Raw genomic sequence first — 144179 nt, 5'->3', positions numbered from 1 at the left:
AGGGGCTGTTATTGATTGCAACAAAGGCAATGTCACTTTCCATGTCAACGGTAATGAGCATACGGTGCACTTTCCGAAGAAACTATATCGAGTACATTGCATCAATGCTATCGAAAAAACTTCATCGATTCTCATTGCGAGCTTTGAATGCCCTATACCTACTGTCAAGATGAAGTATGATTTTCTTGTTGGGGATATGCACATCCCCATTGAGGTAACCTAGTGGCTATTCGAAAATTCTCCGTTTCCTTTTGCGATTCGAAAAAGTTTGTCAAGGAGACTTGATCAACCTCATTGACGGATTTATTTCGATGACCATGAGATGGATGAATCAAGGAGTCACAAACCTCTGTTCCAAGCTTCCACCTTTGGTTGCTTAGAAGAAAAATGATAGATTTAGTTTAGTTTTCCCTGTTTTCTGCTTTTAGCGTCCCATAGAAAAGAACCCCGAAAATAAAAGTTCTCTGAATGTCCTAAAAATTAAGTATGATTTTTTCTGGAATTTTTGGAAAATTCTCAAACGGAGAGCTTGTCAGGGGGCTGCACCAGTGGGCCACAAGCCCTGGAGGCGCGGGCACCCCCTGGCCGCGCCTACCAGGCTTGTGGGCCCCACATGTACCCCTTCACTTATTCTATCTCCCATCTGCTTCTCCTACCTCCAGAAAAAATCGTTTCGCAGCTCAAACCCGTGTTCTTGCTCTCCTTGCTGTGATTTTCGATCTCCTTGTGCAAAGCACCATTCACCAAACTGTTTTGGGGAAATTGCTCCTTGGTATGTGACTCCTCCATTGGTCCAATTAGTTTTTTCTCTAGTGCCTTATTCGTTGCGTATTTTTGCTGCCTTGGTGACCCTGTTCTTGAGCTTTGCATGCTAATTTTAGCTGGTCCCAAGTAGTTTTGATGTGTGATATGGCCTCTATGCACTTGTCGGAGTAGTTGCTATGAGTTTTGTTGGGCCTTGTTCACTTTTCCTTAGAGTCACTAAAAATTTCAGAAATTTTCAGAGATAGAAAAAGGAAAAGATGAGGAGGTTCTTAAGAGGCTCTTCAAGCCGTGACCCCAAGGATGATGAAAGTGAGAAGAAGAAACCCAAGTATCCGGTCCCCTGAGTTGCAGAAGTTCGAGCATGCGAGTGGCCAAGTGATGTGTTCTTACGCGTCGCCGGACTTTATGAGGACTTTTACTACTTGGTGGAGAATGCAGGCCTTACCGCCTTCGTTGAAGATAAGTGTCCGCAATACCTCCTCCTCACTAATATTTTCGTGCAAAGCTTTAATTTCTATCCAAGGAAGAGTCCTCCTATGGTTGTGTTCAAATTATATGATATCCCCCAGCACATGTCACTTCAGGATTTTTGCAATGTTTGCAAATTACCTTATGTTGGGGATATTCATGAACCTCGTCCACGGGACTTGGAGACTTTCATAGATACTATTGCTATAGGAGAGGAGAGAGGAGTGTCTTGCGCTAGAGCTGCTAGCATACATTTTCCCATGCTTCGGTACTTCTCATTATTCGTGGGAAAATGTTTGATTGGCCGTGGGAAAGCTGGGGCCCTTAGCACCCCACATCTTGCGGTTTTGCGCGAAGCCCTTTATCATGATAAAACTTATAGCTTGGGCGCTACAGTAGCTCAACGGTTGAACAAGAACCATTCTAAAGGCGCTGTCTATGGAGGTATCTATGCTACTCGTCTTGCTAGACATTTTGAGATACCCATTAGACTGGATGAGGAAGAAGAGATTCTTCTTCGTGAGAGATATCTAGATTATGATAGCATGGTTCGCCATGACTTTCTTGATAAAGATATAAATAGAAGGATGATTTATAACCTGGTATTTATTCAGGGTACTCGTGCGACTATTACTTTGCCTGCTCCTTCTTTGTTCAATCTTCATCTAGGCAGGTACATTATTATGCCCTCGGACATCTACGCATATTGGGGCATAGCCCAACCAGAGGCACCCGTGCCCGAGCTACCAGTCGAGTACCAGATGCCAGTTTATCAGTGGGAGCCAGAGGAGCTGACACAGCAGTGGCACCCTCAGTACACTCCGGAGTACCCCGGAGCTGGTTATTTCCCTCCTTGGGAGTAGACCAACTTAGGCCAAAAGCCTAAGCTTGGGGGAGTACGTGTTTCTCACCGACTTTATATTCTTGCTTACGCTTTCACTTTGTTAGTCTGTGTTCACACTTTGCCACTATATTATCCAGGCTAGTTTATTTCTTTTTCTCGTTTTCTTTTCATGTGTTTGTCTAGTTTGAGAAAACCCAAAAAGATTTTCCGTTCTTCTTTTGTTTGTTGGGAGCTTTCCCGTGTAAATAGTTTTCTTTTTCTTTGGGTGAAGGTAGAAGACCATGGTTACAATGTTTAGTGGCTCTCGCATGCATATCTGTTTATCTGTCAAAGAGCCATATTACTTTGTCTTCTCCTTTGTGTTTGCTTGCAGATTCCAGCTTAGTCCAATGCACGATCACTCTTATTATTGTTCACATCATTCGGTCGTGCAAGTGAAAGGCAATAATGACGATATATGATGAAGTGACTGAGCCTGGAAAAGCTGGTATGAACTCGATCTATTTTGTTTTTGTAAATATGACTAGCTCATCGTTCCTAGTTCAGCTTTGTTGTGAGAGAAACATGTTTGCAATGACAACTTAGAGATCATAGTTTCTGATGCCATGCTTAATTAGCTAGGAACTTATAATGGTTTGTCTTGGATGCCAACATGAATCTTGAGATGACTATGATGTAGTATGATAGGATGGTATCCTCATTTGAATGATTCAAGTGGCTTGACTTGGCGCATGTTTACGCATGTAGTTCAAACAAAATCAACATAGCCTCTATGATATTCATGTTCATGGTGATTTATGTCCTACTCATGCTTGCACTCAATGTTGGTTAATCTCAATACATTTTGATGACTGTTGTCTCTCTCTAGTTGGTCGCTTCCCAGTCTTTTGCTAGCCTTCACTTGTACTAAGCGGGAATACTGCTTGTGCATCCACTTCCATAAACCCAAAGTTGTTCCATATGAGTCCACCATACCTACCTATATGCGGTATCTACGTGCCGTTCCAAGTAAATTTGCATGTGCCCCTCTCTAAATCTTCAAGAAATAATCTGTTTTGCATGCCCAAACCGCTAATGTGGTGACAGGGGGCTATCGGAATCTTCCATGCTAGGCGTGTTATCCTCGATATGTGTTTATTCACTATCACTCACGAGAAAGGGGCTGGTAATTGGAATGCCCAATTCCATGCTCAAATTGAAAATATAATTGCAAACGAAACTCCCCCTCGATTGTTGTTGGTATGGACGGCACCCGAGTATTCGGCTAGTCGTGGAGTGTGATTGATCGGTGGTGGGGTAGTCAAAACTTTACTTTTCTGTTTGGGAACCGCCTATAGCATCTGTAGCGTGGAAGATGGTGAAAACTCTTGGTCATTGCGTTGACAATGAAAGCATGCCACCCTAAATTATTATCTCTGCTTTAAAAGCTTGAGCTCTGGCACCTCTGCAAATCAATGCTTCCCTCTGTAAAGGGCCTATCTATTTATGTTTCTGTTGAGTCATCCTCTTCTTATAAAAGCACCAATTAGAGAGCACCTCTATCATTTTTATGCTCTGCTTTTGACTATGATTGAGTATGACTGTGACTGGATCTTCTTTGCCATGAATTACAATGTTTAGCGAGCCCTTGGTCTTTGAAGGTGCTCTGCATTTATGTTTTGTGGTCTCAGAAAGAGCTAGTGAGATACCATCTATTCGTACTCGTTCATGATTGTTTTGATTGAAGTGTTGATGTTTGAAACTTATTATTACTTGCTCACTAGTTCATTATGCCATTGATATGAGTTTACCATGAGACCTAGATGTCATTTGCTTATGTGGTTTGCTTGTGATCTTCCTGAAATTATGGATATAAGTTAGACATAGTTGCAACAACAAGATCAAATAGATTTCGTAAAAGTTTTTCTTTTGTCTCTTTCAGTTTGTCAACTGAATTGCTTGAGGACAAGCAAGGTTTTAAGCTTGCAGGAGTTGATACGCCTCCGTCGTATCTACTTCTCCAAACTCTTTTGCCCTTGTTTTGTACTCTAATTTGCATGATTTGAATGGAACTAACCCGGACTAACGCTGTTTTCAGCAGACTTGCCATGGTGTTGTTTTTGCGCAGAAATGAAAGTTCTCGGAATGACCTGGAAATTTACGGGGATTTTTTGTGGAATATATAAAAAATACCGGCGAAAGAATCAGCCGAAGAAGTGGAGCGCGAAACCCACAAGCCCACCAGGCCCACGTTGCTCCACCGCCTCCAATTCCAGCTCTATTTAGTCTCTTTCGTCCGAAAAAAAATCAAGGAGAAGAGTTCATCGCGTTTTACGATACGGAGGCGCCGCCACCTCCAGTTCTTCCTGTGGAGGGTACATCTGGAGTCCGTTCTGGGCTCCGGAGAGGGGAGATCGTCGCCATCGTCATCACCAACCTTCCTTCATCGCCAATTCCATGATGCTCTTCACCGTTCGGGAGTAATCTCATCGTAGGCTTGCGGGACGGTGATGGGTTGGATGAGATCTATCATGTAATCGAGTTAGTTTTGACGGGGATGGATCCCTAGTATCCACTATGTTCTGAGATTGATGTTGCTACTACTTTGCCATGCTTAATGCTTGTCACTAGGGCCCGAGTACCAGGATTTCAGATCTGAACCTATTATGTTGTCGCCAATATATGTGTGTTCTTGATCCTATCTTGCAAGTTGTAGTCACCTACTATGTGTTATGACTCGGCAACCCCGGAGTGACAATAGCTGGAACCACTCCTGGAGATGACCATAGTACGAGTTCATGTATTCACTAAGTGTGAATGCGTTGGTACGGTTCTTTATTAAAAGGAGAACCTTAATATCTTGTAGTTTCCATTAGGACCCCGGTGCCATGGGAGGGATGGACAATAGATGTCATGCAAGTTATTTTCCCTAAGCACGTATGACTACATACGGAATACATGCCTACATTACATTGACGAACTGGAGCTAGTTACATATCTCTTCGTGTTATAATTGTTGCATGATGAATACCATCCGTCATAATCATCCATCACCGATCCAATGCCTACGAGGTTTTCCTACTCGTCCTTGCTACGTTACTTTGCCGCTCCTGTTACTCTGTCTCTACTGCTGTCACTTTGCCGCTACAGGTTACTGTTGCTACTGTTGTTATCATACTACTCTGCTACTAATACTTTTGCTGCAGATACTAAATCTTTCAGGTGTGGTTGAATTGACAACTGAACTGCTAATAATTGAGAATATTCTTTGGCTTGCCCTTGTGTCGAATCAATAAATTTGGGTTGAATACTCTACCCTCGAAAACTGTTGCGATCCCCTATACTTGTGGGTGATCAAGCCTCCTGGGGCTTGTGGACCCTCCCGGTGGGCCTCCGGAACCCTTCTGGTGGCCCCGACACGTTGCCAGTGGTGCCCGAAACATTTCCGGCGTCCAAACCCATCCATCCTATATGTCAATATTTACCTCCGGACCATTCCGGAGATCCTCGTGACGTCCGGGATCTCATCTGGGACTCCGAACTACCTTTGGTAACCTCCTACAACAATTCCCTATAACCCTAGCGTCATCGAACCTTAAGTGTGTAGACCCTACGGGTTCAGGAGGCATGTAGACATGACCGAGGCACCTCTCCGGCCAATAACCATCAGCGGGATCTGTATACACATGGTGGCTCCCACATGTTCCATGATGATCTCATCGGATGAACCACGATGTCAAGGATTCAATCAATCTCGTATACAATTCCCTTTGTCTGTCGGTACAGAACTTGCTCAAGTGTCGATCATCGGTATACCTATACCTTGTTCAATCTTGTTACCGGTAAGTCTCTTTACTCGTTCCGTAGCACGTCATCGTGTGACTAACTTCTTAGTGACATTGAGCTCATGATGATATTCTACCGAGTGGGCCCAGAGATACCTCTCCGTCCCACGGAGTGACAAATCCCGATCTCGATTTGTACCAACCCAACAGACACTTTCGGAGATACCTGTAGTGTACCTTTATAGACACCTAGTTATGTTGTGACGTTTGATACACCCAAAGAACTCCAACGGTATTCGGGAGTTGCACAATCTCACAGCCAAAGGAAAAGACACTTGACATTAGAAAAGCTTTAGCATACGAACAACACGATCTAGTGCCATGCTTAGGATTGGGTCTTGTCCATCACATCATTTTCCTAATGATGTGATCCCGTTATCAATGACATCCAATGTCCATGATCAGGAAACCATGATCATCTATTGATCAACGAGCTAGCCAACTAGAGGCTTGCTAGGGACACATTGTGATCTATTTATTCACACATGTATTACTGTTTCCTGTTAATACAATTATAGCATGAACAATAGACGATTATCATGATCACGACAATATGATAATAACCATTTTCTTATTGCCTCTACGGCATATTTCCAACATAACCATTGTAGGTGAAAAGTGAACCAAAACGACATGGATTGCTCCTAACACAAGATGATGTTCATCAACCTTAAGCATCCACAACAAGTTGACCTACATGCTACGTCAACAACATCATTCGAAGGTATGTACTCATATCCTTGATGAAGCTCAACACCAATTAATGGAGTAAAGAAACTCAAGTGATATAAAGACATCGAAATGCTTAATCGAAAGATGGTAACCCCATTTCGAGCTTAACAATGAGTATGACCTATGATCAAGCATCCTTGCTTGACTCCTCAAGTCAAATACTCTAATATAGGTGACCTAGTCACCGCCCCACATCTAGATGGAGAATATCGTATGATTCACATTTGATCTTTCACGTTCTTAGAACTATCCCCCTCTCATCTATATGTGTGTATATTAAAAAATCAAAAATAAGAATCCTACTTTTGTTTAACCGTCTCCGTTGGAATTATCATTCCTTTTACATTGGACTTTTGAAACAATACTTTCGATCAACCTAGCTTGTGTTAAAGAGTTGACTATCATTGCAACTCGGTTTCACTAGATTGGAAAACTTGGTCCAACTGATTTCTCCCAGAGGCCCTAATATTAATCTCGGTATTACCTAATAATTATGCCTCGGTGACTCCGATTTTTCTGACTTTGTTACTCTTATAAATTTCTTACGGACTATTGTCTTAGGGGGAGACAACTTCTCTAGGGGGAGAAAAATCTCAGTGATCCCATGCAATTTAAGAGGGTGAATTATCAAGGATCCCTACCATAGGGGGAGATGATTCAAGGACCTCTTATCCATACCTAAGGGGGAGAACATTCGATGAGCCCTACAAAATATCTAAGGGGGAAAAAATCTAAATTCAAGGAACCCTTACAAAAGAGAGAAGTATCCAGGATCCCTATCTGTCAATGACCCCTTACCCTCTGCCTTTCTTTTTGGTAATTATGCCAATGGGGGAGAAATATCATCAAAGCTTCCATTCAATGAACCTACTTATAGGGGAGACATATCATCAAGAAGCATGTACAAAAAGAGGGAGAAACAACATTAAGGGGAGATACTTGTATCAAACCTTACACATTAAGGGGGAGAGAGATAAACATGGCTTTATTGGTTTGAACTTATTTTCCCTGCCTACTACCAATATCTACATGCTATGATTCAGGGGGAGATAAAACTTTACATATTTATATTTAGGGGAGAAAATTCTTGTTTATTGAAGACATGTTGAAGACATATTTCTTCAAGTTCTTGGTATCTTTGAAGTTCTTTGCATCTTTACAACAGGGTACTCTTTCGTTATGTAACATTTTTTCCAAGTGTACTTCTATGTCATGACGCTCAAGATTCTCAAGGTAAGTATATGCATCATATCCTTGTTCATGATGACCTCTTGTTTCTTGAACATATTGTTTGCAAGAGGGAGTCTTGAACATGGAAGTCCTTCATTTACATTTGTTTGATGCATATAGCCAAGATCCATATGACTTGTCTTGTCCTTCTACCTTGCCTGAGCCCATGCATTCCAAAGCAACTATCCTTTAAAGGGATTGCACGCATTTACGGGGATCTTGTACTAGTCATATGTCTGTCAAAGCTGTCATATCCTTATGAGTATCTTTATTTGAAGCTTTGATTGTATGTTGTCATCAATTTCCAAAAAGGGGGATATTGAAAGCACATATGCTCCCTTCGTGATTTTGATAATTCATGACAAGATACATTACCTCTTGGACTAACACTTTTACCTAGATATTTCAGGTTTAGTCCATGAAGAGCTATGGCTTAAGGTTTATGTGGAAATGCTCCTAGATGCAAGAAAGGAATAATATTGGCTCAAGCTTCAAGATAGCAGACTCTTTATTTTATATTTGTGGGAAATCACATTTGAGTCCATAGGAAATCCAGTACTATTAAAATGGGGTGAGGTAGTAAAATGAACTGATTGCTCAAATGCTCAAAGTTAGCCACCAAAACACTCAGTCATTTCCCCCCACATATCCACTCTATTAAGTTCCACATTAAAAAATTCGGTGTAACCAACATTGCCACATCACACCCACCGAGTTTGAACCTCAAACAGATCCTAAGCCAAACCCACCATATCGGCACCACCAACATTCCATTCGGCGCCACCGAAATCAGTGACCAACTTTATGGTTAGCCACTTTCAAGAATCGGTAACATCGAGTTTTGGTAATTGGTCCCACCGAGATTTGGACCAACACTCGGGTTAGCCATTTTCAACAATTGGTACCATCGAGTTTTGGACCAACTCTCTGGTTAGCCGTTTTCAAGAATTGGTACCATCGAGTTTTGAGAATTGGTTTCGCCGAGTTTTGGAAACTGCCTAGGACACCAATATCGGTACCAGCGAGATTCATATATCGGTTTCACCGATATTCAAAAGTTTCCACCTTTATTGCTAATCGGTACCATCGAGTTTCCAACTTCGGTGTCACCGAGATTGCTCTTTTGTGTGTAATGGTTGCATTTTGGCTGCTGCCTATATATACCCCTTCACCCACCTCTCATTCGTCGGAGAAGCACTCAAAACACACACTTCATTTCTAGATCCATTTTTTGAGAGAGAACCACCTACTCATGTCTTCATACCAAGATATTCCAATCCAATCATTTGAATCTTGATCTCTAGCCTCCCCAAACTGCTTTCCACCAAATCACCCTCTCCTACCAATGCATATTCTGTGTGAGAGAGATTTGTGTTAAAGAGACTATCTTTAGAAGCACAAGATCAAGGAGTTCATTTATCTACCACATCTATTACCTTTTGGAGGGTGGTGCCTCCTAGATTGGTTAGGTGTTGCTTGGGAGCCTCTACTTCATGTTGTGGAGTTGAACCAAGATGTTTGTAAGGGCAAGGAGATTTCCTACTTCGTGAATATCTACCGTGAGTGAGGCTAGTCCTCCATGGACGGAAGGCGTGGTGGGATAGACAAGGCCACTTCTTTGTGGACCCTCCGTGGACAATTGCAGTCGTTACCCTCTGTGGGTTGAAGTATCCACTAACATTGACGTACGATAGCGCCACCAATCGTAACCATTCCAAAAATCACTGTGTCAACCTCTTGTGTTTGATGTCCTAAACTCTACTCCTTTACATGTGCAAAGTCATTACTTTTCCGCTGCCATATATGTTGACTAGCATGTGTAGGGTGCTCTAGACTTGTTAGAACTGCTAGACTTCTGCCCTCCTAGAAATTGTGTTGGGCTAGAAATTTTATCTTGACAAGTACTCTATGAACCCCCCCCCTCTAGACACATCTTTTATCGATCCCTCACTAGTCAACTAGACGCTCACTAGGGACAGTGTGTTGTCTATGTATCCACACATGTATTTGAGTTTCCAATCAATACGATTTTAGCATGGATAATAAACGATTATCATGAACAAGGAAATATAATAATAATCAATTTATTATTGCCTCTATGGTATATTTACAATAGTCTCCTACTTGCACTAGAGTCAATAATCTAGTTCACGTCACTATGTGATTTTAATGAATCTAACACCCATGGGGTTTGATCATCTCTTGCTTGTAAGGGAGGTTTTTAGTCAACGGGTCTGAATCTTTCAGATTCGTGTGTGTTTTACAAATCTCTATGTCATCATGTAGATGCTGCTACCACGCGCCATTTGGAACTTATTCCAAATGACTGCTCCACTATACGAATCCGGTTTACTACTTAGAGTTATCCGGATTAGTGTGAAAGTTTGCATCGGCGTAACCTTTACGTCGAACTCTTTTATCGCCTCCATAATCGAGAAAAATTCCTTAGTCCACTAGTTACTAAGGATAACTTTGAATGCTGTCTAGTGATCCATTCCTCGATCACTCTAGTACCCCTTGATAGATTCATGGCAACGCCCACATCAGGTGTGGTACACAACATAGCAAACTATAGAGCCTATGGCTAAGGCATAGGGGACGACCTTCGTCCTTTCCCCCTTTTCTGCCGTGGTCGAGCTTTGAGTCTTACTCAAATTAACACCTTACAACGCAGCCAAGAACTCCTTCTTTGCCAATCTATTTTGAACTCCTTCAAAAACTTGTCAAGGCATGCATTTATTGAAAGTTTTATCACGCGTTCTGATCTATCTCGATAGATCTTGATGCTCAATGTTCAAGTAGGCTTAATTATGGTTTTCCTTTCAAAAACATCTTTCAAACAACCATATATGCTTTCCAGAAATTTTACATCATTTCCGATCAACATTATGTCAACCACATCTACTCATCAGAAATTCTATAGTGCTCCCACTCACTTTCTTGGAAATACAAGTTTCTCATAAACCTTGTATAAACCCAAAAGCTTTGATCATCTCATCAAAGCGTATATTCCAACTCCGAGACGGTTGCTCCAGCCCATAGAAGGATCGCTGGAGCTTGCATACTTTTTAGCATCCTTAGGATCGACAAAACCTTCTCGTTGTATCACATACAACCTTTCCTTAAGGAAACCGTCTAGGAAACAATGTTTTGCCATCCAATCTTCAAGATTTCATCATAAATAATGCACCAACTACTCACTTAATTCCAACAGACTTTAGCATCGCTACGGGTGAGAAAGTCTCATTGTAGTCAACTCCTTGAACTTGTCGGAAACATCTTTGCGACAAGTAGAGCTTTCTTAATGCTGACATTTACCTTCATTGTCCATCTTCCTTTTAAAAATACATCTGTACCTAACAGCCTTATGGCCATCAAGTAGTTCTTCCAAAGCCTACATATTGTTTTCATACATGGATCCTATCTCAGATTTCATGACCTTCGGCCATTCGTCGGAATCTGGACGGACCATCGCTTCTCCATAGCTCGTAGGTTCATTATTGTCCAGCAACATGACTTCCAAGAGATGATTATGGTACCACTCTGGAGTAGTGCGAGTCCTTGTTGACCTACGAGGTTTGGAAGTAACTTGATATGAAGCTTCATGATCACCATCATTGGCTTCCCACTTCAACTAGTGTAGGCGCCATAGGAACATCTTCCTGTGCCCTGCTACTCATTGGTTTAAGTGACGGTTCAATAACCTCATCAAGTTTCCACCATCCTCCCACTCAATTCTTTCGAGAGAAACTTTTCTCGAGAAAGGACCCATTTATGGAAACAAACACTTTGCTTTTGGATCTGAGATAGGAGGTATTCCCAACTATTTTGGGTCCTATGAAGATGCACAGGGTGAAACTTTTTCACATAAGCGTCACAACCCCAAACTTTTAAGAAACGACATCTTAGGTTTCTCCAAACCATAGTTTGTCACGGCCCTAGCTTTCATTTGTTTGCCAAGCATTCATGCAAGCATTATAAAAACCTTTGATGTTTAAATAGGAAGTGATCAAATCCCCAAATGTTTTGATCAATTGACAAGAAGGCAATAAAATTTAATACCTTAATTGGAACCAGAAAAATGTTCCAAAAACTTGGCAAAATTGTGACATAAGGTAAAATTGTCAAACCAAAATTCTAGGTCACAGGAACTTTTCAAGAAGGATTTCTGAGTTGACTAAATAGCTTTTTGGAATGGAATTATTTTGATTCCTTCTTTTTTAAAAGTTTCAAAAATGTTGAAACTTTTACGTGGCATTGGACATTATTGTCTCTGTCACCTAATAAAATTTTTGGGTTTTATATTTGGTCAAACTATATATTTTAAATCGTAAAAGTAAATGCCAGAAAGAAAGAAAAGAGAAATGAAAAAAAAACAGAAAAACTTACCTGTCGCCACCCTCCTGGCCCAGCCCACCAGGAGGGCCTCACCCTGTCGTCTTCCTCCTCCTACCAGAAGGCAGGGGAGAAGGTGAGCACGGCAGCTCACCTCGCCACCTCCTGCTCGCGTGGAGCCTCCTCCTGCCTCCACCGCGCCAGCACGAGGCCGTCTCTCCTTTATCTTCTCCTTCCCCTGCTCTCTTTCTCTCCTCTTGCTCTCTGTCTCTCTCTTGCGCCGCCATTGCCGATCTTCTCAAGCTCGTCTCTAGCTCGTCTGCGGCCACCTCTCGCCACCCCGACTGTCTCGTTAGCTCCGCCTCGGCAAGAAGCTCCTCACCGTCAACAAGCCCGAGCACCAGAGCCCCTGCAGCCTCGCATCGACGTCTTCCTCCTTCTCCGGCAACCGGAAGCCACCGCCGTCAATTCGGTCGGACCGTCGCCCCTTCTTCGTTGCCGATGCCAGAAACGGAATCACTGTGAGCCCTCGAGTCTTTCCCCTCTTTCTCGCGCGCGAATGAACCTCCAGAGCTACCTCCCCGTCGAGCTCCACTTTCGGCCGCCGCTAGAGCTCGTCGCCGGCTCTTTCTCCGGCGACTCCAGCCCCTTCTGCTACCCCTGCTCGATCGGCCGTTTCACCAGCGTCCCGTAGCCGCAAACCGCATGCCAAATAGGGCCCTGTAGCCTCGGTTAGGCCATCTCCAGCGAGCCTCCGCCGCGGGTCTGGTCACCGGCGTCCACCCTCTGGTGGGCGTCAACGTGGCCGACCATTAGCACGCTAATTAACCCCCCACATACGCTGACAGAGGGCCCCACTAGTGAGTCAAACCTCACTTAGTGCGGGTCAGCATGGGATTAGTCTTCTCGTCACTGACCAGTGGACCCCACTGGTCAGGTTTGACTTGGACCCGGCTGGTTGACCTGCTGACGCAGGGATGACATCAGCCTGAGGCAGTAATAGTTTCTGATTTAATTTAATTCCAGAAAATTGCTGAAACTTGTATAAATCATAGAAATTAAAATATAACTCTGATGGAAATAATTTATATATGAAAAAGTATCAGAAAAATGCAAGGAATCCATTGGTGGCATTTATACACATGTTTGGACATCTTAACCTTGCTGAATATGACAAATTCACAATAGGCTTATAAATGAAATAATTGGATTTTGAAAATGACTTATATAGATCAAATAAACTTCTTTCAACCTATGATCACTTGCATTAGATGAAATCAGCATCATGATAACTTGCCATGCTCATGCATCTTTGTGAAGCATTTGCCGTGATTAATTTCTTTCGTTTGATCTGTCCATAGACCTTGCGAGATGTAGTTATCACCGGCATCGAAGAATAGCTGAGTTCTTCCGATCAACAGGCAAGCAAAACCCCTTTGAACATTCCGACAAAATTCTATTCTCTCGCTCATGCTCTCATTTCTATGCATTAGGACAAAATGTTTCAATTGATAGTTGTATTACGATAGCTGCACCTATTCCTTTGCATGACCTGATTTTGATCACAGTAAATAGCTAAACCAATGCAACCTAGCATACCTGGTAGATGCTTGAGCCATATTTGCTTTATCCTGTTATGCTTGCTATGCTTAGGTTGAGTTTGGTCCGAGCATCGGAATGATGTAATGGAATGATCATGTCCTATTGATGAGAGTTAAAGATGTGAAACTGTTCTGGTAAAGGTAGCGATGAGAGGCCATGTAGGAGTACATGGCGGGTTGTCTCATTACCGCCGCATTTAGGACCCGAGATCTTGTGTTGGTGTTCCAAGACTAGCTACTACCGCACATTGGGTTCCGGTAACTCGACCCCTCTCGACCTATTAACTACTCTGTTCTCAGTCCAGAAGTCACAGTAGTTCGAAACGTTCATAGGTTGTGGCACGGCCTGCTAAGTGGATGAACGGCCCAGTCGGGACCGGCTTGGGGCCCTGCTCACATCGTTTGAGGCCATGTTGGAAACCTCGGCCGGACTTCCATTATGGGTTCCAACTCAGATAGGCGACTGTCTTGGGCGTGAGTCTTAGTAGGTTAACATCCGTGGCCAACTCCCTCGCTGGGCTTCCGCTTGAAGGTTGCCGAGGTGCTGGTTTTTATGTGCACTTGGCGATAAGTGGCGGAAGTATGTGTGACGAAGTACACCCCTGCAGGGTATCTATCTATTCGAATAGCCGCGTCCTCGGTTATGGACTGCTTGGATACTTACATGGTACATAGATAACTTTAATGGTTACTCTAAAATGGTCCACATAAGTGTGAGTGCTATGGATGGCTTTCTCGTAGGATGACGAGAGAGGATTAATGGTGGTGTATTGATGTGGTGGTTATGTGGACTCGTGTGCGCTCTCTCGTAAGGAGACGAGAGAGATAATAAAACTTTGTTGTAGAATAGGTTAGCCAAAGGTCAAAGCTGGCTTCTCTGCAATAAACCCCACAAATTCCGTTCATTGATACTTGATGCATATGTAGTTAGCACTGATGTAAGACTTGATGAGTACCTTCGTACTCACTGTTGCTTAATCACTTTTTTGTAGAATAGACGCCGCTCTCTCTACGTTATCTATTGACGTCAACATCGACGGTTTAGTTTGGGAACCCAGACAGTGATCTGGCTCCTATGGTAGGGTCGTTGTAGCTTTTAGGCTCTTCCAGCCGCTTTTAGTAGATGTCTGTACCCAGACATGTATCTTCCGCTTGATGCTAGTATGCTCTGAATGTGGGGTCATGTGACCCCTTTGGTTTGTAACATTAAACTATGTTGGCTCTTCGGAGTCTATTAAATAAATGATGTGTTGTAGAGTTATGTTGTGATGCCATGTTGTATCTACACATATCGTGCATATTCGGTGTATGTTTGCAATGCATTGGTATGTGTGGGATTCGACACCTAGTTGTGTGCCTTGAGTAGTACTCCATACCGGGAAATGCCTCTTTGTGCTTCCACCGAGCCTTGGTAGCTTGCTACTGCTCTGGACACATTGATTGACCGACATGTATCCTTCTTGGTTGCTGTGTCTGTCCCCACGGGGAAATGTCACGCGGTGTAATGGAGTCCCTGTAGCTTGCTACGACTCGTCTACACTCGCTGATGACCGACACCTGCCTTGCTGGGTTATGTATGCCTGTCCCTGTACGGATGTGCCACTTGGGTTCATAACTAGCCATGTCGACCCAGGTTCTTTGATATATGATTGCTGGCAACATAGTCATATACGTGAGCCAAAAGACGCAAACGGTCCCGGCTAAGGTAAGGTGGCAACCGGGGTGATTACCGTGCGTGAGGCCACAAAGTGATATGATGTGTACATGCTGGAGTTGTATGGCTTAGGATCGGGGTCCCGACAGCATTGGTATCAGAGCCTGACTGCCTGTAGGATTACCAAGCCAGAATGGTCGATGTTGAAGCTAGAAAATCTATGGTTATATAAGGGAATTTATTGTGGAAGGGAACGTAAGGCTCTTTTTACTCTTTTCCTCGAGTCACTCTATTATGAGTCACCTTTTCTTTTCTACGGGGATTAAGGACTAGGTTTTCTTATCTGTCTACTAGGAGGACGAGTTACTGAACCATGGGCTCATAGAATGCTTTCTGTGTGTCATTCCTGTTTCCAACAGAATTGTGAGAAGAGATGCCTTTGTTCTTGCTGCACCTCGAATCCATAATATTGAGTAGTTATGTTGCCTAGATCTCTTGAAGGATGCCTCATATTTCATGTCTATACAGCCGTTATGTTGTCCGATTTTCTCTGGGATTGTGGTATTTAGTGTTCTTTGTCTCTGAACCCTGGATTGTCTCAACAGGATGTCGCGGGTAACACGGAGTTCTGCTAGCCGTGATCAGAACCATGGAGATGGTAGGGATGGAGAAGATTCTCTTAATCCGCCTTTGTTGACAGAGGTTATGCTAGAAATTGAGAGGAATAAGCATGCCACCAACCGTCTGTTGGAGCACATAGAGCGGAATACAGCCTATCTGTGCAATGAGCTAGTATCCATCAGAGACTTCATCAAATTGAACCCACCCACCTTCCATCATTCCATTGAGCCACTAGATGTAGATGATTGGCTCTGAAGTATCAATAACAAGCTACGTTATGCAAACGTGGCTGAAGGAGACAAGGTTACCTATGCCACATATCACCTCGAAGGATCTGCTAGTCTATGGTGGGAGAATTTTGAGGCTATGCGTCCTTCGGGCCAAGTTACTTCATGGCAGGAGTTCTGTGAAGCTTTTCGTGAACATCATATTCCGCAGGCCCTGATAGATCGTAAGCAAGAAGAGTTTTGCAGTTTGACTCAAGACAAGTTGGATGTAAATGTTTATAGTCGTGAGTTTGGACGCCTTGGACGTTATGCACCAGAAAAGGTATCCACGGATGCCAAGAAGCAAGCTTGGTTCAGGAAAGGTCTTAACCCAAAGCTTCGTCATGATCTCAGTTTGCATGAGTTCATCAGTTTTGAGGTCCTTGTAAACAAAGCCATCCAAGCAGAAACAAGCAGAATGACCTACGAGGAATCTCGCAAGCACAACCGTGATGTTGGATCATCTTCAACTTCTATATCCCAGAAGCGTAGGATATGGATCCCGAATGCTGTTATCACTCCGAGATATGTACCAAGGCCAACCTATGTGGCACCTCGTCTGCCGATGCCAAGTGTTCCCCGGGATAATCTCTTCAATCAAGTGTTCAACCCAGACCCCTGTCCTATTTTTGGATCGTGCTTCAAGTGTAGCAAGCCAGTACACTATTCAAGGGATTGTCCTCTACGTGGTTTTGTTCCACCTCCTTCAGGAATGGGTGTTGTTCGTTGCAAGCCACCAACCAAGAAGTTCAAGGAAAGGTCAGTTGCTCTGACTCATGTATGTGTGCACCATGTATCTGCAGAAGAAGCTCAAGATGATAATGATGTCGTGCTTAAGACGCTCCTTGTTAATTCTCATCTAGCTTTAGTTCTTTTTGACTCTAGAGCATCTCATTCCTTCATCTCCGAACGTTATGCCTCCTTGCATAACATTGCTTTCGTAGATATGCCCACCCCATTAGTAATTCAGGCTCCAGGTTCCAAATGGCAATCTAATGTAGTAAGTCATGGGAACCAAATCCTTATTGATGGTCTTGTATTCCTTGCTTCGTTGATACCTCTCAAGACTTCAGACATCAATATCATTTTGGGGATGGACTGGTTGACAGCTGTAACATCCCAATTTTCCTAATTGGGAATGTTTTACATTGTAGCTAAGCATCTATGCATATTGATTGAAATAAATTTAGCACGTGAATTTCTTTCGTCTTTTGATTTGCATTTCCATTTTTCCTCGCACGAAAAATGCCCGGAGAAATACTCTCTTGCACGCAAGAGAGAGAGCGGAGGAAAATGACCCTCCAAAGTGCGGGCAAATTTCTGAAATGTTGGAGCCAAGAAAATCCAAGGATCATTTGCAAAAATAATTGCAAATATTAAATAAAGCAAATTTGGGAATTTTTGAAAAAAAACATTTTTTTAAAGTTTTTATTTTTGCTTTGGAAAAATGTTATTCGGGTAGAGAATATTTTTCTGATTTTTTTTGGTATATAACACCCTATACTAATATTTTGATTTACTTCCTCTTTATTCGTTTTTATTTTCTGATTTGGAAAAAGGGTATAAAATAGGAAAGCCCTGTTCTCCTTTTTGCCGCCGCCCCCGAGCGCCTTATAAGCCTGGGTCGAATCCCACTGCCTCGGGATCTAAATCCCTAAATTGCGGCCGACCGCCCCTTCTTTCCCCACCTCCCTCGCTCTGCCCGCTAGGCCCCCCCAACCGAGCCAAGCCCCCCGTCGGCCACCCTTCTTCCTCCTCCTTCCTTACTGCTGCCCGAGACCGAGCCTACTCCCCAGAACTTCAGGATTCCTCCCCGATTTCCACCTCTCTCTTTCCTTCCCCCCAAGCCCCCCTGGCCTATATAAACTGCCGCCCCCGGCCGCCCCCGTTCCCACCCTTACCTCGCCGAACCGCCGCTGCCCAAGCCCTCTGCAGCAGCCCCGCCGGAGCCCGAGCTCCTCCCACCTTCGGCTGCCCCTCCTGGAGCAGCAACCGAGCCCCTCTTCGCTCCGTTGCCGCCTCCCCGAGGAGGAGGACCACCCCCGCCGCCGCCACCCCCGACTCTCCACCGCCCCCCGGAACTTCCCCCCTCGCCGGCGGTCATCTTCTTCCCCGCCGGAGTAGCCAGCCAGCACTATAGACTCTCCTCTCCTCTGTTCTTTTTCTTCGTTCTTCGTTGCACCGTTGGATCTTGGATGTACGGTATAGATTAGATCCTATAGTACCCCTTCGGTTTAGAGTAGAAAACCAACGGTTTATTTTCACTTATTCTTTTATCCAGTAGTTTTTGGTTAGCCTCCGGCCGTTTGCTCCTATCCTGGAACAAACACACCCCTCAGCCTATAGCAACATGCCACGTGTACCCTCTTTTTAGTACTAGTTAGCTTTATATTTTTTTGTCTAAATTGCAAAAACAGAAAGTTTCTGTTTTGTTTTGGCCACAACGTTTTATTCCGAAGTCCAATGAAATTGATTCTTTTTCCAGTAGCTCACAAATTTCCTGTAGTTTTCAAAAACATATAATTTGTATATGTTTGAAATTTTAAAATATAAGTTAGATCAGATTTAGTTTAAACCTTGTTTTGCCTATTCCCGGAGTTTAAAAAATGATTTTGAGTTGATTCTTTTTGCTACCGCTTCCTAGTGAAAAAATCTTACTGTAGTAGAAGTTTCAAAATTTCTAAAGTATTTTTACTGGTGTTTTCAACAGAAAAAAATTTCTGCCATACCGGCGCGTGATGAATTCTTTTATTTAGGCTTTCGCAAATCCTTACTCGTGATGTTATTTCTACTTGTTGCATGGTTGAAGTGCTTATGGTGTGCTTTGTGTTTGTATCGGTAGATGATCCGGAGTGCGAAGCGTGTTACTTAGAAGCGCTCGAGCAAGACAACTATCATCAAGGCAAGTCATTTTGATCATGTTATTTTACCTATGTTTTCGATGCATGGTAGATCACCTTTCTTTGACCATTTGCATGCTTCCTAGGTACTTGGAAACTTTAGTATAAGTTGTAGAATCATGTGGTAGGCACACAACAACCCCGATACTTGGCCCCGGGATGACAATTTCTTAATGCTATGCTTGAGTAGACGGGTTTTCGGTTGAGTGTATATCATGAGTGATGCAAGGTTGATTAAATAAGCAAGACCGGTTAAGACAAGATTTTCAAGACCTCGGACGCAATGCAACTCTGGGTGAAGGACGGTTGATCGGCTCCCTGGAGAACACAGTGGATGCCCGGGATGCTGGAGAGGCCATGTCATCCTGCAGAAAGCTTCACCCAGGCTCGAAGAGACGGACAGAGACTTCAAGACTCAAGGCTTACCTGCACAGCCACAAGTCATTATGGGCTCTGGCTTGGTTGGACAATGTGGCGACTCTGGACAGGCGGTGCTAGCAGATGTAGAAGAACGGTAGGAATGGACGGGCACCGACAGGGATTCAGAGGAACCCGTTGAAAGACCATGTTTTGATCATCCGGTCTTCAAACACCCTGAAGTGCGAGGACAAACCCGGAGGCGATCAAATCTTGTGGGGAACGTGTGCAAAACTCTGCAGAGTGCCCAACCTAATCGATTAGCCGTGTCCACGGTCATGGACAACTTGAGCCGAAGGCATTGAATTTCCCTTGAACTCTCGAGACAACTTAATAATGATGTGGGTGTTAACAACTATTCGGGCACGAGAATTGGTTGGCGGAACCATCTCGTTAACAACAAACAATGTAGTAATATTTTGCTTCCAACCCCTCTTGTTGTAGGATAAAACTGGCTTTATGCAAAACTTAGCCCCACCGGCCAAATATGCATGTAGAGATAGTTTATTATTATTTTTACTCCTCTCTTTGATGACTTGCCGGCATATTCAATATGCTGACCTACACGGCTGCAACGTATCATGTTGCAGAGTACCTTTCCGACCAGAAGTGAGGCTATGATCTACGCTCAGCGACATGCCCTTGGAGTCGGATGGACTCGTCTACCTGATGCTTCCGCTAGTCTTTGTTAGATATCTCATGAGATGGCTTTCAGCCACTTTATTGTAATCCTTTATTGTAATAAAGTACTCTTTATGGGATTCGATTAATAAAGCTGTGTGATTGAACTCTTGAATATATACATTATGTATTGTGTGTGTACCAGCATGATCTTGGGATGGTGCGGAAACACCAGAGGCTTGACTCGTCTTGAGTCGGGTCGCTACAGAAATGGTATTCAGAGCACACGGTGACCTTAGGACGTTAACCTCTAGGAATGGAAAAGCCTTACGAAGAAAACTATTTTCTCTTATGTCTATGAATCTTCTATTTACTCTTCTGATCATTTCTGACTTCTCTCTGATTTTCCAATGTTTAGATGGCCACCTTCATCCCTGTTAAGTTCACGGAGTTTTGCCAGCCCGACACCACTATGCCGTTCGGAAAGGAGCTGGTGCAGATCACCAAGGACATGAGGATTGCTCTACCGACTATCACAGGGAAGCCAACTTCGTCTTACCCGGAGGATTCATGCTACACGATCGAGGTGCACGTTCTCGGAAGGACATTCCAGCCACGCACTGAGCCGATGGATTTCAAGTTCATCGCACCCAACTGGATTCTCGGAAGGGACATGGCGATCCATTGTGCACTCGGACGTATCAAGGAAGAATACAAAGGCTGCCCTATTTCGCCAGACCTATTCACCGTATCCCGGAGAAAGGAAGACGGAGAAATCATCTCAAGCAAGACCAAGGACACTCTCTTGTCTTATGCTCAGGCCTTGGAGAAGTACAGCGGGACTCTGGAGCATCGTGTTATCAAGGACGCCAGGAAGATCAAGCAACTGTCGCTCCGCGAGCTTGAACTCGAAGAAGCAGCCCGGGAATCCCACTATGAGCATGAGCTGGAGGTGAAGGACTTTCTTGGAGCGGATCGAGAAGCTGAAGACTCGAGTTGCATACCTGGAGGAGGAATTGGACATGGGCGAGAACCTTCATCCCGAAGGAGACGTAGCCCCCTTGATCAGCAATGACGAGGACTATGAAGAAAGCTCCACCGAAGGACCCACCACCATGCTTTTCTGAGGAGGACACTTAGACTAGACCACCAAAATTACTTTATCGTTATACGTTTAGGCCGATGTTTAGGATTATCGAATTTTGTATCCCCGTGTGAACCCTTGTGATGATATTGAATAAAAATGTGTGGTGTGATACTTGTGTGTTGCATTCATATGTGTAGTGTAATTACTCTTAGACCATTGTTCTATGCTAATCTCACCCCTCTACAAACATGAGATGCCTCCGAGACGCGCCCCTCAGTCCAACTTCCCGCCGGAACTCACCCAGTTGATCCAGCAAAAAACACCCTGATGCAGCTGATCATCCAGAACCAGAACAATAACAACAACCGTCACCCACCCCAGGCCGACAATCTCACCCGTTTCTTGAGGTTGAACCCCCCAACTTTCTCCAGCAGCATTGAGCCCATTGTGGCAGATGATTGGCTCCGCAAGATGGAGCGTGAACATATCACTGCTGGTTGTTCTAAAGCTGAGAAGGTGCGTTTTGCCGCGCATCAACTTGAAGGCCCTACAGCTGCTTGGTGGGAGAACTACACCACCACTTATCCCATTGCTGGAGTCACTTGGGAGCAATTCAAGCAAGCCTTCCGCACCGCGCATGTCTCAGCTGGTGCAATGTGTCTGAAGAAGCGTGAGTTTTGCAACTTACGCCAGGAGAATCGCTCTGTAGCCCAGTACGTCGATGAATTCAGCATGCTCGCCCGTTATGCACCTGGAGATGTGGCCGATGATGCGGCCAAGCAGGAAAAGTTCTTGGAAGGACTCAATGAGGAGCTGAGCATTCAGTTGACTGTAGCCACCTTCAACAACTACCAGGAGCTGGTTGATAAGGCCCTTATCTTGGAGGGGAAACACCAGCAGATGGAGAACCGCAAGCGAAAGTATGGGGTTGGAAAGTTCAACTCTGGCACTCAGCAGAAGCCTCGCTAAACCACTTATACAGGGAATACCGGGACTGGATCCGGTAAGTTTGGAGGACACGTTCAGCATAACCACCCAGTGCACAACCATGGAGGCCACAACCATGGAGGAAATGGGAACCACCGCAACAACAACAACTTCAAGAATGGCGGTACAGGCACTCAGCAGCATTCAGCTCCAGCTCAGAAGGATCTGACTCACATCACCTTCTTCAAGTGTTAGAAGGCGGGACACTATGCCACTAAATGTCCCCAGAACAAGCAGGGAAATGGAAACGGCAATGGCAACTCTGCAGCAAAGAAGCCCAATCCTTTTCCCCGAGGTCAGGTGAACCACCTTGATGTTGAAGAGGTCTATGATCATCCCGATACTATGGTTGGTAAGTTTTTGCTAAATTCACGTCCAGTATTGGTACTTTTTGATTCTGGTGCAACACATTCATTCATATCAAGGGTAGTTGTGGAAAAGTATAGTTTGCCAACTAGAACCCTCAGCCAGCCTATTAAGGTCAGTTCCCCAGGAGGCATGATGACAGCCGGGATAGGATGCCATGCTTTGAGTCTCAACATCGGGAACCATAATTTTCCCACCGACCTCATCGTATTAGAGTCCCAGGGATTGGATGTAATCCTAGGCATGGATTGGTTGGCCAAGTATGAAGGGAATATCGATTGTGCCCTTAAGTCTATTTTGCTCACCACCCCCGAGCAGAAGCGGATTAAGTACGTGTCTCAGCGCCCGACACGGAGTAAGCGAGTAAACTCTCTCACGGGAGTAGTCCAGGAGGAAGTACCGATTGTACAGGAGTACCCCGATGTATTTCCGGAGGAATTGCCGGGCATGCCACCCGATAGAGAGATTGAGTTCTTGATTGAGCTATTACCCGGAACAACCCCGATATCCAAGAGACCCTATCGGATGCCCGCAAATGACCTGATAGAAATCAAGAAGCAAATTAAGGAGTTATTGGACAAAGGGTATATTCGCCCAAGTTCTTCACCTTGGGGAGCCCCAGTGCTCTTGGTTGAAAAGAAGGACAAGTCCTTGAGAATGGTTGTCGATTATCGTGCATTGAACGATGTGACCATCAAGAACAAGTACCCCTTGCCGATGATCAATGATCTGTTTGATCAGTTAGTTCGAGCTCGCGTATTCTCAAAGATCGATCTTCGATCCGGGTATCATCAGTTGAAGATTCGTGAACAGGATATACCCAAGACAGCCTTCACCACTCGGTACGGCTTGTATGAGTACACAGTCATGTCATTTGGACTGACTAATGCTCCGGCATATTTTATGAATCTGATGAACAAGGTATTTATGGAATACTTGGACAAGTTTGTCGTGGTGTTCATCGATGACATACTGATATTCTCCAAGAACGAAGAGGAACACAAGGAACATCTGCGTCTAGTTCTGGAGAAGCTTCGAGAGCATAAGCTATACGCAAAGTTTAGCAAATGTGAGTTTTGGTTGAAGGAAGTCGGATTTCTCGGACACGTCATCTCAGGAGAAGGAATAGCAGTGGACCCTGCCAAGGTCGCAGCAGTCACCGAATGGGTAGCACCCACTTCAGTCAAGGAGATCCGCAGTTTCCTCGGACTTGCCGGATATTACCGGAGGTTCATTGAGAATTTCTCAAATATTGCCAAGCCCATGACAGAGTTGTTGAAGAAGGAATCCAAGTATATTTGGACTGAGGAATGTGAAACCAGTTTTCAAGAGCTGAAGAAACGTCTTGTTACAGCCCCAGTGCTGATATTGCCGAACATTCAGAAGGATTTCCAGGTTTACTGTGACGCTTCTCGTCAAGGACTTGGAGGAGTGCTCATGCAAGAAGGCAAAGTTGTAGCCTATGCATCCAGATAGCTCAGACCTCATGAGTTTAATTATGCCACACATGACTTGGAACTAGCAGCCGTAGTACACGCTCTCAAGACCTGGAGACATTTCCTTATCGGAAATAGTTGTGATGTTTACACTGATCACAAGAGCCTGAAATATATATTCACGCAGAAGTAGTTGAACCTCAGACGGAGGCGATGGCTAGAGTTGATCAAGGACTATGACATGAGATTGCATTATCACCCAGGCAAGGCAAATGTTGTAGCCGATGTGCTGAGCCGCAAGAGTTATGTGAACACGCTCACAGCTGGAGGATTACCCCAGGAGTTAGTCGATGACCTCCGAGAGCTCAAATTGGAAATAATTCCAAGAGGATTTGTTGCCACTCTAGAAATTCAGTCTACTTTGACAGAAAAGATCCGCGAGGCACAGAAATCAGACAAGGAGATAACTGAGATTAAGCAGAAAATGGAAGACGGGAAGGCTAAAGGTTTTCGTGAGGATGAACACGGAACTTTATGGTTTGAGGATCGCATCTATGTGCCCAATGATCCCGAACTCAGGAAGTTGATACTTCAGGAGGCCCATGATTCCCCGTACTCGATACAACCCTGGCAACACCAAGATGTATTTGGATCTGAAAGAAAGTTTCTGGTGGACAGGATTGAAGAAAGACATTGCCGAGTTCGTAGCGATATGTGATGTTTGTCAGCGAGTAAAAGCCGAGCATCAGAAGCCAGCAGGTTTGCTCCAACCTCTGCCGATACCCGAGTGGAAATGGGAAAAGCTTGGTATGGACTTCATCACAGGATTACCTCGGACCCGTTCTGGCAATGATTCTATTTGGGTTGTGGTCGATCGTTTGACCAACGTAGCTCACTTCATCCCGGTGAAGACTACTTACACGAGTGCCAAGCTGGCCAAGATATATATGACGAGGATCGTATGTCTGCACGGAGTGCCGAAGAGCATTGTGTCTGATAGAGGGACTCAGTTCACATCAAAATTTTGGCACCAACTGCATGAAACCTTGGGAACGAGATTGGAGTTCAGTACAGCTTTTCACCCACAGACAGATGGACAGACCGAGAGAGTCAACCAGATTCTGGAGGACATGTTGAGAGCTTGCGCACTAGACTATGGGTCTAGTTGGGATGACAATTTACCTTATGCCGAGTTCTCATACAACAACAGCTACCAGACCAGTCTGAAGATGGCCCCTTTCGAAGCTCTATACGGAAGCAGGCGCAGAACACCGTTGATGTGGGATGGACTTGGAGACCGACAACTTTTTGGTCCCGACCTTATCCGAGATTCTGAAGAGAAGGTCAAGCTAATTCGTGACCGACTCAAGATAGCTCAGTCCAGGCAGAAGAGTTATGCCGACAGCAAACGCAAGGAAGTAACGTATGAAGTGGGAGACCGAGCATATCTTCAGGTGTCTCCACTTCGAGGAATCAAGAGATTCGGTGTGAAAGGAAAATTAGCACCTCGTTTCATTGGCCCCTACAAAATTCTTGAGCGTAGAGGCGAAGTTGCCTACAAACTGGAACTACCGGAAGGATTGTCCGAAGTTCATGATGTCTTCCATGTTTCCCAATTGAAGAAATGCCACGCTGAGATGGCCGATATTCCATTGAGAGATACAGTGCCCCTAGAGGCCATACAACTGGACAATGATCTGACGTATGAAGAGAAACCCGTCAGGATTCTCGAGACTACCAACAGAGTTACCCGCAGCAAGATCATCAAGTTCTGCAAGGTGTTGTGGAGCCACCACACCGAGGAAGAAGCCACCTGGGAACGAGAAGAGGATCTTCGTCGAGACCACCCGCACCTGTTTTCTAGCCAACCCGAATCTCGAGGGCGAGATTCATCTTAAGGTGGGTAGGTTTGTAACATCCCAATTTTCCTAATTGGGAATGTTTTACATTGTAGCTAAGCATCTATGCATATTGATCGAAATAAATTTAGCACGTGAATTTCTTTCGTCTTTTGATTTGCATTTCCATTTTTCCTCGCACGAAAAATGCCCGGAGAAATACTCTCTTGCACGCAAGAGAGAGCGGAGGAAAATGACCATCCAAAGTGCGGGCAAATTTCTGAAAAGTTGGAGCCAAGAAAATCCAAGGATCATTTGCAAAAATAATTGCAAAAAGAAATAAAGAAAATTTGGGAATTTCTGAAAAAACATTTTTTTTATGTTTTTATTTTTGCTTTGGAAAAATGTTATTCGGGTAGAGAATATTTTTCTGATTTTTTTTGGTATATAACACCCTATATTAATATTTTGATTTAGTTCCTCTTTATTCATTTTTATTTTCTGATTTGGAAAAAGGGTATAAAATAAGAAAGCCCTGTTCTCCTTTTTACCGCCGCCCCCCGAGCGCCTTATAAGCCTGGGCCGAATCCCACTGCCCCGGGATCTAAATCCCTAAATTGCGGCCGACCGCCCCTTCTTTCCCCGCCTCCCTCTCTCTGCCCGCTGGGCCCCACCAACCGAGCCAAGCCCCCCGTCGGCCACCCTTCTTCCTCCTCCTTCCTTACTGCTGCCCGAGACCGAGCCTACTCCCCAGAACATCGGGATTCCTCCCCGATTTCCACCTCTCTTTTTCCTTCCCCGCAAGCCCCCCTGGCCTATATAAATTGCCGCCCCCGGCCGCCCCCGTTCCCACCCTTACCTCGCCGAACCGCCGCCGCCCAAGCCCTCTGCAGCAGCCCCGCCGGAGCCCGAGCTGCTGCCACCTTCGGCTGCCCCTCCTGGAGCAGCACCCGAGCCCCTCTTTGCTCCGCCGCCGCCTCCCCGAGGAGGAGGACCACCCTCGCCGCCGCCTCCCGACTCTCCACCGCCCCCCGGAGCTTCCCCCCTCGTCGGCGGCCATCTTCTCACCGCCGGAGTAGCCAGCCAGCACGGTAGACTCTTCTCTCCTCTGTTCTTTTTCTTGTTTGTTCGTTGCACCGTTGGATCTTGGATGTAGGGTATAGATTAGATCCTATAGTACCCCTTCGGTTTAGAGTAGAAAACCAACGGTTTATTTTCACTTATTCTTTTAGCCAGTAGTTTTTGGTTAGCCTCCGGCCGTTTGCTCCTATCCTGCGACAAACACACCCCTCAGCCTATGGCAACATGCCACGTGTACCCTCTTTTTAGTACTAGTTAGCTTTATATTTTTCTGTCTAAATTGCAAAAACAGAAAGTTTCTGTTTTGTTTTGGCCACAACTTTTTATTCCGAAGTCAAATGACATTGATTCTTTTTCCAACAGCTCAAAAATTTCCTGTAGTTTTTAAAAACATATAATTTGTCTATGTTTGAAAGTTTCAAATATAAGTTAGATCAGAATTAGTTTAAACCTTGTTTTGCCTATTCCCGGAGTTTAAAAAATGATTTTGAGTTGATTCTTTTTGCTACTGCTTCCTAGTGATAAAATCTTACTGTAGGCGAAGTTTAAAAATTTGTAAAGTATTTTTACTGGTGTCTTCAACAGAAAAAAGTTTCTTCCATACCGGCGCGTGATGAATTCTTTTACTTAGGCTTTCGCAAATCCTTACTCGTGATGTTATTTCTACTTGTTACATGGTTGAAGTGCTTATGGTGTGCTTTGTGTTTGTATCGGTAGATCATACGGAGTGCGAAGCGTGTTACTTAGAAGCGCTCGAGCAAGACAACTATCATCAAGGCAAGGCATTTTGATCATGTTATTTTACCTATGTTTTCGATGCATGGTAGATCACCTTTCTTTGCCCATTTGCATGCTGCCTAGGTACTTGGAAACTTTAGTATAAGTTGTAGAATCATGTGGTAGGAACTCAACAACCCCGATACTTGGCCTCGGGACGACAATTTCTTAATGCTATGCTTGAGTAGACGGGTTTTCGATTGAGTGTATATCACGAGTGATGCGAGGTTGATTAAATAAGCAAGACCGGTTAAGACAAGATTTTCAAGACCTCGGACGCAATGCAACTCTGGGTGAAGGACGGTTGATCGGCTCCCTGGAGAACCCAGTGGATTCCCGGGATGCTGGAGAGGCCATGTCATCCTGCGGAAAGCTTCACCCAGGCTCGAAGAGACGGACGGAGACTTCAAGACTCAAGGCTTACCTGCACAGCCACAAGTAATTATGGGCTCTGGCTTGGTTGGACAACGCGGCGACTCTGGACAGGCGGTGCTAGCAGATGTAGAAGAACGGTAGGAATGGATGGGCACCGACAGGGATTTAGAGGAACCCGTTGAAAGACCATGTTTTGATCATCCGGTCTTCAAACACCCTGAAGTGCGAGGACAAACCCGGAGGCGATCAAATCTTGTGGGGAACGTGTGCAAAACTCTGCAGAGTACCCAACCTAATCGATTAGCCGTGTCCACGGTCATGGACAACTTGAGCCGAAGGCATTGAATTTCCCCTGAACTCTCGACACAACTTAATAATGATGTGGGTGTTAACAACTATTCGGGCACGAGAATTGGTTGGCGGAACCATCTCGTTAACAACAAACGATGTAGTAATATTTTGCTTCCAGCCCCTCTTGTTGTAGGATGAAACTGGCTTTATGCAAAACTTAGCCCCACCGGCCAAATATGCATGTAGAGATAGTTGATTATTATTTTTACTCCTCTCTTTGATGACTTGCCGGCATATTCAATATGCTGACCTACACGGCTGCAACGTATCATGTTGCAGAGTACCTTTCCGACCAGGAGTGAGGCTACGATCTACGCTCAGCGACATGCCCTTGGAGTCGGATGAACTCGTCTACCTGATGCTTCCGCTAGTCTTTGTTAGATATCTCATGAGATGGCCTTGAGCCACTTTATTGTAATCCTTTATTGTAATAAAGTACTCTTTATGGGATTCGATTAATAAAGCTGTGTGATTGAACTCTTGAATATATAGATTATGTACTGTGTGTGTACCAGCATGATCTTGGGATGGTACGGAAACTCCAGAGGCTTGACTCGTCTTGAGTCGTGTCGCTACAACAGCTCATCATGCCAAAATTGATTGTTTCTCTAGATTTGTTCACCTCACCCATACCTCTGGCCAGTTAGTAAATGTCTCATCTGGGGTTACAAAACGCCAGATATATGCCCTCAATGCTAATCCTCTTCCAGACCTTGAAAACATCCCAGTAGTCCGTGATTTTCCGGATGTCTTTCCAGAGGAACTGCCAGGTGTCCCACCTGACAGAGAAGAAGAGTTTGTCATAGAACTCATCCCAGGAACTGCTCCAATTGCTAGAAGATCCTATAAGATGTCTCCTCAAGAATTAGCTGAGCTTAAAACACAACTTGATGAATCCCTGAAGAAAGGTTTCATCCGTCCTAGCTCTTCCCCTTGGGCTTGCCCTGTCCTCTTCGTCAAGAAGAAGGATGGTACAGAACGGATGGTTGTAGATTACCGACCGGTTAATCTGGTCACGATAAAGAACAAATATCCACTACCCAGGATCAACGATCTATATGATCATATCGCTGGATCTGCAGTCTTTTCAAAGATGGATTTGAGATTAGGTTATCATCAAATCAAAATTAGGAACGGGGACATTCCTAAGACGGCCTTTGTTACTCGTTATGGCCAATACGAGTACACCGTCATGTCCTGCGGTCTAACCAATGCCCCAGCCACTTTCTCCCGCTTAATTAATTCGATCTTCATGGAGTACTTGGATAAATTCGTCGTGGTTTACCTCCATGATATTCTGACTTACTCGAAGAACGAAGAAGAACATGCTGATCATCTTAGGCTGGTATTGATGAAACTTCGAGTGCACCGCCTTTACGCCAAATTCTCCAAGTGTGAATTCTGGTTACCATAAGTGACCTATCTAGGTCACGTAATCTCGGCAAAAGGTATTGCTGTCAATCCCGAGAGAGTTCAGGCCGTTCTTGATTGGACTCAACCTGAATCGGTGCAGCAAGTTAGGAGTTTCCTTGGCTTAGCAAGCTATTGTCGTCGTTTCGTCAAGAATATCTCCAAAATTGCCAAACCTCTAACTGAACTTCTCAAGAAAGATAAGAAGTTCGAATGGACCCCACGGTGCCAGGAAAGTTTTCAGGAGTTGAAAAGACGACTGACTACTGCCCCGGTACTTGTGCCCCCAGATTTCTCAAAGGACTTTATTATCTTCTGTGATGCCTCGCGACAAGGACTTGGATGCATTCTTATGCAAGATCGTCATGTGATTGCGTACGCATCTCGACAGTTGCGTCCACATGGGGAGAATTATCAAACACATGATCTGGAACTTGCCGCTGTAGTCTATGCACTGTTAACCTGGCGACATTACCTCCTGGTTAATCGTTGCGAAATATACACTGATCACCAGGGTCTCAAGTATATATTCACCCAACCGGATTTGAATCTCAGGCAAAGGCGGTGGGTTGAGTTGATTACAGATTACGATTTAGGAATATCTGACACCCCAGGCAAAGCCAATGTCATGGCTGATGCACTATGTCGTAAATCCTATTGTAACAACCTCATGTTGCTACAAAATCAACCACTTCTCCATGAGGAATTTCGTAAGCTTAATCTTCACCTTGTTCCTCAAGGATTCCTTTCTACCTTGGTGTCGAAACCGACTCTTGAGGATCAGATCATAGCAGCCCAGAAACATGACACGGGAATTTCCCGGATCAAGAGCAACATCGCCAAAGGAGTTGTTGGTCCTTTCTTGGTAAATGATAAAGGTGTTGCATTCTTTCATAATCGTTTGGTGGTTCCTAAGAAGCAACAACTTCGTGATTTGATTCTTAAGGAAGCTCATGAACCGCCTCTCACGATTCATCCCGGTAGCACTAAAATGTATCAGGACCTACGCCAGAGGTTCTGGTGGACCCGGATGAAGAGAGAAATCGCTCAATTCATTGCTAACTGTGACGTTTGTCGTCGCGTTAAGGCAGAGCATCAAAGGCCTGCTGGCACCCTTCAACCCTTGGCTATTCCCGAGTGAAAGTGGGACAAGGTTACTATGGATTTTATAACTGGTTTTCCAAAGACCAAGAAAGGGAATGATGCCATCTTTGTTGTCATTGATCGCCTTTCAAAAGTTGCTCACTTCCTTCTAGTCCGAGAAAGTATAACTGCTAGTCAGCTAGCAGACCTATATATTTCTCAAATTGTTTCTCTTCATGGTGTTCCTCTAGAAATCAATTCAGATCGTGGAAGTCTTTTTACTTCTCGATTTTGGGAAAGTTTCCAAAAAGCTATGGGAACTCATCTTTCATTTAGCACTGCTTATCACCCTCAGTGAAGTGGTCAAGTAGAAAGAGTCAACCAAATTCTTGAAGATATGCTCAGAGCCTGTATTATCTCATTTGGAATGAATTGGGAGAAGTGTCTTCCATTCGCCGAATTTGCTTATAACAACAGTTTCCAGTCTAGTCTGGGCAAAGCTCCTTTCGAAGTTCTGTATGGACGAAGATGTCGAACACCATTAAACTCGTCAGAAACCGGTGAAAGACAGTTCTTTGGACCGGATATGATCCAGGATGCAGAAGAGCAAGTTCGCATTATTCGTGAGAATTTAAAAACTGCCCAATCTCGTCAAAAGAGTCAATATGACCGCCGTCATAAGGAAGTAAGTTATGAAGTTGACGAGAAGGCTTACCTTCGGGTTTCACCTCTCAAAGGTACCCATCGTTTCGGTATCAAAGGCAAATTGGCTCCTTGTTACATTGGTCCTTTCCGTATACTCGCTAAACGAGGAGAGGTTGCCTACCAGTTAGAGCTAACTCCTCAGCTTTCCAAAGTTCATGATGTGTTCCACGTTTCTCAACTCAGGCGTTGCTTCAAGGACCCTCTCCGTGAAGTAGACCACGAAACGCTTGATCTCCAAGATGACCTATCATATCGAGAATATCCTGTTCGTATTCTTGACGAAACCGAGCGCAGCACCCGACATCGCAACATCAAGTTTCTCAAGGTTCAGTGGTCTCATCATTCCGAGAATGAAGCAACATGGGAGCGCGAAGATCGCCTTCGGCTTGAATACCCCGAACTCTTCCCGACTACGCCTAAATCTCGGGACGAGATTCTTGTTTAGTGGGGGTGAGTTGTCACAGCCCTAGCTTTCATTTGTTTGCCAAGCATTCATGCATGCATTATAAAAACCTTTGATGTTTAAATAGGAAGTCATCAAAGCCCCAAATGTTTTGATCAATTGACAAGAAGGCAATAAAATTTAATACCTTAATTGGAACCAGAAAAATGTTCCAAAAACTTGGCAAAATTGTGACATAAGGTAAAATTGTCAAACCAAAATTCTAGGTCACAGGAACTTTTAAAAAAGGATTTCTGAGTTGACTAAATAGCTTTTTGGAATGGAATTATTTTGATTCCTTCTTTTTTTAAAGTTTCAAAAATGTTGAAACTTTTATGTGGCATTGGACATTATTGTCTCTGTCACCTAATAACATTTTTGGGTTTTATATTTGGTCAAACTATATATTTTAAATCCTAAAAGTAAATGCCAGAAAGAAATAAAAGAGAAATGAAAAAAAAACAGAAAAACTTACCTGTCACCACCCTCCTGGCCCAGCCCACCAGGAGGGCTTCACCCTGTCGTCTTCCTCCTCCTGCCAGAAGGCAGGGGAGAAGGTGAGCACGACAGCTCACCTCGCCACCTCCTGCTCACGTGGAGCCTCCTCCTGCCTCCACCGCGCCAGCACGAGGCCGTCTCTCCTTTATCTTCTCCTTCCCCTGCTCTCTTTCTCTCCTCTCGCTCTCTGTCTCTCTCTCGCACCGCCGTTGCCGATCTGCTCAAGCTCGTCTCTAGCTCGTCTCCGGCCACCTCTCGCCACCCCGACCGTCTCGTTAGCTCCGCCTCGGCAAGAAGCTCCTCACCATCAACAAGCCCAAGCACCAGAGCCCCTGCAGCCTCGTATCGACGTCTTCCTCCTTCTCCGACACCCGGAAGCCGCCTCCGTCGATTTGGTCGGACCGTCGCCCCTTCTTCGTCGCCGATGCCAGAAACAGAATCACTCTGAGCCCTCGAGTCTTTCCCCTCTTTCTCGCGCGCGAATGAACCTCTAGAGCTACCTCCCCGTCGAGCTCCACTTCCGGCCGCCGCTAGAGCTCGTCGCCGGCTCTTTCTCCAGCGATTCCAGCCCCTCCTGCTACCCCTGCTCGATCGGCCGTTTCACCAGCGTCCCATAGCCGCAAACCGCATGCCAAATAGGGCCCTGTAGCCTTGGTTAGGCCATCTCCGGCGAGCCTCCGCTGCGGGTCTGGTCGCCGGCGACCACCCTCCGGTGGGCGTCAACGTGGCCGACCTTTAGCACGCTAATTAACGCCCCACAGACACTGACAGAGGGCCCCACTAGTGAGTCAAACCTCACTTAGTGCGGGTCAGTGCGGGATTAGTCTTCGGGTCACTGACCAATGGACCCCACTGGTCAGGTTTCACCTGGACCCGGCTGGTTGACCTGCTAACGCAGGGATGACATCAGCCTGAGGCCGTAATAGTTTCTGATTTAATTTAATTCCAGAAAATTGTTGGAACTTGTAAAAATCATAGAAATTAAAATATAACTCTGATGGAAATAATTTATATATGAAAAAGTATCAGAAAAATGCAAGGAATCCATTGGTGGCATTTATACACATGTTTGGACATCTTAACCTTGCTGAATATGACAAATTCACAATAGGCTTATAAATGAAATAATTGGATTTTGAAAATGACTTATATAGATCAAATAAAATTCTTTCAACCTATGATCACTTGCATTAGATGAAATCAGCATCATGATAACTTGCCATGCTCATGCATCTTTGTGAAGCATTTGCCGTGATTAATTTCTTTCGTTTGATCTGTCCATAGACCTTGGGAGATGTAGTTATCACCGGCATCGAAGAATAGCTGAGTTCTTCCGATCAACAGGCAAGCAAAAGCCCTTTGAACATTCCGACAAAATCCTATTCTCTCGCTCCTGCTCTCATTTCTATGCATTAGGACAAAATGATTCAATTGATAGTTGTATTAGGATAGATGCACCTATTCCTTTGCATGACCTGATTTTGATCACAGTAAATAGCTAAACCAATGCAACCTAGCATACCTGGTAGATGCTTGAGCCATATTTGCTTTACCCTGTTACGCTTGCTATGCTTAGGTTGAGTTTGGTCCGAGCATCGGAATGATGTAATGGAATGATCATGTCCTATTGATGAGAGTTAAAGATGTGAAACTGTTCTGGTAAAGGTAGCGATGAGAGGCCATGTAGGAGTACATGGTGGGTTGTCTCATTACCGCCGCATTTAGGACCCGAGATCTTGTGTTGGTGTTCCAAGACTAGCTACTACCGCACATTGGGTTCCGGTAACTCGACCCCTCTCGGCCTATTAACTACTCTGTTCTCAGTCTAGAAGTCGCAGTAGTTCAAAACGTTCATAGGTTGTGGTACGGCCTGCTAAGTGGATGAACGGCCCAGTCGGGACCTGCTTGGGGCCCTGCTCACATCGTTTGAGGCCATGTTGGAAACCTCGGCCGGACTTCCATTATGGGTTCCAACTCAGATAGGCGACTGTCTTGGGCGTGAGTCTTAGTAGGTTAACGTCCGTGGCCAACTCCCTCGCTGGGCTTCCGGTTGAAGGTTGCCGAGGTGCTGGTTTTTATGTGCACTTGGCGATAAGTGGCGGAAGCATGTGTGACGAAGTACACCCCTGCAGGGTATCTATCTATTCGAATAGCCGCGTCCTCGGTTATGGACTGCTTGGATACTTACATGGTACATAGATAACTTTAATGATTACTCTAAAATGGTCCAGATAAGTGTGAGTGCTATGGATGGCTTTCTCGTAGGATGACGAGAGAGGATTCATGGTGGTGTATTGATGTGGTGGTTATGTGGACTCGTTTGCGCTCTCTCGTAAGGAGACGAGAGAGATAATAAAACTTTGTTGTAGAATAGGTTAGCCAAAGGTCAAACCTGGCTTCTCTGCAATAAACCCCACAAATTCCGTTCATTGATACTTGATGCATATGTAGTTAGCACTGATGTAAGAATAAACCCCAATAAACCTTCATACTCACTGTTGCTTATTCACTTTTTTGCAGAATAGACGCCGCTCTCTCTACGTTATCTATTGACGTTAACATCGACGGTGTAGTTTGGGAACCCAGACAGTGATCTGGCTCCTATGGTAGGGTCGTTGTAGCTTTTAGGCTCTTCCAGCCGCTTTTAGTAGATGTCTGTACCCAGACATGTATCTTCCGCTTGATGCTTGTATGCTCTGAATGTTGGGTCATGTGACCCCTTTGGTTTGTAACATTAAACTATGTTGGCTCTTCGGAGTCTATTAAATAAATGATGTGTTGTAGAGTTATGTTGTGATGCCATGTTGTATCTACACATATCGTGCATATTGTGTGTATGTTTGCAATGCATTGGTATGTGTGGGATTCGACACCTAGTTGTGTGCCTTGAGTAGTACTCCATACCGGGAAATGACTCTTTGTGCTTCCACCGAGCCTTGGTAGCTTGCTACTGCTCCAGACACATTGATTGACCGGCATGTATCCTTCTTGGTTGCTGTGTCTGTCCCCACGGGGAAATGTCACGCGGTGTAATGGAGTCCCGGTAGCTTGCTACGACTTGTCTACACTCGCTGATGACCGACACCTGCCTTGCTGGGTTATGTATGCCTGTCCCTGTACGGATGTGCCACTTGGGTTCATAACTAGCCATGTCGACCCAGGTTCTTTGAGATATGATTGCTGGCAACATAGTCATATACGTGAGCCGAAAGACGCAAACGGTCCCGCGCAAGGTAAGGTGGCAACCGGGGTGATTACCGTGCGTGAGGCCACAATGTGATATGATGTATACATGATGGAGTTGTATGGCTTAGGATCGGGGTCCCGACATAGTTCATACGGTGTCATCTCAACGGAATTACGTGGTGCCCTATTTAAAGTGAATGCGGTTGTCTCTAATGCCTAACCCAGAAATGATAGTGATATTTCGATGAGAGACATGATAGTATGCACCATATCCAATAGGGCGAGGCTATGACGTTCGGACACACCATCACACTGGTGTTCCACGTGGCATGAGTTGTGAAACAATTTTCACATTGTCTAAATGTTTACCAAAGTCGCAAATGAGATATATATTTACCTCCACTATCACATCGTAGACATGTTATCCTTTTATCACGACGATCTTTAACTTCACTCTGAAATTGCTTGAACTTTTCAATACTTTAGACTTGTAATTCTTCAAGCAAATACACTGGTATCTACTCAAATCATAAGTGAAGTAATAATGTAACGATATCCATTGCGTGTCTCAGCACTCATTGGACTGCATACGTCAAAATGTATTATTTCCAACAAGTCTCTTTCTCGTTCCATCTCACTGAAAACGAGGCCTTTAGTCATCTTGCCCATGTGACATGATTTTCATGTCTCAAGTAATTCAAAATCAAGTGAGTCTAAACAATCCATCTGCATGGAGTTTCTTCATGCGTTTATACCAATAGGCATGGTTCGCATGTCTTAAACGATTCAAAAACGAGTGAGTCCAAAGATCCATCACTATGGAGCTTCTTCATGTATTTTACACCAATATGACTCAAGCAACAGTGCCACAAGTAAGTGGTACTATCATTACTAATTTGTATCTTTTGGCATCAAATGTTATGAACATGTCTAATAGTACGATCGAGATTCAATAAACCATTCATATTAGGTGCATAACCATTGAAGGTATTATTCAAGTAAACAGAATAACCATTATTCTCTTTAAATGAATAACCGTATTGCAATAAACACAATCCAATCATGTTCATGCTCAACGCAAACACCAAACAACATTTAGGTTCAACACTACACTCGAAAGTAGAGGGAGTATGCGATGATGATCACATCAACCTTGGAAACACGTCCAACACACATCGTCACCTCACCTTTAGCTAGTCTCCGTTTATTCTATAGCTTTTATTTTGAGTTACAAACACTTAGCAACTGAACTGGTATCTAATACCCAAGTGCTACCACGAGTACTAGTAAGGTACACATCAATATCATGTATATCCAATATACTTTCAGCGAATTTGCCAACCTTCTCATCTACCAAGTATCTAGGGTACTTCCGTTTCAGTGACCGTTCCCCTCATAACGTCAGCACTTAGTCTCGGGTTTGGGTTCAACCTTGGGTTTCTTTACTACAACATCAATTGGTTTGCCATTCATGAAGTATCCCTTCTTGCCCTGGCCTTTCTTGAAACAAGTGGTTTCACTAACCATCAACAATTGATGCTCCTACTTGATTTCTACCTTCGCGGTGTCAAACATTGCGAATAGCTCAAGGATCATCATCTCTATCCCTAATATGTTATAGTTCATCAGAAGCTGTGTAGCTTGGTGGGAGTGACTTTTGAGAACTATGTCAATCACTATCTTATCTTGAAGATCAACTCCCACTCGATTCAAGCGATAGCAGTACTCAGACAATCTGAGCACATGCTCAACGATTTAGCTTTTCTCCCTTACTTCGCAGGCCAAGAAACTTGTTGGAGGTCTCACATCTCTTAATGCGGGCATGAGCCTGAAATCACAATTTCATCTCTTGGAACATCTCATATGTTCAGTGACGTTCAAAACATCTTCGACGCCTCAATTTTAAGCCGTTAAGCATTACACACTGAACTATCACGCAGTCATCAAAAACGTGTATGTCAGATGTTCACAACATCCACACACGACGCTCAGGGTTCAACACACCGAGCGGTGCATTGAGGACATAAGCCTTCTGCGCAGCAATGAGGACAATCCTCAGATTACGGACCCTAGTCCGCACAATTGGTACTATCATCTTTCCACTAAGTTTTGTCTAGGAACATATCAAAAACAGTAGAACTACGACGCAAGCTACAATATAATTTGCAGACATTTTTGACTATGTTCATGATAATAAGTTCAATTAATCATATTACTTAAGAACTCCCACTCAAATTGACATCCCTCTAGTCATTCGAGTCATACATGATCCAAAATTCACTAACTCAAGTCCAATCATCACGTGAGTTCAGTGTATCTTCAATGGTGAACATCTCCATGTTGATCATTTCCACTATATGACTCATGCTCGACCTTTCAGTCTCTTGTGTTCCGAGGCCATGTCTGTACATGCTAGGCTCGTCAAGTTTGACCCGAGTGTTCCACGTGTGCAACTGTTTTGCACCCGTTGTATGTGAATGTAGAGTCTATCAAACCCGATCATCACGTGGTGTCTCAAAATGACGAACTGTCACAACGGTGCACAGTCCGGGAGAAGACATTTTATCTTGAAATTTTAGTGAGGGATCACCTTATAATGCTACCTCCGTCCTAAGTAAAATAAGGCCATGAACTTGCGCTTCTTGATGTCCATCATGAAAGCGCCGGCATGATCTCCATCATTACCGGCGCCACACTGTTGGGGAACGTTGCAAGGGAAACAAAAAATTTCCTATGCACACACAAGATCTATCCATGGTGACGACCATCTATGAGAGGCGAGAGCGCATCTACATACCCTTGTATATCGCTAAGCAGAAGCACATATAACACTTATGATGTACTCGTACGTCTTCGTGATCATATCACGATCCGTCCCGCGATCTCATCACGATCCATCCCACGATCTCATCATGATCCGTCCCGCGATCTCATCACGATTCTTCCCGGTCTAGTGCCGAACAGACGACACCTCCACGTTCAACACACGTATTGCTTGATGACGATCTCCGCCTTCTTGATCCAGCAAGGGGGGCAGAGAGGTAGATGAGTTCCCCAGCACGGCGGTGTGGTGGTGGTGGTGGTGAACTAATCCAGCAGGGCTTTGCCAAGTTCTATTGAACTAAACTAGAGGAGAAAACTACCAAGAGAGAGAGAGGGCATCACGGGCCTAATTAGGGTTAGGGATGCCCTCAAATCCTCTAGTATATATAGGAGGGAGGGAGGGGAGGAGGTAGCCTCAAAACCCTTGAAAGTGAGTTGTATCGACTAGCAGGGGGGCTGAATAGGCAATTTTTACAAATTCATCACTGAGGAAATTCCTAGTAAGGAAAATCCTAAGTCTTGAACTGAGTGCAGCGGAAATAGTACTTAGTCACAAGTGCGAAAATGTCTACATCAAAGTAGTCAACGTGAATTAATAGAATCGGTTTGCACAGGTCACGATTACACAATAAGCACGTGATGAATAACACGGGTGAAGAATTTGAGGTGAGGAATTTAGAGAAATTCTTCAATCAAATTCTTCAAACAGTACACATGAAAGTCTTCAACATAAAATTGAGGAAATGAAAGGACTGGAGGAAATAGAACCAGTAGCTCAATGAAGACAGTTGTTGATAACCCATTTCCAACTGTTGGGACAGTTGTATGTCTGGTTTGGAGCGGCTTGGTATTGAAACCAAAGGACAGAGAGTTCTGGGACACATAGTCCCTACCGTATTCTCCTTGTGCTAAGTGCAAACAGTCCATGCCCAACACTCGTGGTAAGTCTTCACGGCAGACTTCCTAACCCTCACAAACTTGGTCACCCCGCGATCCACAATTGACTGTTGGATGCTCTAGACCATGACTCCTATTCGTCTGGAGGATGCATCATCCTCAAAGGTAACAAGATTCGGTTCCATACAGTAATAACTTCTTTAGTGATGCTCAGTCACTTTGGTTTTGGTTTGGGTTTGGGTGTTTGGGGTATTTCCTCACTTAATGATTTTCGCTCAAAGGCTTTGAGGAATTTGGGTTGCTCTAAATGACTAGTGTCAGTTTCTGTCAGAGCAGCCAACCCGCTAGTGGTGTTGGGGCCGGCTATATATAGCCTGGGAGCATCTCGACATGATTTGACATAAATTCTCTTAATGATATGATCGTTGGGTGGATAAGATATGGAACAAGTGGCGCGTCGCACTGCAACGGTCGAAACATTCAACTGTGAAAGTCCTCATGTCTCTCATGTTCCTCACTTTGAGGATTTTCTAGATGTAGGTTTGGGTTGAGCATCATGTGGAAATTCTTTCCATAGTTTTACCTCGACCCCATTTAACAGTCCGTTCCTATGACTCAAGAATGAAGAAAATTAAAAAAAGAGTAAATCTTCAAGATTCAAAGTCTTCAGAGTATTTTCTTCAGGACACACCGAATGCCTCATCTTCAGTGTCTTCATGACGAATGTCATTTTCTTCGCAATTTCTTCATGATCAAAGTCTTCAAGGAATGACCAAAGTCTTCACCCGAAGACATACACTTTTAGGGGTTGATATTCATCGAATAACTCAAAATACTCAACGACTTATAGAGCCCGTGTACAGTTACGAACATATGAGTCTCTTAACCTATAAGTCTTCAAACGACCAAAATCACTAAGGGTCACTAGAAGGACTTACAATCTCCCCCCTTTTGGTGGTTGATGACAAATATGTTAATTTTCAATGGGGATAATAATACGAAATGTAAGTACTGAGTTTGAGGGATTTGAATGCAAGATATAGAGTAATTCCCCGTGAAGATGTGCATATTTGAGGAATTTGCATCGGACAACAAATGCACATTTATGATATATATCATGGAGATCTCCTCCTGTATCTTGTAATTCATGCATGCATTTTACATATAGTATAAGGAATTTGAAATGCATGATGAAAAATGGTGTGTGACGAATTCCAGCATAAATGCATTAATTAACATGAAGAATAAGCATAAAAGGAAAAACATTCAAAAGTGTCAGAACACTACCGGGCTAACATTTCGGAAGAAATGAGAATTTTAACTTAATAAAGATTACAAGCCTATAAATTTGACCCGCTTGAAGACTAACTCTAAGATTTCTCCCCCTTGTCCTTAAGTGACGAAAAGGGACGAAATTGAGGACTAATACCCATGAAGAACTTCACTACTCTGGTGCAGGAGAGGCGCCAGCATTCTTCGTGTCAGTCTTTAGGTTTGCGCCTATTGCAGTATCAACAGGTTCTTCATCAGAATCAGCAGCGCGGAATGAATAATATGAGTTGTCCACCAAGTCACCAACTGGGATCTTCTTGAATTTATTCTTTGGTGGGCATGACCAACCAAAGTCTTGAGTGAATTATAGTTCTTTGAGTTCCTCGGGAGTCTTGAGATGTGATAGTATGGCCCAGGTGCGATCTAATAGCTCATGAAGATAATAGTGATTTTTCTTCACTTCATTTTCAGTATCATTGAGGGTTTTCGCGATGGAGCAAAACTGATGCTTAACCCACTTATGGTTTTGATCAACTTTCTGATGAAGACCGAGGAGAAGCTCTCTATTAGTCATCACCCGTGGGGCAGTTGGACTTGGAGGTTTTGCTCTGCCATCAGATACTTTTGTGGTAGTGTCATCATATGAGGAGTAGGATGTAGCCTTGCGAAATTGACCATCCAATGGCCGATTTCCTGAATCAATCACAGACTTGCCTTTGCTCTCAACTGGTTCAAAATATTTCATGATGACTTTGAGAGGAGGCAGATAGCCGAGGTGATTCTGATAGTCAGCATGATAGTTGATTGCGGATCTGGTTCTGATGAATCTCATGATCCACGGCACATAAATATTTAGCTCAAATGGTGACAAGGCATTGTTGGCCAAAGTCCTCAAGAAGAAGTCATGAAGGTTCATTTTGATTCCGTGAACGATGTTGAATAGGATGTTCTTCATGATTCCAACAACATCTTCTTCATTATCATGCCCTTTGATAGGTGTGAAGGAATAGGCCAATATTCTGTAGACTGTTCTAGGCACATATTTCAATTCCTTCACTAGGAATCTGGTCCTTGGAGGTTGTCACGGAGCTAATGGCTTCATGAGGGCCTCCATTAGATGATTTGGCAACTCTCTTTCATCATATAGAATAATTGCTTCATCTAAAGGAATTTAGTATGGTAGAGCTCGAAGTAATTATGTGGCTAGAATTCTTAAGTAAGTGTGCTGAGTCATCCAGTCTAGGACCCTAAGAGTTGATGTTTTTGGGACCACCTGAGATATGGAGCGTGGCATAGAACTGAAGAATGACATCCGTATTCCAGTCACTGATATCCGTGCAGAATGGCAGTAGCCCTATATCATGAAGAACACTCATAATAGGAGTAAAGAAAGGAATTTCCTCCATATCACCGTGAGGAATGTGCGTGTGATGAAATATCTATCTCTTCTCCGCAAGAAAAGTAGCATAGTAATTGAGTTGCGTTCTGGTCCGGATCTTCCTGGGCCTGATACAAAGCTTGTCGTGTGGATTGTCTCCAGTGAAGAAATGATGATCATCATAAAAAATCTACTTTGAGAAACTTTGGCCTCTTTGAGTATGGTTAATGAGGCTTTGGTTGAAGATTTTGATGTTGAATTTCACCATCTTGAGGAATTTTGGCCAGCACAATTGCAGTTTCAGGATTTGCAACACGTGGTTCATCAGTCGAATCCTTATTCTAAGATGAGGAAGTTTCTTCATGCCCTTGTTCTTAAGATTGAGGAATTTGATGTGCCGTAGGTGCACATGCAATTTCTGGTACAACACTTTCATTTTCATTTTCATCAGCTCATGTAGCCGATTCTTGGTCTGGAGCTGATTTCATACCTGAGCTCCTTTCTTCACAGCGAGTCAGAATTTCTGTAGTTGAAGGAGATGTTGTAGTTTGAGGAATTTGAGAAATCACTCGCGAGTATGGACGATCCTTTTCCTAGAAATCATCATGGATTACACGTCTAGTGCATCCAGTGTCCACATCAGCCTCCTTTCCTTCATCAATTATTGCGGGCTTTTGAGGAGGAGGTGTCGAGACTTGAGGAAATTGATCAGCTTGAATTTCCTCATCTATTGGTGTAGATGTGGCAGAGCAATTTTCATCCAATTCCTCATCCTGTTCCGGAATGATATTCTCTTCACCGAATGGTACAATCATTTATGACGGTGCAATGCTGAGAGGAGTTGCATCAACAGGAGCCGATGATGAAGTATGCAGTGTCTTCAGGCGTTTTGCCTGTGAAGAATATGAAGGTGTTGATGCCTTTCTTTTCTTGGCTTCCTTCTTAGCAGCTATTGTTTTCTTCATGTCTGAGGCACACGGAAGTGTCACTTTCTTCACTTTTGTGGACATTGGTGAAGATACATTTTCTTCGGGCATTGCGTAGGCAGTTTCAGGCTTGGTAGATTCTTCAGCTGTTACTTCCTGAGAAGATTCATGAGTAGCAGGTTCTTCATCGTCATCAGAATTTCCCAGTTATATAGTGTAAATGGCTTGAGGAATACTTGGTTGCTTTGGAGATGCAACCCTGTTGTTGTATTCATCAATCTCATTAGTTGCTGCCTTGACAAACCTCACTTTGACATCTTTTCGGTCTGCATGAAGAATTGTGTATTTGTCAGTGAGTAGAAACAAGTTCCTCACGCGTCAGGTTAAGGATGTTTTGTTTCAAGTACTTCTCCATTTTCACCGTTGCTGCCCGGGCATGTTTTGCTTGCTGATCCTTCCACTTTGCTTCATTGATGAATGAGGTTACCATGTGGCTGAGTCCAGGTGGAAGTTTCAAATCATGAATAGTTATGTTTGGATCTTCATACCAAAGATCACTGAAATTCAACACCACTTTTGGATCCAGTGCGAGGGGAATGGTGTTGCCAGTAGCTTGTGAAACCCTTTCTTGTTTGTTCCTGATAATGGCTTGAAGAGTTGTTCCATCATATTACTCACTTTGCTCTGATGCAGAAGGAATATTGAGGACAAATTTTCTTGGGCTCGACCTTGTTCCTCTCCCAGCAGAAATCTTTGTTTTCACTATTCTAGGTGAAGATTTGTGAGCTGAGCCAGAGGCCAATGGTAATGAGGAATTTGGATTCCCTTTTTGATGCTCCCTGGATTATGGCTGCAGAGGAGGTGAAGATTTTCTTGCAATTGAGGACTTTGCAGCCGTTGTTGCTTCTGTCTAAGGAATTTGCTCTTTGGGTAAAGCTATTGAGGATTTTGACTTGACACCTGATTTCTTCATGAGTCCCTTTTTGGGAGGTTTTCTCGAGCGGAAGCCTCAGCAGGAGAGGAGGAGTGTTATAGCCTGGCTTATTAGGGATGATAGACTACTCATATCAATAAGGAATTCCTTCTTTTCCGGGAGCCCATTCGAACAGAACTCCCAGTTGATCCTGGGTGCGCATGAGTGAGGACAAAGTGCGCAGAAAAGACTAGTATTGATATGTGGGGCCAGTCTAGATCCCGCAAGGAGTAACGACCGCCGGCGGGTGTGTCCTAGTCATTTCAAGTTGGTATCAGAGCTGACCCTCGGGGTTACACGGATGTTTGCGGACAGGTGTGCGGTCATGTTGTTCATGACGTTTGTGACCCGTCGTGGCACACGACATGGTACATGTACTGGACTGGATGCACAGACGTTTGTGCCAAGAGGGAACACTCCCGTGGCCCGACGAGGACGTCGGTTCCTCTGAGTGGTGGTGTATCTGATAGCCTGCCTTATTAGGGATGATTGACTACTCATATCAATAAGGAATTCCTTCTTTTTCTGGAGCCCATTCGAACAGAACTCCGAGGTTAAGTGTGCTCAGCTTGGAGTAGTTCTAGGATGGGTGACCGACCGGGAAGTTGATCCCGGGTGCGCATGAGTGAGGACAAAGTTCGCAGAAAAGACTAGTATTGATATGTGGGGCCAGTCTAGATCCCGCCAGGAGTAACAACCATCGGCGGGTGTGTCCAGGGCGTTACAAGGAGGCAGCAGTAGCTTGTTGTCTCCCTAAGGTAATCTTTTTCAAGGACGTCTTCAGCTGAGGTTTTTGCAGAGAAATTTGTATTCTTGAGGAATCTGATGATACAAGTATTGTTTCTTCACGAAATGTTGCAAATGAGTTAACTTGATGTGAACCTAGTTATTCATCAGATGACATTTTGTACCTGTGAACAGAGTATAGGTGCAAAGTGTTTGGAGAGGTCATATGCGTTCTCAGGTTTGAGAAAATTGAAAAATGGCTCAAGTTGGGGAATTTGACCAGTACAATGTTGAAGAATTTGATTAATCATTCTGATTTGGGTTCCAGAGTTGTATAGATTCGAAAATTTACACAATTGAGGAATCTCGTGAAGTATTTTGTGGATTAGTGAAATTCATCAAGTATTCTAGACATGGGTGTGCACAGGTGAAAGTTTTTCCGAGGAATAACCGATTTCATGAATCAAAAGAAAATAAATGGATAAACATGGGCCGTAAAATAGGATTTTAATTACCCTTTATGAAGAACACAATGAACTTGGGAAGTAAAAACATAAGTTCTTCGGTTCAAATCTTCAGTGCCCTAACTCGACGAGTGAAGACAGCTACGGCAGCGGCAGAGGGAAATGATCCGCAGTCGACGTGAGTCCGGCGATGGCGAGGTCGAGGCAGTCAAGCTGTTCCTCACCAGCGACGAAGATTGCTAGCGGCAGCGCTAGGTTTTGAGCTCGAGCGGAGAAGATGAGTGTGAGAGAAGAGTTTTTCACTGGAGGCGGGAAGGGGCTATTTATAGCTCACGTGAAAATGGTCCGAGGCAAAATCTTCGGACAAAATTGCCCCTGCCCTTTCGTCTCCGCATCAAACGTGCTATCCACGTACGAAGCGGTGGGGATAGAGGAGATCGTGGTTATCCTATCGTGAGTAGTGGGTGCAGTTACAGTGGTAACGATATTTTTTTAATTTTTTTTGAGGATTTTGTTGCAAACTCATCAGCCGACAAGGACTCGGTGAGGACTTTCAACAAGTGTCAAATAGAACGCATATGAAGATTTTGAGAATAGATTGGTTTGAGCTTACCATAGAGGGGAAACGGGCCCGATCACATTCACTTAGAAGAAATACCAACTTGAAGACTTAGCAATAAGTGAATACAGTTGAGGACATTGAAAGCTCATTATATAATGTATAGTCAATGAAGATCATCACAAAAAAATTTGAAGAATTTGAAAAAAATTGAAGACTCTGAAAATTTGGAGGACTTTGAAAATTTTGAGGAATTTGTGAAAAGTCTTAGATTTGAAGAATTTCAACTTTGAAGAATTTCCAATTAGAAGAATTTCAAAGGTTGGTGGTGGCATGACCCTCCGTATAAGAATGATGATTTCAAGCGCCGTGTACAATTGTCGTAGGGCCGTGAGAATCAAATTCTTCATTAATTTCTTCACACTTAGAGTGTTATTCTTCATTGATTGAAGAAAAACGTTACTTTGTGTGTTGCGCATCTAAGTCATCAATTTTGCGTAAGTGTTAGGATGTGTGTATTTTTACATAACATTCAAAGATTCTAGGATATTTAGCTCACACCGCAACTTGGAAAACATTTGCGCATCCAAGGGCTTTGTGAAGATATCTGCTAGATAGCCATCAGTCTTCACATGGTCGATGATGATCTTGCCCTTGAGTACATGGTCACGAAGAAAATGTTGACGAATTTGGATGTGCTTGGTCTTCAAGTGTTGTACTTGGTTGTAGGCAATCTTGATTGCACTCTCATTGTCGGAGTAGAGGGGCACATTATTCATGTTGATGTCATAAGCTCTTAGGGTTTGCTTCATCCATAGTAGTTGAGCACATCAAGATCCAGCAACAATGTATTCAGCTTCAGCACTGGAGAATGATACGCAATTTTTCTTCTTTAAGGAGCAGCAAACTAAGGACCGTCCGAGGAAATGACATGTGCCTGACGTTGACTTGCGATCCACACGGTCACCAACATAATCAGAATCAGAATATCCAACGAGGTGAAGATTTGAGCCCTTGGGGTACTATAATCCTAGTGTTGGTGTGTGAGCTAGATATCGAAGAATATGTTTCACAACCATATGGTGTGATTCCTTTGGTTTTGTTTGGAAACGTGCACACATGCAAACACTAAGAATAATTTCTGGCCTAGATGCACATAGGTACAATAAAGAGCCAATCATAGAACGATATACCTACCGATTGAAATATATACCATTTTCGTGTGTGCAGAGGTGGCCGTTGGTAGACATAGGAATCTTGACGCCTCTGCATTCATGCATGCCGAATTTCCTCAGGACATCGTTGAGGTATTTCTCTTGAGATATGAAGCTGCCATTGCATTGTTGACTAATTTGTAGGCTTAAGAAGAATTTCAGCTCCCCCATCATGGACATTTGATATTCTTTGCCCATCATGTAGGCACATTCATCACTGTAACGTTTGTGAGATAATGTCGTCGACATATATTTGGCACACGAATAGTTCAATTTCATAGGATTTTGTGAAAAGAGTAGGATCGAGTGAACCGAGTTTGAAGCCTTTCTTGATGAGGAATTCCTTAAATGTGTCATACCACGCCCGAGGTGCTTGCTTGAGGCCATAGAGTGCCTTTTTGAGTCTGAAGACTTTGTCAGGATGCTTTGGGTCTTCAAAACCCGGGGGTTGAGCAACATATACTTCTTCCTCAAGCTTACGATTCACGTATGCACTTTTCACATCCATTTCATATAGTGTAATATTGTGATGGTTAGCATAAGCAAGCAATATTCGAATAGCTTCAAGTCTAGCAACAGATGCAAATGTTTCATCAAAGTCAGTTCCTTCGACCTATGTGTAGCCTTGGGCTACAAGCCGTGCCTTGTTTATCACAACTTGACCATCCTCATCTTGCTTGTTCCGCTAAATCCACTTGGTGCCTATGATATTGTGCTTGCGAGGATCTGGTCTTTTGACGAGTTCCCATACCTCATTTAGCTTGAACTGAAGAAGTTCATCTTGCATGGCTTGAATCCACTCAGATTCCATGAAGGCTTCAACAACTTTTGAGGGTTCTGTGATAGACACAAAAGAGGAATGCCCACAAAATTTAACTAAATGTGAAGCTCTCGAACGAGAGAGTGGATCTAGCGCATTGATGTCATCGATGATTTTATCAATTTCCACTTCATTTGCAATCCTTGGATGTGCTGGTTGAAGACTTTGGTTGGGTTGAGGAATTTGGTCTGTTGCTTGAATGTCATCATTGTTGGGGACGACTTCTTCAACAAGGGGTTGTTCCTCAGTAGGAATGATATCTTCAATAGCTTTATGCTTAATAGCTTCCTCTGGAGTCAATTTATCTGGCACTAGAGGCAGTTGCTCTCTTTGCGAGCCGTTAGTTTCATCGAACCGCACATCTACAGTTTTAACAACCTTGTTGTGATTGGTGTTGAAGTCTCTGTAGGTGTGTGAAACCTTTTCGTAACCAATCATAAAACCCTCATGTGCTTTAGGTGCAAACTTTGAGCTATGCTGAGGATCTCTAATCCAGCATCTTGCATCAAAGACTTTGAAATAACTTACATTTGGTTTCTTGTCAGTGAGGAGTTCGTAAGGGGTTTTCTTTAGGAATTTGTGAAGATATACCCTGTTGATGATGTCGCAAGCAGTGTTGATTGCTTCAGGCCAAAATCAATGAGGAGTTTGATATTCTTCAAGCATAGTCCACGCCATTTCAATCAGAGTCATGTTCTTGCGTTCAACGACGCCATTGTGTTGTGGAGTATAAGGAGCACGCAGTTCATGAGCAATACCTTGTTCATCAAGATAATCATCAAGTCCAGTATTTTTTTTATTTTTGTCCCATTATCGCTCTTGATGTGTTTGATCTTGACATGGAAGTTCGTTGAGGCCCTTGAGGAAAATTGTTTGAAGACTTCCTGAAAGTGCGTTATATCGACTAGAGGGGGGTGAATAGGAGATTTTTAGAATTTCATCACTGAGGAAATTCCTTTTGAGGAAATTCCTCACTGATGACTAACTTACAGCGGAAACAGTAAAGGATCAGAAGTGCAAAGTTTCACAACAGCAGTTTTTCAGAGTGAAGAATGTGAAAACAGATTGCACTATGAGCAGGCACGCAGAATACAGATGAGGATTAACCGACGTGAAGAATTTGGGGTTGAGGAAATTTAGAGAAAGTCTTCAGCAAATTCTTCAAACTGTCAGAGTGAAAATCATCAACACATAATATGGGGAAAGTAAGGAGTTGAGGAATTAGAACCCGTTTCTCAGTGAAGACAGTCATTGATAACCCAGTTCCAACTGTTGTGACAGTCGTACATCTGGTTTGGAGCGGCTTGGTATTGAAACCAAAGGACACACAGTCCCGGGACACACAGTCCCTACCGTATTCTCCTTGAGCTAAGGACACACAGTCCTCGCCCAACACTCGTGGTAAGTCTTCAGGGCAGACTTCCAAACCCTCACAAACTAGGTCACCCGACGATCCACAATTGACTGCTGGAAAGCTCTATACCATGACGCCTGACCGTCTGGAGGATGCACAGTTCTCGAAGGTAAAAGGCTTCAGTCCCACACAGGAACAACTTCTTCAGTGATGCTCAATCACTAGGTTTGGTTTGTGGTTTCGGTGTATGGTGTATTTCCTCACTGATGAATTACTCTCGAAGGCTCTCAGGAATTGGGTTGCTCTTATGACAAGTGTCAGTTTCTAACAGAGCAGCCAACCAGCAAGTGGTTGTGGGGGTGGCTATTTATAGCCTGGGAGCATCCCGAGATGATTTGACACTAATGCCCTTAAATAATATGACCTTTGGAGTGGATAAGACCAGTGACTTGGCGTGGCTATCAAAACGGTCGGAACCCTCAACTGTGAGAGTCCTCATGTCACTCATATTCCTCACTTGAGGCTTTTGCTAGGATTAGGCTTAGGTTGAGCATCATGAGGAAATTCATTCCATAGTGTAACTTCGACCCCCTTTAACAGTACGGTGTTCCTATTACTCAAATGCGAAGAAAGTAAAACAGAAAGTGTAAATCTTCATGCTTCAAATTCTTCAGAGTGATTTTCTTCAGGAACCACCGGACTTCTCAATATCAGTATCATTATGAGGAATATCAATTTCATCGCAGATTCCTCGCGATTCATTTCTTCAGCTTCAGACCAATCTCTTCAACTGAAGACATATATTTTTAGGGGTCGATATTCCTCAAATATCTCAAACTCCTCAATGACTTATAGATCCTGTGTACACTCACAAACCCATTAGATACTTAACCTATAAGTCTTCAAACCACCAAAATCACTAAGGGGCACTAGATGCACTTACAATCTCCCCCTTTTTGGTGGTTGATGACAATTAGGTTATGTCTTCAACAGGGATCAAAAATATGAAATGTACATACTCATTTAAGGAATTTGAAATCAAGATTCACAGAGACTCCCCCTAAAGATGTCCATATCTTGAGGATTTTGCTTTTTACAACAAATGCACATAGATGATTTATATCATGGAGATCTCCCCCTGAGTCTTGTAAATCATGCATACATGTAACATATCATATGAAGAAAATGAAGATGCATGATGACAAATGGTATCTGACGAATTCCAGCATGCGTGCATTAAAACTTGAGGAATAAGCATGCGAAGAAAAACGTTTAGAATCGTCAGAGTACCATCGGGCTTAAGTTACAACTCATTACATAAAAACTTCAGAAGAGCCAAGAGTTTGTAACTTAAATATAGGTCATAAGCCCCAAAAATATCCTGCTTGAAGACTAACTCTCAAGTTTCTCCCCTTTGTCATCAAGTGACAAAAAGGGACAAACTGTGGACTAACCCCCGTGAAGATTTCACTCCTTGGCGGTTGAGGAAGAGTCGTGATGCTTCTTGGGAGTAGTCTTCTTCCTTGGACCGATAGCAGTGTCGAGCTGTTCTTCATCAGTTTCAGCAGTGCGAAATGAAGAAAAGGAGCTGTCTTCAAGGTCTGGCACTAGAATGGGCCTGAACTTCTCCTTGGGAGGCCACGACCAGTCAAAGTCTCGCTCAAAGTCCATTTCTTCAAGCTCAGTCTGAGTCTTCAGATGTGCAATTGTAGCCCAGGTGCGATCAAAAACCTCATGCAGATAGTGATGCTTGAGCTTCACAGAGTTCTATGTTTCAGTGAGGGTTTTCACAATGGCACCAAACTGGCGTTTGACCCACTTGTGATTGCGATCCACCTTCTGGTGAAGAGTGAGGAGGAGCTCTCTTGTATTCATCACGCGAGGAGGAACGGTGCTTGCCGGACGAGTCTCAGTATCATCCCATGAAGAATAAGCTTCTGGCTCTCAGAACTGGCCATCAAGGGGCCTACTGCCTTCTTCAATCACAGATTTGCCTTTGCCTTCAATGGACTCGAAAATCTTCTTGTTGACCCGGATAGGAGGCATATAACCAACATTGTTTGGGCACTCAGCGAGAAAGTTGATGCATGTCCTTGTCCGGATGAATCTCATGATCCATGGGGCATATATTTTGTGATCAAAATGACACATAGCATTGTCGGCCAAAGTCCTCAAGAAGAAATCATGGATGTTGATAGGAGTACCATGAATGATGTTGAAGAGGATATTCTTCATGAGGCCTACAACATCTTCTTCATCGTCATGGCCTTTGATCGGCGCGAGCACACTACAGAGGATTATGTAGACAGACCTGGGTGTGTACTTGAGCTCGTGGACGAGGAAGGTTGTTCTCGGAGATTTTCCTTCAGCCAAAGGCTTCATGAGGACTTCCATCATTCCATTTGGCAGCTCACGCTCACCATAAAGCTTCACAGCCTCATCTGAGGGAATTGGTACGGGCAGTTCTCTGAGGAGTTCAGTAGCAGGAGCCTTGTAGTGAGTGTTTGTGACATCCAGTCAAACACCCAAGTGTTAATGTCTTCAGGGTTGCAGATATGTGAAGAGTGGCATAGAACTGAAGAATTAGCTCGCTGTTCCAGTCAGATATGTCGGAGCACATTGGGAGTAAACCTGCATCATGGAGTACACTGAGGACTGGCTCCAGGCACAATATTGCTTCAAGTTCAACATGAGGAATATGCCTGTGCTGGAATATCTTGTTTCGTCCACATAGCACAGAGGCATAGTAATTCATCTGAGTCCTAGTCCAAAACTTCAGATGCCTCATTTGAGGCTTGTCATAGGGGTTCTCTCCAATGAAGTACATGCGTTCTTCAAAGAAATTTTCCTTTTGAAACTTTGGACGCTTGGAGAATGGCTGACGCTGAACTGGCTGAAGATTTTGCTAAGGAACAAGAGGGGAGACAACAATGGCAGTCTCTGGGTTGAGCACGACGAATGCATTGTCTTGGTCAGGTGCATTTTCCTCAGCATTTTCCTCAGGGTGAGGAATTTGAGCAGCTGGTACTTCAGGCCGAGGAGATGGTGCTTGCTCTGGCTGTGCTTCAGGCTGAGGAATTTCTTCTTCTTGCTCAGTTGTAGGAGTTGGATCAGCCTGTTCCTCATCTTGAATTTCATCAGCTTGAGGATTTTCAGTTTGTTCTTCCTCAGCTGGCTTTGTGGCAGAGGCAGTTTCATCAGCTGGTGCAGCTGATGCTTGAACATTGTCTTTGTGAGGAATGAAAGGCTGAGGACTGTCGTCTATCTGAATTTCCTCGTCAGTTTGTTCCTCAGAGGCTGCATCTTTCATTTCCTCATCTGCCTTTTTCGCTGGATCATCAATGATGACCATTTCATAGGAAGGAGCGACATTCAGGGGCACAGGGTCCAGAGGAGCAGTTTCTTCAAGTTCTTTGAGGCGCTTTGTCTCTGTTTCTTCTTGTGCTGAGGAGGCCTTTCCTTTTTGGCTTCCTTTTTAGCAGCCCTGGTTTTCTTCACGTCTGATGCAGACGCAGTCATCTTCATCACCGTTGAAGCTTTTGGTGAAGGTGTTCTCTTGACAGATTCTTCAGCTGGTATTGAGGAACCAGCTGGAACAGAGTCATCAGCTTGCTTTGGTGAAGCAGCTGGGTCAGGGGAAGTCTCATCAGCGGTAGCAAATTCATCAGCTGGAGTTTCCATGATGATTTCTTCAATAGCCGGTTCATCAACACGGCGCTCTTGGTGTACTTCCTCAGCTTGAGGAGTTTCCTCATCATGAGGAGATTCATCTGTTGGCTCCTCAATCAAGGGCTGAGGAGTTGGTGCTGGGGGTGCAGTTCTCTTATTGTAGTCATCAACTACTCTAGTGGCCAGCTTGATGAAATTGCTCTTGAGACTCTTACGATCTGACAACTTGGAGTACTTGTCAGTCAATTTTTTAGCTCTGCCTGTGTTGATACCAGTGCATCCGGAGTCAAGTTGAGGAGATTCTGCTTGAGGAATTTCTCCTTTTTAAGCTTTGCAACTTTGGCCTGCTTGGCCTGCTGTTCTTTCCACTTGGCTTCATTGATGACAGTAGCCACCATGTGGCTAATGCCAGGGGGAAGTTTCAAATCATCAAGCGCAGTGTTTGGGTCCTCATACCAGATGTTGATGTAGTCAAGGAGGACCTTGGGGTCCATGGCTAGAGGAATGGCACTGCCCGATGATTGAGCTACTCTTTCCTGCTTGTTTATGATGATGGCTTGCAGGGTTTCATCATCAAATTCATCACTTCCCTCTGATGCAGATGGGACGGTGATGATTTTGCTGGGGCTTGGCAGAGTTGCACGTTCAGCCGTTACCAAAGTCTTCGCAGGAGATGTTGAAGACTTTGTCTCTGAGCTGGTTGCAGCTGGGAGTGAGGAGCTGGAGCTGGCGGTCATAGGCTTCATGACACGCTTCTGTACTGGTTTCTCTTGAGGCTTTGGAGGTGGAGCTGAGGATTTTGGAGCTGATGGTTTTGGTGTTGAAGGTTTTGGTGCTGAAGGTTTTGGTGCTGAGGGTCTTGTGACTAAAGCCTGAGCAGACTTCTCTTGTGGCTTTGGAGCCTTTGGCTTTGATGGCACAGACTGCATTTGAGGAATTTCTGAGCCAGAGGTTTCTGCGGTAGAGGAAGTAGCAGCAGCTAAGGCTGCAGCTGAGGATTCATTGATTTTCCTCACTGCAGCTTCTGCCTGCTTCTTGAGCTTAGCCAGATGCTTTTCCTTCTCATCTGGATAGTCATCAATAGTCATGAGGCTTAAGGGATGTGCTACTTGATGATCCTCAAGTGGGGCCCTTCGGCTAGGGGGCTTCAGAGCAAATTTCTTCGCATATTTGGGAGTCACAAACCTATATTCCTTCCATTCCTTTGCCCATCGGCGTTCTATCTTCTCTAGCCGTATCTTTCTCTTGGCCATTGTCTCATTTTCATTAGGCGTGCAATAATCCAAGTAAATATCCTCAGGGATATCCACAGCTGTGTTTTGCTCAAGTTTCTTTCCTCCTTCTATTTTCTGTCATCCTCCATTTTCTTCAGTTGAGGATTTTGCTGATGAGATTGAACTCTTGAGGATTCTGATGAGACTTGAAGATTTTCTTCCAGAAACGCTGCAAATGAGTTAATGTGATGAGAACCGAGATATTCATCAGCTGACATGTGTGTACGTGTGTAACACCCCAGTTTTTGGCCTTCCTGATTAAGTAACTTATTTCAAAATTTAGGACCAATTAAAATTTTTGTGAATGCTTGTGATGCTTGGAGTGACTATTGTCTGCCTCTTTGTTTAATTGCATGTGATTGATCCCCATTATTTCTTGCCATCCTCCTAATCACCTCCTCACTCCATGATCTCCTGCCTATTGATCATACCATGTGTTTAGGAAAAATATCTATTTTTACCAAATATTATTTTCACCAAACAACTTTTGTTTGAATTAAACTTTCAAACCCTGAGATGAGGTTTGTACTACAAGTCCTCAAATTAGGTAGTTTCTTTTGCACCAATTGTTTTATTTAAAACCATTATCGAAATGACTTTCAAAAACCACAATATTATTATTTTAAAAGTTATTTTATTATCTTATTTAAAAGCCCTTCTGTGAGGCCAGTAATGGTCTCCTATGAAGGAAAGTTATTTTTATTGCCTTCAAAATATTTCAGAAAATTTAGGGAAACTCAGTGGATATATTTATTCCATATTTATGAGTTTCAACACATGGTCATGTTCAAAATACTGGGCAAACCCCTCCAAAACCATTCCTGCCTATTTCAAGCTTTTGGAATATTTCTATAAGAAATATTCTCAATAAATTCCAGTAAAATTCTAGCCATCTCATCTATGATATTCTTGATAACCTTGCCAAGTTTCATTTCAATCCAAGTTGATTTGACTCCCCTAATCACTCTAAAACCCTATTTGTCCAGAATCAAATTTGAGCAACTCTACATTGTGAAGTGTCCCCAATTGTGCTCAAATTTGGTGGACATGTCCCAGTACTCCAATGAGGCATCCACACCAAGTGGTACACCAAGGAGAATAGAAGAACTTGTCCTAATACCCTCAAAACCCTCTCTGTTGATTTCTGACTTTGACAAACTTTACATTATAGAGTTTGTCCAATTGACCTCAAACTTTTTGTGCATGCCTTAATGCTCAAATAATGCCCCTACACCAAATATTGGATTTGTGGGAATTTATTTGAATAGGGTTCCAAGCAGAAACCCATTTCTGCCCCTTTCTAGGGTTTTTCAAGTCTACATTGGAAAACTTCTCAAGCAAATCCCAAATTTGGTGTGCAAGCCTATTTTCCTCTATTATTTGACCCTGCTAAGTTTCTTAGCCATTGGAGTCCATCTGGTAGCCTAACCAGAGATCAAACACCTTGTGTGCACTCACTAATTTGGTTTCTTTTTCCCCTTCCACTTTATTCCTTGAGCTCAACTTTCTACCATAGCCTCACATAGTTACATTTCACCTCCAGTAACTTTCCCATGGCCATTGGTCAATTATTGGAGAAGGTCCCTTTGTGAGTTTCTCTCATTTTCACCCTTGTAAGCACTGTTCTACCTCTCTTCTCATGCTTCTGCTTATGCTATCACCCCCAATTATTTCCAGAGCCTCTCTAGGGTGTCAAAGCATCATTTCAAACCAGTAGATGGCCTGCTCATGTAGGAAAAATGAGCAGCACCTCTTCAAGTTCATTTCTGGCTGAAATGTGGCTTTGTACAACAAGTACTAGCTACACTTGTTTTCTTGAGATGCAACTTTGCAGTCTTGTAGTCCTTCTATAAACAAGAGTGCTAGACATGTTTTTATTCCATTATCTCTCAAGTTAGTGCCCTATCTGCCCACCTTAAGTTTGCTGTTGCAAACTTAACAGCAGTCAAACCCATCTTTAACCAGCCTCAAATGCTTCCAAACTCCAGAGTCTTCCTCCTGCATGGGTACCCTACGTGCCAGACATGTTTGTCTGGCCAGTGCAAACCTGTGCGCGTGTGTGGCCGTGGTGACCACCACCCTGACGTGCAAACCGAGTTCTCTGCACCTAGTTTCTCTCCTCCCGACTGTTTCTTGGCGAGCCAGGTTGTCCCAGCGTGTCTCAGAGCATCGTGTTGACCGTTCCAAGCGCTCCCAATCACCAGCTAGCTTCCAAAGCCCTCCTGTGGTGCGTGGCATCCATGCACAGGGAGCTCCAGAGAGCTCCCGAGCTTTCCCTCTCTCTGCTCTCTTATTCCCTCTTCCCCGAGCCCCTGTGGCTCTGGTCTCTCTTTCCCGCTCCCTAGGGCACCTCCTGAGCATCTCTCCTTCTCACTGCTCTCTCCCCAAGCATCCCCCTCCTCCTGTCATAGCCATGGCCGAAGGGGTAGAGCTCCGGCCTCTACGGGTTGGCATGCAGGGCCTCCCTTCGCCTCCTTCCTCCCTGCCGGAGATCCCCAGGCCGCGGCACCGCCCTCCCTCGAGCCCCTCCGGGCCCTCCTCCTCGCTGCAGGTGCCGAGGGCAACGGCGTCGTAGGCTTCCCGTAGATGCGTGTCGGGTCCCCTATTGCAGCCCCTCTCCGCGGGCGCCGTGGGTGGGAATGGAGGCAGCGCGGCCTCCTGAGCCCGCCGACGCTCTCACCTGGGAAGGGGGTGGCCCGAGGCGCGGCGCCCCCGCGGCAACCATGCCCCTGCTACTCTCCTGTGCCGGCGTGAGGTTAGGGACGGAGCTGACGGGCGGGGCCCACCGTCAGCCTCTCCTCATCAGGCCGCCCCTTCAAGTGGAGGCGCACCCTCGCTGTTTCCGCTTTCATGTGGGGAAAGCGCCCCCAGGAAAGGCGCCATCGGCTTGGCTCTTCTTTCCCCCGCAGCCGTGCAACCGGGTCGGCCCAGTGCGCCACAGCGCTATGCTGCGCTTAGTGTTTTTCTTCTGTAACTTATATAATCCGTAGAATATTCATTTGGAGTCCAAAATTGATGATTCAAAATTTTGCAGGTTTCTAAAATCCTGTTCTATCCAGATCTGGGCATGGCACCTTTTTCCAAAATACTTTCCTGTGATAATAATATATAAATGCCCATATAGACATTTTAAACACCACCTTTCAAAAATCCCATAGGCTTCAATTGAACTCCAAATGGAGTTATTCAAACTTCCAGAGACTTCTAAAATCCTTCCCTATTTTTAGAACCCTGGTCAACATTTTTGTGTGACTTATTTCTGTTGCTTATAATAAATAGCTCCCTATTGTTGTTTATCCCACATTAGAAATTCCTAGTAAATTCATTTCAACTCCAAATCCAGTGAAACCACTTTCTAAAAATTTCTAAAATCATTCTCTGTTAAATGGGTGCCTCCACTCATTTTTAACAGAATGATTTCTGTTGGCTTCTTCAATGGTCATCTATTCCTTCTTTCCATCCATTCAAAAATCCTTGAGTATCCAAATATCCTATGAAATGATTCAGGTATTTTTCTTATGACTAGAGAGGTCCAAGAAAAATAGAACTTCTATTTATAGAACACTTTTATTCTGCTTCCTATATGGCTTACCATAGTTGTTTCCGACGATAGTTGACGGTAGACGGAATATTCGGAGTTGGAGCGGAAGACCTTGAAGACCCCGAGGACTTACGTGAGCAAGGAAAGAAGCCCTTTGACCATGACTTAAGCATATGAATTGATGCATGCTAGAATAGCAAGTACTTTTCCGTTGCATGAGATCACAGTGCCGGTTCATCATTGGTGTGATGGTACCGAAGGCTTCTTCGAAGCACTTGCATGATGGTGATGTTATACATATGGCTCCTCTGAGCATAAGCATGATGAGCTTGACCCTACCATCTATGAGGATCATGCTACTGTCATGTTGACTAGTAGAGTAAGATCATTGCATTGAGCTTGACCCTACCCCTTGAGGGTCATGTTAATACCATGTTGCCAAGTAAAGATAGAGCATATTATCATGAGCATGATGATGAGTTAAATCAAGAGTTTATGAAAACCCCGTCGGGTGCCACTAATGACCGAGGGTGATGATGAGTTGGTGATCACTTTTGGTGAAGTGATGCACCGGTGTTTCGTGGGAGTATGGTTTCGGAAATGGGATTAGATTTATGATGTGTCGACCGTCCCAACCTTACCAGTACGACCACGATACCCCTTTATGGGACGGGGCTTTGTTGATTACTCTGGTCGGTACTAGCAAAGACCAACATTACTAGTGGCGGGAGTGATCGGTGTCACTCTCGTGATGGGGTCGTGCCAGGTAGGACGACTATGCCATTATTATGAGTTCCACGCACACTGTTGGTCCCCGCATGATTGATACTATCCAGAGTCGGTGCTCGTAAGACGTACAACATGTGGGCTGGGTACCAATCGAGTCGACCTCTTTGTCTAGTATCGTCAGGGGAAAGATGATGGTCGGGTACTTACCTCGGGTATATGTGATATACCGCGAGTCGTGGATGACACGGAAGTTTCCCGTTTCTCGTGGGTCCAGCGTACTACCTCTACAGAGTGTCAAACTATTCGAATAGTTGTGTCCACGGTCAAGGACAGTTGGGTGGTGCTGCTTAAACTACGTCCAGCGTTTCCGCATAAACCAAGTGTGTGTGTGTGTGTGTGGTGTTAAAAAGGTGTTGTTATAATAATAATATGACCAAGTTCGGTAAATTGGCATATAGGGTAAACCCGGATGGTTTAACCCTCAGCTGATACATTGAGGTTATGAAAAGTCCGATGACTTGGCATATAGGGTGAACCCGGATGGTTCAACCCTTAGCAGATATGTTGATATCTGTAACCTGTTCTTCAAATGTAATTCTTTAACCTGATGCATATTCATGATCATTATACCCAGATGAGTTACACTAAAGGTGCATGATATTGTTATCCTTCACTTCCATTGTTCGTATCACGGGCTGTTTGCGAGTACATTCAAAGTACTCATTGGCTTGCCACTGGTTATTTCATTGACCAGGTGTGAAAGACAGGATATGGTGAAGATTAACTCGGTGACATTCTTGCGAGCTAGGACGCTTCCCAGTCAGAATGCCTGTAGGTTAAGGCTGATGGCATGGGTTCACGCTTTCAACCAACAATTCCGCTATTGGTCTAGTTTGGTGCTTGGCCCTTAAGGGCCTATGTATGTAAGACTCGACCGAAGTGGTCATTTATTGTATCAAACGATATGTATGGATGTAAGACTCTATTATTCAGTACCTGTGTTCAGTGAGCATTGATCCTTGGGATCACTGGGCACGGCGATCTCGACTTACCTGTCGGGGTCCCCACAACCTGTGAACAGAGTATAGTTGCAAGGAATTTGGAGAGGTCATATGCGTTCTCAGATTTGAAGAAAATGAAAAAGTTTGACAGTTTGAGGAATATAACCACTGGTAGAGGAATTTGCCTAAGCATACTGTTCTTGGGTTCGAGGGTTGTACAGATCCGAAAATTCGCACAATTGAGGAATCTCGTGAAAATCTTAGATGCTTAGCATAGTTCATCAATGATGTGGTGATAGGCAGTGTTTGAGGAATCAAGTGTTTATCGTTTCTTGAGGAAAAACAGATTTCACATAGAAGATGTGAAATTTTAAATCTAACTTGCTATAAAAATGGGATTTATTTACACTGGAAGGTGCGCACGAAGAACACAGAAAGGTGTGTGTGGTGAAGCTCTTCGGTCGCGTGTCTAATGCACCCTAACCCGGCGACAGAGGACGTCTACGGCGGCGGCGGACGAAGATGGTCCGACTCCGGCGTGGTTCCGACGACGGAGAAGTCGAGGCAATGAAGCTCTTCCTCACCGGCGACGAGACTACCAGCGATGGCGCTAGGGTTCGGTGGTGTATGCTGTGGCAGGAGAGCGATGGAGCGAAGAAGAGTATGCCGAGGTGGATAAGGACATATTTATAGCCAAAAGTTACTGTTAGTGCAAAAATTTCGGACCAAACAGCCCCTGCCTCTACGTCTCCGCAGGACACGTGTAGCTCCCGAACGATGCGGTGGAGATAGTGGAGATCGTGGTTATCCGATCGTGGGAAGTGGGGTTCAGTTACTGTGTCTTAAAGAATCAATTTTTGAAGATTTGAGGATTTTCGTTACAAAATCATCAGCTGACAAGGACGCAGTGAGGATTTTGAACAAAGTTTCAAGTAGAACGCATATGAAGAAATGAATAGACTGGATGAGTATAGCATAGAGGGAAAGTAGGGTCCGATCACATTCACTTAGCAGAAATATCAACTTGAAGAAATAGCAATAAGTGAATGTTGTTGAGGACTTGAAATCACAGTCTATCTAGTCAAATGAAAGTCATCAAGTGTTTTTGAAGATTTTGTGATAAATCATCACAATGAAGAACATCTGTTTTTGAAGAAAAAAACACATTTTGAGGAAATTCAACATTTGAAGAAAATCAACTTGAGGAATTTCACATTGGGCGGTGGCGTGACCCACCATATAAGAATGTTGATTACATATGCCACGTACAATTGTCGTAGGGCCCTGAGAATCAATTTCTTCGTTAATTTCTTCACATTCAGAGTGACATTCTTCATTAGTTGAAGAAAATCGATTCATCATGTGTTGCACATATAAGTCATCAACTTTGCATAAGTGTTAGGATGTGTGCATGTTTTTACAAAATATTTGAAGATTCTAAGATATTTAGCTCACACCGCAACTTGCAAAACCTTTTCTCATCCAAGGGCTTAGTGAAGATATCTGCTAGTTGATCATCAGTCTTCACATGGTCGATGAGGATATTGCCCTTGAGGACATGGTCCCGAAGAAAATGATGACGAATCTGGATGTGCTTGGTCTTCGAGTGTTGTACTGGGTTGTATGCAATCTTGATAGCACTCTCATTGTCACAGTAGAGAGGCACATTTTTCATGTTGATGCCGAGTCCTTGAGGGTTTGCTTCATCCATAGCAATTGAGCACAGCAAGAACCAGCAGCAATGTACTCAGCTTCGGCAGTGGAGAGTGATACGCAGTTCTGCTTCTTTGAGGACCAGCAAACTAGTGATCTTCCGAGGAAATGGCATGTACCACAAGTTGACTTGCGATCCACACGGTCACCAGCATAGTCAGAATCAAAATACCCTACCAGATGAAGATTGGAGCCCTTGGGATACCATAATCCTAGTGTTGGTGTGTGAACTAAGTATCGAAGAATATGTTTCACAGCCTTATGGTGTGATTCGTTCGGTTTTGCTTGAAAACGTGCACACATGCAAACACTAAGCATTATATCTGGCCTAGATGCACATAGATACAATAAAGAGCCAATCATAGAACGATATACCTGCTGATCGAAGTCTTTACCATTTTCATCAGTGCCAAGGTGGCCGTTGGTAGGCATTGGAGTCTTGGCACCTTTGCATTCATGCATGTCGAATTTCCTCAGAACATCCTTGAGGTATTTCTCCTGTGATATGAAGATTCCATTGCTTTGTTGACGAATTTGAAGACCCAAGAAGAATTTCAGCTCCCCCATCATGTACATCTGATATTCTTCACTCATCATGTAGGCAAATTCATCACTATATCGTTTGTCAGTACAGCCAAATATGATATCATCGACATATATTTGACATACAAATAGCTCATTATCATAGGATTTTGTAAAAAGAGTTGGATCGAGTGAACCAGGTTTGAAGCCTTTCTTCATGAGGAATTCCTTCAATGTATCATACCATGCCCGAGGGGCTTGCTTGAGACCATAAAGAGCCTTTTTGATTCTGAAGACTTTGTCTGGATTCTTTGGATCCTCAAAACCTGGGGGCTGAGCAACATATACTTCTTCCTCAAGCTTACCATTGAGGAATGCACTTTTCACATCCATTTGATAAACCAATGATGTTATGATCAACTGGCAAGTAGTATTATTAGCATAAGCAATGATGTTATCAAATGCTATGATGATGTTATGATGATTAGCATAAGCAAGTAGTATTCGAATAGATGATCATAAGCAAGTATCCCAATGGTAATAACATCATAAGGTAATTGCTCAATGGTAAACTAGATGATCATCTAGTTTACTTGCTTATGATGATGTTACTTGCTTATGATGTTATGATCATCTTCGACTTGTAGCCCAATGATGTTATGATGATTAGCATAAGCAAGTAGTATTCGAATAGCTTCAAGTCTAGCAACAGGTGCAAAAGTTTCATCGAAATCTATTCCTTCAACCTAGGTGTAGCCTTGGGCTACAAGTCGTGCCTTATTCCTCACCATTTGACCGTCCTCATCTTGCTTTTTTCGAAAAATCCACTTGGTGCCGATGATATTGTGCTTGCGAGGATCTGGTCGTTTGACGAGCTCCCATACATCATTTAGCTTGAATTGAAGAAGTTCGTCTTGCATAGCTTGGATCCACTCCGGTTCCAGAAAAGCATCGGCAACTTTTGAGGGTTCTGTGATGGATACAAAGGAAAAATGCCCACAAAAGTTAGCGAAGTGTGAAACTTTTGAGCGAGTGAGAGGACCTGGCGCGTTCATGTCGTTGAGGATTTTGTCAAGTTCTACTTCGTTTGCAATCCTTGGATGAGCTGGTTGAGGATTTTGTCTGGGCTGAGGAATTGGTACTGGTGCAATTTCCTCAGGAGCATCTTCTTGATTTTCATCAGTGATGGGGATTGTTTCTTCACCAATTTCCTCAGTAGGGCCAATGTCTTCAGTAGGCTTGAGCTTTATTGCTTCCTCAGGAGACAGCTTATCTGGATCAGAAGGCATTTGCTCTCTTTCCGAGCCATTAGTTTCATCGAACCACACATCTATAGTCTGAACAACTTTGTTGTGATAGTTGTTGAACACTCTATAAGTGTGCGAGTCCTTTCCATAACCGAGCATAAAACCTTCATGTGCCTTAGGTGCAAATTTTGAGCTATGGTGAGGATCTCTAATCCAACATTTTGCACCGAAGACTTTGAAATAACTTACATCGGGTTTCTTGTGAGTAAGGAGTTCATATGAGGTTTTCTTGAGGAATTTGTGAAGATATACCCTATTGATGATATGGCATGCAGTGTTGATTGCTTCAGGCCAAAAGCGACGAGGAGTCTGATATTCTTCAAGCATAGTTCTTGCCATTTCAACCAGAGTCATGTTCTTCCTTTCGACGACACCATTCTGCTGAGGAGTATAAGGAGCAGATAATTCATGAGTAATACCAAGTTCATCAAGATAATCGTCAAGACCAGTGTTTTTGAACCCTGTTCCATTATCACTCCTGATATGTTTTATCTTGATGCCAAAGTTCGTCGAGGCCCTTGAAGAAAATCGTTTGAAGATTTCCTGCACTTCAATTTTATACACTATGATATGCACCCAAGTATATCTGGAATAATCATCAACTATGATGAAGCCATATAAAGATGCTGCATTGGTTATTGTGGCATAGTGAGTAGGTCCAAATAAATCCTTATGAAGTAATTCGAATGGACGTGTAGTGGTCATGATAGTCTTAGAGGCATGCTTGGATCTGGTCATTTTCCCAGATTCACAAGCACCGCAGAGATGATCCTTGAGGAATTTGACCGATTTGATGCCGATGACATGCTTCTTCTTCGCGAGCATGTGCAAATTCCTCTTGCCTGCATGACCTAGTCTTCGGTGCCACAACCATCCTTCTGAGGTTTTTGCTAGTAAGCAAGTGGCTGGTTGAGGATCTGTAGAGAAATCAACAATGTACAAATCCCCTCTTCTTACACCTTCGAAGACTTTGGATCTGTCAGATTCCATGATGACTACACATCTATATCTACCAAAGATAACAATCATATCAAGATCAAAAAGCATAGAGACTGACATAAGGTTAAAACCAAGGGATTCAACAAGCATCACTTCGTCCATATGCCTATCCTTGGAAATAGCCACTTTGCCAAGTCCAAATACCTTGCTTTTACCTTTGTTAGCTTCGGAGGTGATGGAGTTAGTGGCATATTCATCAGTAAGATTTTATCACCAGTCATGTGATGTGTGCAACCACTATCAAGAACCCACTCAGTATTCTTGGGTTTGTCATCCTGCAGATGAATTAGTACAGCTTACCATCTCATATGCTTCAGATTTGAAGAATATGATACTAATTTCATCAGATCAGTAATTTCATCATAACAGAAATGTAAGGACATGTGAAATATTTATATTTCATCAATCATTAGCTTGCGTCCTATCAAGCATTTCCTCAGGTCTCCAGCAAATTCTTCAGATGATGATTTTCATCTGGAGACCTGACCTGCAGAAGTGATTAGTTCGATTTCTTCACCACCCACATCTGAAGGGGTGGCAAAGCATTCATCATCCTGCGAGCACCATATGAGAAAGGTGGCATTGAAGCCAATGCACTTCTCTTAACAGTGGGGGGGTTAAAGTACTCATATGAATATGCACAGAACTGGTTGGAGGATTTATGAACATAATGATTTGAGGAGTAACGCTCGTATTCATTTTCCTTGTAGTTTCATTGCACGTTAGACGCATTAGCACGGGGACGCGCATAGTTTTGACCAGTTGAGGATTTTGATCCTCTTGAAGACTTCGGTCCTCCTGAGGAATTTGATCTGGGGTTCAGATTCTTCAGTGGTGGTGTCATGAGGACATTCACCTGAAGATTTTCAAGATAGCTTTTGTGAACCCAGATTTTCCTCAAGGGAGGGCCATTCCTGCAGTTAGTTCCAACATACTGAGCAAATACTTCACCACATTGATTTTTGAACAGTTTACAGTTGGAGTCAAATGACTCATCTGAGGAATAGGATAATTCACATGAAAAGCCAGTTAGATTAGATGGGTCAAAAGGAGGCCCAGTAGCAGCAACCCATGAGGTTTTGGGATACTGCTTAGGTTTCCAATAAGATCCATCAGCATTTAATTTCCTCTCAAAGGCAATTCCTTCTTTCCTCGGGTTCCTGTTCAAGATCTGCTTTTTGAGAACATCACAAAGGGTTTGATGTCCTTTGAGACTTTTGTATATGCCTGTCACGTACAATTCCTTCAACCCTGCATTTTCATCAGTAACGTTTGTGTTTTCCTCAATTGAGGAAATAGACACAACAGGTGCAGTCGAAGAATTTGTAGCAATGGTAGCATTTGATGATTCTGGTGAGGAATTAGCAGTTTCGCGTTCAATGCATTTAAGACATGGAGGAATAGATTCAACTTGACCAGCGTTGATCTGTTGAGCTAGTAATGAATCATTTTCCATACGAAGATCATCATGAGACATCCTCAGCTTCTCACGATCAAGCTTCCTTTGAAGAAATTCATAGGAAAGCTTCTCATGATCAGTGAGGAGTGTATCATAACGATCCTGAATATTATCATATCTAGACTGAAGACTTTTCACATCATCAGTGAGGATTTGGGTAAGGTTCATTTCATCATTCAACAGATCATCACTTTTATCTAGCAGTTTCTGAAGCTTTTCTAGAGCAGTTTGTTGTTTAGTGGCAATGATAGCAAGTTTACTGTAACTGGGTTTCTTATAATCATTAGGGTCACAGTCACTTGAATCAGAGGAGGAGGCATTATTTGGTACCTTTGAACCTTTTGCCATGAAGCAATAGGTTGGAGCGAAGTCATCAGCATAGTCATCAGTATGGATGGTGCAATCATTTTCTTCAAGATTGAAGATTGACTTGCTAACGAAAGTGGTTGCCCGTGCAAGATTAGCTTGTCCGGATTCTGAGTCTTCATCAGAACCCTCTTCTTCATCACATTCCTCTGATTCTGCCTCGGAGTCCATTTCCTTGCCAATAAGTGACCGAGCCTTTCTGAAACTAGTCTTCTTATGTGATGAGGGCTTTGAAGATGAGGATTTTGAAGATTTCTTCTTCTTCTTCGAGTCATCAGAACTGTCATCCTTGTATTTCTTCTTCTTTGATTCCTTTCCCCAACAGGGACAATCAGCAATGTAATGACATGATTTCTTGCACTTGTGACAGGTTCGTTTCTTGTAGTCCTCAGATGAAGATTCTGATTTCCTCATGTCTCTTCTTGAAGATTTACCAAACTGGCCACGTCGTGTAAATCTCTGGAATTTCCTCGTGAGCATTGCAAGCTCCTGTCCAAATTCTTCAGGGTCACAAATGCTGTCATCTGTGTCTTCTTCTTCAGATGAGGAAATTGCTCTAGCCTTCAGTGCACGTGGTCTGGAATAGCTTGGTCCATATAGATCTCTCTTTTCCTCTAGCTGGAATTCATGAGTATTTAGCCTTTCAAGTATATCAGCTGGATCAAGCATCTTGTTGTCTGGTCTTTCTTGAATCATCAGAACTAAAGTATCAAATGAAGAATCCAAAGATCTCAGCAGTTTCTTCACAACTTCGTGATCGGTGATGTCTCGAGCTCCCAGTGCTTGCAGTTCATTTGATATGTCAGTGAGGCGATCAAAGGTGTCTTGGCAGCTTTCATTGTCATGTCTCTTGAAGCGATTGAAGAGATTGCGAAGAATATCAACACAAGAGTCACGCTGGGTTGATACTCCTTCATTTACCTTGCACAGTCTCTCCCAGATCAGTGTTGCAGAGCCCAAAGCACTTACTCTTCCAAATTGGCCTGGGCTCAGATGGCCACAGATGATGTTGCAGAGTCCCTACCGTATTGTCCTTGAGCTAAGGAAACACAGTCCTCGTCCAACACTCGTGGTAAGTCTTCAGGGCAGACTTCCAAACCCTCACAAACTAGGTCACCCGACGATCCACAATTGACTGCTGGAAAGCTCTACACCATGACGCCTGACCGTCTGGAGGATGCACAGTCCTCGAAGGTAAAAGGCTTCAGTCCCACACAGGAACAACTTCTTCAGTTATGCTCAATCACTAGGTTTGGTTTGTGGTTTCGGTGTATGGTGTATTTCCTCACTGATGAATTACTCTCGAAGGCTCTGAGGAATTGGGTTGCTCTTATGACAAGTGTTAGTTTCTAACAGAGCAGCCAACCAGCAAGTGGTTGTGGGGGTGGCTATTTATAGCCTGGGAGCATCCCGAGATGATTTGACACTAATGCCCTTAAATAATATGACCTTTGGAGTGGATAAGACCGGTGACTTGTCGTGGCTATCGAAACGGTCGGAACCCTCAACTGTGAGAGTCCTCATGTCACTCATATTCCTCACTTGAGGCTTTTGGTAGGATTAGGCTTAGGTTGAGCATCATGAGGAAATTCATTCCATAGTGTAACTTCGACCCCCTTTAACAGTACGGTGTTCCTATTACTCAAATGCGAAGAAAGTAAAACAGAAAGTGTAAATCTTCATGCTTCAAATTCTTCAGAGTGATTTTCTTCAGGAACCACCGGACTTCTCAATATCAGTATATTTATGAGGAATATCAATTTCATCGCAGATTCCTCGCGATTCATTTCTTCAGCTTCAGACCAATCTCTTCAACTGAAGACATATATTTTTAGGGGTCGATATTCCTCAAATATCTCAAACTCCTCAAGGACTTATAGATCATGTGTACACTCACAGACACATTAGATACTTAACCTATTAGTCTTCAAACCACCAAAATCACTAAGGGGCACTAGATGCACTTACTCTTCCTACACTTCTTTTGTGTAAGCAATGATGTGTATCCAAGTATAACGAGAATAGTCATCAATGATGACAAAGCCATATAGAGATGCTGCATTAGTTAGAGTAGCATAATGTGTATGTCCAAAGAGATCCATGTGAAGCAATTCAAATGGACGAGTAGTAGTCATGATAGTCTTCGAGGGGTGTTTGGATCTGGTCATTTTTCCACACTCACAAGCACCGCACATATGGTCCTTGTGGAATTTGACAGTTTTGATGCCAATGACATGTTGCTTCTTCGCTAGTGTGTGCAAATTCCTCATGCCTGCATGACCAAGTTGTCGGTGCCATAGCGAGCCTTCTGATGTTTTTGCTAGTAAACACGTGCCAGGTTGACGACCTATGGAAAAAATCAACAATATACAAGTATCCTCTCCCGAAGCCTTCGAAGACTTTGGATTTTTCAGATTCCATGATTACTACACATCTATATTGTCCAAAGATGATAATCATATGAAGATTTCAAAGCATTGAGACTAACATGAGGTTAAACCCAAGGGATTCGACAAGCATGACTTTTTCCATGTGTCGATCCTTGGAGATAACCACTTCACCAAGTCCTAATACCTTTCTTTTACCTTTATCAACGTAAGTGATTTGCTTCAGTGGTGATGGAGTTAGTGGAATATTCATCAATAAGCTTTTATCACTAGTCATGTGATTTGTACATCCTGTGTCAAGAACCCACTCTGTGTTCTTGGGTTGATCATCCTGCAGATGAATTAGTACAACATACCATCTCATACGCTTCAGATTTGAAGAATATGATATCAATTTCATCAGACTTAAATTTCATCACAAACAGTAAATTTGAGGACGGGTGAAATGTTAGATCATTTAATCATGTTTTAGCTTGCGTCCAATCAAACAATTTCCTCAGGTCTCCAGCAAATTCTTCAGATGATGACCTTCATCTGGATACCTGACATGTAGACTTGATTAGTTCGATTTCTTCACCACCCACATCTGAAAGGGTGGCAAAGAGTTCATCATCCTACGAGCACCATATGAGAGTGGAGGCATTCAAGCTAATGCACTTATTTTCAAAGTAGGGGGGTTAGAGTACTCAAATGAATAGGAAGAGAAATTCTTAGAGGACTTATGAACATAATGATTTGGTGAATAGTGCTCATATTCATGTTCCTTGTATTTTCCCTGCATATCAGAAGCATTAGTGCGAGTACGAGCATAATTCTTACCATTTGAGGAATTTTATCCTCATGATTACTTTGGTCCACCTTAGGAATTAGATCTGGGGTTCCGATTCTTCACTCGTGGTGTCATGACGACATTCACCTAAAGATTTTCCAAGCAACTTTTGGGAACCTAGATTTTCCTCACATGAGGTCCATTTCTGCATTTAGTTCCAACAGATCAAGCAAATACTTCACGAGATTGATTTTTGAATAGTTTATAGTTGGAGTCAAATGACTCATCAGAGGAATAAGACATTTCACATGCAAAGCATGTTAGAGTGGATGAATCAATTGGAGGTCCGTTAGAACCAACCCGTGAGGTTTTGGGGTACTGCTCAGGTTTCTGGTATGACCCATCAATGTTTAGTTTCCTCTCAAAGGCAATGCCCTCTTTGCTCGGGATCTTGTTCAGAATCTACCTTCTGAGCATATCACAAAGGTTTTGATGACCTTTGAGACTTTTGTATATGCTTGTCACATACAGTTCCTTCAATCCTGCATTTTGTGAGTAGCATTTGTGGTTTCCTCAAGTGAAGAATTTGATACAACATGAATAGTTAAATAATTTGTAGCGATATAAGCATTTGAGGATTCATGTGAAGAATTAGTAGTTTGACGTTCGATGCATTCAGACATGGTGGAATGAATTATTCTTGAGCGGTACTGGTCTGTTGAGCAAGCAATGAATCATTTTCCATTCGAAGATCATCATGGAACATTTTCAACTTCTCAAAATCAAGCTTCCTTTGAAGAAATTCATAGGAAAGCTTCTCATGATGAGCCAAGAGTGTACCATAACGATCTTGAAGACTATCAAATCTAGACTGACGACTTTTAACGTCTTCGGTGAGGATTTGTGTACGATTCGTTTCATCATTCAACAGATCATTGCGTTTGTCTCATAGTTTATGAAGCTTTTCAATAGCACGTTCTTGCTTAGTGGCAATGTTGGCAAGTTTATAGTAACTGGGTTTTTGATAATCATCAAGTTCACAGTCACTAGAGTCAGAAGAGGATGTGAAGTTTGGTACCTTTGACCCTTTTGCCAAGAAGCAATAGGTTGGAGCGAAGTCATCATCATATTCATCTGTGTTGCTGACGATGTCATTTTCTTCAAGGTTGTAGATCGACTTGTTGACGAATGTGGTAGCAAGTGCAAGACTCGCCACACCAGATTCTGACTCCACTTAAGAACCTTCCTTTTCATTACATTCCTCAGATTCTTCTTCGGAATCCATTTCCTTGCCAATGAGTGATCGAGCCTTTCTGAAACTGATCTTCTTTTGTGATGAGGACTTTGAAGATTTCTTCTCTTTCTTCGAGTCATCAGAACTTTCATCCTTGTATTTCTTCTTTCTTGATTCGTTAACCCAGCGAGGACAGTCAGCAATATAGTCACCAGATTTCTTGCATTTGTGGCAAGTTCTTTTCTTGTAGTCCTCAGATGAAGATTCTGATTGCCACATATCTTTTATTGATGACTTTCTGAACTGACCACGCTTAGTGAACTTATGGAATTTCCTCACAAGCATAGCGAGTTCCTACCAAAGTTCTTCATGATCACCAAGACTGCAGTCACATTCTTCTTCAGATGAGGAAACAACCTTTGCCTTCAGTGCACGAGGTCTTGAATAGCTTGGTCCAGATAGGTCTCTATTTTATTCTTGTTGGAATTCATGAGAATTTGTCTCTCAAGAATATCAGCAGGATCAAGCATCTTCTAGTCTCTTTGTTCTTGAATCTTCATAACCAGTGTGTCAAATTATGGATCAAGAGATCGTAACAGTTTCTTCACAACCTTATGGTCAATGATGTTTGTGGCTCCTAGAGCTTGCAATTCATTTGAGATGTCAGTGAGGTGATCAAAGGTGTCTTGACAGCTTTCATTGTCAAATCTCTTGAAATGGTTGAAGAGATTGCGAAGAACATCGACACGAGAGTCACGTTGTGTTGACGGTCCTTCATTGACTTTGGACAGCCTATCCCAGATAAGCTTAACTGTGCCCAAAGCATTGACTCTGCCATATTGACCTTTTCTCACGTGGCCGTAGATGATATTCTTTGCTTGCGAGTCGAGTTTCTTGAACTTCTTCACATCAGCGGCAGAGATAATAGAAGTGATGGAGGGAATTCCATTTTCCACAATGTACGAGAGATCGTTGTCAATTGTTTGAAGATGCATTTGCACCTTGGTCTTCCAGTAGGGGAAGTCCTTTCCTTCTAAGGTAGTACAACCTGCAGTAATCTTGATCATACCTGCGGTCGACATAACTAAAACTCCACGCGGTTAAATCAAAATCACACAGAACGAGAGAGTACCTTGCTCTGATACCAATTGAAAGTGTGTTATATCGACTAGAGGGGGGTGAATAGGCGATTTTTACAAATTCACCACCGAGGAAATTCCTAGTGAGGGAAGTCCTCAGTCTTGAACATAGTGCATCGGAAATAGTACTTAGTGAGAAGTGCAAAAACATCTACAGCAAAGTACTCATCGTGAATTAAGAGAATCGGTTTGCACAAGTCGCGGTTACAGGATAAGAAGATGATGAATAACACAGGTGAAGAATTCGAGGTGAGGAATTCAGAGAAAGTCTTCAGTCAAATTCTTTAAACAGTACAGATGAAAGTCTTCAACATACAATTGAGGAAATGAAAGGAGTTGAGGAAATAGAAACAGTATCTCGATGAAGACAATTGTTGATAACCCAGTTCCAACTGTTGTGACAGTTGTATGTCTGGTTTGGAATGGATTGGTATTGAAACAAAAGGACACACGGTCCCTACCATATTCTACTTGAGCTAAAGACACATAGGCCTCGCCCAACACTCGTGGTAAGTCTTCAGGGCAGAATTCCAAACCCTCACAAACTCGGTCACCCGGCGATCCACAATTGACTGCTGGGTGCTCTAGACCATGCCGCCTAGCCGTCTCGAGGATGCACAGTCCTCAAAGGTAACAAGTGTTGGTTCCACACAAGAGTAACTTCTTCCGTGATGCTCACGCACTTGGGTTTTGGTTTGGGTTTGGGTGTTTGGGGTATTTCCTGACTTGATGATTTTCGCTCACAGGCTTTGACGAATTTGGGTCGCTCTAAATGACTAGTGTCAATTTCTCTCAGAACAGCCAACCAACTAGTGGTTGTGGGGTCGGCTATTTATAGCCTATGAGCATCCCGGCATGATTTGACATAAATGCCCTTAATGATATGACCGTTGGGAGGATAAGATATGGAACAGGTGGCGTGTGGCGCTGCAATGGTCAGAACTTTCAACTGTGAAAGTCCTCATTTCTCTCATGTTCCTCACTTTGAGTATTTTCTAGGTGGAGGTTTGGGTTGAGCATCATGGGAAAATTATTTCCATAGTTTTAGCTCGACCCTTTTACAGTATGGTGTTCCTATGATTCAATAATGAAGAAAATGAAACAGAAAGAGTAATTCTTCAAGCTTTAAATTCTTCAGAGTATTTTCTTCGGGACACACCGACTTCCTCATCTTCAATGTCTTCATGAGGAATGTCATTTTGTTCGCGATTTCTTAGTGATCAAAGTCTTCAAGGAATGATCAAAGTCTTAACCTGAAGATATACATTTTTAGGGGTCGATATTCATCGAATAACTCAAACTCCTCAGCGACTTATAGAGCCTGTGTACACTTACAAACATATCAGTCTCTTAACATATAAGTCTTCAAACCACCAAAATCACTAAGGGGCACTATATGCACTTACAACCCTCAAAGGGTTCGGCCGAAGTGGAGGGGGTGGAAGAGTCCACCTCCAATCCTACTCCTAGTAGGATTCCTCCCTTCCCCACTTGGGTTTCTTTCCTTCCCACCTACTAGCCGCATTGGGACTTAATCGGGGGTTAGGCCAGCCCACTAGGGGATGGTCCACGTCCTCCCATAGCCCATGAGACCCTTTGGGGTGGGGTGGGCCCACTTGGTGGAGCCCTGCAACCCATTCGTCACTCCGGGTACACTGCCAGAATCCCCAAAACTTTTCCGGGGTTCAAAAACCACTTTCCTATATATATCAATATTTACCTCTTGAACATTCCGGAGCTCCTCGTGATGTACGGGATCTCATCCGAGACTCTGAACAACTTTCAATCACCAACATACATAACTCAACTATACAGAAACGTCACTGAACCATAGGTGTGCAGACCGTGTGGGTTCGAGAACTATGTATACATGACCGAGACACTCTCTGATCAATAACCAATGGCGGGACCTGGATGCCCATATTGGCTCCTACATATTGTAGAAAGATCCTTATCGGTCGAACCGCTATGTCAAGTATTCAGTTAATCCCGTATACTATTCCCTTTGTCCATCGGTATGTTACTTGCCCGAGATTCGATCGTCGGTATCTCTAGACCTAGTTTAATCTCGTTACTGACAAGTCTCTTTACTCATTCCGTAATACAAGATCCCGTGACTAACTCCTTAGTCACATTGCTTGCAAGGCTTATTGTGATGTTGTATTACCGAGTGGGCCCCGAGATACCACTCTGTCACACGGGGTGACAAATCCCAGTCTTGATCCATGGCAACCCAACAGACACCTTCGGAGATACCTGTAGAGCACCTTTATAGTCACCCAGTTACATTGTGACGTTTGATACACACAAGTTATTCATCCGGTGTCCGGGAGTTGCATGATCTCATGATCATAGGAACAGATACATTAACATGCACAAAACAATAGCAATAAACTGACACGATCATATGCTACATTCATAGTTTGGATCTTTTCCATTATATCATTCTCCTAATGATGTGATCCCGTTATCAAAGGTCATCTCATGTCTATGGCCAGGAATCCTTGACCATCTTTGATCAATGATCTAGTCCTTCAGAGGCTCACTAGGGACAGTGTGTTGTCTATGTATCCACACATGTATTTGAGTTTCCAATCGATACAATTCTAGCATGGATAATAAACGATTATCATGAACAAGGAAATATAATAATAACAAATTTATTATTGCCTCTAGGCCATATTTCCAACAGTCTCCCACTTGCACTAGAGTCAATAGTCTAGTTCACAGCACTATGTGATTTGCAATGAATCTAACACGCATACAGTTATGGGGTTTGATCGTATCTTGCTTGTGAGAGAGGTTTTAGTCAACGGGTCTAAACCATTTAGATCCGTATGCACTTTACAAATCTCTATGCCATACTGTAGATGTTGCTACTACGCTCCACTTGGAACAATTCCAACTGGCTTCTCCACTATACGAATTTGGTTTACTACTTAGAGTCACCCGAATTAGTGTTAAAGCTTGCATCAACGTAACCCTTTACGACGAACTCTTTCATCACCTCCATAATCGAGAAACATTCCTTAGTCCACTAGTTACTAAGTATAACTTTGACCGCTGTTTAGTGATTCATTCCTGGATCACTCTTTGTACCCCTTGACAGACTCATGGCAAGGCACACAATAGGTGCAGTACACATCATGGCATACTATATAGCCTATGGCTAAGGCCTAGGGAATGGCCTTCGTCCTTTCTCTTTCTTATATCGTGGTCGATTTTTGAGTCTTACACAAATCCACACCTTACAGTACAACCAAGAACTCCTTCTTTCACTGATCCATTTTAAACTCCTTCAAAATGTTGTCAAGGTATGTGTTCATTGAAAGTTTTCTCAAGCGTCTTGATCTATCTCCATAGATCTTGATGCTCAACGTTCAAGTCGGCTTAATTCAGGTTTTCATTTGAATGACACCTTTCAAACAACCATATATGCTTTCGAGAAATTCTACATCATTTCCAGTCAACAATATGTCAACCACATATACTCATGGGAAATTCTATAGTGCTCCCACTCACTTTCTTGGAAATAAAAGTTTCTCATAAACTTTGTATAAACCCAAAAACTTTGATCATCTCATCAAAGCATATATTCCAACTCCGAGCTGCTTGATCTAGTCCATAGAAGGATCGCTGGAGCTGGCATACTTGTTAACATCCTTAGGATCGACAAAACCTTCTGGTTGTATCACATACAACCTTTCCTCAAGGAAATCATCGAGAAAACAATGTTTTGACATCCTATTAGCCAGATTTCATCATAAATAATGCAACAACTACTAACATAATTCCAACAGACTTTAGCATCGCTACGGGTGTGAAAGTATCATCGTAGTCAACTCCTTGAACTCGTCGGAAACATCTTTGCGACAAGTTTAGCTTTCTTAATGGTGAAATTTACCATCATCGTCCGTCTTCCTTTTAAAAATCCATCTATACCTAACAACCTTATGACCATCAAGTAATTCTTCCAAAGTCTACACTTTGTTTTCATACATGGATCCTATCTCGGATTTCATGGCCTTCGGCCATTCATCGGAATCCAGGCCCACCATTCCGTCTCCATAGGTAGTAGGTTCATTGTTGTCCAACAACATGACGTCCAAGATAGGATTACCATACCACTCTGAAGTAATACACGTCCTTGTCGACCTACGAGGTTTGGTAATAACTTGATCCAAAGCTTTATGATCAGCATCATCAACATTCATTACAACTGGTGTAGGAGCCATAGGAACAATTTCATGTGCCTTGCTACTCATTGGATGAAGTGACGATTCAATAACCTCATCAAGTTTCCACCGTCCTCCCACTCAATTCTTCCACGAGAAACCTTTTCTCGAGAAAGGAACCTTTTATAGAAATAAATACTTTGCTTTCGGATCTGAGATAGGAGGTATTCCCAACTATTTTGGGTATCCTATGAAGATGCATTTATCCGCTTTGGTTCGAGCTTATCAGGCTGAAACTTTTTCACATGACCATCGCAGCCCCAAACTTTTAAGAAGCGACAACTTAGGTTTCTCCAAACCATAGTTCATATGGTGTCATCTCAACGGAATTATGTGGTGCTATATTTAAAGTGAATGCGGTTGTCTCTAATGCCTAACCCAAAAACGATAGTGGTAATTCGATAAGAGATATCATATAATGCACCACATCCAATAGGGCGCGGCTATGACGTTTGGACACACCATCACACTATAGTGTTCCAGGTGACATGAGTTGTGAAATAGTTTTCGAAGTGTGTTTAATGTTTACCAAGCTCGCAACTCAGATATATATTTACCTCCACGATCATATCGTAGACATATTATCCTCTTGTCACGACGATCTTCAACTTCACTTTGAAATTGCTTGAACTTTTCAATATTTCAGACTTGTAATTCAACAAGAAAATACACTGGTATCTACTAAAATCATCAATGAAGTAATAACATAACGATATCCAGTCCGTGCCTCGGCACTCATTGGACAGCATACATCAAAATGTATTATTTCCAACAAGTCACTTACTCGTTCCATCTCACTGAAAACGAGGCCTTCAGTCATCTTGCCCATGTGGCATGATTTGCATGTCCCAAGTGATTCGAAATGAAGTGATTCTAAAGAATCCATCTGCATGCAGTTTCTTCATTCGTTTATACCAATAGGCATGGTTCACATGTCTCAAATGTTTCAAAAACGAGTGAGTCCAAAGATCCATCAACTAGGAGCTTCTTCATGCATTTTATACCAATATGACTCAAGCGCCAGTGCCAGAAGTAAGTTGTACTATCATTACTACTTTGTATCTTTTGGCATCAATATTATGAGCATGTGTATCACTACGATAGAGACTCAATAAACCATTCACTTTAGGTGCAAGACCATTGAAGGTAGTTTTCAAGTAAACAAAGTAACTATTATTCTCCATAAGTGAATATCTATATTGCAAAAAACAAAATCTAATCATGTTTATGCTCAACGCAAACACAAACTAACAATTATTTAGGTTCAACACTAATCCCGATGGTAGAGGGAGTGTGCGATGTTTGATCACATCAACGTTGGAATTAATTCCAACACACATCGTCACCTCACCCTTGCTAGTATCCGTTTATTCTGTAGCTATAATTTTGAGTTACTAATACTTAGCAACTGAACCGGTATCTAATACCCCAGTGCTATTAGGAGTACTGGCAAGGTATACATCAATATCACGTATATCCAATATACTTTCGTCGACTTTGCCAGCCTTCTTATCTACGAAGTATCTTGTGTAGTTCCGCTTCAGTGACCGTTACCCTCATCACAAAAGCACTTAGTCTCGGGTTTGAGTTCAACCTTGCATTTCTTTACTAGAGTGGCAACAGGTTTGCCATTCATGAAGTATCCCTTCTTGCCCTTGCCCTTCTTGAAACTAGTGGTTTTACTAACCATCAACAATTGATGCTCCTACTTTATTTCTACTTTCACGGTGTCAAATATTATGAATAACTCAGGGTTCTTCTTGTGTATCCCTAATATACTATAGTTCATCACGAAGCTCCAGTAGCTTGGTGGCAGCAACTTTGGAGAACTATGTCAATTACTATCTTATCTGGAAGATCAACTCCCACTTGATTCAAGCGATTGTAGTACTCACACAATCTAAGAACATGCTCAACGATTTAGCTTTTCTCCCTTACTTTATAGACAAGGAATCTTGTCGGAGGTCTCATATCTCTCAACACGGGCACAAGCCTAAAATCCAAATCTCAGCTCCTGGAATATCTTATATGTTCTGTGACGTTCAAAAAAATCTTGGACGCCTCAATTCTAAGTTGTTAAGCATTACACACAGAACTATCACATAGTCATAGAAACGTGTATGTTAGATGTTCACAACATCCACAGACGAGGCTCGGGGGGTAGCACATCGAGCGGTGCATTAAGGACATAAGCCTTGTGTGCAGCTATGAGGACAATCCTCAGTTTACGGACCTAGTCCGCATAATTTCTACTATCATCTTTCAACTAAGTTTTCTCTAGGAAGATATCAAAAAACAGTGGAGCTACAGTGCAAGGTACAATATAATTTGCAAATACATATTAAATATGTTCATGATAATAAGTACAATTAATCATATTACTTAAGAACCCCCACTCAAATTGACATCCCTCTAGTCATTCGAGTGACACATGATCCAAATTCACTAATTCAAGGCCGATCATCACGTGAGTTGAGTTAGCTTCAATGGTGAATATCTCTATGTTAATCATATCTACTATATGACTCATGTTCGACCTTTCGGTCTCTTGTGTCTCGAGGCCATGTCTGTACATGCTAGGCTCGTCAAGTTTGACCCAAGTGTTCCGCATGTGCAACTGTTTTGCACCCGTTGTAAGTGAACGTAGAGTCTATCACACCCGATCATCATGTGGTGTCTCGAACAACAAACTGTCGCAACGGTGCACACTCGGGGAGAACACAATTTTATCTTGAAATTTTAGTGATGGATCACCTTGAAATGTTACTGTAGTACTAACCAAAATAAGGTGCATAAAAGGATTAACATCACATGCAAATCATAAGTGAAGTGATATGGCCATGAACTTGTGCTTCTTGATTTCCATCACCAAAGCACCGATATGATATCCGTCGTCACCGGCACCACACCATGATCTCCATCATTGTGCTTCCATAGAGGTTGTCGCGCCACCTAAGGTGTTGCTACAAAAGCTACTGAACTAGCGATAAAGTAAAGCATCAACGGGCGCAAAAATAATTAAAGACAACCCTATGGCTCATGCTAGTTGCCGTAGCATCGACATGCAAGTCGTTATTTAACTATTACAACTTGATCATCTCAAACATCAAATATATCATATCATGTCTTTGGCCATATAACATCACATGCATAACCTGCAAAAACAAGTTAGACGTCCTCTAATTTGTTGTTGAATGTTTTATGTGGCTGTTATGGGTATCTAGTATGATCGCATCTTACTTACGCAAAACCACAATGGTGATATGCAAGTTACTATTTAACCTTCTCCAAGGACCGCCTCGGTCAAATCCGATTCAACTAAAGTTGGAGAAATAGACACCCACCAGTCATCTTTTTGCAACACGCTGCATGTTAATCGATGAAACCGTTCTCTCGTAAGCGTACGAGTAATGTTGGTCCGGGTTGCTTCATACAACAATACTGCCGAATCAAGAAAAGACTAAGGAGGGCAGTGAAAGCACATATGCTCCGTTGGTGATTTTGATAATTCATGACAACATACATTGTCTCTTGGACTAACACTTTACCTAGATATATCATGAGAAGTCCATAGAGAGCATTGGCTAAAGGTTTATGTGGAGACACCCCTGGATGCAAGAAAGGCATAGTATTGTCTCAAGCTTCAAGCTAGAAGACTCTTCATTTTATATTTGTTAGAAATCACTTTTGAGTCAATAGGAAAGCCAATACTATTAAAAGGGGGTGAGGTAGTAAAATGAACTGATTGCTCAAATGCTTAAAGTTAGCCACCAAAACACTTAGTCATTTTCCCACATATCCACTCTGTCAAGTTCGACATTCACAAATTCGGTATCACCAACATTTCCACATCGGACCCACCGAGTTTGAACCTTAGACAGAACCGTAGCCATTCCCACCAAATCGATGCAACCGAAACTGCGGTGCTACCGAGTTCAGTGTAACCAACATTCTGTTGCAAAGATACACAAAATCGAGTTCTATATATCGGTCTCACCAAGATTCAAAAGTTCACACCTATAGTACTAGTCGGTACCACCGAGTTATCCACTTCGGTGTCACCGATTTTGCACTTGTGTGTCTTACTGTTGGATTTTGCCTGCTGCCTATATTTACCCCGTCACCCACCTCTCATTCATGGGAAAAGCACTCTGAACACACTTTATTTAGAGATACATTTTCTTAGAGAGAACAACGTACCCATGTGTTGAGACCAAGATATTCCAATACAATCATTTGAAACTTGATCTCTAGCCTCCCCAAACTTCTTTCCACCAAATCAACCTATCCTATTCATTCATATGACACAGTGATTTGTGTTGTGGAGACTATCTTTAGAAGCACAAGAGCAAGGAGTTCATTGATCTACCACATCTATTACCGTTTGGAGTGTGGTGCCTCCTAGATTGCTTAGGTGTCGCTTGGGAGCCACCTACTTCGTGTTGTGGAGTTTAACCAAGATGTTTGTAAGGGCAAGGAAATCGCCTACTTTGTGAACATCTACCTTGAGTAAGGCTAGTCCTCCGTGGACGTAAGCCCTGATGGGATAGACAAGGCCGCTTCTTTGTGGACATTCCGTGGGTGGAGCCCTCCGTGGACTCTCGCATCCGTTACCCCCTGTGGGTTGAAGTTTCCACCAACATGGACGTATGATAGCACCACATATCGGAACCATGCCAAAATCACCATGCCAACCTCATGCACTTGATCTCTATAGCTTTCTCCTCTACATTACACTTGCATGTTTTACTTTCTGCTCCTATACTCTTAGAACTACATGTGCAGGGTGACTTAGACTTGTTACAACTGCTAGATTTCTGCCATCCTAGAAATTAGGTTAGGCTAGATTTTTGTCTTGACAAGTAGTATATTCACCCCCCCCTCTAGACACATCTTCTATCGATCCCTAAATTGGTATCAGAGCAAGGTCTCCAAAACCTTGGTTTTACCGCCATTGGAGGAAAATGAATGTGAATAGTTCCCATATTTTTAGTTGTAGAGTGTCTATTCTTGATGGGGAGTACCTTAGACAATGGAAAGACGAAATGCTTGATATATTCGATGAGTTCAATTTGTGAAAGTATATTGAATATCCCTATGTGCCTCCCATTGACCCCATACATCCTTCTCATGATGATGAACTTAATATGCTTGGTAACCTTAACACTGTCAATCTTATCATTAGAGGTTTACCAAGAAATGTGCTTTATCAGTTGCAAAATTTTGAGTGTGTTCATACCTTGTGGAAAGACTTAGAGAAAAGATATCCAAATTATTCCTTGAAAAATCTTGATATCATTGTTCACAAATACATTGCTTTCCATAAGATGAAGCCAACTGATCCTAACTTTGATAAATGCCTATTTGAGCTTCGTGACCTCATGCGTGCTAAAGGAAATGTCATTACCATCAATAATATCTTTGTTGAAGGTATTAGAATGCATAAACTTGAACATTGTAATACTCAAATTTCTGATGAAACTTTTATCTCTTACGATGAAACTTCATCCGATGATGACTATGCGGGACGTGGCTACTACGATGATGATGAGAACTTTGACACCGAGTATGAGAAGACCATGAAGGACCTTAGTCTTATGGCTAACCCTAAAGAATACATGGCCGGTGGTAAGGAATGGGTTCTCGACAATGGATGCACCGATCACATGGCCAGAGATAAAGACATGTTCCATGAGATTACACCAAACCGTGGACCTCGGAAGTATGTGCCTTTTGGAGACAACTCCAAAGGTAAGCTACTTGGTCTTGGTAAGGTGGTTGTATCTCATGATAGCTCCATTCATAATGTCATGCTTGTTGAATCCCTTGGCTACAATCTACTTTCCATGTCTAGACTAGCAGAATTTGGTTTCGATGTGCTATTTAGGAAAGATGAATGCTGAGTGTTTCGTAGCGACAAGAATAACATTGTCTTTATTGGTTTCCATAGACATGATCTATACATTGTTGATTTCTCTAAGATATACAAACCGCATACATGCATTATTGCAAAATCTTCTAAAGGTTGGTTATGGCATAGAAGGCTTGGACATGTTAGTATGCGTAATCTTGACAAACTTATGAAAGGTGATCATATTCTTGGTGTTAAATATGTTATCTTTGACAAAGACCGACTTTGCAGTGCTTGTCAAGCAGGAAAACAAGTTGGAAGAATCCATCCTGTGAAGAACTTCATGACCACAAGAAGACCCCTCGAGCTACTTCACATGCATCTCTTTTGTCCCAACGCTTATAAGAGACTCGGTGGAAATTCTTATGGTCTAGTTATTGTTGATGATTTTTCCAGATTTACGTGGGTGTTCTTTCTCAATGATAAGTCGTAGGTACAAATGATCTTCCAGAACTTTGCTCGAAAAGTTTAAAACCAGTTTGAAGTGAAGATCAAGAAGGTTCAGAGCAACAGCAGAACAAAGTTGAAGAACACTAGTGTGGATCCTTTTCTTGATAAAGAAGGTATCTTACATGAGTACTCGGCGACGTACACACCTCAACAAAATGGAGTTGTTGAGAGGAAGAACCGGATGCTCATAGAGATGGCGAGAACGATGCTTGATGAATACAAGACTCCAAGACACTTTTGGGCAGAAGCCGTGGAAACAACTTGCCATGCCATAAACCGACTCTATCTGCACAAGCTTCTTGGTAAAACGGCATACGAGCTACTCACCGGTAACAAACTCGAAGTTGGATACTTTCGAGTATTCGGCTCTAAGTGTTATATTCTTGATAAGCATCGTCGATCTAAATTTGCACCTAAATTTTATGAAGGTTTCCTTCTTCGTTGCAGATCAAAATCTCACGTTTGCTGTGTCTACAACAACTTCACTCAAAAAGTTGCAGACACGGTAGATGTGAAGTATGATGAGACTAATGGTTCGCAAGTCAAACAATTGCCAATTGAGATAGGAGATAAGGAACATTCAGAAGCTATCAAAGATTTGTCCATTGGCAAGATTCGTCCCATGGAGGTAAAGGAAAGCACTTCATCAACTCAAGTGGAAGCTCCTACTTTGCGTCAAGGCGAACTGCAAAACGACGTAGAAGCATCCACAAGCGGTACACGACATGATGAAGAAGAGGAAGAGAAACATCTTTATGATCCACCTCAACCATCCTCACCACCACCTCAAGGAGAAGATGACGCCAATGACAATATTCAAGATGAAGATGATGAAAAAGAAGCTCCTCCATCCAATAAGAAGAAGCTGTCAAGAGTTACAGCAAGAGTGGACAGAGATCATCCGGTGAACCAAATCTATAGGGACATAAACAACAAGGGAGTAACTCGCTCTAAATCTCGTTTAGCTAACTTTTGTGAGCATTATTATTTCATATCTAGCATTGAACCCTTAAAGGAAGAAGAAGCTCTCCAAGATCTAGATTGGGTGAATTCCATGCATCAAGATCTACATAACTTCGAGAGGAACCAAGTATGGACACTTCTTGGAAAACCAGAAGGCGAGCAGAATATCATTGGTACAAGATGGGTGTTTCGGAACAAGCAAGATGAAGACGGACAAGTTGTGTGCAACAAAGCATGTCTCATAGCCCAAGGATACACACAAGTCAAAGGTATGGACTATGGTGAGACTTATGCTCCTCATGCTAGACTTGAACTCGTTCATATTATTCTAGCTTATGCCAATAAACATGATATAACTCTGTACCAAATAGATGCTAAAACTGCCTTTCTCAATGTAGACATTGAAGAGGAAGATTATGTTAAACAACCACCTGGATTTGTGAACCCTAAGAATCCGGATCATGTTTACAAACTTCGTAAAGCTTTATATGGTCTTAAACAAGCACCTAGAGCTTGGTACAAATGCCTAACGAAGTTTCTCATTGAAAAGGGTTTTGATATAAGAAAAATTGATGCAACCTTATTCACTAGAAGAGTAAATGGTGAACTATTTGTTTGTCAAATATATGTGGATGATATTATCATTGGTTCTACTAACCCACATTTTCGTGAAAAGTTTGGAAAGTTGATGTCGGAGAAGTACAAGATGTCCATGATGAGTGAACTGAAGTTCTTCCTTGGATTGCAAATCAAACAATCGAGATAAGGAACGTTCATATCTCAAACCAAGTACACCAAGGACTTGATCAGGAAGTTCAACATGCAAGCATTTAAAGGTATGAGAACCCCCATGCCTACTAGTGGACATCTTGACCTCATTAAGGATGATGCACCAGTTGATGAAAAGGTTTATCGATCAATGATTGGATCATTGTTATATCTATGTGCCTCTTGTCCTGATATCATGCTAAGTGTTTGCATGTGTGACCGCTATCAAGCAACACCTAAAGAGTGTCATCTATTGGATGTGAAAAGGATAGTGAGATACCTCATACATACACCAAATTTTGGCATACGGTATCCCAAGAGATCTTCTTTTGATCTTGTTGGCTATTCCGACTCGGACTATGCTGGAGACAAGGTTGACAGAAAATCCACCTCGGGTACATGTAAATTTCTTGGGAGATCTCTTGTCTTTTGGACATCCAAGAAACAAAATTCGGTATCCTTATCAACTACCGAAGCTGAATACATTTCCGCTGGATCAAGTTGTGCTCAATTACTATGGATCTCTCAAACGCTTATGGATTATGGCATTCATGTTAGAAAAGTCCCATTGTTGTGTGAAAATGAAAGTGCTATTAATATTGCATATAATACTGTGCAACATTCTAAAACCAAACACATCCAAGTGTGACATCATTTCATCCATGATCATGTAGCCAAAGGAGACATTGATCTCAGGCATGTTCGTACTGACAAACAATTGGCTGATATTTTCACCAACCCACATGATGAGAAAGTGTTCTGTTATTTGAGGAGTAAGTTGAACATCATTGATGCTTCAAACTTGAGATAGACTCACTCGGATGCATGCAAGGGCATGAGCTTGACTAGATGTTCCTTGATACCATTGATATGACTATCATATGTCTTGGAAACTATGCTCCCTCGTATTGCATCTAACCTTTTGTAGGTACTTGGAATAAATACACTCCACAAGATTGAAAATAAACTCTCATCAAAAGTAATCTTGACATGGCCAAGTATCAACAAACTTCTCTTTGGAGATGAAGGAAGAAGACAACAAGATCATATCCTTGACAATTCTATGATATTGAATTTCACTAATGTCATTTGGATATATTATGTTCTTCCTTGGGTGACTAACCAATGTAGGTGAAAAACGAACCAAAAAAACATGGATACCTCCCAACTCAAGATGATCATCATCAACATTGAGCATCTACAACAAGTTCACCTACATCCTATGTCATCAACATCATTCGAAGGAGTCTAATCATGTCCTTGATAAAGCTCTACATCATATCATGGTCTAAAACAACTCAAATGATATGAAGACATTGAAATGCTTAATCGAAAAAGGGAAACCCCATTTCATGCTTAACGATGTGTATGACCTATTAGCAAGCATCCTTGCTTGACTCCTCAATTCAAATACTCTAGTATAGGTGACCTAGTCACCGTCCACATCTAGATGGAGAATATCGTACGGTTCACATTTGATATTTCACATTCTTTGAACCATTACACTCTCATCTACATGTGTGTATTATCAAAAAATTAATAAATAAATAAAAATTCTCTTATCCTTCTTACTTTTGTTTAACTATCTCAGTTGGAATTATCATTCTTTTGGACTCTTGACCTTTTGAAATAATTCTTTCAATCAACCCATTTTTTGTGAAAGAGTTGACTATCATTGCAACTAGGTTTCACCGAATTGGGAAACTCGGTCCAACCAATTTATCCAAGAGGCCTAAATACCAATCTTGGTTCTACCAAATCATGATGCCTTAGTGACTCCGATTCTTCTAACTTTGTTGCTCTCATAATTTTTCTGGACTATTGTCTTAGGGGGAGACAACTTGTCTAGGGGGAGAAAAATCTCAGTGATCCCATGCTATATAAAAGTGAAAATTCTCTAGGATCCCTAACTTAGGAGGATATCATTCAAGGAAATCTTATCCATACCTAAGCGGGAGAACATTCAATGAACCCTACAAAATATCTGAAGGGGAGAAAAGACAAATTCCAGGAAGCCTTACAAATTCCAGGAACCCTTATAAAGTATCCAGGATCCCTCTATTTTCTCTCTCTGACCTTTCTTATTTGGTAATTGTACCAAAGGGGGAGAAATATCATCAAATCTTCCATTCAGTGAACCTATTTACAGGGGAGAAATACTATCAAATACTATAAAGAAGCTTATACAAAAGTGGGAGCAACAACACTAGAGGGAGATACTTGTATCATACCCTATACATTAAGGGGGAGAGAGATACATACCTTTTTAATTGGCTTTACTGGTTTGATCTTATTTTCCTTGCCTACTCCCAATATCTACATGCTATGATTCAGGGGGAGAGGAAACTTTACATACTCATTATAAAGGAAAAAAGTTATTGTTCCTTGAAGACATATTCTTTCATCAAATCATATCTTAACTATGTCTTCAATTTCTTGGTACTTTTGAATTTCCTTTGCATCTTTACAATAGGGTACTCTTGTGTTATCTAACATTTATTTTACCAAGTGTACTCCGATGTGAAGACGCTCAAGATCCTCAAGGTAAGTGTCGTGGGTATAAGCCTGACAGTAGATGTGTAGGGTACGAAAGGATGGACAGAGCCTTCGCTACGGCGAGGTTGTATGAGTTCAGGCCCCTCTGCGGTGGAGGTAATAGCCCTACGTCTCAGTGCTCAGGGAGCTTGTTGTCGAGTGGAATATAGAATACAGTGAATTGCTAACCCCTGCACCAGTGCGGGAGGGTGGCTTATATAGAGTGCGCTGCCCTCCACAACGGTTCGGTGCACAGGGGTGGAGTAGTGGCGAATAAATGCCTACATTACAGGTAACGTACGCCTTAAATGCTAATAAAGGCACATAGAAACGTATGACCGTTTCCCTCCAGGGAGGGTTAAGATGCACAGAGTGGAATCCAGTCGGTTAGTTTGATAAACTCCGAATGCTAATCTCCGACTAGATGGATGAGGATCTGTTACCGACTGTATGAAGGGAACTCCTTAGTTCAGTCGGAACTGACTAAGGGCCTTGTCCCTTATGAGGGGTAGTCCTTGGGTTGGACCTACGGGGCAGGCCTATGACCCTACCCTAGGACTATAACCCCATCATTAGTCCCCGAATGGATTGGGGTTGGAACGACGAAGCGATGCTTGAAGTTTTGGATCCGACTCGAATGGATGTGACTTTGGTGTTGCTTGCCTCGATCAATTTTATCCTTTCTGACCAACGATCCGAGTGGAAGTATTTGTGGAACAAACTGTCGGAGACCGAGTGCTTCCAGGGTATCTCCTGACGTGACCAGTCAACTGACAGCGGCGGATTTTCCGGGATCCTCAAATTTCGGTTACCGCGCACTCAGCGGGGATGACGACATCGCGCTCGAGTAGCGCCTGACGCCTCGATTCCCGCGCCTTCATCTTCTCCACTGATATCGCCGCGGTTGGTCGGGGGATAATGTATCGGGGCCACCTGCCAGTGACGCAGTCGGAACCTTACTTAAACCTCAGCAGCGAGGGTTTTCTCATTACGCTCGCCGGATCTCTTGCCTTTGCTTGCTCCGCTCCTCTTGCCTCCTCCTGCGCACCCAAGCTTCTTCCTTTTCCTTCTGCTTCACGGACCCGCAGCTTCCGCCATGACCAAGGGACAGACTAGCAAGCTGGAGGCGAAGAAGAAGAAGAAGGGGAAGGTGGCGGCTCCTGCTCAACGGCGGCAGCGAGCGTTGCCGGCGGGGTGGATACAGGGGGACTTCCTCCCCTCCACGGTGATGGAGGGGGATCTGCTGGAGCTGGTGGAGCACGGGATGATCGTACACAAGTCGTGGAGGTTGCCGGCGGAGAGTGAGATCGAGCCGGCGCCCCGGGAGGAGGAGCGCATCCTGTTGCTCAACAACGTATATCGAGGTTTCTCCCTGCCCCCTCATCCTTTCTTCAAAGGCATAATGAACCACTTCGGGGCGCAGCTTCACCACTTCCCCCCGAATGCTATAGCTCATCTCTCTGCTTTGATAGACCTGTGCGAGTGCTTCATCGGCTGTCCCCCCCTCATTGGGGGCTTTTCAAACATATTTTCTCTGCTAGATCCCAAACCATCAAACGACTTCACCAGTCGGATGATAAGACACACCTTCTCCAGCTCTGCGGAGGCTTAGGTTTCCAGAAGAAGAGTATAAGTAGTTATCCTGCTCTTCAGCTGAGTGAGTCGGTTAGGATCTGGCAGTCGACATGGTTCTACTGCCAGGACGTTGCCTGCCCGAATGCCATGACAGGGTTGCCTCCTTTTAGCTTAGATCAAGCCGCTCCACCCAAGCAGCTTGCGCTCACTAAGGCGGAGAAGATCGACATCCAGCCTCTGGTCGACGCATTCGTAGATGTCGTCAGAAGGGGTGTCACCGGCATAGATTTGCTGGAGGTTTTCCTCGGTCGGCGCATCCAGCCACTTCAGGCTCGTGACCAGGCCATGTGGCACTTCACGGGGCCCAAAGACTCCAGTCGGACCAACGTCTTGGGCGTGACCGAGGAGAAGGTGGCGTCGTGGGTGCTCCAGATCACGGGCGCATGCGAGAACCCCAGAGGGTCCCGGCGAGTGAGAGCTTTCTGCGCGGAAAACCCTCCTCCGAACAAGGTGAGTACCACTTGTCGAGTGCACGTAACTGTCTTAGTTTTATTGCTTTCTTGAATCTCTGTCTGATGCCTGATGTCGCCGACTGTATTTTATGCAGAAGTGGACCAACTGGTTTTCCCCTGTCTGGAATGGGAACCCAGCCGAGGAGGAGGAGGAGGGCAGCCAGGAGGGCAGCGTGGAGAACGTCGAGTACGTCTCCGACAGTGGGGAAACGGAGGAAGAGTCTAGTGAAGAGGAGGGGGAAGACGAAGAGCAGGACTCGCCACCTCCGCCGCCAGAGCATCGAACCAAGCGCCGACATGAACCTACAGCTCTCTCGGCCCATCCAGCATCCTCGAGTGCTCCGCCAACGGCTCCTACGGTTCCGAGTGCCCCGTCAACTGTTCCCGAGGGTCCGAGTGCTGGGAGCACCAAGAGGACCAGGGACGCTGCTACTGAACTTGCGGGTCAGCCTTGCAAGGTGGCCAAACCGAGCGGATCAAAACCTCGAAAGGCTTTGCTGCGGATGAGGGTCACCATTCCCGTCACCTCAACGTAAGTGTATTGTTCTTCTAACTTCTTCTGATATTCGTTTGGACTCATGTTTATTGGTCGAATGAATTTCACTCGACAGGGTTGCTACCTCTGCCACCTCTCCGGCACGCCAGGGGGATGACCCCATGGACATGGACAACATTGTCTTGTCCCAGCCAGGTGCGTCGTAGAGATTCCGAGAGTTTACATTATCGCATCGCGAATTCTGTCCTCGGTCTTCCCCTTTCTTATTCTGAGATCTCACGCCGTTCGGTCTCGCTTCCCTCAGGGGTGATTTATGTGGATGAGGGTGACCAGGGGAGATCCAAGCAAGCTGCGGTGCCTGTCCTTGAGGCTGTTCCGCCAGTTACTACTCTTGCTGCAGACGTGCCGCCGACTGAAGCGATGCCATCGACTGAAATGGCGCTGGGTGCTGCTGAACCGACTGGAGCAAGCCTTGGGATGCCCAAGGAGCCTCCAACGATGCCAGGCCTGTCGAATGTCGAGTACAACGTCCAGCACCTCCCGGAGGATCAGGTGGGAGCGGCCAAGGGGGCCATGGTGCAGGCAGAGCTGATGGCGGGAGAAGCCAAGAAGGCGTACGACTCCATCGCATCCCTGTACCAGCGAAGCTTGGAGCTACGGGACGATATCCGAGTAAGTGGTCTAGTAAGTATTTACTTTTCTCTTGTAACCCAGTGGGTGTGCCCGGATACCGTATGATGTTTGCAATGGGTTCACTCTTAGTGAACCCAGTGGGTGTAGTCCCCGAGACTTCTGTCGAGTGCTTGCACCGGCAGTTGTCTTTATATACATTGTCTTTGACTTGAGCAGATCCAAAATTAATCTGTTGGAATGCTAACGGTTGGGGCACTCGGAGTACCTCGACTGTATGAGTCCCCGAGAGTAAGTTTACTCAGGTCGGGTAGTATTAGCCTCGTAGTTAGAGGTGTTGTCATGTAGCTCAATAGGGCGGACCTGTTTGAGTTTCATGCCAGTGGGGTCACTCTCAGTGAACCCACTGGGTGTAGTCCCCGAGACCGCTGTCGACTGCTTGCGTCGGCAGGGGTCTGAAGAACTTAAGACTTTTTATTGTTGGATTTGTCTGATCGTCTCTTGGTGCTGGCTGGCAGAAAACTTGCGAGATGGGGACAGCGTACGAGACTCTTAGGGCTGAAAAGGTTTAGTTTGTTGGTGAGCTGGATGCAGCGATGGTTGCCATGGCTGGAATGAAGGATGTGCTGGCGGAACCAGAGAAGTCGTTGGAGCAGGCCCGCGAAGCAAACAAGGCATTGACTGCTGAAGTGGAGAGGATGAAAACGCATAGGTCTGAGCTGATGGGACAAATGAAGGTGTTGAACAGGCGGTGTATAGCGCAGGAAAAATATGTCAGTGACTGGGCCCGACAGATGACAACGCTTCTGGGTGGTAAGTACTGTTTTCCGAGTGCTTGTGGTATTTCCATTTCACTCGGCGCTTATTGTTTGCTTGTCTTGTCTTTGCAGATTTTTGCATGGACGCTGAGGCTGAAGCAGCTGACGTCGAGCGGTCGATACTTGAGAAGATTCCACTCAGCGAAGACGCCAATCGAGATCTGCTCCGAGCGCACATTCGCCTGGGCAAAGTTGGTCCTTTCATCGGTCGACTGAGAGAAGTCGTCGGCCGGATCGATAAGGAGCTTTGGCCTGAAGATGAGTCGCGGCATGAGATGGGAGGCTTGATGACTCGACTGGAGGAGGTTCCAAACCGAGTGCAATCATGGAAGAAGTCTGCGGCTCGTTGTGGTGCAGACGTTGCCCTGTCCCTGTTCCGAGTGCATTGCAAGGAGGTGCGAAAAGAGAAGTTGAAAGCGTTGAAGTTTGCCAACACGAAGAAACTTCGATTTGAAGACTTCATGGAAACCTTCCTTGAGAGTGCCACCCACATCGCCGACGGGATCGACCAGGACACATTCGTGGAGCCCTCCAGTCCTGGCGCCAATCCGGACGACGCTTAAGAAAACTTTTACCTCGGTATGCCGAGTGTTGGTTGTAAGAAACCTTGGCCACTTCTGTTGGCCATCACATTCTTGGTTCGGTGCGGGTAAGCTTGATCCGCACCGAGTCAACTATCCTTAGGTGAACTTCAAATTTAAATCAAATCTTTTGCTCTTCTGTTGCCAAAGAGTTGTTGACACCATTTTGGCTCGAGTTTTTGTTTGGCTTTTCTTGTTGAAGCCAATGGCAAACATGCGGAGCATGTAATTGTCAGTTTCCTTGATATCTGTGTGAGCCTCTCTGAGGGTCTGCCAAGTCGCCGAGTGGATCTGTAGGATACACTCGAGGGTAATAGAGTACTTAGGCGATTCATGATCGCGGCTAAGTCTTCGAGTGCGACGGATATGCCGCACTCGGAGCGAGTTGTTACTCATGTAATTGTCAGTGGTCTTGACATCCACATGAGCCTCAATGAGGGTCCGCTGAGTCCCCGAGTGGATCTGTAGGATACACTCGAAGGTAATAGAGTACTTAGGCGATTCATGATCGCGGCTAAGTCCTCAAGTGCGACGGACATGCTGCACTCGGAGCGAGTTGTTACTCATGTAATTGTCAGTTGTCCTGGCATCCACATGAGCCTCAATGAGGGTCTGCTACTCATGTAACTGTCAGTGATCTTGACATCCACATGAGCCTCAATGAGGGTCTGCTGAGTCCCCCAGTGTATCTGTAGGATACAGTCGCGGGAAGCTTTCCCATTTCAGCGATTCTTGATCGCATTTAAGTCTTCGAGTGTGACGAGTAGTGCACGCTCGGAGAAAGTTATTACTTAGGCGATTCTTTTTCACAGCTAAGTCCCCGAGTGCGACGTTTAGTGCACACTCGGATAAAGTTAGTACTTAGGCGATTCTTGATCGCAGCTAAGTCCCCGAGTGCGACGTTCAGTGCACACTCGCAAAAAGTTAGTACTTAGGCGATTCTTGATCGCAGCTAAGTCTCAGAGTGCGACGTTTAGTGCACACTCGGAGAAAGTTATTACTTAGGCGATTCTTGATCGCAGCTAAGTCCCCGAGTGCGACGTTTAGTGCACACTCGGAGCAAGTTAGTACTTAGGCGATTCTTGATCGCAGCTAAGTCCCCGAGTGCGATGTTTAGTGCACACTCGGAGAAAGTGAGTACTTAGGCGATTCTTGATCGCAGCTAAGTCCCCGAGTGCGACGTTTAGTGCACACTCGGAGAAAGTGAGTACTTCGGTGATTCTAGATCGCAGCTAAGTCCCCGAGTGCGACGTTTAGTGCACACTCGGAGAAACTTAGTACTTAGGCGATTCTTGGTCGCAGCTAAGTCCCCGAGTGCGACATTTAGTGCACACTCGGAGAAAGTGAGTACTTAGGCGATTCTTGATCGCAGCTAAGTCCCCGAGTGCGACGTTTAGTGGACACTCGGAGAAAGTTAGTATTTAGGTGATTCTGGATCGCAGCTAAGTTTTTTTCTGAGACCGGAGTCTACGACCGCGGAAGAATTTTGGATCTGCAAAAGCTCAATCTGCTTTATATTATTTCACCAATACTTGTTCTTTACATTGCTTCAGTCGACGGTCACGTTTAGAAGCGCTTCAGGAGATCTCCATTCCATGCTCGCGGCTCGTCTGTCTCCCTGTCGATGTTGTAGAGTCTGTATGCTCTGTTGTTCATCACCTTGGAGATGATGAAGGGTCCTTCCGAGGCACGAGCCAACTTGTGAGGTCTTTGCTGATCCACTCGGAGCACCAGGTCGCCTGCTTGGAACGTGCGACTCCTGACGTGTCATGCGTGAAAACGCCGTAGATCTTGTTGATAAATGGTTGAGCGAGTCAGTGCCATCTCGCGCTCCTCCTCTAGAAGGTCCACTCTGTCTTGCCTTGCTTGTTCTGCTTCAGCTTCGGAGAAGAGTTCGACTCGTGAAGTATTGTGAAGCAAGTCACTCGGAAGGACTGCTTCTGCTCTGTAAACGAGGAAGAACGGTGATCGCCCTGTAGATCTGTTTGGGGTTGTGCGAATACCCCAAAGCATTGAAGGTAGCTCGGTGACCCATGCGCCAGCGGCATGTCCCACCTCTCGTAGGAGTCGGGGCTTCAAACCTTGCAGAATAAGTCCATTCGCCCGCTCTGCTTGTCCATTGGATTTAGGATGCGCCACGGATGCAAAATCCACTCGGATACCTTGGCTTGCACAGAAACCTTTGAATCTGTCCGAGTCAAAGTTTGTCCCGTTGTCCGTGATTATGCTGTGAGGTACACCGAATATGGAGATGATGCCCCTGACAAACTTGATGGCTGTTAGGGCATCGAGCTTCTTGATGGGCTTGGCTTCAATCCATTTTGTGAACTTGTCGACTGCCACCAACAGATGTGTGTATCCTCCTTGGCCTGTCCTGAATGGACCGACCGTATCTAATCCCCATACTGCAAATGGCCACACAAGAGGGATTGTCTTCAACGCAGATGTTGGCTTGTGGGACTTATTGGAGTAGAACTGACAGCCTTCACATCAGTCGACCATATCTTTAGCCATTTCGTTTGCCCGCAACCAGAAGAAACCAGCTCTGAATGCTTTGGCGACGATCGCTCTCGAAGAGGCATGATGACCACGGGTTCTCGAGTGAATATCTTCCAGGATTAACTATCCCTCCTCTGGGGAGATGCATCGTTGAAGAACGCCTGAAACGCTTTCCTTGTACAACTGGCCATCAATGACAGTGAATGACTTCGACCTGCGGACTATCTGCCTGGCCTGGACTTCGTCTTCTGGTAATTCCTGCCTCAGGATATACGTAATGATCGCCACAGTCCAATCGGGGCTGACAGCAAGAATCTCCATGATCAGATCAACCACAGCAGGTACGTAGACTTCAGTCAGATCTGTCGAACTCTTTGGTTGTACTGGTTCCTCTGTGAAAGGATCTTCTTTGACTGAGGGAAGGTGGAGGTGCTCGAGGCAGACGTCACTCGGGACTGGTTTCCGAGTGGATCCGCGTTTTGCCAACTCATCAGTTGCTTGGTCCTTCAGTCGGGGAACATGGTGGATTTCTAGACCTTCAAACTTCTTCTCGAGCTTCCTCACTGCATTGCAGTATGTGGTCATGGTGGGGTTCCTGACGTTCCACTCTTTCATCACTTGGTTAACCACCAAATCCGAATCGCCATAGACCATCAGGCGACGGACGCTGAGTGCGATGGCCATACGCAGTCCATAAAGGAGAGCTTCATACTCTGCCTCATTGTTGGAGGAATCAAAGTGTATTTGCAGCACATATTTGAGTTTGTCGCCCTTTGGCGATACGATCACAACACCAGCGCCGGAGCCATTCAACATCTTGGACCCATCGAAGAACATTGTCCAATGAGCCGAGTAGACGTGGGTCGGTTGCTGCTGTTCTACCCATTCTGCTATGAAGTCAGCCAGGGCTTGAGACTTTATAGCTTTCTTGGCCTCGAACTTGATATCGCAGTACAACATCTCCATTGCCCACTTCGCTACTCAGCCTGATGCATCCCGATTGTGGAGGATTTCCGACAACGGAGCATCAGAAACTACAGACACCGAGTGGTCCTGGAAATAATGGGCCACCTTCTTCGCAGTCATGTAAATCCCGTAGATAAGTTTTTGATAGTGGGGATACCTCTGCTTGGAAGGAGTCAAGACTTCAGAGACGTAATACACTGGCCGCTGAACTTTGTATGCTTTGCCTTCTTCTTCTCGTTCGACTGTAAGAACAGTGCTGACGACTTGATTTGTAGCCGCGATATATAGAAGAAGGGGCTCTTTACTGAGCGGAGCAGTAAGAACCGACTGGGTGGAAAGTAGGACTTTGAGGTCGTCGAATGCGACTTGGGCTTCGTCTGTCCACTCGAAAGTATCTGATTTCTTCATGAGTCGGTACGGAGGAAGTGCTTTCTCGCCTAGTCGACTGATGAACCTGCTCAAAGCCGCTAGGCAACCTGTGAGCCGGTGGACATCGTGTATTCTGACCGGCCTCTCCATTCGGACGATGGTCCCGATCTTTTCGGGGTTGACATCGATCTCTCGTTCGGAAACGAAGAAACCGAGTAACTTTCTGCTGGGAACGCCGAATGAACATTTGGCAGGGTTGAGCTTGATATCGTACCTACGAAGGTTGGCGAATGTTTCTGCCAAGTCAGTCAGCAGGTCGGAACCTTTGCGTGACTTGACTACGATATCATCCATATACGCCTCTACATTCCGACCGATCTGGTCGAGGAGGCATTTTTGGATCATGCGCATAAAGGTAGCTCCTGCATTCTTCAAACCGAATGGCATAGTGATGTAGCAGAAGCACCCGAATGGGGTGATGAAGGCCGTTTTTAATTCATCGGGGCCATACAGACGGATCTGATGATAGCCCGAGTAGGCATCAAGAAATGACAAACGCTCGCAACCCGCAGTCGAATCGACAATTTGATCGATGCGGGGGAGCGGAAAATGGTCTTTCGGACAGACCTTATTGAGGTGCTTGAAGTCGATGCACATTCGGAGCGACTTGTCCTTCTTGGGAACCTTGACAACATTGGCGAGCCACTCGGAGTGGTGAACCTTGCGAATGAAGTTGGATGCCAAAAGCTTGGCTACCTCTTCTCCGATTGCCTTCCTCTTATGCGCGGCGGACCGACGCATCCGTTCTCGGACAGGCCGAGCGGTGGGATCCACATGCAGTCGGTGTTCAGCCAACTCCCTGGGTACACCTGGCATGTCAGAAGGTTTCCATGCGAAGATGTCCCAGTTTTCACGGAGGAATTGGGTGAGCTCGGCTTCCTGTTTAGGATCGAGGGTGGTGGAGATGTTCGTCGGGGCAGCAGTGTCGTCCGTCGGGTGGATGCTGACCTTCTTCGTCTCTCCCGCCGACTGGAATGCAGACTCCGAAGCTAGCTTCTTTGAACGCATCAAGTCAGCGGGGTCGACTGTTTTCTTGTACTCGTCAAGCACGAGGACGGCCATCTGCCGGTCGGCGATTCTTGATCCCTGCTGCAGACACTCTTCGGCTCGCTGTCGATTGCCAGTGATGGTGATCACACCTTTCGGGCCTGGCATCTTCAGCTTCAGGTATACGTAACATGGACGGGCCATGAAACGCGCATACGCCGGGCGGCCTTCGATTGTGTGGTAAGCGCTCTGGAAGTCTACCACCTCGAACGTCAGCTTTTCCTTGCGGAAGTTCTTGTCGGAGCCGAAAATGACGTCCAACGCGATCTGGCCGAGTGACTTGGCCTTTCATCCAGGGACGACTCCATGGACCTGCATGCTATTCGCTGAGTTTGGACATCGGAATGCCCATCCCCTTGAGAGTGTCAGCGTACATGATGTTCAAGCCACTGCCGCCGTCCATGAGGACTTTACGCAGTCGGACTCCCTCCACCACCAGGTCGACGACCAGAGCCTGTCTCCCTGGGGTGGGTACGTGTGCTGGATGATCCGACTGGTCAAAGGTGATTGCAGTATGAGACCATTTGAGGAACATGGGGTTGGTAGGGGTGGCCATGTTCACCTCCGTGTTCACCAGCTTTAGTCGACTCTTGCTCTCAACGTCAGCAAAAATCATCAGTGTTGCATGGACTTGGGGGAACGGATCCTCCTTCTCCTCCTCATCCTGCTCATTGTCCTTTTCACTCGGTTGCCCTTCGCTGAACCCCTAGATCAGGAGGCGACACTGTCGAGTGGTATGCTTCGCATATATGGGGTTGCCCTCTTCATCCATCTTCGTATGAACCGGACATGGCTGGTCCAGGATGGGGTTATTGAACTGCTTCTTCTTGGGGGTGAACTGAGCCTTCCCTTTTCCCTTGAACTTGGCATTGGTTACGGCTGCAGCTTCTGCCTACGGAGTGCACGGAGCTTTCTGCTTCTGCTTCCGAGTGTTACTCCCATCTCCATCAGCGACTGTTTTGTGCTTGCCACTTCGGATGTGGTCCTCTTCTTCGCCATTTGCATAGCATGCTGCTATCTCCATCATCTTGCTCATGGAGATGTCACCTATTCGGCCGAACTTCAGGTACAGATCCCTGTACCCCACGCTTGCCTTGAAGACGCAGACTGCTTGATGCTCTGTGACGTTCTCCACCGTGTGGTAGAGAGTTGTCCAACGCTGAATGAAATCACGCAGGGGCTCATTCTCATTCTAGACGCAGTGCTGGAGCTCCACGAGGCCAGCAGGGCGCTTGCACGTCCCTTCGAAGGTCCTGATGAACACTCGGGCTAGATCTACCCAGATGTAGATGCTTGAGGGGGCCAACTGGTTCAGCCATGCTCGCGCTGAGCCGTCGAGCATCAAAGGGAGGTGCTTCATGGCGACATGGTCCTGCTTCTCCGGAATCATCCAGCCACGTTTCTGGCTTGGACTCTCGTGTAAACTTGCTAATTCCCGTCGCCAATCGGAAATTGGGAGGGATGTCAGCCGAACGGATGGCTCGACGGAAACACCTGGGACCAGATACGATGGTCCTGCTTCCACTCGGACAGTCAATATCGTAACCATCACGGTGGGCCCGGCCCCTGTCGGCCCTCCGCTGGGTGATATGCCCTCTCGCGTCGGGCCTTGGGTCGTAAGTGTCACCGACTGAACGCCGATCATCATGATGTCGGGGCCTGTAGGGCCCACCCCGCGGAGGGGTGCGTGAACGGCGATGATCTTTGGGATTTATGGAACGGCTGCCTCCCCTGTGTGGCTGACGAGAACCAGGGTTGTGAACTGACCGATGCGTATTCGCATGAACAGAACTATTGTGGATCCTGTTGTGCGACTCGGAGACAGCCGAATTTTGCTGCTGCGCCGTGTGCAACAGGGCGCGGATTTGCTCGATCCCCCTGCCAACTTCTGAATCAGTCGGCTGAAGGGAATCGGCTATCTTGGCAGCCGCAGCCAAGTTGAGGAGGGGTGTGTGGAACAACTCCAAGTTGCTCCGCCGAGTGTGCCGACTGGCAGAACGGCGAGGCGGACGACGCGCGCTGGACGTTTCACCGATCTCGTGCTCGTTCCGGCCAGCTTGACGCGGATCTTCATGGGAGTTGGCCATGTGTACTTCTGCTGCAGGCCCGCGACCCGCATACTCAGAAGGAAACTCAGTCGGAACCGAGTCAGAGCGCTGGGACAGCGGGGCAACCACAACCGACTCTAGAACCGCCACTTGTGAAGACGCGTTCTGGCGCGCCTGGGCGTGTTGCACCCAACGCTGGAGCTGCGGACGGCGGGATCGCTTGTTGCGGCGCGTGACGGCGGTGTAGGTCGACACCGGAGCCGAGTGCTGGAGAAGAAGAATGCCGCGGGCGCCGGCACGGAAGTGCGTAGCCTCGCGGCAGGGAAGCGCCTCGACGTCGAGAGGGGCGTCCCGAAGCCATGCCGAATCGTCGACGATGAAGGAGAGAGCGCCGAAGAAGATCTCGTGACCCATGCTCGAATCTCCACCGGACGACATGAAGAAATGATGTAGTCGCAAACTCTCCGGAAGTCGCTTAGACGCCTGCCCCAAGGTGGGCGCCAACTGTCATGGGTATAAGCCTGACAGTAGATGTGTACGGTACGAAAGGATGGGCATGAGCCTTAGCTACGGCGAGGTTGTATGAGTTCAGGCCCCTCTGCGGTGGAGGTAATAGCCCTACGTCTCAGTGCTCAGGGAGCTTGTTGTCGAGTGGAATATAGAATCCAGTGAATTGCTAACCCCTGCACCAGTGGGGGAGAGTGGCTTATATAGAGTGTGCTGCCCTCCACAACGGTTCGGTGCACAGGGGTGGAGTAGTGGCGAATAAATGCCTACGTTACAGGTAACGTACGCCTTAAATGCTAATAAAGGCACATGGAAACGTATGACCGTTTCCCTCCAGGGGGTTACGATGCACAGAGTGGAATCCAGTCGGTTAGTTTGATAAACTCCGAATGCTAATCTCCGACTGGATGGACGAGGATCTGTTACCGACTGGATGAAGGGAACTCCTTAGTTCAGTCGGAACTGACTAAGGGCCTTGTCCCTTATGAGGGGTAGTCCTTGGGTTAGACCTACGGGGCAGGCCTATGACCCTACCCTAGGACTATAACCCCATCAGTAAGTATATGCATCATATCCTTGTTCATGATGACCTCTTGTTTCTCGCACATAGTGTTTGCAAGAGGGAGTCATAAACATGGAAGTCTCTCATTCACATATTTTTGATGCATATAGCCAAGATTCCTATGACTTTTCTTGTCATTCTACCTTGTGTGTGACTGCTGCGGCAATAGACAACAGTGCCCGAGATTGACACGTTGACGGAGGCTGGGCTTGCGTTGGTTTTTCCCTTGAAGAGGAAAGGGTGGTGCAGCACAGAAGCAGTAAGTATTTCCCTTAGTTTGTGAACCAAGGTATCAATCCAGTAGGAGAATCTCTTCAAGTCCAGAGTACCTGCGCAAACACACACGAGCTTGCACCCAACGCTATAAAGGGGTTGTCAATCCCTTCAAGATTGATTGCAAAGTGAGATGTGAAGGCGGAAAGTGCAACTAAGTAAAAGAGTAAGGCTGAAAATATGGTGTGGAGTAGACCCGGGGGCCATAGTGTTCACTAGAGGCTTCTCTCAAAATAGCAAGTATTACGATGGGTGAACAAATTACTGTCGAGCAATTGATAGAACCGCGCAAAGTCATGACAATATCTAAGGCAATGATCATACATATAGGCATCACGTCCGAGACAAGTAGATCGATACTTTCTACATCTACTACTATTACTCCACACATCGACTGCTATCTAACATGCATCTAGTGTATTGAGTTCATGACGAATAGAGTAATGCCTTAAGCAAGAAGACATGATGTAGAGGGATAAATTTATACAATAGATATAAACCCCATCTTCTTACCCTTGATGGCAACAACATGATGCGTGCCTTGCTACACCTTCTGTCACTGGGTGAGGTCACCGCACGGTATGAACCCAAAACCAAGCACTTCTCCCATTGCAAGAATCATAGATCTAGTTGGCCAAACAAAACCCACAACTCGAAGAGAATTACAAGGATATGAAATCATGCATAAGAGAGATCAGAAGAAACTCAAATAAGATTCATAGATAATCTGATCATAAATCCACAATTGATCGGTTCTCGACAAACACACCGCAAAAGAAGATTACATCAGATAGATCTCCATGAAGATCATGGAGAACTTTGTATTGAAGATCCAAGAGAGAGAAGAAGTCATCTAGCTACTAGCTACGGACCCGTAGGTCTATGGTGAACTACTCACGCATCATCGGAGAGGTGATGGTGTTGATGAAGAAGCCCTCCGTATCCGAATGCCCCCTCCGGCAGGGCACCAGGACGTGCCTGAGATGGGATCTTGCGGAGACAGAAGCTTCCCGTGGCGGAAAAGTACTTTCGATAATCTCTTGATTTTTTCTGGAATTTATGGGAATATATAGGTGAAAGACCTAGGGCAGGGGAGGCCGAGGGAGCCCAGAAGCCTGGGAGGCGCGGGCCCCCACTGGCCGCGGCTATGGGGCTTGTGGGGTCCTTGGAGACCCCCTGCCTTGGTTCTCAAGCTTCCCGATCTTCTTTCGTTTCGGAAAAAATATTTTTGGAAGTTTCGTTCCGTTGTGACTCCATTTAAAATCCTCCTCTGAAAAGGGTCAAAAACATGGAAAAAACAGGAACCGGCACTTGGCAATGAGTTAATAAGTTAGTCCCAAAAAAGATATAAAAGGCATACAAAACATCCAAAGTTTGACAAGATAATAGCATGGAACCATAAAAAATTATAGATAAGTTGGAGACGTATCAATGACCATGCATTCAAAAGCAACTATCCTTGAAAGGGATTGCACACATTTAGGGGGAGCTTGTACTAGTCATATTTCTTTCAAAGCTGTCATATCCTTATGACTAACTTTATTTGAAGCTTTGATTGTATGTTGTCATCAATTACCAAAAAGTGGGATATTGAAAGCACATATGCTCCCTTGGTGAAATTGATAATTCATGACAACATACATTGTCTCTTGGACTAACACGTTTACCTACATATTTCAGGAAAAGTCAATAGAGAGCATTGGCTAAAGGTTTATGTGGAGACACCCCTGGATGCAAGAAAGGCATAATATTGGCTCAAGATTCAAGCTAGAAGAATCTTCATTTTATATTTGTGAGAAATCACTTTTGAGTCCATAGGAAAGCAAATACTATTAAAAGGGGGTGAGGTAGTAAAATGAACTGATTGCTCAAATGCTCAAAGTTAGCCACCAAAACACTCAGTCATTTTTCCCACATATCCACTCTGTCAAGTTCCATATTTACAAATTCGGTGTCACCAACATTTCCACATCGGACCCACCTAGTTTGAACCTCAGAAAGAACCCTAGCCACTCCCACCAAATCGGTGCAATTGAAACTGCATAGGTGCTACCGAGTTTAATGTGACCAACATTCTGTTGCCAAGATACAGAAAATCGGAATTTCTGAGTTTGAGTATCAGAGCCACTGAGTTAGGCCATCTGACCATTAGTCACCTTTTCGGTGCCACCAAGTTCTATATATCGGTCTCACCGAGATTCAAAATTTCACACCTTTAGTACTAGTCGGTACAACCGAGTTGTCCACTTCGGTGTCACCGAGTTTGCACTTTATTGTGTAACGATTGGATTTTGGCTGATGCCTATATATACCCCTTCACCCACCTCTCATTCGTGGGAGAAGCACTCAGAACACATACTTCATTTCTAGATCCATTTTCTGAGAGAGAACCACCTACTCATGTGTTTAGACCAAGATATTCCAATCCAATCATTTGAAACATGATCTCTAGCCTCCCCAAACTACTTTCCACCAAATCAACCTCTCGTACCCATTCATATTCTGTGAGAGAGTGATTTGTTTTGAGGAGACTATCTTTCAAAGCACAAGATCAAGGAGTTCAGTGATGTACCACATCTATTACCTTTTGCAGGGTAGTGCCTCCTAGATTGGTTAGGTGTCACTTGGGAGCCTCCTACTTCGTGTTGTGCAGTTGAACCAAGATGTTTGTAAGATCAAGGAAATCGCCTACTTCATAAAGATCTACCATGAGTAAGGCTAGTCCTCCATGGACGTAAGCCGTGGTGGGATAGACAAGGCCACTTCTTTGTGAACCCTCCGTGGGTGGAGCCCTCTGTGGAGTCTCGCAGTCGTTACCCTCCGTGGGTTGAAGTCTCCACTAACATGGACATACGATAGCGCCACCTATCAGAACCATGACAAAATCGCCGTGTCAACATCATGCGTTTGATTACCCTACCTTACTCCTCTACAATACACTTGCATGTTTTACTTTCCGCTGCTATACTCTTAGAACTTCATGTTTAGGGTGACTTAGACTTGTTACAACTGCTAGATTTCTGCCTTCATAGAAATTAGGTTAGGCTAGATTTTTATCTTGACAAGTAGTCTATTCACCGTCACCCTCTAGACACATCTTCTATCGATCCCTGAATTGGTATGAGAGCAAGGTCTCCAAAACCTTGGTTTAACCGCCATTGGACGAAGATGAATGTAACTAGTTCCCATATTTTTAGTTGTGGAGTGCCTATTCTATCAATCTTATCATTAGAGGTTTGCCAAGAAATGTGCTTAATCAGTTGCAAAACTTTGAGTGTGCTCATACCTTGTGGAAAGACATAGAGAAAAGATATCGAAATTATTCCTTGAAACATCTTGATATCATTGTTCACAAATACATTGCTTTCCATAAGATGAAGCCAACCGATTCTAACTTCGATAAATACCTATTTGAGCTTCGTGACCTCATGTGTGCTAAAGGAAATGTCATTACCATCAATAATATCATTGCTGAAGCCATTCGAATGCATAAACTTGAACATTGTAAATGTCAAATTTCTGATGAAACTTTTGTATCTTACAAGAAAACTTCTTCCGATGATGACTATGCGCAACTTGGCTACTACGATTGTCACGACCCGACTCAAAATGAGTCAAGCCTCTGTGTATCTGTGGCATCCCTGGATCAGTATGCTGGCACACACAATACATCAATGTATATATCAAAGTACAATCACATGGAAATAACATAAACTGATATATGCCTCAAAATCTTAGCGGAAACGGTCAAAGCGAGTGGATTCCCAATAAACACCAACGGCAGGTTGAGTGCACACCGTAAACCTCAATCAAAATCTTACACGTCGTAGAAAATATCTGCAACATAAGACGTTGCTGCCGTGTAGGTAAGCATATTGAATATGTCGACAAGTCGCAAAAGAGAGGGGAGAAAATATCATCTATACTATATGCATATATGGCAGGTGGGGCTGTCGTTTAAGTTTTGCGTAAAGCTAATTTTTTCTACAACAAGAGAGGGGTAAAAGCAAAATTTACTATATTGTTGGTTGTTAATGAGAAGGTTCCACCAACTATTTCTCATACGCAAATTATCAATATTACCCACATCAATAAGTTAATGGTGTTGATAATTCCTGATAGCTCGAGTTACTTTGGCTCAAGTTGTCCATGATCGTGGACACGGCTAATCGATTAGGTTTGAGTACTCTACAGAGTTTTTCACACGTTCCCCACATGATTTGATCGCCTCCGTTGGAGTCCTCGCACTTCAAGGTGTTTGAGAAACAGATGATCAAAACATGGCCTTCCAAAGGGTTCCTCTGAGCCAGTGTTGGTGCCCATCCAATCCTACCGTTCTTCTACATCTCGTAGCACGGCCCGTCCAGAGTCACCATGATGTCCAACCAAGCGAGAGCCCATAATGACTTGTGGCTGTGCAGGTAAGCCTCAGATCCTAGATTATCCATCTATCTCTTTGTGCCTGGGTGAAGCTTTCCACAAGATGTCATGGCGCTTCCCCATGCATCCCCGGTCATCCACAGGTTTCCCAGGGAGCCCAGCAAAACTGTCCTTCATCCAGAGGTATTTTGCATCATGAGGTATTGAAAGTCTTGAAGTCTTCAGGTCTTAATTATTAAGTTCTCACAACACTCATGGTAAACACTCAACTAGACCCCGTCTACTAGGAGCATAGCAAATTAACATCCCGACCAAGTACCAAAAGTTCATGAGTGCCTAGCACATGATACTACATCAAGAACCAAAATTTCCAAGTACTTACTTGAATGCAATGGGTGAAGAAGGTTGATCTAATGCAATAAAACCATAGGTAAATTATGATCAAAGTGAACTTGCCTGGTAAGGTTGATGAAGGTAGATATCGCTCAGAGGAAAAAAAACTGGATAGAACTATTCATCACTCTCCAATGAAATCTATATAATCAAACATAGTATATACATAAGCAATCACGCTTAGCAAGCAATTCTAGCAATTAAAATAGCAACCAACAAATAAAAGCAACAAAGAAAACCAAACGAAAACTATAGACTTAACATCAACAACAACAACAATAAAAAAATAGCCTTTGTCCTAATTAAAGTATTAACAAAAAAGGAAAAAAACTAAAATTAATAAATAACAGAAAGTATTTTACGTAAAGTTTTATTAGCAAAAATAATCAATCAACAACCTTTTGACAAACTCAAGTTATGAAGAAAACAAGATTTAACCCAAATATGATTTTTTAATAAATTAGAAAAAAATATTCCTAATAACTAACAAAAACTTTTATTGAAACTAAAATAAAGTGCCAAAAGAAAATATTTTTTTAGATAAAATAAAATAATTTCTTTCAACAATCTAGGCCTAATAGGTACTGTTTTTTGAATCTATTTTAAACAGATCTACATAACTTTTTCAAATTAAATTTTATTAAACTGCTGGATAAACAATTCTGCTAGAAAACAGCAGCAAAAAGAATCACTCAAATCGGAGTTGTAGAACTACACATACAAAAAAACAAAATTGAATCTAAATATGAAAACGGATATTTTTTCTAAAACGTTTAATTGTGGCCAGACGCCATGTGGCGGTCTATTAGTTGTTCGAGCTGTTCACTTCGGTGGCTAATAGGCGGACGGTCGCTGTATAAGGCTTTTAGTGATTTAACAGAAGAGAGAGAAAAACCTCTTGAAGAGGTCGTTGCTTATAGATAGCGTGCACGTCAACGAGAGGGAAGAGTCGTGCGGCGGCCGGCGCGGATGGCGGTGGTGTCCAGCAGGGTCAACTTGGCGAGGGGGTCCGGTTCCGGGAGTAGTTCCACGCCGACGGTGATGGAGGCGAGCGTAGTGTCGATGCGAAACTCCCGCGCACTCTGTGAACTAGAGCGGCGTGCGAGCTCGAGGCAATGGCTGAAGAGGAATAGAGAAAGCGCAAGCATGTCAAAAAGGTGCGCTATGGCCCGAGAAATTGACGTGTGCAAGAAGGAGTCATCAGGATGCTTACCGGCGTGAGGAATCAACGAGGAACTGATGTGGCTCTGGTGATATCGAAACAACAAGGGCGTCGGCTAGGTGTGGTCTTGGCGAGGGATTTTGAGGGGAATCGAACGAGGTCGGGTGTGGGTATTCATAGGGCAGCTTCGTTTGCAAGGGGAAGGTATGGGTACGCGATCTCGAGGAATCCCGGATTCGGCAATGGCTCGTGCGCTAGGTTCCTCTGTTCGTGCAAAGCAAGAAGATGATGGGGCGGAGTCCACGCAGCAGGGAAAGAGAGAGTCACGTGAGGGAGAGAAAAGAAAAAAAACTACACGTGAAAGAGAGGGAGATCGGTAGGAAAAATCTCCTGGTGGTGGCGCTTGGAAACCTGCATTACGAGCGCTAGCCCTAGCGCGAGCGGCTGGGCTGGGCCGGCTGGCGCGCTCGGCCTGGCCTGGCGCCCTTTTTTTGTTTTTTTACTAAGGGTTTTAACACTGAAGAACAGAAAACAAACAAAATAAATATATTTTAGATAGACATATTATATATCAAAATTTGTAGGAAAAGATTTCCTACAAGATGAACATATTTTCGAGGCCAACTAAAATTGTCACAAAATCTGAAAATTCAAACAGTGTTGCTTGTTTAAGTAAAATGCAAAGAAAACATTTTGAAAATACTAAAATGCATGCAAATTAATTTCTCTTCATTTTTATATTGAAGGGAATCATTTTACCCTATTTTCCCTGTATTAAATTTTGGAGAAAAGTAAATTTGAAAACCACTTCATAAATTGTTTTTGAAACATAATATAAAACATTTTCAAATGAGTCTTGTGAGTTTCATATGTTCAAATATAATTTCAAATAGCCCCTGGTTTGGAGTGTCATATTGCTCCTCTCAAGATTTTGAATTTTGGGCAAGGGGATTTGAATTCACTTAAACTTTCAAATAGGACCAAAATACGAAATAGATTCCAAAAGGAATTATTTTCACAAACCACCCTTTTTCTAAGTCCTTTATTTTGAAGAAGTCGTGTTATGTTCTCTTAGTGATTTGTATTGGATGAAATTGGAATTCAAAAAGAAAATGGGTAAGTTATTTTATTCCCTCTCATTCAAAGGTTTTAAAAAGTTTCAAATTTCACTCAAGTTTAAATCACTCAATCAAACAATCAATCAATCTAGTATAACATACCAAAATTTGGGATGTTACAAACCTACCACACTTAAAATGAATCTCGTCCTCAAGATTCGAAGAGGTTAGAAAGAAAAGGTTAGGGTTTGGGGGTTTTCTAACAAATTGAGTATCTTGCAAGGTGGGGTGCTACCACACTTAAAATGAGAGTTACCGATCCCTCAAAAATTTAACAATCCTCTGGGGTCTTGGCATCTGGCTCCTCGCATTCTTCATGGTAACTCCTTTGGTGATGATCTTCCATTATATTCATAATCATTCCATCAAAATCGAGTGTTCTTTCGTTGATATAAGTTTCTTCCGTCACTGTATCTTCTTAACTGACAAGTCTCGTGACCATCCTAAATAACATATCGATGATTCTCATGGTGGTCTACCATTTGTGGTTATCCTGTAGTGAGAAGGGTCTTGGTTTCATCCTCACCGTAAAATATCCTACGCATGACAACAAATGCCATGTACATGGGCTTTCCTCATACCATTATAAGGCTAAAACAAAAGATTCAAAGAACGTCGGCTCTGACTATGGGTAAGTCGCTCAGATTTACCATTCCGAATAGCAAGAGAATGACAAGAGTAAGTCGTCATGGTGGCCAAGCCATGTCACATTGAAATCATTAACTTGTATAAGGTTTAGCGAATCTCACATTCTAATACTTGGGCGTCCTCACAAGCATTGCATAATTTCTCTTGTACACGAATGAAGTTCGTATGAATCCAGGGGTTCTGCAAGCTGAACAAAACATCTATCGTGTTCTTCACCACTCTCGGGTTTTCGTATGCTCCTAAGAAATCGTGTGCTGAGGCATCACATCTTATTCCTTCATACTCTCGGGATAATCTTCGGGAAAGTCTTGGGATGCATCCTTGGTACCGATTGAATTCCTTGAACTCATTTTTTTCCTTGCCATTGGTTTGTTTATCAATAAAAGTGTTTGTTCCTCATATTAAATCTCTCCTCAAAATTCCAATTCCAAGGTACATTATTTGTTGTAAATATGTCCTAGAGGCAATGATAAATAGTTATTATTATATTTCCTGTTTAAAGATAATCGTTTATTATACATGCTATAATTGTATTGAATGAAAACATAGATACATGTGTGGATACATAGACACAGCTATGTCCCGAGCAAGCCTCTAGTTGGCTAGCCAGTTAATCAAGGATAGTCAATGTTTTCTGGCTATGTGCAAAGTGTTGTTGCTTGATAACTGGATCACATCATTAGGAGAATCATGTGATGGACTAGACCCAAACTATGAACGTAGCATATTGATTGTGTCGTTTTATTGCTATAGTTTTCTGCGTGTCAAGTATTTGTTCCTATGACCATGGGATCATATAACTCACTGGCACCGGAGGAATGCCTTGTGTGTATCAAACGTCACAATGTAACTGGGTGACTATAAAGGTGCTCTACAGGTATCTCCGAAGGTGTCCGTTTAGTTAGTATGGATCAAGACTGGAATTTGTCACTCCGTGTGACGAAGAGGTATCTCGGGGCCCACTCGATAATACAACATCACGCACAAGCCTTGCAAGCAATGTGACTAAGTGTAAGTCACGGGATCTTATATTACAGAAGATTAAAGAGACTTGTCAGCAACGAGACTGAAATAGGTATGCGGATACCGACGATCGAATCTCGGGCAAGTAACATACCGAAGGACAAAGGGAATGCCATACGGGATTATATGAATCCTTGACACTGAGGTTCAACCAATAAGAACTTCGGAGAATATGTAGGATCCAATATGGGAATCCAGGTCCCGCTATTGGATATTGACAGAGGAGTACCTCGGGGCATGTGTACATAGTTCTCGAACCCGCAAGGTCTGCACACTTAAGGTTCGACGATGTTTTAGTATAGTTGAGTTATATGCGTGGTTACCAAATGTTGTTCGGAGTCCCGGATGAGATCACAGACGTCACGAGGGTTTCCGGAATGGTTCGGAGATGAAGATTGATATATAGGATGACTTCATTTGTTTACCGGAAAGTTTTCGGGCATTACCGGGAATGTACCGGGAGTGACGAATGGGTTCCGGAAGTTCACCGGGAGCGGGGCAAACCTCCCTGGGGAAGCCCAAAGGACTTATGGGTGGTGCACCAGCCCTTAGTGGGCTGGTGGGACAGCCCAATAAGGCCTATGCACCATAAGCAAAAAACCAAAGAAAGAAAGAAAAAAAAAGGTGGGAAGGAAGAGAAGGACTCCACTTTCCAATCCTATTTTGAGTAGGATTGGAGTAGGAGTCCTACTCCTCCTCTTGGCTGGCGCACCTTGGGGGCTTGGCCCTCAAGGCAAGTCCCTCCCCCTCCCTCCTATATATACTGGTGATTTTGGGCTGATTTGAGACAACTTTGCCACGTGCAACTCAGATCTAGACACCATAGTTTTACCTCTAGATCGTATTTCTGCATAGCTCGGGCGGAGCCCTGTAGGAGTAGATCCTTCACCACCACTGGAGCGCCGTCACGCTGCCGGAGAACTCATCTACTTCTCCGTCTTGCTTGCTGGATCAAGAAGGCCGAGATGATCGTCGAGTTGTACGTGTGCTGAACGCGGAGGTGCCGTCCGTTCGGCACTAGATCGGAGCGGACCGTGGGACGGATCGCAGGACGGTTCGTGGGACGGTTCGCGGGGTGGATCGAGGGACGTGAGGATGTTCAACTACATCAACCATGTTTCTTAACGCTTCCTACAAGGGTACGTAGATCCAAATCTCGTCTCATAGATGGACATCACCATGATAGGTCTTCGTGCGCGTAGGAAATTTTTAGTTTCCCATGCGACGTTCCCCAACAGTGGCATCATGAGCTAGGTTCATGCGTAAATGTAATGTAGAGTAGAACACAAAGGGTTTTGTGGACGGTGATGTTCAATTTGCTGCCCTCCTTAGTCTTTTCTCGATTCGGCGGTATTGTTGGATTGAAGCGGCCCGGACCGACATTATTCGTACGCTTACGAAAGTCTGGTTTCATCGCTCGACATGCAACCTCGTTGCATAAAGATGACTGGCGGGTGTTGGTTTCTTCAACTTTAGTTGAATTGGTTTTGACCGAGGCAGTCTATGGACAGGTTGAATAGCAATTTGCACATCTCCATTGTGGTTTTTGCGTAAGTAAGATGCGATCTAATAGATACCCATAGCAGCCACGTAAAACATGCAACAACAATTAGAGGACGTCTAACTTGTTTTTGCAGGGTATGCTTGTGATATGATATGGCCAAGGACGTGATGTGATATATTGGATGTATGAGATGATCATGTTGTAATAGTTAATATCGACTTGCACGTCGATGGTACGGCAACCGGCAGGAGCCATAGGGTTGTCTTTAAACTAACGTTTGTGTTTGCAGATGCGTTTACTATATTGCTAGGACGTAGCTTTAGTAGTAATAGCATAAGTATCACGACAACCCCGATGGCGACACGTTGATGGAGATCATGGTGTGGCGCCGGTGACAAGAAGATCGTGCCGGTGCTTTGGTCATGGAGATCAAGAAGCACATGATGATGGCCATATCATGTCACTTATGAATTGCATGTGATGTTAATCCTTTTATGCAGCTTATTTTGCTTAGAACGACGGTAACTTTATGAGGTGATCTCTCACTTAAATTTCAAGACAAAATTGTGTTCTCCCCGACTGTGCACCGTTTCTACAATTCGTCGTTTCGAGACACCACGTGATGATCGGGTGTGATAGACTCAACGCTCACATACAACGGGTGCAAAACAGTTGCACACGCGGAACACTCGGGTTAAGCTTGACGAGCCTAGCATGTGCAGACATGGCCTTGGAACACATGAGAGCAAAAGGTCGAGAATGAATCATTAGTTGAAGATCAAAAGGTAAGCAAAAGGGATGCTTACCACTGAAACTATCTGTCACGCCCAAGATGCGACCCTATCCTCAATTTGGCACGAAGGCCTCGTCAGGGATAGAAGCACATCTCGTCGTGTCGCAAGAATGGATATCGTTACAAGTACATGTACTGAAAAGAAGAGATATATATATATATATATATACAGAGTTGGCTTACACTCGCCACAAGCTACATCAGACTCACATCAGTACGTTACATAATCATCAAGAGTAAGAGCAGGGTCCGACTACGGACGAAAACAAACGAGAAAAGAAAGAACGACGTCCATCCTTGCTATCCCAGGCTGCCGGCCTAGAACCCATCCTAGATCGATGAAGAAGAAGAAGAAGCAACTCCAAATGAACAATCAACGCGCTCGCGTCAAGTAACCTTTACCTGTACCTGCAACTGGTGTTGTAGTAATCTGTGAGCCACAGGGGACTCAACAATCTCATTTCCAAAGGTATCAAGACTAGCAAAGCTTTATGGGTGAGGTATGGTTAAGTGGTGAGGTTGCAGCAGAGGCTAAGCATATATTTGGTGGCTAACTTACGAGTACAAGAATAAAGAGGGGGATGATCTACACATAACGGACGTGACTACTGTTGATCAAATGAATGATTCTGAACACCTACCTACGTCAGACATAACCCCACCGTGTCCTCGATCGGAGAAGGAACTCACGAAAGAGACAGTCACGGTTACGCACACAGTTGGCATATTTTAATTAAGTTAACTTCAAGTTATCTAGAACCAGTGTTAAACAAAGTTTCCACGTTGCCACATAACCGCGGGCACGACTTTCCAAAGGATTTAACCCTGCAGGGGTGCTCCAACTAGTCCATCACAAATTACCACAAGCCGCATAGAAATCCTCAATCACGAAGCTCGCGATCTCGTCGGTTTCCCTAGTGGAAAACCTCAACTCTGAGATTACCCAAAGCATCACCGGAATCCCGATGCACAAGATATCTCGTTAAAGGTAAAACTAATCCAGCAAGGCCGCCCGACGTGTCGACGATCCCGATAGGAGTCGCGTACCTCGTTCTTAGAACACGGCGGATGAGCTAGACGTCGGGATCGCTAAACCTCCGGGTGACCAGAGGGGCGCCGGACATTGCTCAGGTGGGGACAACACTCATGAGGAGCACTGGCCCGGGGGTTGATTAAAATAGGCCGCGGGTGCCGGCGGATCCCTATGCATTATTATTAGGTTATTAGGCAAATGTAGTACCAAAGTTGGGCCTTGCCAGACCAGCTTTAGAATTATCAAGGGGGTCCCCATAACAACCCCAATCGTGTTAGGAGCGCTCATTTATGGAACATAACACCGGTAGCCGGTAACTAAGGGGGCAAAGGTGGAACAAAACACCAGGATAGAAAGGTCGAGCCTTCCACCTTTTACCAAGTATATAGGTGCATTGAATTGAATAGCATTTAATATGGTGATATAACAAGGAACCCATGCTTTCACATGGAAGCAATGCACCTACAACTAGCAACGCTAACACAGGGTTAAGCAAGCAGTAACATAGCCAATCAATGGTTTGCTAGGTCGAACAGGTTGAAGGTTAACATGGCATTGTTGAGAGGCTGGTATTTAACATGTGGTAGGCAACGAGACATAATCGACAGAAATGGTAAAACTAGCATGGCAATGATAGTAATGGTATCTGGGGAAATGATCATCTTGCCTGAGATCCTGCTTGGAAAAGAATGACTCCGTCACGCAGTTGCACCGAGGTAGTCGAACGGGTCCTCACAATCCGGCACGCTGCGGAACTCTATCGACACGAAGCAAACCGGAAACACAAATCAACACACGAAATTCACCACACGATGCACAACACATATGATGCATGAGCAGTTGAATACATGCAAGACACGGCATGACCATTCACGCAATCAAACACTACACATTAAGTGAAGTTCAATATGCAACGAGTTGCATATTGACGAAACGCCACGTTAATTATTTAGTTCACTCCGGTTATTTACACGGCAATATTAATGTTGTCAAACATGCAAGAGGTGAAGAGGAAATCAAACTACCTATCTAGGCATTTTAAATGAGGTCGGAAATGACATATAGCATCTCCGAAACGACCTTACATGTTAATTTACAATTCTGTCCAGATCTGAACTAATGCATTTAATTAATTGTTAAACAGAAAAACAAATATGTTCACGTGATTCTACGCGTCAAGGCAAGCAATCTACACATAGAGATCATCTCCAACGGACCTACGGATCAAAAGTTACAAGCACCGCAAGATATGATGGCATGAATGCAATATGTGTGCAACGACAGTCACGAGCACCTCAAAACAAACAACCAGCAAGAGAAAATGAAACTACACGAGATTCTAAGCAAGTTTCATGTAGGACACGATCACAACAGAGCTACGGTTCAACAACTACGAGCGAAACAAGAAAACACTACAATCTGCCAAAATCAGCCACATAGCATTTTCTACGCCCCGCAGCTACGGCTACACAACTCCGATATGCTCAAGAAAGGCATGACACGGAAGAGGACAAGAAGCACTACTACGAACAACTAACAAAAACTAGCATGGCAGCAAGGAACACTAGGGAAAGAAGTCACAAAATGGCTTCCCACACACTATTTCAGACTTAGTGAAAATAGCACTACATGAAAGTGCAGTTTTCGATCTAAAGCAATATTGAAAGCAGCAAAACCTATAGCTATAGGACTCCAAATGGCATGAAAATTCACAGCATGCTAGAGAAACACAAGGGGTACAACTAACTCCATTGGACCAACCTCAAAAGAGCTACAGATCACAAGATGCAAGCAAGACAAGACAGCAACAAAAATAATAACAAATTCCAGACTTAGAAATATTTCAGCTCCTCTAAAACAGCACAATTTCTAGCAACTTGAGGGCAAGCAAAACACACCTAAACATGCATTTCTATTGCAACTAAAAATACCAGGGGCTAAACAAAACATCCAAGACCAACTCACTAGTTGACAACTAATTCAAACGAGGCACGGAATCAATCCTACGAATTAATCAAAAGGGCAACATAGCAAAATATCTCACGAACCAACTTACTCGGAAGCTAAAACTAATTGCACAGAAAAATCCCATGGATTTTTCTAACCCGAAAACATGTAAAATATGTGGGGTTGCACAACAAAATAATGCCGCGCGAAAATGCGGGAAATAATCCTAGACACGGAAAATAAACTAGAGGCAATTCCCTACACGCAAAAATACAAATGACCGCTCTAAAATTCATGGAAAAATTGTCCCTAAAACATGGGCATTTCTAAAACGGCATTCGGGCAAAACGGTCTAGCGCGAAAAAAATAACACGGGACCAAGACAATAAAAACAGCACACATATCTAGGCATCCGACACGCAAAACTACATCAAATAATTATGCAAGTTGGATAATCGTCTTCTACGCGAAATTCTACGCCAAAACCATATAAAATACGCCTCGTTCCGACTTACGGATAAAAAGATACGGGGGTTTAACTAAATGTCTATTTACTGGAATTGATTAATTACTAAAATTCCTAAATGGGCCGAACTATTATAATGCTACAGGGGGGAAAAGAGGGCTACCTCGGTTGGGTGGCCTGGGCGCTGGAGAGTTGGAGTGGGCCTTGATCCTGGCCATCTGGGTCGCGGGAGGAGGCCGGGGTGCGCCTGGCCGAGGTGGGCCTTGCGAGGCCACGTGGGAGGCCGAACAGGGGGGGCTCCTCACTGGGCCGGATCGGCCTGCGCGGAAGGCCGGCCCACGCGGGCGCTGGCGGGCGTCATTCTCCTCGCGAGCTCCCCACGGCAGGAGCTGCTGGCGCGTCAGTTGCAGGTACACAGGGCGGCGCCGGCGAGGGACTTCCGGCGAGCGGGGGCCGCCATGCGAGCACAGAGAAGCGGGGCTGGCCGAAGGAGACCCGATCCGGGGGTTGTCGGCCCGGATCTGGCGACGGGAGGCGGCGGCAGAGCTCCGGTTCGGGCGAGGCTCCAGCGCGGCGGCTGGGGCCCCGGCGGCGGCGGGAGGCGGCCGGATGAGGCGGATCCGGGGACGGGAGGCGGCCCGATGGCTCGGGGCCGACGAGGTGCTGCGGGTAGGAGGCGCTCGGGAGGCCGGCGGCGCGCGGCACCACGGGGCGTGGCACAGGAAAGAGGTGAGAGGCGGAGGCGCGAATCTGGGCCCAGGGCAGGCCGGCTGCAGGCTCGGGCGGGCCCCCGACGGCTGGGCTGGAGGGAGGAGAGAGAGGGTGCGGCTAGGGTTTGAGGGGCGCGGATCCTGTGGGAGAGAGAGAGGGTTTGTCTGAATAATGCATGGGAGTCTATTTATAGGAAAAAGGGGGGACTAGGTTAACCGGAATCGTGCTCCGGATCCAACCGCGGGGTCGGATTCGAACGATTCCGCACGCGGGAACGGGTACGCGACCGTGTAGAGGGGGTATCCGGAGACGAGAGGGAGTACGGGCGGTGCGGCAAGGAATTTTAAAACACCGACAGACGTCCGATGGTAGCCCGAATACGGTGCCGCTACGGTCGACCGTTCGCGTACCAGACGGTCTCCGATCGCGACGAAATTCGACAGGCGGCTTAGCTATAAAAAAATAATACCGCACGACAAATTCCAGCTCAATCGGAGAAAGTATTATCCATGCTTTAAAAACAGGGTTACGCCGGTGCCACGGGCGCGTGCGAGTGCGGTCAGGCTCGGAACGAACAACGACGATAACCGGCAACTAACAACGGATGCAAGTTTTGAAAACGGGCTGCAACGGAGACGCCGATGCAATGCAGATGATGCGCATGATGCAATGATGATGCAACAAATATAAATAGACACACGATGAAAACGGCAAGAGAGGAGAATCTTCTGGAACGTCGGCAACGGGTTATCACACTATCCTCAACTCACGTGATGATCGGACTTGAGCTAGTTAAATTGGATCATGTACCACTCAAATGACTAGAGAGATGTACTTTTTGAGTGGGAGTTTAGCAAGTAATTTGATTAGTTAAACTCTAATTATCTTGAACATAGTCTAAGTCCACTTTGAAAATATTTGTGTTGTAGATCAATGACTCACACGACAGTCACCCTGAATTTTAATACGTTCCTAGAGAAAGCTAAGTTGAAAGATGATGGAAGCAACTTTGTAGACACGGCTCGTAATCTTAAGTTGCTCCTGCAAGCCGGGAAGAAGGATTATGTCCTTAATGCTGCGCCAGGATATGAACCACCCGCCGCGGCTGACCAAGATGCTAAGAACGCTTGGTTAGCACACAAGGAGGACTACTCAGTAGTTCAATGTGCAGTCTTGTATGGCTTAGATCTGGGACTTCAACGTCGCTTTGAGCATCATGGAGCATATGAGATGTTCAAGGAGTTGAAGTTGATCTTTTAGTAGAATGCACGAATCGAGAGGTATGAGACCTCTGATAAATTCTATGCTTCCAAGATGGAGGAGAATTTGTCTATCAGTGAACATGTGCTCACAATGTCTGGGTACTCAAACTGTCTAGCGGAACTGGGAATTGAACTCCCGCAAGAGGCTATCACTCACAGAATTCTTCAATCACTCCCACCAACCTATAAGATCTTTGTGTTGAACTATAACATGCAAGGGATGAACAAGTCACCCGGCGAGTTATTCGCGATGCTGAAAGTCGCAGAGTCAGAACTCCGTAAAGAGCATCAAACGTTGATGGTGATTAAGACCACTAGTTTCAAAAGAAACGGCAAATGAAAGAAGGGTAATTGAAAGAAGAGTGGCAAGCCTGTTGCCAATCCGATGAAGAAACCCAAGGCTGCACCTAAGCCTGAAACGGAGTGCTATTATTGCAAGGGTATTGGTCACTCGAAGTGCAAGTGCCCCAAGTATCTGGCTGATAAGAAGGCGGCCAAGGAAAAATCAGGTATATTCGATATACATGTTATTGATGTGTACCTAACCAGCTCTCGTAGTAGTGCCTTGGTATTCGAACCAGTTCTGTTGCTCATATTTGCAACTCGAAACAGGAACTGTGGAATAAGCGAAGGCTGGCGAAGGATGAAGTGACGATGCCCGTGGGAAATGATTCCAAGGTTGATGCAATCGCCATCGGCACAGTTTCACTTCAGTTACCATCAGGATTAGTTATGAACTTAAATAAATGTTATTTATTGCCTGCGTTAAGCATGAACATTATATCTGGATCTTGTTTATTGTTTTGTTTCCCATGCGATGTTCTCCAACAGTGGCATCGTGAGCTAGGTTCATGCGTAGATGTCTTCTCGAGTAGAACACAAAAGTTTTTGTGGGTGGTGATGTGCGTTTTGCTGCCCTCCTTAGTCTTTTCTTGATTCCGCGGTATTGTTGGATTGAAGCGGCTTGGACCGACATTACTCGTACACTTACGAGAGACTGGTTTCATCGCTACGAGTAACCCCGTTGCTCAAAGATGACTGGCAAGTGTCGGTTTCTCCAACTTTAGTTGAATCGGATTTGACCGAGGAGGTCCTTGGATGAGGTTAACTAGCAACTCATATATCTCCGTTGTGGTGTTTGCGTAAGTAAGATGCGATCCTACTAGATACCCATGGTCACCAGGTAAAACATGCAACAACAAAATTAGAGGACGTCTAACTTGTTTTTGCAGGGTATGCTTGTGATGTGATATGGCCAACGATGTGATGTGATATATTGGATGTACGAGATGATCATGTTGTAATAGAAAATATCGACTTGCACGTCGATGGTACGGCAACCGGCAGGAGCCATAGGGTTGTCTTTATACTAACGTTTGTGCTTGCAGATGCGTTTACTATTTTGCTAGGATGTAGCTTTAGTAGTAATAGCATGAGTAGCACGACAACCCCGATGGAAACACGTTGATGGAGATCATGGTGTGGCGCCGGTGAAAAGAAGATCGTGTCGGTGCTTTGGTGATGGAGATCAAGGAGCACGTGATGATGGCCATATCATGTCACTTATGAATTGCATGTGATGTTAATCCTTTTATGCACCTTATTTTGCTTAGAACGACGGTAGCATTATGAGGTGATCTCTCACTAAAATTTCAAGACGAAATTGTGTTCTCCCCGAGTGTGCACCGTTGCTACAGTTCGTAGTTTCGAGACACCACGTGATGATCGGGTGTGATAGACTCAACGTTCACATACAACGGGTGCAAAACAGTTGCGCACGCGGAACACTCGGGTTAAGCTTGACGAGCCTAGCATGTGCAGACATGGCCTCGGAACACATGAGACCGAAAGGTCGATCATGAATCATATAGATGATATGATTAGCATAGGGATGCTTACCATTGAAACTATACTCAACTCACGTGATGATCGGACTTGAGCTAGTGTAAGTGGATCATGAACCAGTCAAATGACTAGAGAGATGTAGTTTTTGAGTGGGAGTTTAGCAAATAATTTGATTAAGTTAAACTCTAATTATCTTCAACATAGTCTAAGTCCATTTTGAATATATTTGTGTTGTAGATCATGGCTCACGCTACAGTCATCCTGAATTTTAATACGTTCCTAGAGAAAGCTAAGTTGAAAGATGATGGAAGCAACTTTGTAGACTGGGCTCGTAATCTTAAGCTAATCTTACAAGCCGGGAAGAAGGATTATGTCCTTAATGCTGCGCTAGGAGATGAACCACCCGCTACGGCTGATCAGGATGTTAAGAACGCTTGGTTAGGACGTAAGGACGACTACTCAATAGTTCAATGTGCAGTCTTGTATGGCTTAGAACCGGGACTTCAACGTTGCTTTGAGCGTCATGGAGCATTTGAGATGTTCCAGGAGTTGAAGTTTATCTTTCAGAAGAACACCCGGATCGAGAGGTATGAGACCTCCGATAAATTCTATGCTTGCAAGATGGAGGAAAACTCATCTGTCAGTGAACATGTGCTACTCAAACCGTCTAGCTGAGCTGGGGATTGAAGTCCCGCAAGAGGCTATCACTGACAGAATCTTTCAATCACTGCCGCCAAGCTATAAAGGCTTTGTGTTGAACTACAACATGCAAGGGATGAACAAGTCACCCGGCGAGTTGTTTGCGATGCTGAAAGTCGCAGAGTCTGAACTCCGTAAAGAGCATCAAGTGTTGATGGTGAATAAGACCACTAGTTTCAAGAGAAATGGCAAAGGCAAGAAGGGTAATTCAAAGAAGAGCGGCAAGCCTGTTGCCAATCTGACGAAGAAACCCAAAGCTGGACCTAAGCCTGAAACGGAGTGTTACTATTGCAAGGGTATGGGTCACTGGAAGCGCAATTGCCCCAAGTATCTGGCAGATAAGAAGGCGGCCAAAGAAAACTCAGGTATATTTGATATACATGTTATTGATGTGTACTTAACCGGCTCTCGTAGTAGTGCCTGGGTATTCGATACCGGTTCTGTTGCTCATATTTGCATCTCGAAATAGGAACTGCGGAATAGACGAAGGCTGGCGAAAGATGAAGTGACGATGCGCGTAGGAAATGGGTCCAAGGTTGATGCAATCGCCGTCGGCACAGTTTCACTTCAGTTACCATCAGGATTAGTGATGAACTTAAATCATTGTTATTTAGTGCCTGCGTTGAGCATGAACATTATATCTGGATCTTGTTTATTGCGAGACGGTTACTCTTTTAAGTCAGAGAATAATGGTTGTTCTATTTCTATGAGTAACATCTTTTATGGTCATGCACCTAATGTGAGAGGATTGTTCATATTGAATCTTGATAGCGATACACATATACATAACATTGAGACCAAAAGAGTTAGAGTTAACAATGTTAGAGCCATATTTTTGTGGCACTGCCGCTTAGGTCATATTGGTGTAAAGCGGATGAAGAAACTCCATGCTGATGGACTTTTGGAGTCACTTGACTTTGATTCACTTGACAGGTGCGAACCATGCCTCATGGGCAAGATGACTAAGACTCCGTTCTCCGGAACAATGGAGCGTGCAAGTGACTTGTTGGAAATCATACATACCGATGTGTGTGGTCCGATGAGCGTGGAGGCACGCGGCGGATATCGTTATTTTCTCACCTTCACTGACGATTTGAGTAGATATGGTTATGTCTACTTGATGAAGCACAAGTTTGAAACATTTGAAAAGTTCAAGCAATTTCAGAGTGAAGTGGAAAATCATCGTAACAAGAAGATCAAGTTCCTGCGGTCTGATCGTGGGGGTGAATATCTGAGTTTCGAGTTTGGTACTCACTTAAGACAATGTGGAATTGTTTCACACTTAACACCGCCTGGAACACCACAGCGTAATGGTGTGTCCGAACGTCGTAATCGTACTCTATTAGAGATGGTGCGATCTATGATGTCTCTTACTGATTTGCCGTTATCGTTTTGGGGTTATGCATTAGAAACAGCTGCATTCACTTTAAATAGGGCACCATCAAAATCCGTTGAGACGACATCATACGAACTGTGTATGGCAAAAGGCCAAAGTTGTCGTTTCCTAAAGTTTGGGGATGTGATGCTTATGTCAAAAAGCTTCAGCCTGAAAAGCTAGAACCCAAAGCGGAAAAGTGCGTCTTCGTAGGTTACCCAAAAGAGACAGTTGGGTACACCTTCTATCTCAAATCCGAGGGCAAAGTGTTTGTTGCTAAAAACGGAGCTTTTCTCGAGAAGGAGTTTCTCTCGAGAGAATTGAGTGGGAGGAAGATAGAACTTGACGAGGTTGTCGAACCTCTCATCCCTGTGGATGGTGGCGCAGGGCAAGGGGAAACCTCTGTCGTTGCGACGCCGGTTGAGGAGGAAGTTAATGATGATGATCATGAAACTCCAGTTCAAGTTTCTGTCGAACCACGCAGGTCGACGAGACCACGTGCTACTCCAGAGTGGTACGGTAATCCCGTCTTATCAATCATGTTGTTAGACAACAATGAACCTGCAAATTATGAAGAAGCAATGGTAGGCCCAGATTCCAACAAATGGCTAGAAGCCATGAAGTCCGAGATAGGATCCATGTATGAGAACAAAGTGTGGACTTTGGAGGTACTACCTGAGGGCCGCAAGGCTATTCAGAACAAATGGATCTTTAAGAGGAAGACGGACGCTGACGGCAATGTAACCGTTTATAAAGCTCGACTTGTGGCAAAGGGTTTTTCACAAGTTCAAGGAGTTGACTACGATGAGACATTCTCACCCATAGCGATGCTTAAGTCCGTCAGAATCATGTTAGCAATAGCTGCATTTTTCGATTATGAAATCTGGCAGATGGATGTCAAAACGGCGTTCCTTAACGGTTTCCTTAAGGAAGAATTGTATATGATACAACCCGAAGGTTTTGTCGATCCTAAGAATGCTAACAAGGTGTGCAAGCTCCAGTGTTCCATTTATGGACTGGTGCAAGCATCTCGGAGTTGGAACAAACGCTTTGATGAGGTGATCAAAGCATTTGGGTTTATACAAGTGGTTAGAGAATCTTGTATTTACAAGAAAGTGAGTGGGAGCTCTGTGGCGTTTCGAATATTATATGTGGATGACATATTGCTGATTGGAAACAACGTGGAGTTTTTAGAGAGCATAAAGGATTCCTTGAATAAGAGTTTCTCTATGAAGGACCTAGGAGAAGCTTCTTACATTCTAGGCATTAAGATTTATAGGGATAGATCAAAACGCGTGATAGGACTTTCACAAAGCACATACCTTGATAAATTTTGAAGAGGTTCAAAATGGAACAGTCCAAGAAAGGGTTCTTGCCAGTTTTACAAGGTACGAGATTGAGTAAGACTCAGTGCCCAGCAACTGATGAAGATAGAGAGCATATGTGCTCCGTCCCCTATGCTTCAGCCGTAGGTTCTATCATGTATGCAATGCTGTGTACTAGACCGGATGTTAGCCTGGCCATCAGTATGGCAGGTAGGTTCCAGAGTAATCCAGGAGTGGATCACTGGACAGCGGTCAAGAATATCCTGAAGTACCTAAAAAGGACTAAGGAGATGTTTCTCGTGTATGGAGGTGACGAAGAGCTCGCCGTAAAAGGTTACGTCGATGCAAGCTTTGACACAGATCCAGACGACTCTAAGTCGCAAACCGGATACTTATTTATTCTTAATGGGGGTGCGGTAAGCTGGTGCAGTTCCAAGCAAAGCGTCGTAGCAGATTCTACATGTGAAGCGGAGTACATGGCTGCCTCGGAGGCGGCTAAGGAGGGTGTCTGGATGAAGCAGTTCATGACGGATCTTGGAGTGGTGCCAAGCGCACTGAATCCAATAACCTTGTTCTATGACAACACGGGTGCCATTGCCTTAGCAAAGGAACCACGGTTTCACAAGAAGACCAGACACATCAAACGACGCTTCAACCTCATCCGCGACTACGTCGAGGGAGAGGACGTAAATATATCAACACCAGAACTGTATGGGTGTTAGATTTATTACAATGTAATTCACATGATGATGTGAGGGCTAGATTATTGACTCTAGTGCAAGTGGGAGACTGCTGGAATTATGCCCTAGAGGCAATGATCAATATAGTTATTATTATAATTCCTGTATCAAGATAATCGTTTATTATCCATGCTATAATTGTATTGAATGAAGACTCATTTACATGTGTGGATACATAGACAAAACACCGTCCCTAGCAAGCCTCTAGTTGGCTAGCCAGTTGATCAAAGATAGTCAGTGTCTTCTGATTATGAACAAAGTGTTGTTGCTTGATAACTGGATCACGTCATTAGGAGAATCACGTGATGGACTAGACCCAAACTAATAGACATAGCATGTTGATCGTGTCATTTTGTTGCTACTGTTTTCTGCATGTCAAGTATTTATTCCTATGACCATGAGATCATATAACTCACTGACACCGGAGGAATGCTTTATGTGTATCAAAGGTCGCAACGTAACTGGGTGACTATAAAGATGCTCTACAGGTATCTCCGAAGGTGTTAGTTGAGTTAGTATAGATCAAGACTGGGATTTGTCACTCCGTATGACGGAGAGGTATCTCGGGGCCCACTCGGTAATACAACATCACACACAAGCCTTGCAAGCAATGTGACTTAGTATAACTTGCGGGATCTTGTATTACGGAATGAGTAAAGAGACTTGCCAGTAAACGAGATTGAAATAGGTATGCGGATACTAACGATCGAATCTCGGGCAAGTAACATACCGAAGGACAAAGGGAATGACATACGGGATTATATGAATCCTTGGCACTGAGGTTCAAACGATAAGATCTTTGTAGAATATGTAGGATCCAATATGGGCATCCAGGTCCCGCTATTGACCGAGGAGTCTCTCGGGTCATGTCTACATAGTTCTCGAACCCGCAGGGTCTGCACACTTAAGGTCCGACGTTGTTTTATGCGTATTTGAGTTATATGGTTGGTTACCAAATGTTGTTCGGAGTCCCGGATGAGATCACATACGTCACGAGGGTTTCCGGAATGGTCCGGAAACGAAGATTGATATATAGGATGACCTCATTTGATTACCGGAAGGTTTTCGGAGTTACCGGGAATGTACCGGGAATATCGAATGGGTTCCGGGAGTTCACTTGGGGGGGAAACCCACCCCGGGGAAGCCCATAGGCCTTGAGGGTGGCACACCAGCCCTTAGTGGGCTGGTGGGACAGCCCACAAGGGCCCTATGCGCCTAGGAAAGAAAATCAAAGAGAAAAGAAAAAAAAGGAGGAGGTGGGAAGGGAAGGAAGGACTCCCACCCACCAAACCAAGTCCAACTCGGTTTGGGGGGGGGGAACCTTCCCCCTTGGACTCGGCCGACCCCCTTGGGGCTCCTTGAGCCCCAAGGCAAGGTCCCCTCCCTCCCACCTATATACATGGAGGTTCTAGGGCTGATTTGAGACGACTTTTCCACGGCAGCCCGACCACATACTTCCACGGTTTTTCCTCTAGATAGCGTTTCTGCGGAGCTCGGGCGGAGCCCTGCTGAGACAAGGTCATCACCAACCTCCGGAGCGCCATCACGCTGCCGGAGAACTCTTCTACCTCTCCGTCTCTCTTGCTGGATCAAGAAGGCCGAGATCATCGTCGAGCTCTACGTGTGCTGAATGCGGAGGTGCCGTCCGTTCGGTACTAGATCGTGGGACTGATCGCGGGATTGTTCGCGGGGCGGATCGAGGGACGTGAGGACGTTCCACTACATCAACCGCGTTCACTAACGCTTCTGCTGTACGATCTACAAGGGTACGTAGATCACTCATCCTCTCTCGTCGATGGACATCACCATGATAGGTCTTCGTGTGCGTAAGAAAATTTTTGTTTCCCATGCGACGTTCTCCAACACTATGATGTCTCTTACCGATTTTCCGTTATCATTTTGGGGTTATGCATTAGAGACAGCTGCATTCACATTAAATAGGCCACCATCAAAATACATTGAGACGACACCATACAAACTGTGGTATGGCATCAGACCAAAGTTGTCATTTCTTAAAGTTTGGGGATGTGATGCTTATGTCAAAAAGCTTCAGGCTGAAAAGCTGCAACCCGTAGCGGAAAAGTGCATCTTCATAGGTTACCCAAAAGAAACAGTTGGGTATACCTTCTATCTCAAATCCGAGGGCAAAGTGTTTGTTGCTAAAAACGGAGCTTTTCTTGAGAAGGAGTTTCTCTCGAAAGAATTGAGTGGGAGGAAGATATAACTTGATGTGGTTGTCGAACCTCTAATTCCTCTTCATGGTGGCGCAGGGCAAGGTGAAACCCATGTTGCCGCAGCGCCAGTTGAGGAACAAGTTGATGATGATGATCATGAAACTTCGAATCAAGTTACTATCGGACCTCCTAGGTCGACAAGATCACGTACTGCTCCTGAGTGGTACGGTAATGCTGTCTTAACGATTATGTTGTTGGACAACAATGAACCTGGGAATTATGAAGAAGCAATGGTGGGCCCGAATTCCAACAAATGGCTGGAGGCCATGAAGTCCGAGATAGGATCCATGTACGAGAACAAAGTGTAGACTTTAGAAGTACTACCTGAAGGCCGCAAGGCTATTCGGAACAAATGGATCTATAAGAACAAGACAGACGCAGACGATAATGTGACCGTTTATAAAGCTCAACTTGTGGCAAAGGGTTTTTCACAAGTTCAAGGAATTGACTACGATGAGACTTTCTCACCGGTAGTGATGCTTAAGTCTGTCCGAATCATGTTAGCAATAGGTGCCTTTTACGATTATGAAATCTGGTAGATGGATGTCAAAACGGCGTTCCTTAACGGTTTTCTTAAGCAAGAGTTGTATATGATGCAACCCGAAGGTTTTGTCGATCCGAAGAATGCTAACAAAGTATGCCAGATCCAACGAAACATTTATGGACTCGTGCAAGCATCTCGGAGTTGGAATAAGCGCTTTGATCAGGTGATCAAAGAATTTGGGTTTATACAAGTGGTTGGTGAATCTTGTATTTACAAGAAAGTGAGTGGGAGCTCTATGGTATTTCTAATAATATATGTCGACGACATATTGCTGATTGGAAACAAGGTGGAGCTTTTGGAGACCATAAAGGATTACTTGTATAAAAGTTTCTCTATGAAGGACCTAGGATAAGCTGCTTACATTCTAGGCATTAAGATCTATAGGGATAGATCAAAACGCCTGATAGGACGTTCAAAAAGCACATACCTTGATAAAGTTTTGAAGAAGTTCTAAATGGATCAGTCCAAGAAAGGGTTCTTGCCAGTATTATAAGGTATAAAATTGAGTAAGACTTAGTGCCGAGCAACTGCGGTAGATAGAGAACAAATGAGTTTCGTCCCCTACGCTTCAGCCGTAGGTTCTATCATGTATGCAATGCTATGCACTAGACGAGACGTCAGCTTGGCCATAAGTATGTCAGGCATATTTCAGAGTAATCCAGGAGTGGATCACTGGACGGCGGTCAAGAATTTTCTGAAGTACCTGAAAAGGACTAAGGAAATGTTTCTCGTGTATGGAGGTGACAAAGAGCTCGCCGTAAAAGGTTACGTTGACGCAAGTTTTGACACCGATCCGGATGACTCTAAGTCACAAACCGGATACGTATTTATTCTTAATGGGGGTGGGGTAAGCTGGTGCAGTTCCAAGCAGCGCGTCGTAGCAGATTCTACATGTGAAGCGGAGTGCATGGCTGCCTCGGAGGCCGCAAAGCAGGGTGTCTGGATGAAGCAGTTCATGACAGATCTTGGAGTTTGCCAAGTGCACTAGATACATTAATTGTGTTATGTGACAACACTGGTGCCATTGCCTTAGCAAAGGAACCAAGGTTTCACAAGAAGACCAGACACATCAAACGACGCTTCAACCTCATCCGCGACTACGTCGAAGTAGAGGACGTGAATATTTGCAAAGTGCACACAGATCTGAATGTAGCAGACCTGCTGACTAAACCAATTCCACGGGCAAAACATGATCAACACCAGAACTGTATGGGTGTTTGATTTATTACAATGTAAATCGCATGGCGATGTGAGGACTAGATTATTGACTCTAGTGCAAGTGGGAGACTGTTGGAAATATGCCCTAGAGTCAATGATAAATAGTTATTATTATATTTTTTGTTTAAAGATAATTGTTTATTATCCATGCTATAATTGTATAGAATGAAAACATAGATACATGTGCGGAAAACATAGACACAACAATGTCCCTAGCAAGCCTCTAGTTGGCTAGCCAGTTGATCAAGGATAGTCAAGGTTTTCTGGCTATGTGCAAAGTGCTGTTGCTTGATAACTGGATCATATCATTAGGAGAATCATGTGATGGACTAGACCCAAACTATGAACGTAGCATATTGATCATGTCGTTTTATTGCTATAGTTTTTTGTGTGTCAAGTATTTCTTCCTATGACCATGAGATCATATAACTCACTGGCACCGGAGGAATGCCTTGTGTGTATCAAACGTCACAACGTAACTGGGTGACTATAAAGGTGCTCTACAGGTATCTCCGAAGGTGTCTGTTGAGTTAGTATGGATGAAGACTGGGATTTGTCACTCCGTGTGACGGAGAGGTATCTCCGGGCCCACTCGGTAATACAACATCACACACAAGCCTTGCAAGCAATGTGACTAAGTGTAAGTCACGAGATCTTGTATTACCGAACGAGTACAGAGACTTGCCGGTAACGAGATTGAAATAGGTATGCGGATACCGACGATTGAATCTCGGGCAAGTAACATACCTAAGGACAGAGGGAATGACATACGGGATTATATGAATCCTTGACACTGAGGTTCAACCGATAAGATCTTCGGAGAATATGTAGGATCCAATATGGGCATCCAGGTCTCACTAATGGATATTGACCGAGGAGTACCTCAGGGCATGTCTACATAGTTCTCGAACCCGTAGGGTCTGCACACTTAAGGTTCGATGATGTTTTAGTATAGTTGAGTTATATGTGTGGTTACCAAATATTGTTCGGAGTCCTGGATGAGATCACGGACGTCACGAGGGTTTCTGGAATGGTCCGGAGACGAAGATTGATATATAGCATGACTTCAGTTGGTTACCGGAAAGTTTTCGGGCATTACCGGGAATGTACGGGGAGTGACGAATGGGTTCCGGAAGTTCACCGGGAGGGGGGCAACCCTCCCGGGGGAAGCCCAAAGGACTTACGGGTGGTGCACCAGCCCTTGGTGGGCTGGTGGGACAACCCAATAAGGCCTATGCTCCATAAGCAAAAAAAAAGAAAAAAAAGAAAGGTGGGAAGGAAGAGAAGGACTCCACTTTCCAATCCTATTTTGAGTAGGATTGGAGTAGGAGTCCTACTCCTCCTCTTGGCCGCCGCACCTTGGGGGCTTGGCCCTCAAGGCAAGTCCCTCCCCCTCCCTCCTATATATACTGGTGATCTAGGGCTGATTTGAGACAATTTTGCCACGTGCAAATCAGTTCTAGACACCATAGTTTTACCTCTAGATCGTATTTCTGCAGAGGTCGGGCGGAGGCCTGTAGGAGTAGATCCTTCACCACCACCGGAGCGCCGTCACGCTGCCGGAGAACTCATCTACTTCTCCGTATTTCTTGCTGGATCAAGAAGGCTGAGATGATCGTCGAGCTGGACGTGTGCTGAATGCGGAGGTGCCGTCCGTTTTGCACTAGATCGGAGCGGATCGTGGGACGAATCGCGGGACGGTCCGCGGAGTGGATCGAGGGACGTGAGGACGTTCCACTACATCAACCACGTTTCTTAACGCCTCCTGCTGTGCGATCTACAAGGGTACGTAGATCCAAATCTCCGCTCGTAGATGGACATCACCATGATAAGTCTACGTGTGCGTAGGAAATTTTTTGTTTCCCATGCGACGTTCCCCAGCAGTGGCATCGTGAGCTAGGTTCATGCGTAGATGTAATATCGAGTAGAACACAAAGATTTTTGTGCACGGTGATGTTCGATTCGCTGCCCTCCTTAGGCTTCTCTCGATTCGGCGGTATTGTTGGATTGAAGCGGCCCGGACCAACATTATTCGTACGCTTACGAAAGACTGGTTTCATCACTCGACATGCAACCTCGTTTCATAAAGATGACTGGCGGGTGTCAGTTTCCTCAACTTTAGTTGAATTGGTTTTGACCGACGCGGTCCTTGGAGAGGTTAAATAGCAATTTTCACATGTCCATTTTGGTTTTTGCGTAAGTAAGATGCGATCTACTAGATGCCCATAGCAGCCACGTAAAACTTGCAAGAACAATTAGAGGACGTCTAACTTGTTTTTGTAGGGTATGCTTGTGATATGATATGGCCAATGACGTGATGTGATATATTGGATGTATGAGATGATCATGTTGTAATAGTTAATATCGACTTGCACGTCGATGGTACGGCAACCGACAGGAGCCATAGGGTTGTCTTTAAACTAACGTTTGTGTTTGCAGATGCGTTTACTATATTGCTAGGACGTAGCTTTAGTAGTAATAACATAAGTAGCACAACAACCCCGATGGAGACACGTTGATGGAGATCATGATGATGGAGATCATGGTGTGGCGCCGGTGACAAGAAGATCGCGCCGGTGCTTTGGTCATGGAGATCAAGAAGCACAAGATGATGGCCATATCATGTCACTTATGAATTGCATGTGATGTTAATCCTTTTATGCACCTTATTTTGCTTAGAACGACGGTAGCTTTATGAGGTGATCTCTGACTTAAATTTCAAGTCGAAATTGTGTTCTCCCCGACTGTGCACTGTTGCTACAGTTCGTCGTTTCGGGACAGCACGTGATGATCGGGTGTGATAGACTCAACATTCACATAAACGGGTGCAAAACAGTTGCACACGCGGAACACTCGGGTTAAGCTTGACGAGCCTAGCATGTGCAGACATGGCTTCGGAACACATGAGACCGAAAGGTCGAGCATGAATCATATAGTTGATATGATTAGCATAGGGATGCTTACCACTGAAACTATCGTCAACTCACGTGATGATCGGACTTGAGCTAGTGAAATTGGATCATTTACCACTCAAATGACTAGAGAGATGTACTTTTTGAGTGGGAGTTTAGCAAGTAATTTGATTAGTTAAGCTCTAATTATCTTGAACATAGTCTAAGTCCACCTTGAAAATATTTGTCTTGTAGATCAATGGCTCACGCGACAGTCACCCTGAATTTTAAGACGTTCATAGAGAAAGCTAAGTTGAAAGATGATGGAAGCATCTTTGCAGACTGGGCTCGTAATCTTAAGTTGCTCCTGCAAGCTGGGAAGAAGGATTATGTCCTTAATGCTGCGCTAGGAGATGAACCACCCGCCGCGGCTGACCAAGATGCTAAGAACGCTTGGTTAGCACGCAAGGAGGATTACTCAGTAGTTCAATGTGCAGTCTTGTATGTCTTAGAGCCGTGACTTCAACGTCGCTTTGAGCATCATGGAGCATATGAGATGTTCCGGGAGTTGAAGTTTATCTTTCAGAAGAATGCACGGATCGAGAGGTATGGGACCTCCGATAAATTCTATGCTTCCAAGATGGAGGAGAACTCGTTTGTCAGTGAACATGTGCTCAAAATGTCTGGGTACTCAAATCGTCTAGCTAAGCCGGGGATTGAACTCCCACAAGAGGATATCACTGACAGAATTCTTCAATCACTGCCACCAAGCCATAAGAGCTTAGTGTTGAACTATAACATGCAAGGGATGAATAAGTCACCCGGTGAGTTATTCGCGATGCTGAAAGTCGCAGAGTCACAACTCCGTAAAGAGCATCAAGTGTTGATGGTGAATAAGACCACTAGTTTCAAGAGAAATGGCAAAGGAAAGAAGGGTAATTCCAAGAAGAGCGGCAAGCCTATTGCCAATCCGACGAAGAAACCCAAAGCTGGACCTAAGCCTGAAACGGAGTACTATTATTGCAAGGGTATGGGTCAGTGGAAGCGCAACTGCCCCAAGTATCTGGCTGATAAGAAGGCGGCCAAGGAAAAATCAGGTATATTCGATATACATGTTATTGATGTGTACTTAATCAGCTCTCGTAGTAGTGCCTCGGTATTCGACACCGGTTCTGTTGCTCACATTTGCAACTCGAAACAGGAAGTACAGAATAAGCGAAGGCTTGCGAAGGATGAACTGACGATGCGCGTGGGAAATGGTTCCAAGGTTGATGCGATCGCCGTCGACACAGTTTCACTTCAAGTACCATCAAGATTAGTTATGAACTTAAATAAATATTATTTAGTGCCTGCGTTAAGCATGAACATTATATCTGGATCTTGTTTATTGTGAGACGGTTACTCGTTTAAGTCAGAGAATAATGGTTGTTCTATTTCCATGAGTAATATATTTTATGTTCATGCACCCAATGTGAGAGGATTGTTCATATTGAATCTTGATAGTGATAATACACATATAGATAACATTGAGACCAAAAGAATTAGAGTTAACAATGATAGCGCCATGTGTTTATGGCACTGCCGCTTAGGTCATATTGGTGTAAAACGCATGAAGAAACTCCATACCGATGGACTTTTGGAGTCACTTGACTTTGATTCACTTGACACGTGCGAACCATGCCTCATGGGCAAGATGACTAAGACTCCGTTCTCCGGAACAATGGAGCGTGCCAGTGACTTGTTGGAAATCATACATACCGATGTATGTGGTCCGATGAGTGTGGAGGCACGCGGCGGCTATCGTCATTTTCTCATGTTCACTAACGATTTGAGTAGATATGGTTATGTCTACTTGATGAATCGCAAGTCTGAGACGTTTGAGTAGGATTGGAGTAGGAGTCCTACTCCTCCTCTTGGCCGCCGCACCTTGGGGGCTTGGCCCTCAAGGCAAGTCCCTCCCCCTCCCTCCTATATATACTGGTGATTTAGGGCTGATTTGAGACAATTTTGCCACGTGCAAATCAGTTCTAGACACCATAGTTTTACCTCTAGATCGTATTTCTCCAGAGGTCGGGCGGAGCCCTGTAGGAGTAGATCCTTCACCACCACCGGAGCGCCGTCACACTGCCGGAGAACTCATCTACTTCTCCGTATTTCTTGCTGGATCAAGAAGGCTGAGATGATCGTCGAGCTGGACGTGTGCTGAACGCGGAGGTGCCGTCCGTTTTGCACTAGATCGGAGCGGATCGTGGGACGAATCGCGGGACGGTTCGCGGAGCGAATCGAGGGACGTGAGGACGTTCCACTACATCAACCACGTTTCTTAACGCCTCCTGCTGTGCGATCTACAAGGGTACGTAGATCGAAATCTCCGCTCGTAGATGGACATCACCATGATAAGTCTTCGTGTGCGTAGGAAATTTTTTGTTTCCCATGCGACGGTCCCTAGCAGTGGCATCGTGAGCTAGGTTCATGCGTAGATGTAATATCGAGTAGAACACAAAGAGTTTTGTGGACGGTGATGTTCGATTTGCTGCCCTCCTTAGTCTTTTCTCGATTCGGCGGTACTGTTGTATTGAAGCGGCCCGGACCAACATTATTCGTACGCTTACGAAAGACTGGTTTCATCACTCGACATGCAACCTCGTTGCATAAAGATGACTGGCGGGTGTCAGTTTCCTCAACTTTAGTTGAATTGGTTTTGACCGACGCGGTCCTTGGAGAGGTTAAATAGCAATTTTCACATCTCCATTTTGGTTTTTGCGTAAGTAAGATGCGATCTACTAGATGCCCATAGCATCCACGTAAAACTTGCAAGAACAATGAGAGGACGTCTAACTTGTTTTTGCAGGGTATGCTTGTGATATGATATGGCCAATGACGTGATGTGATATATTGGATGTATGAGATGATCATGTTGTAATAGTTAATATCGACTTGCACGTCGATGGTACGGCAACCGACAAGAGCCATAGGGTTGTCTTTAAACTAACGTTTGTGTTTGCAGATGCGTTTACTATATTGCTAGGACGTAGCTTTAGTAGTAATAACATAAGTAGCACAACAACCCTGATGGAGACACGTTGATGGAGATCATGGTGTGGCGCCGGTGACAAGAAGATCGTGCCGGTGCTTTGGTCATGGAGATCAAGAAGCACAAGATGATGGCCATATCATGTCACTTATGAATTGCATGTGATGTTAATCCTTTTATGCACCTTATTTTGCTTAGAACGAGGTAGCTTTATGAGGTGATCTCTGACTTAAATTTCAAGTCGAAATTGTGTTCTCCCCGACTGTGCACCGTTGCTACAGTTCGTCATTTCGGGACAGCACGTGATGATCGGGTGTGATAGACTCAACGTTCACATAAACGGGTGCAAAACAGTTGCACACGCGGAACACTCGGGTTAAGCTTGACGAGCCTAGCATGTGCAGACATGGCCTCGGAACACATGAGACCGAAAGGTCGAGCATGAATCATATAGTCGATATGATTAGCATAGGGATGCTTACCACTGAAACTATCGTCAACTCACGTGATGATCGGACTTGAGCTAGTGAAATTGGATCATGTACCACTCAAATGACTAGAGAGATGTACTTTTTGAGTGGGAGTTTAGCAAGTAATTTGATTAGTTAAGCTCTAATTATCTTGAACATAGTCTAAGTCCACCTTCAAAAAATTTGTCTTGTAGATCAATGGCACACGCGATAGTCACCCTGAATTTTAAGACGTTCATCGAGAAAGCTAAGTGGAAAGATGATCGAAGCAACTTTGTAGACTGGGCTCGTAATCTTAAGTTGCTCCTGCAAGCTGGGAAGAAGGATTATGTCCTTAATGCTGCGCTAGGAGATGAACCACCCGCCGCGGCTGACCAAGATGCTAAGAACGCTTGGTTAGCACGCAAGGAGGATTACTCAGTAGTTCAATGTGCAATCTTGTATGTTTTAGAGCTGGGACTTCAACGTCGCTTTGAGCATCATGGAGCATATGAGATGTTCCAGGAGTTGAAGTTTATCTTTCGGAAGAATGCACGGATCGAGAGGTATGAGACCTCCGATAAATTCTATGCTTCCAAGATGGAGGAGAATTCATCTGTCAGTGAACATGTGCTCAAAATGTCTGGGTACTCAAATCGTCTAGCTGAGCCGGGGATTGAACTCCCACAAGAGTCTATCACTGACAGAATTCTTCAATCACTGCCACCAAGCCATAAGAGCTTTGTGTTGAACTATAACATGCAAGGGATGAATAAGTCACCCGGTGAGTTATTCGTGATGCTGAAAGTCGCAGAGTCACAACTCCGTAAAGAGCATCAAGTGTTGATGGTGAATAAGACCACTAGTTTCAAGAGAAATGGCAAAGGAAAGAAGGGTAATTCAAAGAAGAGCGGCAAGCCTATTGCCAATCCGATGAAGAAACCCAAAGCTGGACCTAAGCCTGAAACGGTGTACTATTATTGCAAGGGTATGGGCAGTGGAAGCGCAACTGCCCCAAGTATCTGGCTGATAAGAAGGCGGCCAAGGAAAAATCAGGTATATTCAATATACATGTTATTGATGTGTACTTAAACGGCTCTCGTAGTAGTGCCTCGGTATTCGACACCGGTTATGTTGCTCACATTTGCAACTCGAAACAGGAACTACGGAATAAGCGAAGGCTGGCGGAGGATGAACTGACGATGCGCGTGGGAAATGGTTCCAAGGTTGATGCGATCGCCGTCGACACAGTTTCACTTCAGTTACCATCAAGATTAGTTATGAACTTAAATAAATGTTATTTAGTGCCTGCGTTAAGCATGAACATTATATCTGGATCTTGTTTATTGCGAGACGATTACCTGTTTAAGTCAGAGAATAATGGTTGTTCTATTTCCATGAGTAATATATTTTATGTTCATGCACCCAATGTGAGAGGATTGTTCATATTGAATCTTGATAGTGATAATACACATATACATAACATTGGGACCAAAAGAATTAGAGTTAACAATGATAGCGTCATGTGTTTATGGCACTACCGCTTAGGTCATATTGGTGTAAAACGCATGAAGAAACTCCATACCGATGGACTTTTGGAGTCACTTGACTTTGATTCACTTGACACGTGCGAACCATGCCTCATGGGCAAGATGACTAAGACTCCGTTCTCTGGAACAATGGAGCGTGCAAGTAACTTGTTGGAAATCATACATACCGATGTATGTGGTCCGATGAGTGTGGAGGCACGCGGCGGCTATCGTCATTTTCTCACGTTCACTAACGATTTGAGTAGATATGGTTATGTCTACTTGATGAATCACAAGTCTGAGACGTTTGAAATGTTCAAGCAATTTCAGAGTGAAGTTGAAAATCATCATAACAAGAAGATGAAGTTCCTACGGTCTGATCGTGGAGGTGAATATCTGAGTTTCGAGTTTGGTGCTCACCTAAGACAATGTGGAATTGTTTCACAGTTTACACCGCCTGGAACACCACAGCGTAATGGTGTGTCCGAACGTCGTAATCGTACTTTATTAGACATGGTGCGATCTATGATGTCTCTTACCGATTTGCCATTATCGTTTTGGGGTTATGCATTAGAGACAGCTGGATTCACTTTAAATAGGGAACCATCAAAATCCGTTGAGACGACACCATACGAACTGTGGTATGGCAAAATACCAACGTTTTCCTTTCTTAAAGTTTGGGGATGTGATGCTTATGTCAAAAAGCTTCAGCCCGAAAAGCTGGAACCGAAAGCGGAAAAGTGCGTCTTCATAGGTTACCCAAAAGAGACAGTTGGGTATACCTTCTATCTCAAAACCGAGGGAAAAGTGTTTGTTGCCAAAAACGGAGCCTTTCTCGAGAAGGATTTTCTCTCGAAAGAATTGAGTGGGAGGAAGATAGAACTTGATGAGGTTGTCAAACCTCTAATTCCTCTTGATGGTGGCGCAGGGCAAGGGGAAACCCCTGTTGCTACAGCGCCAGTTGAGGAACAAGTTGATGATGATGATCATGAAACTTTGGATAAAGTTATTGTCGGACCTCGCATGTCGACAAGATCATGTACTGCTCCTGAGTGGTACGGTAATCCTGTCTTAACGATTGTGTTGTTGGACAACAATGAACTTGCGAATTATGAAGAAGCAATGGTGGGCCCGGAATCCAACAAACGGCTGGAGGCCATGAAGTCTGAGAGAGGATCCATGTACGAGAACAAAGTGTGGACTTTAGAAGTACTAACTGAAGTCCACAAGGCTATTCAGAACAAATGGATCTATAAGAAGAAGACAGACGCATTGGGTAATGTGACCATTTATAAAGCTCGACTTCTGACAAAGGGTTTTTCACAAGTTCAAGGAATTGACTACAATGACACTTTCTCACCGGTAGCGATGCTTAAGTCTGTCCGAATCATGTTAACAATAGCTTCCTTTTACGATTATGAAATCTGGCAGATGGATGTTAAAACGGCGTTCCTTAACGGTTTTCTTAAGGAAGAGTTGTATATGATGCAACCCGAAGGTTTTGTCGATCCAAACAATGCTAAGAAAGTATGCAAGCTCCAGCGATCCATTTGTGGACTGGTGTAAGCATCTCGGAGTTGGAATAAGTGCTTTGATCAGGTGATCAAAGCATTTGGGTTTATACAAGTGGTTGGTGAATCTTGTATTTACAATAAAGTGAGTGGGAGCTCTGTGGCGTTTCTAATATTATATGTGGACGACATATTGCTGATTGGAAACAACGTGGAGCTTTTGGAGAGCATAAAGGATTACGTGAATAAAAGTTTCTCTATGAAGGACCTAGGAGAAGCAGCTTACATTCTAGGCATTAAGATCTATAGGGATAGATCAAAACGCCTAATAGGACTTTCACAAAACACATACCTTGATAAAGTATTGAAGAAGTTCAAAATGGATCAGTCCTAGAAAGGGTTCTTCACAGTATTACAAGTTATAAAATTGAGTAAGACTGAGAGCCCAGCAACTGCGGAAGATAGAGAACAAATGAGTTCCGTCCCCTACGCTTCAGCCGTATGTTCTATCATGTATGCAATGTTGTGCACTAGACCAGACATCAGCTTGGCCATAAGTATGGCACGCAGGTTTCAGAGTAATCCAGGAGTGGATCACTGGACGGCGGTCAAGAATATTTTGAAGTACCTGAAAAGGACTAAGGAAATGTTTCTCGTGTATGGAGGTGACAAAGAGCTCGCCGTAAAAGGTTACGTCGACGCAAGATTTGACACCGATCTGAATGACTAAGTCACAAACCAGATCCGTATTTATTCTTAATGGGGGTGCTGTAAGCTGGTGCAGTTCCAAGCAGAGCATCGTAGCAGATTCTACATGTGAAGCGGACTACATAGTTGCATCGGAGGCCGCAAAGGAGGGTGCCTGGATGAAGCAGTTCATGACAGATCTGGGAGTTGTGCCAAGTGCACTAGATCCATTGACTTTGATATGTGACAACACTGGTGCCATTGCCTTAGCAAAGGAACCAAGGTTTCACAAGAAGAACAGACAAATCAAATGACGCTTCATCCTCATCCGCGACGACGTCGAAGGAGAGGACGAGAATATTTGCAAAGTGCACACAGATTTGAATGTAGGATACCCGCTGACTAAACCTCTTCCACGGGCAAAACATGATCAACACCAGGACTGTATGGGTGTTTGAAATATTGCAATGTAAATCGCATGGCGATGTGAGGACTAGATTATTGACTCTAGTGCAAGTGGGAGACTCTTGGACATATGCCCTAGAGGCAATGATAAATAGTTATTATTATATTTCTCGTTTAAAGATAATCGTTTATTATCCATGCTATAATTGTATTGAATGAGAACATAGATACATGTGTGGATACGATACGTCTCCATCGTATCTACTTTTCACAAATCTTTTGCCCTTGTTTTGGACTCGAATTTGCATGATTTGAATGGAACTAACCTGGACTGACGTTGTTTTTAGCAGAATTGCCTTGGTGTTATTTTTGTGCAGAAATCAAAGTTCTCCAAACGTCTTGAAAATTTACAAAGATCATTTTTGGAAAATATGAAAAATATATGCGCCAAGATCCACGTGAGGGGGTGGGCCAGTGGGCCACAAGCCCTGGCTCCGCCACCCCCTGGTGGCTATGGGCAAGCTTGTGGGGCCCACACAGCTCTGCCGCCCCATTCTCAGGTCTATAAGTTCCCTTTCATCCCAGAAAAAATAAAAAAGAGAAGTTTTCATCGCGTTTGCGATACGGAGGCGCCGCCACAACCTGTTCTTCATCTGGAGGGCAGATCTGGAGTCCGTCTTGGGCTCCAGAGAGAGGAAACCGTCGCCATCGTCATCATCAACCTTCTTCCCTCTCCAATTCCATGAAGCTCTTCGTCGTTCGTGAGTAATCTATTCATAGGCTCGCTGGGCGGTGATGAGTAGGATGAGATCTATCATGTAATCGAGTTAGTTTTATTGGGGATTGATCCCTAGTATCCACTATGTTCTGAGATTGATGTTGCTACTACTTTGCCATGCTTAATGCTTGTCACTAGGGCCCGAGTGCCATGATTTCAGATCCGAAATTATTATGTTGTCACCAATATATGTGTGTTTTAGATCCGATCTTGCAAGTTGTAGTTACCTACTATGTGTTATGATCCGGCAACCCCGGAGTGACAATAACCGGAACCACTCCCGGTGATGACCATAGTTTGAGGAGTTCATGTGTTCACAAAGTGCTAATGCGTTGGTCCGGTTCTTTATTAAAAGGAGAACCTTAATATCCCGTAGTTTCCTTTTGGACCCCGCTGCCACAGGAGGGATGGACAATAGATGTCATGCAAGTTCTTTTCCCTAAGCACGTATGATGACACACGGAATGCATGCCTACATCACATTGACGAACGGGAGCTAGCCACATATCTGTCCATGTTATAACTGTTGCATGATAAATATCATCCAAACAAATCACCGACCCATTGCCTACGAGTTTGTCATACTGCTGCTGTTACTTGTTTTGCTCTGCTACTATTACTACTGTTGCTGCTGCTCTTACTTGTCTTGCTCTGTTGCTACTGTTGCTACTACTGTCGCTTGCTACTATTGCTACTTGCTACTGCTGTCACTACTGAGATTCCTTGCTGCTGCTATTACTCGTTACACTTCTGCTACCTGCTACAATCTTGATCGCTGGTCTTTGACGGGAACTGACAACTTCCGACAACGAGGCAACTTGGCGCCATTGATACAATCGTTAGGAATAGTCTGCCGTCAACAGATCGTTTCTGAAACTGTTGTTATCATACTACTTTGCTACTAATACTTTGCTTGCAGATACTAATCTTTCAGGTCTGGTTGAATCTGACATATTCAACTGCTAATACTTGAGAGTATCCTCTCACCTCCTATAGGCGTATCAACAAATTTGGGTCGAATACTCTACCCTTGAAAACTGCTACGATCCCACGCGCTGGTGGATCGTCAACAACATTCTTCTAGTTTCGATTGCCGGAGAGTGCTAGCAACATTATTTTGGTGCCGTTGCAAGGGACGGTCTGCTGTCACGGAGTTAGCATTTTTCTAGCACCGTTGCCGGGGAGGTATTGCTATATTCTCTGAGTTACTTGGGATTTATATCTGCTGATCACTATGAAGAATCTGAAGGATCCGAAGACAAAAGTCTTGCCCTCCACTACGAGGGGAGGTAAGGAATTACCATCTAGCTCTGCACTTGATTCACCTTCATTTATTTGTAAGTCTGCGATATCACCTCCTGCTAGAAATCTTGATATGTCGCTTGTGCTTGATGATGCTTATGATGCTACTGCTAGAGATGCTATGCTTGATACTATGCCTGATGATACTATGCTTGATACTATGTCTGATACTGCTAGAGATGCTATGCCTGATGATGCTAGAGATGCTATGCTTGATACTATGCATGATGATACTATGCTTGATACTATGCCTGATACTGCTAGAGATGCTATGTCTGATGATGCTAGAGATGTTATGCTTGATACTATGCTTGATACTACTAGAGATGCTTTGCCTGATGATGCTATGCTTGATACTGCTAGAGATACTACTTTGCCTGATGTTCCACTAGGGGTATTCCTTGATGCTCATATTGCTAGAGTTACTGCCAATGCTCGTGATGCTTCTGAAACTGCCGATACTATTGAGATAGAACTTGCTTTTGCTCCTGTTAGATCTAGCTCTCCTAGATATGAATTGCGTGATATACCTGAGGGTTACGTTATGGAGGGAGAGATAGCTGAGGATTATCTTGCTTGTAAGGATGCCTATGACGCTGAGAAATTACTTCTCAAGTGGAAGGATAAATCTCTGAAAGCTAGGATGAAATACGAGCTGAAGTTTGCCACTTCACCTATCTTTATCACCGATAAGGATTATGAATTCTCTATCGATCCTGAGATAATATCTCTAGCCGAATCTGATCCTTTTCTCGGTTATGAGTCTGAGACGGTCGTAGCCCATCTTGCCAAACTACACGACATAGCCACCCTTTTCACTAATGAGGAGAAGATCCGCCACTACTATATCCTTAAGCTGTTTCCTTTCTCTCTAAAGGATGACGCTAAAGCCTGGTTCACCTCTCTTGCTCCTGGATGTGTGAGTAGTCCCCAGGATATGGTCTATTACTTCTGCGAGAAATATTTCCCTGCCCATAAGAAGCAAGCTGCCTTGAAGGAAATATACAACTTTGCTCAACTCCAAGAAGAGAGTCTCCCACAAGCTTGGGGGAGGCTCGTCCAGCTACAAAATGCTTTGCCTGATCACCCTCTTAAGAAGAACGAGATACTTGATATCCTCTATAACGGACTTACCGATGCCTCTAGAGACCACCTAGATAGTTGTGCCGGTTGTGTTTTTAGGGAACGAACTATAGAACAACCTGAGACTCTACTGAATAACATCTTGATCAACGATAATGCTTGGACTATTCCCGAACCACTTCCTAAGCGAACTCCTAAGAAAAGAGGTATTCGATTCCTCAGTCCCGAAGATATGAAAGAAGCCAAGAAATCTATGCAAGAGAAAGGCATTAGATTTGAAGATGTCAAAAATCTACCACCGATCGAAGAGATCCATGGTCTCGATAACCCGATACATGTAGTAGAAGTGAATTCTCTACGTAGGTTTGATGAGAGTGATATTCCTTTTGACAAACCTGCTAGCCAATGCGTTGATGAATTTGACAACTTTGTTGCCAAACAACAGAGTTTCAATGATTATGTTAGCAGACATTTGGAACAAAGTACTCGTATGCTTAGCCATTTAAGTGCTTGCGTAGACAGAAATGTTAATGATCTGAAGCTTCTGAGTAAACATGCCTCTATGATTACTACTCAGGTAGAACAAGTACTTAAAGCTCAGAATGACTTGCTCAATGAATTAAATGACAACTCTGTTAGAGTCATTACTAGAGGAGGCAAAATGACTCAGGAACCTTTGTATCCTGAAAGTCATCCTAAGAGAATTAATCAAGATTCTCAAGGAATCAATGCTGATACACCCAGTCATCCTAAGGAGAAGAAGAAGGATGATAGAAACCTACACGCCAGTTCACCAAATACTATCACACCTGAAGAACCTAATGATATTTCTGTGTCTGATGCAGAATCACAATCTGGTGATGAACATGAACCTGGTGACAATATGGACAGTGATGTTCATAATAATGCTCAACCTAGCAATGATGAGGATGTGGAGATTAAACCTACGGTTAATCCTGATAATCCACATCCTAAGAAATACGATAAGAATGACTTCACTGCTAGGAAGCATGGTAATGAAAGGGAGCCATGGGTCCAGAGATCTATGCCCTTTCCTCCTAAGCCATCCAAGAAAAAGGATGATGAGGATTCTGAGCGCTTCGTTGAGATGATAAGACCCATCTTTCTGCAGATGGGGTTAACTGATATGCTCAAGATGTCTCCGAATGCCAAGTACATTAAAGATATCGTGACTAATAAACGGAAGATACCAGATCTTGAGATCTCCACCATGCTTGCCAATTACACTTTCAAAGGTGGGACTACTAAGAAACTCGGTGATCCCGGAGTACCCACTATACCTTGCTCCATTAAAGGAAACTACGTAAGAACTGCCTTATGTGACCTTGGAGCCGGTGTTAGTGTTACGCCGCTCTCTCTTTATCATAGACTTGAATTGGATAAGTTGACACCCACTGAAATTTCTGTGCAAATGGCCGACAAATCAACTGCTTTCCCTATCGGCATTTGCGAGGATGTGCCTGTTGTGGTTGCTAACACCACTATCTTAACAGACTTTGTTATCTTGGATATTCCTGAGGACGATGCCATGGCTGTCATTCTCGTAAGACCCTTTTTAAACACTTTAGTGGCTGTTATAGATTGTAACAAAGGCAATGTCACTTTCCGTGTCAATGGTAAGGAGCACACATTGCACTTTCCGAAGAAACGATATCAAGTACATTGCATCAATGCTATCGAAAAGACTTCATTGATTCTTATTGGGAGCTTTGAATGCCCTATTCCTCGTGTCAAGATGAAGTATGATTTGCTTGTTGGGGAGATACATATCCCCATTGAGGTGACTTAGTGGCTATTTGAAAATTCTGCGTTCTCACTTGATCAACCCCATTGACGGATTTCTTTCGATGACCATGAAACGGATGAATGAAGGAGTCACATACCTCTATTTTAAGCTTTCATTTTCTGTTGCTTAGAAGAAAAATGATAGAATTATTTTAGTTTTTCCTTTTTTCTGTTTTAGCGTCCCGGAGAAAAATACCTCAAAAATAAAAGTTCTCCGATGGTCTTGAAAATTTAGTATGATTTTTTCTGGAATTTTTGAAAATTACTGGGCATGAGAGCTGGCCTGGGGGCCAGACCAGTGGTCCACAAGCCCTGCCACCGCCACCTCCCCCCTAGTGGCGGAGTGCAAGCTTGTGGGGCCCACAGGGACCCCCTCCACTCATTCCAGCTCCCAGCCTCTTCTTCCACCTCCAGAAAAAATTGTTTCGCAGCTCAAACCCGTGTTCTTGCTCATATGGCTGTGATTTTCGATCTCCTTGCTCAAAGCACCATTCTCCGAACCATTTTGGGGAAATTACTCTTTGGTAAGTGACTCCTCCATTGGTCCAATTAGTTTTTGCTCTAGTGCTTTATCCTTCGCGTATTCTTGCTACCTTGGTGACCCTGTTCTTGAGCTAGAAATGTTGATTTTAGCTGGTTCCAAGTAGTTTTAGCGCGTGATACGGTCTCTAGGCACTAGTAGGAGTAGTTGCTACAAGTTGGGTTAATCTTTGTTCACTATTCTTTCGAAGTCTCTAAAAATTTCAGAATTTGTCAGAGCTAGAAAAAGGAAAAGATGAAGAGGTTCTTGAGAGGCCCTTCAAGCCGTAACCCCAAGGAGGATGAGAAGAACCATCCCAAGTACGTAGTTCCTCAAGTCATAGAAGTTCGAGCGTGCGAGTGGCCAAGTGATGAATTTTTGCACGCCGCCGGACTTCTTGAAGACTTTTATTACATGGTGCAGAACGCAGGTCTTACTGCGTTCGTTGCAGATAAGTGCTCACAGTACCTCCTCACCAATATTTTCGTTCAAAGCTTCAACTTTTATCCGAGGAAGAATCCTCCCATGGTTGAGTTCATGATACACGATGTCCCCCAGTGCATGACGCTACAGGATTTTTGCGATGTATGCAAATTACCTTATGTTGGGGATATCCGTGACCCTCGTCCACTGGACTTGGAGGATTTCATTGGTTCTCTTGCTATTGGAGAGGAGAGAGGAGTGTCTCACGCTAGAATTGCTAGCATACATTTTCTTGTGCTTCGGTACTTCTCATTATTTGTGGGAAAATGTTTGATTGGCCGTGGGAAGGCTGGATCACTTAGTTCTCCAGACCTTGTGGTTTTGCGCGAAGGCCTTTATAACGATAAGACTTACAACCTAGGTGCTATAGTGGCCCAGCGGTTGAACATCAACCGTTCCAATGGTGTCGTCTATGGAGGTATCTACGCTACCCGTCTTGCCAGACACTTTGAGATACCCATTAGACTGGGAGATGAAGGAGAGATGCTTCTCCCTGAGAAATATCTGGATTATGACAGCATGGTTTGCCATAATTTTCTGGATAGAGATGCTAGTAGACGGATTATTTATAACCTGGTATTTAGTCAGGGTACTCGAGAGACTATTACTTTGCCTGCTCCTTGTTTGTTCGATCTTAATGCAGGCAGGTACACTATTATGCCCTCGGACGTCTACGCATATTGGGGCTTGGCCCAACCACAGGCGCCCGTGCCCGAGCCGCCAGACGAGTACCAGACGCCAGTTTATCAGTGGGAGCCAGAGGAGCTCACACAGCAGTGGCATCCACAATCTGCTCCAGAGTACCCCGGAGCTGGTTATTTCCCACCTTGGGAGTAGACCAAGCTATGCCAAAAGCCTAAGCTTGGGGGAGTACGTGTTCTCACCGACTTTACATTCGTTTTTGTTTTCTTGTTTTGTGTCCTTTTGAGAAAACCCCAAAATATTTTTCTTTCTTCTTTTGCTTGTTGGGAGTTTTCCCGTGTAAATAGTTTTCTTTTTCTTTGGGTCAAGGTAGAAGATATTGGTTTCAATCTTTAGTGGTTCTTGCATGCTTACCTGTTTAGCTTTCAAAGAGTCATATTACTTTGTCTTCTCCTTTGTGTTTGCTTGTAGATTCAGCTTAGTCCAATGCACGAGCACTCTTATTATTGTTCACATCGTTCGATCGTGCAAGTGAAAGGAAATAATGATGATATATGATGAAGTGACTGAGACTGAAAAGCTGGTATGAACTCTATCTATTTTGTTTTTGTAAATATGACTAGCTTGTCGACCCAGATTTAGCTTTGTTGTGAGAGAACCATGTTTGCAATGACAACTTAGAGATCATACTTTCTGATGCCATGCTTATTTAGCTAGGAGCTTATAATGGTTTGTCTTGAATGCCAACATAGATTTTGAGATGACTATGATGTAGTATGATAGGATGGTATTCTCGTTTGAATGTTTCAAGTGGCTTGACTTGGCGCATGTTCATGCATGTAGTTGAAACAAAATCAACATAGCCTCTATGATGTTCGTGTTAATGGTGATTTATATCCTGTTCATGCGTGCATTCAATGTTAGTCAAACTCATTGCATCTTGATGACTTTTGTCGCTCTCTAGTTGGTCGCTTCTCAGTCTTTTGCTAGCCTTGACTTGTACTAAGCGGAATACTGCTTGTGCATCCACTTCCATAAACCGAATAGTTTTTCCATAAGAGTCCACCATACCTACCTTTTTGCGGTATCTACCTGCCGTTCCAAGTAAATTTGCATGTGCCACTCTCTAAACCTTCAAGAAATAATTTGTTTTGCATGCCCAAACCGCTCATGTGGTGACACGGGGCTATTGGTATCTTCCATGCTAGGAGTGTTATCCTCGACCTGTGTTTATTCACTGTCATTCACGAGAAAGGGGCCGGTAATTGGAATGCCCAGTTCCATGCTTAAATCAAAAACATAACTGTAAAACAAGACTCACCCTGGATTGATGTTAGTATGGACGGTACCCGAGGATTCGGCTAGCCATGGAGTGTGATTGATTGATGATGGGGGAGTTAAAACTTTACTTTTCTGTTTG

Source organism: Hordeum vulgare, chromosome 6H (assembly GCF_904849725.1).
Source record: "Hordeum vulgare subsp. vulgare chromosome 6H, MorexV3_pseudomolecules_assembly, whole genome shotgun sequence".
NCBI classification, from domain to species: domain Eukaryota; kingdom Viridiplantae; phylum Streptophyta; class Magnoliopsida; order Poales; family Poaceae; genus Hordeum; species Hordeum vulgare.
This window is presented reverse-complemented; position numbering follows the sequence as displayed.